Source organism: Aquila chrysaetos, chromosome 1 (genome assembly GCF_900496995.4).
Source record: "Aquila chrysaetos chrysaetos chromosome 1, bAquChr1.4, whole genome shotgun sequence".
NCBI lineage: Eukaryota > Metazoa > Chordata > Aves > Accipitriformes > Accipitridae > Aquila > Aquila chrysaetos.
Window position 1 is genome coordinate 51,274,487 of NC_044004.1, and position 130,262 is coordinate 51,404,748.

The 130,262-nt window shown below is 43.5% G+C and overlaps 1 protein-coding gene and 1 long non-coding RNA gene across 6 annotated transcripts; both read right to left on the reverse strand.

The window, feature by feature from the left end:
• Positions 1 to 769: 769 nt before the first annotated feature.
• Positions 770 to 5,625, reverse strand: LOC115346781. The gene is made up of 2 exons (XR_003925255.2): positions 3,070 to 5,625; positions 770 to 3,030 (listed from the first exon to the last, which is right to left on the reverse strand). It is a non-coding gene; the product is annotated as an uncharacterized LOC115346781 (long non-coding RNA).
• A 201-nt stretch (positions 5,626 to 5,826) lies between these two features.
• On the reverse strand, positions 5,827 to 98,934 carry GPRIN3 (GPRIN family member 3). 5 transcript variants are annotated; one of them, XM_030024815.1, is made up of 3 exons: positions 35,062 to 35,113; positions 34,592 to 34,736; positions 5,827 to 9,871 (listed from the first exon to the last, which is right to left on the reverse strand). In XM_030024815.1, the coding sequence occupies exon 3, from the start codon at positions 9,760 to 9,762 to the stop codon at positions 7,387 to 7,389; it is 2,376 nt and encodes a 791-aa protein (XP_029880675.1). In that variant the 5' UTR covers positions 9,763 to 9,871; positions 34,592 to 34,736; positions 35,062 to 35,113; the 3' UTR covers positions 5,827 to 7,386. The 5 variants fall into 5 exon arrangements, with proteins under 5 accessions (XP_029880675.1, XP_040981503.1, XP_029880679.1 ...); XM_041125569.1 differs by lacking the exons at positions 34,592 to 34,736; positions 35,062 to 35,113 and adding an exon at positions 98,914 to 98,934; XM_030024819.2 differs by lacking the exons at positions 34,592 to 34,736; positions 35,062 to 35,113 and adding an exon at positions 37,332 to 37,855.
• Between the last annotated feature and the right edge of the window lie 31,328 nt (positions 98,935 to 130,262).

A 130,262-nucleotide genomic window follows, 5' to 3' on the forward strand; every position in this document is an offset into this window, starting at 1 on the left:
ACAACTATTTTTGGGAAGAGGGCTCCAGCTTGGGATGAGCAGCTGGAACACCCCTGGTAGCAGAGGCACCATGCAACCTCATTATCTCAGGGTCTGTTCTGCTCCTCTCCCCTCACCATAGGAAAGAGTATGCCAAGGTGGGGTCCTCATGCCCTCTAGGTACATGGAAATACCATACCTGTAACACCACCAGATCAAAATACTTCACTGCCATGTCTGTTATCTTATGCTCTTTTGTACTAAAAGATAAAACTTTATTTCTTTTGGGGGAGGAAAATGGTTCAGGTTACTCTGATGCTCTCGGTTTTGTGCATGGTGTGCAGGCGTGCTGGCGGGTGGTGGTGACAATTTGCTACAGCAGTGACACCGCAGGGTTAAAACGCTGCCCTCTCCACCGCGGCTCCTGGGTTGCTGAGCTGGATGAATAATGTGTTGCTGTGTGGCAACAGGGCTGCTGAAAGGCTGAGTGAATTCATGCGAAAGGGCAGAGTAGTGGCCTCCGCAGAAAAGCCCGTGCTCATGAACAGCTGTGAAAAGGCAACAGCACTTACACAGAAGGAAGCAGATGGGTTTCTCCTCTGGCAGGGACAGTGCGTGGTGGCTTCCACCGTACTAAGCTTTGCAAAGTGCCAGGTCTCAGGCCTGAATTCAGAAAGCCCTTTATAGTTCCTCTGTCTTACAGACATCCACAGATTTAGCCAGAACGGCAACACTTAAAAGTCCTTTCTTTTCCCATGTCAGCCTATAAACAGAGACCCAGAATAATTAAGACAGTGTTCATTTTATTGTACTCAGCATGGAAACCAGGAGATGTAAAACAGCAAAACATTAAATTCCCAAGGGACTCGATCAGGTGGGTAACATTGCTTTAGTACCACTGTAAGACTTCTTCACATGCAAACTTCTGTTGGTATGTCTCGAATGAATGCCACGGTACACCTGGAAGCCTAATACTAGCTTTACTTTGTACAGTACATCACGTTCAGTCAGTGTAACTATAAAAATAATAAAGCCACAATAATATTAGTTGTTGTTAGAAGCCCCCAAGTTGGTTTTCTGCTGCTGCTGACTGATTCACAGCCATCATTTCTGTGGTGCTTGCAACAGCCAGGAATTCAAAGTTCACCTACCCTCTCTCCCTTTAACTCTGGGTAGAAACTCCCAACACTTTTCAGGGTGCAGCCGAGACCTTAACTTCAGACGTGATTTTATGTACCACGAATGCATGGATCTTTACCATTTTACTGAAATTCTTCAGGGCACTGTCTAAACTTGTGTTTGATGTACTTGAAACTATTGATTATGAACTGGGCTAAGGGAAGTGTTGTCAGGAGGACCCTCCAACAGAAGGGTTGCCTGTTGTAGCAGAGCTGCTGAGAAGCATCGGAGAGACTTGTATTCTGCAGCAAACTGCTGGAGACTTTGCTGGCAGAATTGTCATTTATTTCTACTCCAGATAGTGTCAGTCTAAGCAGAAAGCTAACAAAAACTTAAGGTCTAGTATTTCAAATGGGACCCAGTTGACATGATTCTGTTCCTAATGAGCTCAGATGCTTGCTATCACACATTGTCTTTGTGTAGAAGCCAGTTTGTACATACAAGGGTGGATTTCCACAAAGCTCAGGAGCCAGTGTACAGCTCTGTACACCCCAGCCACTGCACTTTCTGTTGACAGTCTAGACCCAGAGGTTGGCCAACTGGTGGTTTTTTTTTAGATATGGCTGTGGGAATTTTTTGAGACCAGATAAGGAGAAAATCCTTGTTTCTGTATTGCAGAGTGATCTAAACTTGCTTCAAACTTGTGGAAAATGCTAAGCCTCCAGCATTCAATCAGAAGGGCAATGGGAAAAAAATCATCTTAATGAGTATGAGTAATGCATGAGACCTGCACATGTGTATGCCCCTTTTAAACATGGACACATGCAACACATAAGCTTACCTACAGCAAACATTTTCCTAGAGGAAAAAATATTTCCTCTCTGTGTGACTGGGCTCAGTATTAACATCATTTTCTTCTTTAAAGAAGCCTGAATGATGAAAGATATGTTTCACATTGCAAAATCTTCCTTGTCAGGATTTGATGAAAAATCCACATTATAAATGCTGGGAAGGAAGAGCTGTTCAGAAAAATACAAAGCAGAAAACCCAATAAATCTCAGAGTTTCAAAAAAAAGGGATTATATTCATTTCAGTTTGGCTCGATTCAGCTGTAATAATTAATTCTTTCTTTTAAACATCTGCACTGACTCAAGTGGCATAATTTAGGCCCCTAAGAGAACACTGCAGCCATTTCAATGTACAGGACCTGACCTTCAGCTCCATGGACCACCACAGCATCCAGTGACTCCAGAGATATTTGGTAATGTGTGGCATTTGGATAGGGATCTATGTGCATATCTTTGGGATGACTGAAAGTGCTGTCCACTCAGACAGGCATCACAGAGTCACCAAAAAATAAACTGGCAGAGGTTGAGATGTTACAAAAACAGGGGGAAAAAACCCAAACCAAACAGAGGGAAAGGTTTCCTTCAGACCGTAGCCCTTAACTTTCTAAGACCATGGAGCCTGACAATCAGTTGTCTCTCATTCAGAGCAGCCATTTCCGTAAGTTGGGTATGAAAGACTTACTCTGTCTTGGTAATCTTTTGCATTCATTTTTAAAAGGTGTAGAAGGATGGACACGCAACAAGACAACGGAGCTAATAAGCTAATAAAATTTCTACTTTCATACAAATCTTGCATATACTGAGCTAAGTAATGAAACACTGGTATGGTAGATTCCATCAAGTTTCCAAACTGAAAACCAATGGCAGACAATTTGAATTTCCCATCAACTTCAACGCTGATTTCCATTTGGATTTCCACTTGTAGCTTTAACACTTCAACATAGTCATGAAATTCAAGATAAAAGCTAGTGTTCTCTTTAGAGCATATATTCACCTTTTCCGAATCCCTTCAATATACTTCTCCAAATGGTGGACTTTACAAGCTCTTACATGGTAGCAGCAGTAATAAACTGAGGTTGTTTGCCTGGTGGTTTTGTTGAATTGTATTTGGATAGATCTATACATACTAGCAAAATATACAGACTTTGAAAATGTTCATTTTCCTAAAAACCACGGGACACCAACAATATGAAAAATGTGTGAGCTCAGAATGAACAAATAGGCAAAACTTAAGCAAAACATTGGCTTTATAGACATAGAAAGGGGAATTCCTTGCAAAACACCTACATCAACTTCATTTTACTTCTCTTTTGGTCCCTCCCTCCCCATGTTTCTTAGCAATTCCTTCTTGTATATTCCAAAGAAGGTTTTCTTCCTCTGAAATGCAGAAGACAGATATTCTCCTCCTTGTCCCTCCAGCTCTTTCCCCACTCTTTTTTCCAAACCAAGTCAGCAGAAACGGGGCAGGACTTCAGCACTTGTGCCCAAGGCAATGCAAAGCTGGCAGACACCAACCAAGTGCACACAGACAGAGGTGGAGTCACAGCCTCACATGAAATCCAGGACTATATTGCAAATTGCCTGCAGTGAGGTTCTCCTTCAACTCAGGTTTTGTATTGGCAACGTTGAAACATGCTTATTCTCATCTCTCCTGGTGGAAAGCTCCTGAAGTGAAATTAGAAGTAACTCTTTCATTCTCATTCACTGCTTTTATTAATGGTTATGGCACGTCAGCCTTCCCAGAAGATGCAACCAACAAGGAAGAGTTTCCTGACAATTAGCTTGTTTCCCAAGACTTCTCATCTTGCAACACATTGAATTTAAGAGTTACTTCAACTGGCTAGGCTGCAACACAGGTCTTTTTCTTTTTTCTTTTTTTCTGTACAGATTTAGTCTTGGGAATGACAAAGTACTTTCTGTTTTGAACCCTCTTTTTATTAGCCCAAATGGATTTCCTTGGTTGTTAAACATCCAACCAGTGCAATGTGATTCTGAGTCACTGGGCAAAGAAAAAGAGTGGGGGCACATGGATCATCTCCCCCTACCCTCTGCCATACCACTACTCCAAGCACACTTTCATTTTCAACGCTGATGTGACACCAGGAACAGTCTTTTTTGGCTGCTACAAGACCACTCACATAATATTTGCTAATTGTTAACAAAACCATGGTTCTGTTTTGCTGCTGGTGAAAGATGCATCATCCCTATGAGGATTCACATTGTCATCTAGACATTGTACGCAGGAGACAGCATAAATAACCAGCGTTAAACTAGCAGGTTGCCTACAGTCTGCCCCAGCAAAACAAAGTGAAAACCTAAAATATTTTCCATGAGGTGTGCTGGTGATTATTGACTCATTTTTGTGTGTTGGTTTTTGGCATGTTATTGCTTGGCTTCAAACACACACCTGCAGGACTCCTGTGCCCACCAGACAGCTTCACAGACATTTTGCAGTTTGTCTTTGCACTCGTATTTTCCCCAAATACAAAAGCACAGTGCTCTGCTGACGACTATGTTTTTTCCAGTTATACCCATGCAGTTGTTCCAATGCATCCACTTAGTAACTTGCCATCAGCATTTTGTGGTACATATGTATTGATGAAATTTTCCTGGAAGAAATGTCGTTTGGGGTGGGGAGGGAGGTGTGGGTGGTGAACACTCACAGCTGGAAGCAGCTGCAGGGAACCAGGAGAGATCTCCCATTCCTCACGAAGAAAAGCTTATTCCAGTGCTGGCTCAGCACCCTGCTTATTCATTGCCAAGCCCAGTTTGGTCTCAATAAAGCAACTCATACCCATATGCTAGAAATATTTTGGAGAGCTTAAGCTAAAGGATAAAGTTAATGGAAATCGGTGAATGCGGGATAGCCATTTATTCTCCTCTGGAAAAAAATATGACAATCCATTTATATATTCAGACTGAGCATATTTGTAAAGGGACAGTTCAGAGTAAGCTGGCTCACAACGCTACAGCGAGGGGGACAGTGCAGAGGGACGCGAGCTGAGCCACCGGACACCATTTCACAGGAAGACAGGCTGGGCAGCAGCTAGCGAGGGAGGAGGTAGAAGGGAGGTGAAAGGAGCAGCGCAAAGCCTTGGACCTGGACAGGACACAGCAAACACTGCGGACAACTCGAGGAACCTCTGCAGGGCTGACATGGACACAACATGGGAAGAGACACTGAACTTGTCAACTAACCTGACCTATTGATACTGCCAATATTAATCCCACACAAAAATTCACATGAAACTCACATCTCAGACACTGCTAGGAAGGGGATGGAAACAGTAGTACCAACAGAAAAAAGGTAGGAGACTTTCCTCCTGGTAGGCAGAGGCGGGAAGACAGTCTCTAATGTAGTATTTCAGAATTAGCAGTTCAGCATCAAGTGAGAGAGGACTTGAAATAATGTACAGAAATGGAACAAGGATGTGCCATAAAGCCCCCAAATACATACAGAGGAAAAATAGGAGTCAACTCAGTACTACGCCTAGGGGCAACACCTTTCACTGAACTGAGTTAAAATATTGCATCTTACAGTATTTTGCCTCTCTGCTGGGGAAAAATTGCCCCTAACCAGCTGCTTTGAAGGTTTGGCGTTCACATACTCAAAAAGTCTGGCCTCCTAAGTAAAAGGGGACCACCTCAGGTCTGCTTCACAGAGAAAAAAAAAAAAAAAAAAAAAAAAAGAAGAAAAAAAAAAAGAAAAAAAAAGAAAAAAAAAGAAAAAAAAGAAAAAAAAAGAAAAAAGAAAAAAGATATTAAGACTCATTTACACTGTGTAAAACTGTAAGATTTACAGAGTATGTTGTAAGAGTAAGATCTACAGAGTAAAAGTCAGGTGTGTGTTACTAGAGACAGAAATAAATTATCATTGTGATTCATGAAAAGTCTTTAATGGAATAAAAACAACTCCTATTTAACTCTAGTACTCTGCAGGAGTACAATATCCAAATCCTCAGTGCTTTGCAGGATTGAAAACTAAATTTTCTACAAACTGCAGGAGTTCCCCAGCCTCCCATCATGAGCTCTAGTGGACAGAATAAAAAGCTAGTGGGAAACACATTTCCCAGGCTGAAAAATATTATTAAGGTGAGAAATGTGACCAACGTACATTTGAGACATAATTGTATATCACACTTCTGGAGAAACAGTCACTAAGCTACCTTTTATTAGCAGTTTCTACAACTTTTCTAACATTAGAAATACAGCAAAGATTGTCTCAAGCTTTCAGTACTTTTGTAAAGTAAATGTTTCAAGTTAACAATATAATGGTTTATAATATAGAGAGCATTAGGTAAAACAAAATACGCACAGGCTAAATAAATGCTACTTGGTTTATGAAAGGCAGCAAGAAAAGCACAAAATTACTGCAAAAAAACCCTAGATTTGGCTAAGGACCTAAAAGGAAAATAACCAGTGTAACACACTAGACATGTAGGCTTATGGACCCAGACGCACAGGATAGTCTGCACCTGCGGGAAAACGTTACTGTGCATCTCTGGAGAGAGTAGAAAGATCCATATCACTTCAAAGACTGATTTACAGGAGAGGTGCTCGGTGCCACGGGAGGCTGGGAGCAGGGGCTGCCCAAAAGCTCGCTGCTTTTGAAAGACCTGGCTGGAGTGCCACAGCACGGGTGAGGGCATCATCCCGTCAGATGCGGGTACATCTACTGACGTGCTCTCTCGTGCCTCACCTGCCCTGCGTGCATCGCGTGCTTATACTTTAAGCGTGACTGATGCAGGGGAGAAAAAGCCTGCAGAATATATCCCCCTCTCACCTCCCCTTCTAGCCATCAAAATCCCATTCTTCCAAAAGATAATCCTTCAGCCTTGATCCTCACTCTTTGCCTGGTTCTCCATTTCAATGGGAGGGGAAGACCTGGCTCTCTGGGGCTCAGACGAGAACGGTGCCCCACAGTATCAACAGAAGTGAGACTGCTCAGTGATCATAGCCTTTTCATGGACTTGCCTCAGCATGGGTAACATGCACCAGGAAAGTTGTCTTGTGTTAGGTCTTTACAGCTGTTGAACCTTAGTTTCACTCCACCCAGCTTCCCCAGCCCACCCCTTTGTATAAGACCTCGTGATGCACACAAATAACTTCCCATAATAATTCTGACAATCTCTCTGCTTCTTGCTTTATCAGAAGGTGCTGCTCTCCCTGCAGCAAGGTGGCAATTTAAATTTGTGCTTTTGCTAAGTGCCTAGCTTTTCATCTGACAGTAGTCAGGATGGGGGCATAATGTGGTAATACACCAGCTGTGGCAATAACAACGGCGTGATGGAGCGCGTGGCTACTCAGAAAACAAAGGGGAATAATTTTCCACTGTTGCTGCATCACAACCCCAACAACACAACTGAACAGCAGGACTCAAGACTTGGGGGGAGGGATTCTCTCTACCACCGCAGACATCTACGCACCCCTGCAAACCACGTCAGTCTAACACAGAAGAGGGAGCAGGTCGGACGCAGCAATTAGGACGCCTAAAATTCTGCAGCATGGACTGGAACATGTTGTGCTGCCTCCCTTTCAGTTTTTTATTTGAGGATGTATCCGAGGAAATGGATTTCCGGGTCTGACTGTTCTGGGCCCGGATCAGTTTCTCGTGTTCCCGTATTTGTCTCTGTAAGTGGTTCTGGATGGCAATTCCCAGGGATTCTGGATCAAGGGAAGCACCGTAAACCTCCCACGTCATGCCCTGCTCGTCCCAGACAACATCCCTGACGTGTTTGGACTGCTTCACCTGCACTTTCGCCTCCATGGCCGGGGTGGGCTGCTTTTTGTTTTCCCCCAGGTTCGGCAAGGCCTGAGCTGAAGCGGGAAGAGCTGCTGTGTGAAGGTCGCGTCTGGACTCCTTGGCCTGGAGGCCTTGCTGCCGGGGAGCTGCTGGTGCCTCCAAGGCGGGGGCGAGACGTGTAGAAGTGGCACTCAGCTCGGGCGTCAGTCCTGCCTGCGGGCCTGCCTGAGCCTGGCCAGCATCTCCCTGGCCGCTGCTCTCCTCCTCTTCATCCTTCGAGCGGGCCTGCATGCGGACAGCGGCACGTTGGCTGCTAACATTCATCCCTCCTTTAGGATCAAGCACCACTGAGTTTTCTTCCTTTGGTTTTACCGCAGACTGATTAGGAATGGCCTCCCCTTGACTCGCACCCTTACTGCGCACAGGCTTTTGCTCAGAGCTGCCCGGGACCTCCTTCTGCTCGACTTCGCTGACTGTGCTACAGAGTAAGGGTAACCGACTGCTTCGTGCATCATGGGCAACATCTTGCACGTTGCTCTTGGCTCCTGGGACAGCGGCGGCAGAAGCGGTGCTTGGTTCGCCAGTGCCAGACCCAGACCGTGCTGGAGTTTGATTACCGGAGTCAACTGCAAGTTGCTCAACAGGGATGGGCTTTGGTGGGACTGGAGCATCCGTCGGCAGCTGAGCAGCATCCTTGTCATCACGGGCTGCACCGATCATTTCAGCATTACCCACAGATGTCCCTTGGGAGGTAATGGCTGCAGGGGAGGAGGGGAGAACAGGTTTTGCATTATCTGCTGCCGCCGGAGACACCACGTCAGATGGGACCCCAGGCAGTTTGACAGGCTGGGTTTGGGCTGAAGCAGTCGCAGCCATAACAGCAGTTGATTTTGACGTGACACTGGGAGAACATGGGGACTTTTGTTGTGAGGATAAACTGTCAGTAAGTGCAGGCTGGCTCAGCCCCATACCTCCCTGGTAAATTATGTGCAGTTCTTCCTTCTCCTCTGGAGGAGGATTTCCTTTTAAGAAGGCAGCAAGGATGCTGGGACTGGTGGAGGCCGATTTGCTCTCCACGGTAGCCACTGCCTGAACCTCAGCATCTCGCCATGTCCTGCTTACTGCTTCCTGAGTTAAAGAGCTGCTCTCCGGCTGAACCGTCATTGTACCCGTTTCTCTGAATTTGGAGACCTGGGTGGGGCCTGGACTCCCCGGCTCGGCGTCCGTGTTGCGCACGGGATGCAGACTCTCGTGACTAGACTGGGCCGGTGCCTCGCTGCTCTGCACCGCTTCAGTTTTGCCTGTGGGATGCAACTGCGCAGTGTCTGCAGCCCCGCTTTTCGCCTCCAAACCGGCCCGTGGGTCTCTCCCCAGGTCAGCTTCGGTGTGCCTCGCTGACTGAGGCGAGGCTGACTGACATGCAGCAGAACCATTTTCTTCTGCTCCCCTGTCTTTTTCCCCTCTTTGCAGAAGGTTTGCCTGAGAAGTACGACAGGACTCATTACCCCTGATAGGGTCGCCCGGGGAAGAATAATTTAACACCTCAAGTGCCGGCTGATCGTCACTCCCCTGAGGTTTCAAGGCAGAGTCATCCATTTGCGTCAGGGAGCTCGTTTTCACCTGGTTGCCTTGCACAAACTGCCGGGAGCTCTGGGGGGCTGGCATCATCTCTGGCCCCCGTCCTGCCAAGGGGGCTCCGGCTGCAGCAGGGGCTGGCGCTGCCGGTCCCTGGCTGCCCGCTGGCCGGGAGCAACCAGCAGGCTCTATGGCTGCAGGATGCCCCTCCGCAGCTTTGCTGGCGAGCCCGGGAGGAAAGGCTTCCTGCTGGCTAGCATCGTCCTTGCGGCATTGCTCACAGCTCTGTGCGCTGGCAGCCGGCGTGCATTTCAGGTCGAACAAGCAAACTCCAGCAGAGCCGGACGGCGTGCACGGGAAGCCATTGCTGGCCCTTTCGCCGCTGGGTAGTTGGGGCTGGCGGTTAGCAGACTGCAGGTCTCCCAGGTGGTCCTCCTCTGCAGAAGCTGTGACCAGGGAAAGCTTGGCAGATCTCAGAGGATCTGGTACAGTCCCCATGGACCGTCTCCGAGATGCAGCTTGCCCTCAGCTTCTCCTCGGAGTTTTCTCGCCGCGCGGTGGGTACAACAGGGCAGGCCGTCGGCGACAGGTTTCCTTTACAGCTAATCTGTTAATGAAAGAAACATGGTGTTAGCAGCAGTCAGATTTAAGAAGAAAAAAGTACCTAGAACAGATTGATTTTACAGCTTGGAGAGAAATACTTGCGGGCAAGGGGGGAAAGTAAAGCACCTGATTCTGCCTAAAAGTCACATAAGAGACATGGATTTCAAGGATCTCCCAATTCCAAGGTCCGGATGGAGAAGACAATACTAGGGACAAAGCAACAACAGCTGCCCTGTTGTTGATACATTAATGAAAACATAATGATATGCCAAGAGGGAGGAAAAAAAAAAAAAGAAATATGAAGTGAAAGCAGGGATGAATGGGAAGGGGCGCAGACTTTGTGTGGAAGTTTGAGGTCACAAAATAAACTCACTGTGATAAAATCCTCTAGCAAGCCACCTGTGGAAGGAAAGGTGCTGCCTTGCTTGTTGTGCCTATGTGAAGAGCAGATCCGATTCCCACCCTGTGACCTGAGTGGATCCCACACCTTTGCTGAGCACCAGTTCTCCCTCCTCACGGAGAGCCCTTCCCTAATTCCACTACCAAAAAGGACGTGCTCACAGGGGGCAACAGGTCAGTTCAGACTAATGTGGATGAACCCAGACCTCACTGGTGAAAGGAATACGGAGGGACGACGACCTGCTGGGTGGTGCAGATAAACACCAAGAGAAGCTACTGCACCGTACAGCACCGAGGCTGTGCACATACTTACTGCTTTCACATTTGGATCCTTTGAAATAATTACAAGGAATCCAGCTTGATTAATAACCAGGGGCACAGATGATCTAGAAACCAATTTACGAGCAGGTGGTATAAAACTGGAAGGGGAATGTTGCAGCACCGCAGAACAGGAGGGGCCCATGCCCAGTGAAACACTGGGGAAGGATTTTAAGCAGGTGGAGCAGAGTTATCCAGGCTGAAATCTGGCCAGGACTGCAGAGAAACCATTGCTTCAAACAGGAGGTGATCTCCAAATGTGCTTGTTGGCTGGGCTTTCAGAAGGACTTCGCACTGCCCAACTTGCACCCTGCTAGAGGTCAAGGGCTGGATCCCTGTCAGTGTCAGCAGAGTGGTGGTGGCCAGTGATAAAATCCCACCCCAGTCTTCTTTTAAATTGCAGGCTACCTATGTCTGTTTAAAAGATTTTCCCCAGCTTATGCTGCCAGCAAAGCACGGGTATGGGACTTGGGAGACACCCTGAACATTTAGTTTTATGTTAACCAGAGAGCTGACACTGGGAAAATTACTGTACCTCTGTGTGCCCATGTCTCTGCAGGTACACAGTGGGGTCTCCTTTACTACATCACTTGGGAGACGCTGCTGGAAGGAGCTGTGCAGCTTTTCCAGGCCCTCCCTACCCACTAGCAAAGTCCGCAGAAGCCCCTTTCAGAAAACATCCCTACTCTCCTTCTCTCTCTCAGCCTGAAAGGCAGCGGTATAGCTTCCTTAGTTACTGTAAAATTAATCCTAAATTTCAGCACCTTAGGGTGCTTAGAGCAACAAGAGACAAGTGCTCAATGAAAGGAAAATTAAAACAAATACAGCCAGTCTATTCTTCTAAGAAAAGGAAAATGCTGCGACTTATTACTTATTTATTAAGCTTTATGTCTTCCAGATATTAATAATTTATTATTTTTATACTATCTCTTCGGGCTCTGTCCAACCACACATATACGGTCTGCTGGATTAAGCCAGCCCTGGGAAACTGTAATCCTGCCCCTCAAGGATCCCGAGTTTCTTAGCTGCAATCTGTGATAGCAGCCCTGCATCACTCCAAAATGGCTTTCTAGCAAAGCTAACGATTGCTAAGCTTTTTGAGAAGTACTCAGTTTATGTAAATCAGACTGAAAATTGGTGGAAGTTTGTGTCTGCCTACAAGATGTCTTCACTTCATTTACTGCTCACTTTAAAGCCAGCCAACGTAGTCCTGAAGGAAAGGAGGGCCGTTCCATGTTCACGCTGTTGTATTATGAACGTCTAATGACCGCGAGGAGAGGAGCAGATGGCTCTGGGCATCTGTCTAAATTCTGTTACTCTCGTCTTTCCTTTTCCAAATATCGATGCAAACCAAACCAGTATATACAACTGGGCAGGTCACATTTCTTTTTTTTTTAGATCCAGAGTTTATTTAAGAACAACCAAACAAATAATGGAACAAAACCAACCTCCATTTTTAGGATGAGACGTACTACTCGGTAAACAGTTTCAGAAGAAATAAAGACAGCAGAGCAAATCTGTTTGGCTCTTTGCTATACAAAATCTGGGAAAGGCAATCTGCATGCTGGAGCACTGTCTTTAACTCATACTCATTCAACAGAAGAACGATTCCTAATTTTTCAACTAATTGTTCTGATCTAAACACCCACATGAATTCTTCCCATCTGTTTAGTGGCTCTTCACCAGCATCACTAGAAACACACATTTAAACGACTGCCACATGTGCTAATTAAAAGCGATTCTGCTACCAAGCTCTCAATGTATAATGTTGACAGAGGAAGTTCTGCCCCAAAAACCCCATGTGGACCTATTCTCTGATGTGGGACAACACAGCATAACCCAGACATTTCGCTTGACCCTTGAACACGGGTTGGGGGGCTGGGTCATTCTACTGCCTGGGATAACTGTGAAAATGAGTTAGTTTATGAGAATAAGGTTTTTACAAAGACTGTGTCGTCAAAGTCATGGGAGCTATTTTCTTGTTAGACTCTTCCCTAAGCCATCCTAATGACAGGAGCCAAAGGCACTGTAGTAGTCTAAATAAACGCGGTAATTTTTGACAATGCTCTTTCTTAAGAATTAATAAAAATCAGAAGGAAACATAAGTCTTACGCCACAGAAAAGCAAGCAAACCCAACTAATTACAGAATCGGAAAGGCATTTTATTATTGCAGTCTTATTTATGATTATTATCTCATTTTTATTATTGGATTCCTGTTATATAGGAGTGAAGAACAACGCTGGGACCTGTGAGCAACACTATTCAACTGCCAAGGCAGTGAGGATTTAAACCAACAAGCAACACCAACTGCAAGCAAATACCTAGAAGAAACAGAAATACAAAACTCAGTATTAAGCCAAAAAACATGTCAAAACAAATCAAGATCACTGATGAATTTTTCAAGTGTTGTATGCCTGACCTGGAGCAAGCATCCAAAATTTTCTTTTATCAGGAGGTGAAATTAGTATCTCCACAAAGGTCAAAATCAATTTTTAGTAATAAGAACAGCTTTTCTACACCAACACAGTTCTCCTTCACCTTATTCTTTCAGACTAAATTAGCCTGCCTGACTGTGTCAATCTCATCTCAACATAGAATTTTTCTAGACCTTTGCAACAAGAAGTTTCTAACTTTGACAAAGTCTATGTTTGGCTTATATGGTCTGGGAGGGTTCCCGCATGGCCAGCAGACGTTCATGGACTCTTGTCACTGAGTAGGTCTTCTTTATGTGCTTTAACACCCCCCCCCCCCCCCCCCCCCGCCCAAACCTCAAGAAGTTTCCAGGCAACTCAATGCTGACAATGTAAAGAAACTCTTATTTATTTCAGTAACGCCCATCCCCCAATAAGGCAACACTACAAATTTCCCACTTGCTGCTTATGAGAATGCCAACAAAACCAGAAAGTCTGCACGTTTAATAAAACAAAACAAGAAATTTCCAGGAAATTCCAGCATAAGATTCTGCCTCCCATTCCCTCTTGAAAAATCTGAAAATCTGCAAAAGCACAAATAAGACTGCCAGCATCTCCACCTAGCCTCAATTTTAAAAAGAATTTAAAAAACAAATAATGAAAATCAATTAAAAAGCAGCTCCCAAACTAATCAAGCACACCCTCTGCAATTCTGGATTCTCATCAGCTTTCCACTCCTTGAGCCCTCTCTTCACCCTTGTCTCTACAAATGGAAGAACTGAATATTTGCTCTTAAAAGTTCTAATCTCATCATATGATCTCTCAGATCATCACAAAAATCATCATACAACCGCATGGGTTAAGGACACAGATAAATATCTGCTGAAGCAGGAATTCAGCTTCCCTTCTCATTTCTTGTCCTGAGGAAAAGACAATGGCACGCTCTAACTCATATTAGACCACTGAATATATAGAAAACAAAACACATTTCTTTAAATTTTAAACATACACATGCACTTGCATCCTTCTAATTCTGCACCAGTGGTTTTTTTTTTTCCAGCTCCTTAAGTTGCTGTTCTCTGTAAATGCTGTGACTTCCTCTTCGTAGTGTCAAAGGGTGTTTGTTATTCTGTTTGTTTGTGAAAATTTTACTTCATGGGTTATTTTCTCCTAGTTATCTGTGGGACCAAAGACTGGCACAACAAATGACGGACAGCACAAACCAAGGACATATTCATTAAAATACAAAAGAGGTTGCCCGAAGAGGTAAGAGAGAAGATACACAGCTTCCATCTTTCAGCGTGCTTTGGGATGCTGAGAGGAGACAGACTCTTATGCTACAATCACGGGGAAGCAAGAGGTGACAGGGGATGCAACCAGATACCCTGCATACACGCAGTTCCCATAAAAGATGGGGTTGGCATTGCAAGGACAAGGTGCATGAAGTCCCACTTCCCCTTCTACACCTGGGGACCGCACGCGTTTTTGCAGGCCGCACCTGCAGACACCGCAGGAACCCATGCCAGAGACAGACGGGGAGGTGGATGGCAGAAGCAACAAGTTCAACGCCATGGGGCTGCAGCACCCTCTGCGCAGATGTTATGCAAAGCGAGTGACTGCATGCGGTGGTTTGCTTTTTACTGGCCTCTGCTGATTCAGTTAGCAGAACTGCTGTAACACTTTTAGCAGATACTGCAAAATACCTCTTTACTCCCTCACTATCCATTGAACCGATATGACTTTACTCAGCCCAGATGGACAACAGCCTATTGCTAGACTCCTTTCAGTGCAATAAGGTGTTTTCTGCCCTTTTTCGCTATTCACCTTTTCCTGTTGCTCCTTGATGCTTTTCTGCTGCCTTAAACTACAACTTACCTCGACTCTGCTCATCAGCTGAGCCCATCATCATGGTATCTGAGCACTTTAGTTGCAGCATCTGGGCTCAGGGCTAGCTGTCATGGGCCCGCTCAATAGTATGACCATAGGAAGGTCATACTAGTTCACACCCAAAGCCTTGTTTGGCTCTCTCACAACTGCCCTGAGGACAGAAACAGGGCAAGATGTGATAGACGGTATGTGTCTTCTTTGTGCATTCACTATTCTGTCCCCTTACATGGCTGGCTGGGTCAGTCATACCCCTCTAGGAGGGGAAGGGAAGACATCTCAGCTCGATGGGCCATGGAACAAATGCTGGAGAGGAAGCTGAGAAGGAGCTGGGATGTGGCAGCCCCCGCAGGGAGCATCCAGCCAGGCACCAAGGGTGACAGGAGGAATCTCCTGGGGACTGGAGAGGACCAGGCAGTCTCATGCAGCTCAGGAGCCCCTGTGCCGGCTGCAACCCTGCCTAGGAGCAAGGGCCTGCCTACAAGAACTTGTTATCTTACCTGTTTATTTTTATTTTTCAATATATTAAAAATTACATTTCTCATTTGTGACTTTTTAACTCTAGGTGTGCGGGGTTTATTTGAAAAGCTTTTCAATTATTCTTGTTATTTTTGGGGGTAGGGACGTTTGCTTTAGAAAAACGTTAGATCTACTTGAAGGCTCTGGCCAGCCCGAAGTCCTAGCACTCACCCAGACATGGATCCTCTGGTACGCCTTTCCTGCTGCTGGCCATCAGGAGTATAAGGATTTTATGAATTGAAGGAGACACTTTAATCACCTTTGGAAATGAATACACATCAATTTATGAAACCCCTTTGCATATTTGGCCTATACGAAATGCTGTGGCAACGCACACGTGCATGCCCCATGAGAAAAGGACTTTTATTTGTACAAGCCTGCTCACTGGAAGTCTAGGCCGCTCATTTTAGTATTAAAGCAAACACCACCAAACAAAACCCCACAGCCCCTCCTAAAACCCTTCCCAGCACCTGCACTAGAAGCACTTTTTAGCCACCTGTGACGCACACCACAATACTAAATCAGCTGAAACGACCAAGGGGACCGCACGAACAGCCCCGAGGAAAACCCAGCTCCTGCCAGGGTTCTCCGGGCGCAGCCTGGCTCCTCACCGGACCTCGCAGCTCTTCCGCCCGAATGCTGAGCCACAGCCCACAGCGCCTAGCAGCTCTGCTCGCACAGGTGTCAAGACACGATGCGGAAAAATGGAAAAGGCGGAGGGAAAAATGGGAAATGAGTCCAAAAGGAAAAACAGAGGGTAAGTACTTAAGAAAAATGTCAGGCTCTGCTTGTCCTTGCTTTGTAATGGTAATAAACCAAGGAAAATTGGGTGAAAAATCAAGGGCAAGATGCGCTGCCGTTTTTTTGCCAAAAAGAGATGGCTGCCAATCAGCCTGACAGCTACTGAAGATTTATCTAGCAATATTTTGTACAAGCTGAAGAAATATATTTTTCTGGTTGTTGACTCCTCTCATCTTGCATCTCTCTGCCAGGTATAGGCTTTAACTCTGCAACGTGCAGAGCAGGGGAGCTCCACTTTAGAAGGACAAAGCTCAGCTTAACCTGCTGCCCACAACCTGCAGATGAGAATATCGGTTAAGCCAGTCCTACCAAATGACACAGTGGCCTCTGGGCCTAATCCAAAGCAAAGCAAACTGCTTTGCATCTTCCTTCATTTTGCTGAGCTTTTGACAAACCTTAAGTACACCCTTCCAAGAGGCCACAGTAACCTTACTGCAAATGATACAGTCTACTCAACTAGATGCAAAAGCAATTCTGATTAATTTTAAATAAATTTTTAAATCTAATATTTACAGTATTTTCTCACTGCAGCATGCAGATAGCTTCGCCGGATTTTGTTTCTGCAGGTAGCTCTTCCACATGTTCTCTTTAAACCTACGCTCTCTGTGCTCCCTAGACTCTCGCTGAATTCTTGGGAGTCCAGAAAGCGCGGTGCCTGGCAGACTGCAGAAGAGACTGGATCTCTCTTCAGTACTCTTAGGTACTTAGCAGTGAGCACAAGGGATCGTCTATATAATTCTGGTACTGCAGTGTTTATCCCAGTTTAGAAGCAAGCATCAGTCACTCCACCCCTAGCATGACCTCAGGATTACCAGAAAATTCAGTACTGGCCTAAGCAGCTTTAGACTGGTATGAAAAGAATGCACCCAGGTAGGGCTGAACCAGATTTGGGGTACACCTCTGCTCCAACTTCAAGCTGAAGGGTGCGAACCAGTCCAAGTCCCATGGCTGCCTGAGTGCAGGATGGTGCTGACAGGCTCATCTGAGAGTCTGGGTTTGTGAGCTTGAGCAGAACCTCGCCTCAACACTTCAAAATGGTCCAGAGACACATGTGCACCTCAGCAGTCCCCCAGGAACAGATGTGTGGGAATATCTGCAACCGGCTTTTAATAGGCAGGCCCATAACCACAGATAAATAAAAACTGTGTGGTGACCAAGCCTGATTCAGCTCTACTGTCCTGCTGGCAGCAGAATAATTAGTTACCCTTCAACTAGAAAGATGTCCATCTAAAAGGAAGTACAACCACAGCTCTGCTTTGAGACGGGATGTTCTAGCCTGTTCCCCATGGGCAGTGTCCCTCTCAACCCAGCCAGAAGACAAGCAGCAACCACCACGTCCAGCTCCGGCACCTGTTCATGGAGCCCCGATGGGAGCCCATGTGCTGTTAGCAGTGCCACGATGTAAATCTTCTGCGTGCATGCAAACTTTGCTCCTGGTTGCATTTTGCTTTTAATCTCTGTCAGCAAGTCATTGTATCAGAAGAGATCACGTTACCCTTTTCTGTACCCTGATGCGTACAGCTACCGCAGTCACACCAGTGACTTGCACTCAGAGGTTCCCCAGCACCAAAGCTGGGCCAGCTCTGCTGAAGAGGTCACTGTCCTCTGGCCACGGCCAAAGGCAGCAGGCTGGCATGTGCTGCGGAAGTGCTGCAAAGGCAGCTTGTTTTTGTGGGAGTAAGGACCAAATGGTTATGGATTTACGGGCGCATCCCGATTTTGCAAAACTCTTTCAGGTTTCGAGAAGGAAAATGAGGTTACTTTGCGCTCCAACGCTTTAAAGCAGGGAAAAAGAGTATTTAAAAGTGGTAGAAACTATAGTCTTGACAAGATTGCCAGAAATCAACGTTTGGAAAGGAGATTGAAAATCCTGATTTAAATTAAGAATCGTGGCATCATCTGTTGCCCTTGAACTTTTGAGCCTTCAGAGCTCACCTCACAGATCAAAAGCTGTGGGAAGCTGAGATCCTCCCATAATTGCAGCCTCTAGAATCTCTCAAAAGAGCCCCACGCACAGTCAGAGGGGGTGGCACGGGAAGGAACCGCAAGAGGGCTGGGTGGCAGCCTGAACACGCACCACCTCCACACCCTTCTCCCCACACCATCCCCTCCTCTGCCTCTGCTTTCCCACTCAGGTCGTGCTCTGCTGTGCTCCTGAGCATCCTCCCTGCTGGCAGAGAGGGGTCTTGGGCAGCAGCATGGGGCTGCAAAGACAGGCTCTCTCTTTGCATGCCTCCTCCCAGGGTTACAGCACCCGGTAAAAAGGCTTGCTTTGGACAGGCGTGTAAGTGTGCAAAAGTCCCTGCTGAACACTGGGCTTGCTGCAGAACACTGCCAAGAGCCCATCAGCCTTTCTCTCCCAAGGTGAAAGGGAAGGATAAATGGCTTTATGAAAACAGCCAAATCAAACAACAACTACACCAACCAGCAGCCAGCTGTAAGAGCTGCATAAGCTGCAGCGACATTTCTACCTCATATCCTAGGCCACCCTAGAGGGGATGTGACATGTGAACAAAACCCGCAGGGATAGATATTTTCCTTCTTTTTTTTTTTTTTTTTCCTTTCTTTTTTTTTTTTTTTTAATTGCATGTTATTATGTTTAGCCTCATTATTTATCAACACATTTTTTTAAATTTCAGTACCTGACACTGGAAGTCATTTTTAAGGAAATGCAGCCTGACTTCAAGGGTAAGCCACATTTCAGGAGGAATGTCTGTGCGCATGCTCCTGACATGTGCACATGAGAGGAAACCAGCAACCCGCTGTCCGCATCAGGCAGGTGACTCCACTTCACATAGCTCACTGCCACATTATTTTTCTTCATCTTATTGAGTAAAACCAAGAAGTGGTGTTTGAGGGATGTGGGCAGGAGGGTCATACAGACCTTTCAAACACCACTTTAATGTTTGATGCTGAAAGCAACAGAATTGCCTGTCAACCAAGTGGGAATTTAATTCCTTATCTATCCCGCTATCATCTTCTGTCTGATAAAAGGACTGTGAAATCTAACCCCTCATTAATGCATTTCATGCAACTGAATGCATCTGAACATTGACGGCTGACAAACAAAAGCCGTTTTTCAAGAGAGCAGTTTAACAATAGCCAACAATAAATACCTTTTTCCTACACAGCAATGCCAACGTGACTTCATTATAAAGCAGAGTGATCATCTTTAGGGGTGAAAGCATAACACTGGCTTAGTGCCCATGCAATTCTTGCTTTCTCTGCTAAGACTCCCAGACAACTTGCAGAAACCAGGATGGTGAGGTTTATTTGGACATCCACCTCATGGGAGCTGGACCAAAACCAAAATCACATTTTGTGTGGTCAGGAAAACACAACTACTGCTGAGTAGGTGCGTCTTGGAACGGGTGGCTCTTTGGGACAAAGGATGTTATCTACTTCTAACATGCTTTCAGATCCTCAAAAGCAAATTTCCTGAATTTCATGATGACCTTCTCCTTAAGAACATTCCCCAGTGCACTAAATGCAAACACTCATCACGTGACTGAAGCAGCCCCAGTAGTGGTGGTAGCACCCTTGATAATTAGGCCTGATTTGCAGCTGAGTAACCATGTTATTAGTGCCCAGAGGAGTGTATTGTGGCAGCACTTTTTTTTTTAACCAACCTTGCAAGTAAGGAAATTTTGCCTTGGAAGAGCTGATAGCAGGTGGAATGTCTTTTGCATAAGGTAAAACCCAATGATAATGTTTAACTCTCACGCATCAGCTGAAAAATTAAGTTCTCCTCATATATCATATTATTTTAATGAAGATGCTGGGCTCATCAGTATTAGAGAAGGGAATAGATCTATACATAACAGGCACCTGGCAAAGGACATACCCATTGTTGTTTACAGGCGTTATCCTAACGGAAAAGAACTACTCCAAATGGCATGTAATTAGAGAAGAAGGATGCAGAGCCTAACCAGTCATTATTGTAACAGAAATTTGCCGTAGCGTGTGATTAACCTAAGAAAGGCATAATGATGATCTCACCATGTCTGCTGTTGCCTCCTAGCTATCAGAAACACAACTAATGTGAATAAAGAGGCTTGCAGCTGAAACAGCTATCACTGGGGCTTTTTTTTTTTAAATAAAAAAAATGGTTAAAAATATCTTGCCTTCTTCCTGCCACCACCTCAGCAGTTGCTTCCTGTTTCTTCACGTTCTCACTTTGCTCCGCTGCTGTCTGTCATTGACAATAAGAGCAGTAAAAAGAACACAATAATCTCCTTAGTAAACTGCCTCCTGCTAAACGCCTTCTCAAAAAAACCAGGAGAGGAAGCGCCGTGTGCTGGGCCACTTTGTCTGATGTATTGAGGCTCTGCAGGAAACCAAATGGCTGCAGGTTGGAGGCCTTCTGTGTTCAGAGATAAAATCAGAGCAATTCAGTGGTATCTCTACCAACCCCCTAAATGCTCTTTTGAGGGCAATGACTCAAACCTGTACATCCAGCTAAGGACTCTGACCTGCTCACCTCAGTCACACGAGCTTACGATATGACTTCTCACGATACGACTTCGATGTGACTGTTACATGAAAAGCTGTCATCTCAGTCTCAGACTCTTCTTTTTCTTTACTTGAGGCTATATGCTTTATTTTGTTGAACATTGACCCCGGTGGAATTGGACCAAACCAGAGACCAGCACCTCATTTGTTATTATTTTTTTAACTGATGAGGTACTGCACGTGCGACATGGGGAAAGCAGGATGTGCTAACCAAGCAGGGACAGGATGACACATCCTAAATGGCACCATGCAAAGCCAGGAAAAATAACACTTGTCACGTACTGCAGCTAATCAGTCACACCATCGTTCTTTATATCCAGAAACGACAGAACAGCCTAACCATGTACACAGCACTGCAGTCGTGTGATGGCTTCCAGCCACTTGACCTAATGAAGGCAGATAGGAACACGTTGGTAAAATATTACACCTATAAACTACACCGTGTCTTCTTCAGTCTCCACCCAGAGCTGACAGAAGGTGTTGAAAGACACATCTGAGAAACCTCCCAGATGACAGCGACTGCCACCATGGCAGATCTGATCAGGTAAAACTGAGAGAAACTTATTGTTCTGGCTCTTGGCTTGAGAAAAAGGAGGTACTGGCACCTATATCAACTCAGCGTTGGTAAAAATCAACCCCCAAACCTTACTTCACTAACTTTGAGTCCTGAAATTCCCTATATAGTCAGAGAGCTCCTCAGGACAAAGAGAGGCTCTTAAGTCATCTCCATCCACCACGTGGATGTGCTTGAACAAAGAGACTTCAGTGCTTCCCCTGGCTGAAGAAGCCAACTCAGTCACCAAGTCACTCTCTCAACACCTCTGCCTTCCTGCAGCAAAGAAAAACACCAACAGCTGTGCTGTATGACAGCTTATTTTAGAAACAACTCGTTATTTGCAGTCTATCCCACAGGTGTCTGATGGTAATAGCTTTTCAGAATTGCCCTTGCAGGCAGCCCAGGGGTGTAAAAATCTCTCACGCTAACAATTGCAGGAACCATCCTCCCTTCTATTAGAATTGTCTCCTAACAATGGCTTGTTCAAAACATGTATTTTTATCCTTAGATTCAATGTGCTTCCATCCTTCCAGCCCCAACAAGGGGGACTAAGTTACCCAACAGCCTGCAGCTTTTTATACTATGTTTTAAGTGTGGATTTTCACAGGCTTAAGAATAATTACATTCTCTGCTTCTGAATTCTTAAAAATCACAATGCCCATAAGACAAATCCTTATTTGGTGTTAGAACTGAACTAAAACCAGAAATACTTCCTCAAGACAGCAAATATTTAAGAGATAGTAATGCAAAATCTGGAAACTAGTTCAATAAAACATGCTGGAAACTGAGACCCAGCATGTCTTATTTTGTAAACCCTTTCAAAGCTAATAATAATAATAATATTGGGAGTCAATTACTGGCATCATCATAAGCCAAAGCTTTGCCTGTTGCGATATGGCACAGCTGTATCCATACTCTGGACCTCTGCCTTATCCATACCAGACGTATGGTCCATACCCTAGACCCTCTGCAAGGCCATGATGGCTTACACCAGCTAATGTGACATCCCCACTCCTGTCAAGGGCTGAGATGTTCCAGAGCTAGAGTTCAAGGTTTACACCGAGCCTAACACCGCGCATACCTCTTCTCCTCATTTCTTCTGCATTTAAGCCAGGCATATTTACATTTCCATTTATCAGGTGACTGAAGCAACTCACACTGTGATGGAGGCACTGGTAGAAGGCATTAACTTTGACTCGAATCACTGTCCCTCAGGATGATTGCCAAATTGGTTAATGATTATAATTAGCATTAATTAAAATGACAGCTGAAACAAGATATATTACATCTGGGTTTAACAAAGTCTCAGCTTTACTGAAGCTAGCTGCTTTGACCACCTGGCCAAGCCCAAACCAGACAGCCCCACAGGCAGCGTGACTGGCGCTCACCGTGGCAGCTATCCCTCCAGCTCACCTTCACGTATGGTGAAACTACAAGTTTCTCAAGCTACATGCAGCTGCTTCCCAGTACAAAACCAAAACATGCCCCCCCAAGCATTCAAAAAAAAAAAAAAAAAAAGAGATGTGCCAGCCCCAAGCAATTACTGAGTTTATCACCTAACGCCCAGCTCCTCACATCAAGCTGCATTCCTTTTTACTCCTCTTTGGAGCAGTTTTAGCTGCCCTTGCTCAAGCTGCCAGTGTATTTAACCTGCAAATCTTAGAAGTGAGCTGAGGTCAGGCTGTACCTTGCTAGAGCACAGCTGTGGGCGAGCGGGGCTACGCGATAGCTTTGTCCTTTTTTCTGAGTCAGCCGGAGTGGAAGCTGGCAGGGCGTGAAAAAGGATCATTCACAGCTTAGGGCTTAATTACTGGACTCACATTGAACATAGATGTCTTATGCACAAAGGCATACTTGAAGAAGCAAGAAAACACATGGCAACCTTAGAGCTAGTATGAAAATCCAGACAAGACGGGTTTTTTCCACACAGGACCTTCTTGAAGATAAGCACTAGATGCTTCAACCTGCCATCTGACAGCTGTGGATGCACAGTAGGCTTCCTACCACATTTATTGACATCCTATATATGGATACAGTTTTTATTACCACAAACTATGCATACATACATGATTGCAGACAGGCATACATATGCACATAAAACTTGATATATGCTAACGTAAAGACAGTCATCTAGCCTAATCTGGGTGATTAAAGCTAGGTGCTGAAATCAAAGAAGTTTGATTCTCAAAAGTGCTGAATAATCAGAATTACCAGTAAAGCCAGTGGGAATCAAAAGTTGCTCAATATTTTTGAAAATACAATTTCTTTTGTTCCTGTTCTTATCCAAGAAATGCCAGAAGGCCCTAACATATTCTGCCATTTTGCTGGATGCTACGTGTGAGCATAGATATACTGAACATTCATAGCTTAAGCAGGCAAGGTACAGAGCAGAGGTAGCAACTGGTACTTTTTCTGCCTCTTCTTTAGAAGCTAACACAGCTGAAGATCACAGAGAAAACTATGCAACAGTCAAGTGTCTAATGCCCGTGATTTAACTTCAGAACACCTTTCTCCTACATCTCATCATCTACTACTAAAAACTCCTTGCAATCACAAGTGTAGGAATCTGGCTTTAGAGATCCACCTCTGAAACATTACCAAAAAATATTCAAAGGCGCGTCTCCCCTTGCTGGATTACTGCCATACAGCAAGTCCTGAATATATAAAGAGGCAAAGCAGCCTGGTACCTCTGTTAAAGCACAAGCTAGAAAACCAAACAAGTGTACCGAATATGCTGCTGCCAGCATTTGTGAAGAAAAAAATCCCAAAGCTACTAAACCCCCAAAGCACCACCTTAAAGCTGAATAAGCAAAGGATGATACTGACTAGGAAGGCCATCCACCCAAGAAACATACTTGCAACCACTGCAGGGCTGTAAGTGTTCATACAAGCAGGTAAGCACTTTCGGAAAAGGCTCTGTTAATGCTCTTGCTCTTCGGAAAGCTTGGGCAGGGCATGGGATTGGATGGGATATGAACATTTGACAACAGAGAAGAGGACACCCAGTGCAAACGAGGCAGCAGGCAATGAGGTACTGAGCAAGTGACTCTACTCGATTATCTTTTTTTCTTCTTACAGGTGAGCTGCTTCTTTTGCAGAGAGCAAGGCTGGCAATTTGTTCTGAATGATCCTTCCTATAAATCCATAGCCTGTGTGCTTCAGCAAGGGGACTCAGAGAAGACCAAGAACGAATGGAAGAAGTATGTGGACAGAGAGGCAGATTGGGTCAGAAGATCAAGTAAGTCCAGGCTATAGAGCTAGGAAACTAAGAACAATTAATCAGATATTTCTTGTATAACCATATTATGAAAACCTCAGGCCCCTCTCCAAGAAGCTTGGCTGTCACTGAGGTGAGGAGCCTGCACCTTTCGCTCCATCCCTGCTCAGCTGCTGGTCAGTACAGTCCAGGTAATTACTATAGCTTGATCATCACTACCTCTGCTCTGTTCGCTCTGCTCTCTCATCTATTTATTATCAACTCTAAACCATAGGCGTGGGCAGCCACAGGAAAACTGTTGGGTTTGTTCTACCCCAAGTCAACAGGAGAAAAACATTTTTGCAAAGGTGGACTGCCAAAGGAGGTGGTTCGAGAGAGACAGGTGTTTGGTTAGCACTGCAGATGGGCTGGAAACCCCCCTATCACCACTTCAAAACTCTCACTCTTTTACTTTTCCAAGAGGACAGAAATCATGTTCCTTTCCCCTAGTGTGTGTGGGCTTTACCACACACTTTTTTTAAGGGAAATGCCACAACGCATGGAAATTTGTTAGCTCCCTGCTCTCTTCTCTGGGCAGCAACTAGATCGAGTTTCTCAGCTGTTGAATTTCAAGGTTAGCATGCCTCAGTCCTAAATGTCTCCCACAAAACTAGAGAATGAGTCTAAATGCTGATCCTGGAAACACCAGCGTTCTCCCATATGGACTCAATGACTTTATTCCATTTAGGAGGCTGACCTCTCTCTACAACGGCTGAGTGAATTCTGGCCAGGTAAGAAGGCAGGAGGAGGTAAGAGGTGAAGGGAAGACCTGCTCTTGCAGAAAAAAAGAGGACATACAGGAGAAAGCAAGTTGGTTGGTCCATGTGATACAGAAATTTGTTGGCCCTCTGCCTCCTGGACCTAGGCTTGGACGCTCTTCCAGCACTGATTCCCCATCTGTCTCTTACTCCGTGCTCCTTGCCAGACCATTTCACAGCTTCATATAGCTCAAGGACAGGAAACTGTTCATAAGAAATGGATGTTTTAAAATCATGTTTTGCACCATGGTATAGCATCATTTTGAAAGACATATTTGTGGTGGTGACCATGTTCGTACCTCTTGCTACCTCCCGCTGCACGCTCAGCTTGCACTTTGTAAGCATTGCTCTGTCTTTCTAAGCCTCTGATGGCTATTTTTTGCCATTTCCTGATTTTTTCTGTAATCAGTTAAGTCTCTTTTTTCCAATGGGTGACTAACAGCAAACACTATTCAAAAAGCTGCTTTCTGACTATACAGAAAGTATTTTTCTGTGTATAGGAACATAAGAAGCAAAAAAAGGAAAGCAAATAGGCTTAACTCTTTCAAGAAAGGCAGAATTAGTCATTAAGTGTATATGAGTGATTAACTATTTCAACTGTCAGCAGTGAAGAATTTCAAATCAAGACTAGGTGGCTACAGGAGATTTATCCCAGTTATATTCTGGTTGTGGAGCTCAGCTCAGGAGCCTATGGATGAAATTCCACATGCAACACACAAAGTCAGCCTTCAAGAGGGGGAAGGAGAGATGGAAGAATACTTCATTAATTCAAGGGGTAATATATAGTTTCATGCACATTTCTTCTTCAAAATGCTCTCCAAAACTAAGCTAATGGGTCCACCCTAAAACACATTTAACTGAGTCTTTTAACTCCACTGAGCAAAAGCTTCACAAGAGCCACCATATGGTCTGCTAGAAAACAGGTACTTTTACACTGTTGTTGCCATTCAAGATGTGAGAAGTTGAATCATTAACCACTCAGAAAAAGGTTCAAAGAAGCATCAGGAAGACTGCATAAAAGTGATTAGAAAGCTTCTTTCTGCAGCCAGACACAGAACCGAGAAGGTCGTGACAAGACCTATTCAGTGTCTTTTTCTCTGCAAATTTTCTACCACTCTGGTCTTTCTTAAATTCAATGATAGGAAGCTATTGCAACAAGCCATTGTATAGAAAACTTTGGGCTTGAAACCTTCTGCACAGTGCATTGCACCCATGCAAAGCATATTGGTGATGGGTTCCGGATTTGCAGAAGCCCTGATACAATCAAACTTTTAACTCTTGGGAGTTCATTATCATCGTTATCTGCTGTTTAGGGTAGCAACATTGTTCTGCACAAGCCAGGAGTATTTCAAGACCATCACTAAAGACTGTAGAGGACAAGGGTTTAAAAGGGCGTGCTACAGGCTGGCTGAAGTACCACAGCTATATATTCTGTCCATTCACCTCTACCTCATCTGCCCTAAATTCATTCTGAATCAGCTGCCTAAGATAGGATGACTGAAAGGATGGTGGTGTTTGGCTTCATGTCAGAATGGCAACTATGGTGTTTGGAATAATTTCATATCAATTAAATATCTCTGGTTAGGTACCGCTGGTAAAAGGCCAAATTTATACCTCATATAAACTACAGCAGCTCCATTAATGGGGTTTGCATCAAAGGAATTACAGCCTTTAACTGCGGGGTCAAATTTCACCCATCTAATTAAGTTTTTTTTTTTCTGAGCAGCATGTTAGCTACTGTCTCTGATGTGATTTTACAACAGCAGGTGTGGCTTTGATTGCCAACTAGTTGAACTCATGTGGTGGTTAAAGACTAATTTGATTGCTGAAGTTAGATTATAAATCATGTTGAAAAAGATGAAAGCTTTCAACAGACAAAATGTGAGACAAACTGAGGCTGAGTAGGTGGGATTCATTAGTCACTAGAAGGCAGGCTCTGGTACTGGAAAAGCAACAACATGTGGGTTGTCTTGGGGCATCTGTGCAGATGGAACTGATGAGTAACAGCAAATAACACTTGTTACACAGCTCACTACTTGGGATCATAGTATGAGAAGTGTAATGTAATTGAAGCTTGCTTTCTTGGTAGATACTTAACAAAACTATTATTAGCTTTGTCCTCTTTTTACTTTATTTTCTTCTCCTAAGGCTTTTTGAGGAGCGGCTCAGACATCGTGTGGGCTCTCTTCCTGTCGTCTGCGTGTTTGGGTTGGCTGCCGATAGGAACGTCTGCTCACATTCCTGCAGGCATGTTGATTTGGATGTAGTAGACACATACAAATAGCCTGCATGCAGGAACCTAGCTGAAAAAACGCTGCGTGCTATCTTATTAATACATTCAGTCCACTCATCGTCTTGTTAGGGAGCAAGTGTGAGCGTGCTTATTGCCCATCTTTGGCAAGCCTCCTGCCACCTTCCTGCCTCCTCCAGCATGGAAAACTGTAATTCTAAAATAGGTCATTTTATTATGAAAAAACATTTTCCAAGCAATATTCCCCTGAGGCCCTTCATATTAAGAGCATCTTCTGAACTGGATAAATACTGTTCTGCTATTTCCCAATATCAACTGCACATGTTTCTATGATAATGGCCAAGCACGGTCTAGCTGGAAGCAACTCTCAAAGTAGACCATTTCAAACAAGAGTATTTCTGAGGAAGGCTCCCGGGCATTATGATAGGATATTATTTATTTTTATTGCACTGTGGATGGTGTAAAGTAGCCCCATGACTTGAGGTTTGAATTGTTCCCTTTAAGTTGAGGCGTACACTGAACCCAGCCAGGAGGTAAAGACCCCTCTCCTCACCAAACGGAAGACCATCTCTCTGTAAGTTTCTGTGCCTGCTATACGCAGGAGGAAACTGCTTGTCCCTTCCATTTCTTAGGCATCAAGCTAATCAAGACTTAAACAATCAATAAAGGCTGGATTAATTCCTAAGTGCCAAAGCACAAGCAGCTAAATTAATGAAGTTAATCCTTCTGTAATACCCATTTGTTAAATCTTCCCTCTGCATCTCCTGATGGAGCTTGCTTGACTTCTCAGGAAATGAATGAACAGCTTTTATTCCTCAGTCATAGTTTGCAGTGCATCCTCATGCATTTCTAACATCGTTAGCACACGGCCAAAACTCAGCCCCAAAACATGGGGCTGAATTTAGCCCTATGAACCCTATGTTCTCAGGCACAAGATAAACAGCAACAAATTCTGCACAGTCCTGACCTGAAATCACTATGTGCAGGTATGGGTCTTCCAAGTCTATTCAGCCCTTGGCTGAGGTAGGTGAAAGCACATTTGCAATTAGCAGTGCTCATGCTTATGGCATGAACGGGTTTATTTGAAGGACCGGACAGCAGGCAGGGGCCCAAAAGCCTGGTCACTTTATTCTGCCATACCATGGACTGGGGTGACCCTTCGAAATATCACTTACCCTTTCTGTGAAAATGCCTTTGATGCTGCAACTAAGAATTGTTAAATGTTACCACAGCTGCGTTTGCAATTGGGGTACCTCTCCCTACAGACTGGATGGAAACTGGTACGTTATTTTTCAGAGTACTGAAACAGAGGATCTTGTAAGGCTACTGCTTAGCTTGAGCAGAAATCTGGGTCCTCATAAACTTATGCAGATCTTCATAGCCTGTTTACTGGCTTTTAACAGATACTCCCTAATTATTAACCTAAAGGGGAGGATTAACATTTTCTTTTAATAAATATGGAGATGCCGTGGTGTGCTGCAGTGGTATAAAAAGTTCAGCACTTGTTGTGAAATACCAGCCTTTCAGGGTGGAATAATTCTGTCATCTTGTTTCCATACAGCTCTTCTCAGAGTATCATCTTTCTGACAAATATTTTATCACATTACTTCTACCCCTTCCTACACCCCCCAGCACGCTTATTATATTTTATCATTTTCCTAATGACTCATCTCAAAAGCTAAGTCTTTCAACTGTGTGAAGTTTTTCATGAAACTGATGCTTCAGAGGAAGGAGAGTGACATTGATGATAGTGACCCTTTAGTTCATTAAATACTAAGGGCTGATTATCCTCCAGCATTTTCTAGCCTAAGGGCTAGCTAACTCCCCAACAGCCAGACTGCTTCCAGGAGAGCTGAGCTGGGAAGATTTATAAGACTTTTACACCTCTCTGCTTTCTGAAGTTGGGACCTGGTGATGTCTAGTTCATTCCTGAGTGCCCAAAGGACATCCTAAAAGCTGCTCTGAACTGTATGTAGCTCCAGTAGTCTAAGAAAATGGGGACTTGGTAAAATGCAACAGTGCCCTGCCCATGTCATCTTCTTTGCTAGAAGATTTCCTATCCAGTCCACTACACTGACTTTCCAGATTTACTCTGCTGTTCGACCCTGCTTTTGGAAATACTCCACAGTCAGAGTCCTGGGCCCTGTGGAAGGGGAGGGACTGCTCCCTGACTACTCAGCAGACGTGCTACTTTTTGGACTAAGAACCCACTGGCAACACACTGGAGGTACAGCACCAGTCCTTGGACTTCAAAACGTTTTACAGTTTCTTTACTAAGGCAAAATGACTGTCCAGGAGTAGAAACTCACTTTTAGTCAGTCTGGCTTTAGGTTAAGGGACTCTGCTCACCCCTAAGCTGACAGACACCACGTTTCCCTGGTACCAGAGAAACCCCGCTCCAGCTCTACCCTCTACCAACTTGAACACTCATCTCTTCCCAAAACCATGTAAAAATCAGATTAGTAACCAGTCTACTGTTCTTTTCTTTTTCTGTTCCACCCAGGAAAGGAAAAATCCATCCATCTGAAACTTATGCCCAACCACATAACTATTTTTATTTGTTTTGCACACAAACGTTAATGAATTGACTCCTGTTTATGCAAATTTTAGGTAACATCAGATCCTTCGTTATCCTGTGTTGGAAATTCCCGCTGTTTCCATGATAACGCCTTGACTGGTTTTCTCAGATTTCTAGTGATTTTTCCATGGAGCAGCAGGTCCAGTCTTGCATGTAAAAAGGGGGCCTGGAGCCACTGGAAAATTTCTGAATTAAGTCTTCACTGACTTCACTGTCATCATTTGAGAGAAGCCATTGCTTTTTATAGTATCCTTTTAAGATTAGTCATAATGTAGCATAGTATTCATGTCCTCTATTTGAACTTGTTGTCTTTCTGCATGAAGAGCAGTAAAAATAATTGCACAGCACCTTGTTTCATTTTGCCTGTTTTTTTTTTTTTTTTTTACTTCCCTTTTAAAAACTGAGCTTTGTTTGCACATTGATGTCACTGGGAAAGAGATTTTCACCACTAGAATGCGATCAGGGATCTCGATCACAGTAACCAATATTTGTTCAACTTTCTCCAAAAGAAAAAGAAACCCACATATGCACATAGAAAGCCATCCTGTTCTTTGGGATAGAACACCAACTGGTGATAACTGCATGATGATTGTGAAGACCTGACAATATTGATTACCATCACTGAGCTACAGCAGAATCTCAACATACAGGTGTCACAGAGAGAATTCAAGCAAACTTTGATTACTTTTCAAGATTTTTAGAAAACGCCTGGTCCATTTAGCAGAAAAAAAGGTCAGAAAAAAGGGCAAATAAGAAGATCTGCCTTTCCAAAGCTGAATATTTGTCACTACTTTCTGCCTATGATTGGCATATTGTTTTTTCAGACAATAAGAATACATTACTTCTGATTGCAGGCTCTTTTCAAGCAACCTTTCCTACACTAGTTACTTCAGTCCTAATCTATGCTTCAGTTGAACAAACACATAGCTGTAGCTAACTGAACTACTAAGGTAGCTTTGTTAGCTCTTGCCAGACTTTGCTAGACTGCCAACCCTTCCAGAAACACTGCTTTTTCCCCCCATTTGTGTGTGTGCATTAATGTATAGGCGTGCAAATGAGAGTGGGTACTACCATCAATCCATAGACAATATGAATGATTTGAAACATAGCAATGCTGCTGCTTCCTGCATCAAAAGTTCACCAGAGCGCAGTGAGGATTCCCATCTAGCAGTGTGCTTCATATCTATTTTACCATAGTTGACTTTGTTTCCTTAGTAGTGACTGTGAGAGTTGCTCGAGAGGGAGACGAGAAATATCTCAGCTCACAATACACTCTTCTTATGATCCTAGTCTAAAAAACTTCTTCTGCACTCCCTCAGCAGAATATTTTAATCTCCAAAGGTAGACAACAGTGATATAAATTAGCCTGGAAAATGAATTGTTATCACTTGCCAAGTGATACAAGCTTTGAGTCTCAGCTCAGAGCTGCTCTCTACTGTGTAAGACACAGATACTAATAGTATGTAGAGATGCTAATACTACAGATACTAATAGTTTAACAAAGCACTGGGGTGTCTGCTTGTGTCCCCCTCGATTAACTCCTTCTTGTCCTTCTAAGATAACTACTTTCAGAGGGAGGAAAGCAGGCAAGGAAGCAAGCAAACTCAATTGTTATTACCACATTTTACTAATGTATAGTAAGTATAGTAAAATGAACAGTAAAAGTAATGGGTGTTGCTAACAATTACAACCACTGATATAACAGATACAGGCTCTCGTTCCTGGATCATTCAAAAAAAAAAAAAAAACCAAACCAAAAACCAAACCCCAGGATCTCCCTGGATGGCTGGTTGATATCGGCTGCGGTAATAGCTTCCATACCTGCCACTAAGGTTTGTAACACAGGATCATGGAGTCAGAGATATGGGGGGGGGGGGGAGGGGGGGGAAAGAAGAATTCAATCTGTCCTCTGTGGACACGCCTGTAGCACCCTGATAGAAGCTTTTACAGCAATTTGTTGTAATATTTGTGATTGTTGGCATTCTTCCCTCCACTTAATTATTTTCCCCAAGTACATGTGTCCACTGCTGACAGAGGACAAATTGGGACAAAATGATATTACGCTGCTTCCTAGTCATTACTCCTTTGGTTTCCACCTTTCCCTTTGTCTCTCTCCCCCACACCCTGCACGCAAGTGTTGGCGTTGCGTTTTTTCCCTATTTACTCAGCAGCGTGCTGACACCTCTGCCTTTTCGGATCTGCTGCCAATTTACAAACGCAAACTCTTAGCCACGGACTCCAAGAAATGAATCGCTCAACCTTAATAAGTAATTGATCATCTGTGATTAATTTTTTAATCAGTACAAGTCTTTGTTTCTATAGAACTGAGTTCAAAATCCATGTATATAATAACCCAGATACATGTAGCCCTTTTCTATTTTTACCATTTGCAAAAGTAAACTGTGCTCAGATATGCTCTCAAAAGCTTTTCCTACTGGAAGGTAATTTAATTTCATTCAGAACATATCCAGAACTCCTTTTCCCCCAATAAATATTATCAATCTTTGTTTTGTTCTGACTCTTAAGAAGGTGATGTTTACCTAAATAATCCAATGTGTAAAACCAAATATGGGATCAGTTTAGACACCTTGTCACATAGTATCGAGGCTTACAATTACAGCACCCGATTTGTATCCAAGGTTAATACAGAAACAATCCTGGGTGACTTCTCTTACATTTCTAATCTTCCATAATAACATCAAAGTACTGCCAGTAACAATGCAACTAATTTTAAAGAATTTTGCACATAGAGAACCACTTCGTAACCCTGTAGGGCAGGTATGAAGGTTTTATCAGCTATGAAGTTGTTACATGCTGTTAGATAATATCAGCTCTAAATCCAGCATTGCTCTTAAATCCACAAAGGCACGAGCTTCAGCCTATATCCCACCTCTGCCTTTAACGTGGGAGTTACAAATTAAGAAAAGATGCGCTGCTAGAAGCACAGTCATACAAGTTACAAAATTTTGCTCTGTCTGTAGCTGTAAGACTATGAGCAGCTTGCTTTTACTCCTACACCAGTGACGATTTCACAAACAAATCGGAGGCAGGATGTTGTTCTTAATATAATCAGGTTCTCCTTAGCTTTGGCTGCATCTGATGGAGGGGGTTTATGTTGTTAAAAATAAAGGTGGCAGTAACAGTTGTAGGACCCAAATCTGACAAATTTTACTACTGCCAACTTATTTTGCTAATGAAATCTGCTTAACTCTAACCTAGCACTTGCTGGACAGCTTTCAGCTGACACTGCAAATTTGAGACTCACAAATACTATCTTCTGTCTGTCCTGGCATTGTAGGGTTAATTAACAGCCACTGTTCTTAGTGCTGGGCTGACCCTGGATGGGCATCATGACTCAAGAATGTAAAAATTTTGGGACAATTCACCCCGTGGAAACATATGCATGCTCTTCTGACCGCAAAAGGACTTAAAGATGCAACCTTGAGAAGGGAAAGCATATGTTGGAAAAACTCAGGGAAATTAGCCAGCTTGGGGGAGAGAAGCTGAGTTTGGATGGATAGGGGGAAAGATACCTCCCAGGTAATAAAATTCCAAAATTTCATATTGGGGGGATATACAATTATATAAACAATTGATAAACAATTCCTAAGATGCTGACACCAGCCTGTAGAAAATTCACCACAATTCTAGAGCTCATAGGGTTAGTCCATTCAATCAGATGTGATATCTGAGCTCAGTGATGATTTTCAGACCTTTTAAGGGTCCATCACTGTTTATACTTAGCGCAATCTTTTGTATAGACATGTTTTCAGGGACTTGAAAAGAAAAACAAAAAATCCTTGTGAAATTTCAAGAAAGCTCTTTGTCCTGACACTTAAGTCATTACACAATCAGAACATACTTTTTCTTAATTTTAACACTTTGAAGACAATTAGGTCATTCTAAAGGCTGAAACCTGCTGTCTTCATTCACGCAAACAAACCTTACTGAAAAGGATCATCACCTCACTTACTTCATGGGATGGTCAGCACGTACAGGCAAGGTCTTTAGTTTTTGGACCTTTCTTACATCATCCTCCCTCAGTATGCATTAAGCTCTTAGACAGGGTAAGTCAAGGTGGTTACATCCTCCCCCTCCCCCCCAAACAAAGAAACCAACGAACCAACCAACAAAAAAAAGCCCACTTCAAAGAACTTTAGTATTTTGTACCATCTCCCACAGCACATGCCTTCAGATTGCTCAATCTCATCCTTTCGGTCCCCGTCGAGCTGCTACATGCTACTGAAAAACTCGACAATATCCTGTCAAAAACACCCACCTCTGGCCCATACTCTCAGGCACTGCGCTTTCTAAAGAGAGCTATAAATCCAGGCTTCAGCACACTTCAGAGTAAGTAAAACTCGCAAAATTCAAGTTAAGTCGCAACATAACGACAATATATGTATCAACCTAGACAACGCACCCAGCAGTGGAATTTACAGTTCTGTAAAACAGGAAAGCAAATCTCTTTCTCTCTCACCAACACTTGGAGGCACAGCTGAACAGAAGCAGTTACGAAACCAATTCACTGTAATGGGCACTTTCAGTCTGCAGTTTGTATATTACTCAGTATAACTTCTCCCCCAGTAAACTTCAAATAACTTTAAGCTCATCTGGAGAGAATCCTACCAAGAAGAAGAAAAACAGTTTTAGCACAGAGGTCCCAGGAAAAAACTCAGCTGACTTCTAGAGGGAGAAACACCAGAGCTCTAGAGTCATTCCCGAGCTGCAGACTCCCTGGAAGCGAAGAGATAGGAGGAGGGAAAAATCCATTTAATATAGGCAGATCCAAAGTTATGCATGTAGGAATATTTAATTTAAATGCCCCTTGCAGGACAGGCAACCAGCTTCTGAGAAAACCCTGGCTCGCAAAGAAACGCAGGGATCACTGCACGTAACTAACGGAACATAAGTTCCCACTGCGTGGTCGTGGGAAAGCAAAATTCGTACCATTGGGTGAATAGACAGGGGAATACTGAGCATGATGTTATTATCTCCGCATGTGACATTAACGAGAGCCTTCCTGGAACCCACTGTTCAGCGCCGGTGGCCGGCGAGGACAAAAGTGGGGGCTCTGAGAGAGAAGAAGAGTGGTGGGGGCTCTGAGAGAGAAGAAGAGCGGCCCAGCCGCTTCTCCTGGGGAGCATCTGCATTCCAGGGAGAGACCAAAGGAGCCCGGTCTATTTATCTCATCAGAGACAACGTTAAGTGGCTATTTAATTACTGCCCTTAAATACTTGAGCAGAGAGAGACGGATCTGAAAATAGATAGCTATTTAATCTGACAGACAAAGGCATTACAAGATCCAGTAGCTAGAAGATGAAGACAGGAAAGTTCAAAGTCGGAAAAAAGATGCAAACGTTTAACAATGAGATTAACGATCGGAGCCAATTATCCAGGAATGTAGTCAATTCCCCATTGCTGGAAGTCATTAATCAAGACTGTTTGAAGAGGCTGGTGGGCCGGACCTCAGAGTCACTGGGGACCAGTCTGTGCTTCATATTATGGAAGAGGTTAGACTATGGGATCATCATAAATCCTTCTGATAAATCCACCGGCAGCATTGTTACCTTCCCCTGCGAGAAAAAGGCGGATGAAGGGAACAAAGTCTTGACAGAGCCAAGGCCTGCCCGGGGCGCAAAAAGCAGGTTGATCTGCGGACAACGCCAAGTCACAGACTGCGAGCTGGTGAGACCATCCGTAGTTTTGTCGCCGACTTCAGCAGGAGAAAGAAAAGGCCCGTCAGGGGGTTGTGACCGGCCCTAAACCCCTCCGAGCCAGGTTGCTCAACGCGAACCGGCAGCGCGACGCCGAGGCGGGCGAGCATCGCCGGGCGAGCATCGCCGGGCGAGCCGGTACTTGACCGCAACAGCCCCGCTCGCCGCCCGAGCGGACCACCCTCCCGCCCTCAGCCCAGCAGCCCCGAGAGCGCGCTTTCGGGAGCCCCGGGTTTCGCAGACACCCGTCCCGGGCTACGCGGGTACACCCACACGTCTGTCGCCGTCCGGCTTCGCCCCGCGGAGGCCGCGGCCGCGGGGCGGGCCCCGGGGGACGCCTCTTGGCGCCGAGCCCCACGCCGGGGCGGCGGAAGGCGGGGGGCCGGGGCTGCCCCCCCCCCCCCGCGCCGGCGGCGGCCTCCGGGGCACCCTCCGCGCTGCGACACCGCGGCCGCGGGCCGCCGACACGTTGCCGTGGCGACCGCGCCGCTGCCGTGGCGACCGCGCCGCGCATCCCCCCGGCCCGGCCCGGCCCGGCGGCTGGGGGGCACCTTGTTATTATCATCTTCATTATTTCTTTTAAAGTTTTCCGCGCTGCCGGAAGCGCGGGAGCCAAAGCCGCTCCCGAGCGCCGGTAAAAACCAGCGGAGGATTAGAGAGGCCCCCTCGGGGCTGGCCCGGCCCGGCCACCCCCCACCCCCGGGCTTCGGGGGGGGCCGCAGCCCCCAGCCGCCGCGGAGGAGGGCACGGCTCGGCCCGCCCAGCACCCCCGCGCCGGGCAAGGCCGCCCCCCGCCCCGCCGGGCACCTGTCCACGCACCGACCCCGCTCCTCTCCGGCGCCGAAAAAACTTGCTGGGCTGTGTGTGCGTGGGGGGGTGTGTGGGGATGTGCTCACGACCCCCCCCCCCCCCCCGCTTCCCCCGCCCCTTACCTCCGCGGCGGCGCCCGGGGAGCCGCGGGCGCGCCGCCGCCGCGGGCAGGGATGACCTTGCGGAGAAATTCATCATCCGGGCAGGAAAACAAGCCCTTCCTCGGGGTGTGCGGCGGAGGGAGGAGGGCGGAGGGAGGGAGGGAGGGAGGGAGGAGGGCTCCGCTGGGGTGGCCCTCCCCGCCGCGGGGGGCAGGGAGGGAGGCAGGCGATTCGTGCCGACTACGAAGAAGGCAGCGGCGGCGGGAGGCTCGGGCAGACCGGCCCCGGCCAGCCTCCGCCGCCGCCCGGGGAGCCGTGCCGAGCGGGAGCGGGAGCGGGCGCCGGCTCCTCCCGGCCGCTGGCAGAGGGCGCGGCGGCCGGCGGGGGGAGGCGGGGAGCGCCCGGGCTGCGGCGCCGGGGCCGGGCTCCCCTCCGCGGCCGCAGGGAGAGCGGGGCAGCTCCCGGGGGGGGCAGCGAGCGGGCCCCGGCCGGCGGGGAGGGCACCTCGACCCCCCCCCCCCCCGCCCCGTCGGCGCTTAGCCCCTGCACCCCGCCTCAAGCCCTCCCAAATGCGGAGGGCGCCGGCACGTACCTGGTTCCAGGGAGGCATTTCCAGCTCACGCCAAGCCCACCTCAGGCCTCGCCTGGCTTTTATAGCCCGGGAGCTGGAGGCTCCTGCCCTCCCTCAGGGGCATGGGGCCGAGCAGGGGGGCCCTCGGGCCCCTCGGCAGCTCCCCCGGGAGAGCTCGGCGGCCGTGCCAGAGCCCCGACGGTGCGCCGGGGCTTGCTCTGCATCGCCTCGTTTACCAGCCGGTTCTTTCCAGCTCCGAAAACAAAACTACACGCTGAGCTTCTTCGCGGCAAGAAGAGCTAGAGCTGCACATCCCGGATCCGCTCGCTCCGTCCACCTTTGCTAGCCCTGCGTGCATCAGCTGAGGAAGCGTGCCCACGGATAGCTGTCTGGGCACCTAATGAGCCGTTTGGTTGCGGAGTTGTACAAATTTGCATGGGGAATTGCAGGGGGTGCAAATGCGGATCAGCTCTTGTCACGCTTTCGATTTGGATTGTTGTTTTTGACGGGCAAATTTGGCTTCCTGTATGAAGCACTGCCCTGTTTGCCTGGAAAAAAAACCCAAAAACCCCCAAACAAAAACCCAAGCAAAAATATTAGCAGTAAAAGACATTTTGGGTTAGGACTTATAGTTGTCTGGAAAGCTTTGATCTAATTTAGGTTTATGCCCACCAATGTGGAATTTTATCTCTCTCTGCTGCAATCACAGGAAATGGTGCTGCGGTGCCCGGAGATTCAAGTCAAACGCAGGTTTTCAAACGGGAAGATTTTAACTCTCCTATCTGCCTTTAGGGATAGATAGGAGCAGGATTTCCAAAACCATAGGACAAGCTGTGAGGAGAACTCTGTTGCAATATGGAAAAGATTGAGGGGAAAAAAGGACGGTTGACTAGAGGAACTAAGAAAATAATTTTTATCTCTAACCATCATAAATATCAATGAATCATATTCCCTTGATCTATATGTATGGACCCATATTTTATTCACTGCTCTGCAAAACACCCTCAGGCTCAGTTATTGATCCTAAATCTCTTTGAGTCATGGGTTAAGTGGTCATGAAAAATGGCTTATGTTTCCTACTGTGGCACATGTAATTTCTTCCCCAACAGTGGCCGCTAAGATCAGCGCATATTTATGTAATAGCCATTCCTGAATGTGGCTTTCTGACAGTTATTTAACCATGGAAAATTTAAGAGATATTTCCAATATTGACCAACAATAACCACTTTTTCACATGTGCCAAAACCAAACCGGCAGTACTCTTCAGCCTGAACATCCCAAGCACGAGGGAACCTCGCTGGAGGGGGGGGAGAGTGGCGAGAGCCTCAAACTTTATCAGGAAAAGGAAAAGATTGACAGCACTAGGGCAGCCGGGGGGTCCCAGTAGCTTTTCTTTACTTCGTTCTTTTTGCAATCTTGCTACTTCTTTTGGTGCTCTGGAGGGCTGTATAAAGCCGGGTCCTCACCCTGGTTGTGTCTGAGTCAGGAATACAAGGTCAGGATGGCAAAGAGAGTCAGTGTTCAACTCCTCTTCATTATTCTGCTAAATGACCTATTTTTAAAGAAACATTGCCAAACTTCCTAGAATTAATCCTGCTGCCATTAACACTACTACAGTGAAACTTCCCCTTTTTTTGTTAAAGAAGAAGAAAGGCTGGATGATGCAACTTCCTTTTGTCAGCAGTTGTGCTTTTATGAAGAGGTAGCCGTAGGCACCTACAGACCTTGCTGCTACAAGGACGTCAGGGGACCTGAGGGGCTCCTTGGCCAGGGACAGTTACAATTAGTGTAGTTTTCCTAAACTTTCATAAACATAGTATTCCTTGTCTGGACTCTTAAGAGACACCCTTTCCGTTAATAATACCCCCTTAGCCTGAGATACTAAAATTGCAGTCTTGGCACTCAGTTAACCAGTTAGCTCAATTCTGCAAGCTAGCCAAGCTTCTTGTGTCCTTTAATGTAGCTTTAACACCCCGCTGCCATCTTTTCCTTTCTGCCTCTTTCTCCCCATGTCCAAGTCACTGGAAAATGTTAATGCTATTCCCTTCAACAGCAACCTTCCCTGCCCAGGAAGAAAAAAGGTGAGAATCAGGCTTGTCTCCAGGCAGCCCTTACTTGGCTCTGAAACCATTTGCAAAGTGAGGAATTTCAGCTGTTTTAGTATTTATAGCTGATATGTTCCTCTTCTTTGGAAACCACCTTCGAGATTAATTGAAGTGGGAACATGGCAGGATTTTCAGAGGCACATAAGAGAGGCGGTTGACCATCCAGCCTTGAAAGTCACAGCAATAAGAGTCATATACATTCAGCTGGAAAGGCTGGGAAGCTTTTCTATGGGCTCTTGTGCCCTTCCTATTTTAGGGCTGTGAAATACCTTCAGAACACGGGGACGACTCAGTCTCAGCGCCTGCGGGAAAGAAGCCACGCTAATTCTGAGGCAAAAAAGAGAGGGGTTGGGAGCTTTGTTTGCTCCAAGCCCCTTCATGCCCATGCACTTCAAAACTAGCTCCCAAATGTTTTCCTCATGAGTTCAGATAAACATTTCCTTCTGTCTGTACAGCACTACTGAGACTCCCCATGCTGCTCTCAGCAGTCATGGCTGAGCACTGGGTCTACTTATTATCGTCTGATGGACAAGGAAATCCAAGAGGAATGAAGACAGTAATATGACTGAAATACAGCTCAACTAATAATCTCTTCCCCATGCCCGGTAGGGCATGGATGCTTTTGTTTCCAAATGCAATTATGACCTAGGAAAGCTGAGAAGAGGCATCAAAGACACTCAGATCATTGCAGAAATTGGCTAAGGTGATGAAGTGCAAACATGCACTCAGGGCATGGCCACTTTGTTTATGAACTCTTCTCATGTACCTGTTTTTTCCCCTATGTCCTTTTCTCTTCCCTGAACCACAGTCTACCATAGAACGGTTTCATTTGGTACCTTATGCAATATTGGTATTAAAGACCTCTAAACCATTTTCTAAACCCTGTTATGAGCTCTGAACTCCCCTAGCTGCTGTCCTGATAGTCTAAAGAAGTCATCATGTCTCAACATATTAATGTGTCGTCATATCAATGCAAACCAGATATTTAGATTATTCTGGTTTATTTATCTGAATTTTTAACTCATTTGCTTAATCACCTGTGAGTCATGGCCAATTTACTATTTTCTGCCATCTTTTCGTCTGCTTCAATCTCCAGCTATATACATTTGTTTTATGTTAAGTTTTTGTAGATCTTAATGCAAAAAAGCATTCACACTGAGGGCAGCACATAGATGGTTGCTTAGCTTTAAGCAATGTGCTTAGCACTTACTCAAGTCAACAGAACACGCTTAAAATTAAGTGTGTGCATAGGTCTCAATAAAATCTAGAATAATAAAAAACTAAACCTTTTTAACTTGCTAGTATTGACCAGGGTGAAAGCATAAATTTAACTGTAGAGGGATTATCTTTTGATATGTATTAGGCCAGAGCTCAGGGCGACAGGAGCCTGGATTTCTACGAGCTGCCAGAATACAATTAAACAGCAGAAATGATAACCACACTTCTGCAGTGCCTTTGAAGGCTCTTGTAGAATGTTTTAAAATCTCATCTTCAAACTCTATCACCACCTGGCTAAAAGAAAGTTCTTTACTGTAGCTGAAAAAAAATAGAGCTGATGATGGTATAACAGGTTGAGAAGATGCGTAGCTGTCCTAAACTAGTGTAGTTTCATTTACTTCAGTAGCAACATGCAAATTTACATTGGTGTGGATTAGGCCTGTTGTTTATTGCACTGCTTCTACCATATTTCTCAATATATTTTCAGTTTTGTTGACATTGATACCAAATTTAAATTCTGTAGCAGCCTTTTTTTAATGCAGCATCTTTCATGTCTTTGTTAGGAAAAGCAGTTAGGAATACTTCAAAAAGTAAATAAAAGCAGAACTTTTCCCAGGCAAAACTCCAGCTGAAGACTGAGCTGAAAAGAACAATGAAGAGCAAACTTGTGAATAGAATAATTTAACATTTATAGTTTTGTGAAGGCACTTACACCTTTGCCTCCCATTGATGTGAAAAACAAGTGAATAACTGGATGAACACGTTCATTTTGGACTGGGAGCTGAGCCAAAAAACGTACAAGTCCTCTGGTATGATAGCTGCCGTCAGCAGCTGTACAATTAGAGACAAACGTATCAAGGAAGAAAACCATACATGAGGTGACGTGATGCATGTGTTTGGTGATCATGCACTTTCCGTACAACCAGCAGAGCAGAGCAAATATTCATTCCAAATGTTACACAGCATCTCGCTCTCCCTTTACCTCTCACATACCTAATGGGCTGTACTGGGCATCTCACAAATGGATGTGCTGTTCAACCACAGTAATAACACTCCTGGATCATTAGACTGGGACTGATAACGCAGTTTATGGCTAGAAAGAATAGGTTCTGTTGGTCACATTTCCTTTAAGAATGTTTCCCTTAAACATTATGGTCTTCATAAAAATAAAAAAAAAAGGATATAAAGAAAACTGCATGGAATGAATAGTATGCCATTGTGAGTGAACTCAGTATTTGGGGTGTTTTTCCATTTCATGGTGGTTCTAAAATGCTATGAATCCATATGCTAGTTGCTCTATCTCAGGCAGCTATTTCAGTTGAAAATACGTAAGGATGTGAATTTCTACGGCGTTGTGAAAATGTCTTTGGCCCTCATCATGCACCTCTTGACAGTTTTTGGTGCTGACTGTGCTGTGAATGTTCACGTGGGGAACTTCAACCACCCCAATATATACAGGAGGGACAGCACAGCAGGGCATAGGCAGTCCTGGAGGTTCTTGGAGTGCATCAGCTTCTTCACCCAAGTGACAGAGGAGCCAATGAGGAGAGGTGCTCGCTGGACCTCATACTCACCAACAAGAAGGGGCTCACTGGGCCTGTGAAGGTCAAAGGCAGCCTTGGCTGCAGTGACAATGAGATGGTGGAGTTTGGGATCCTGAAGGGAGGGAGGAGGGTAAAAAGCAAGCTCACAACCCTCCTGGACTTCAGGAGAGCAGAGTCTGGCATTGTCAAAGACCTGGTTGGTAGAGTCCCATGGGATAAACCCCTGGAGGGAAGAGGGGCCCAAGAAAGCTGGTTAATATTCAGGCATCACCTCCTCCAAGCTCAAGAGTGGTCCATCCCAATGAGGAAGAAGTCAGGCAAAATGCCAAGAGGCCTGCATGGATGAACAAAGAGCTCCTGGCCAAACTCAGACACAAAAAGGAAGCATACAGAGGGAGGAAGCAAGGACGGGTAACCTGAGAGGAATACAGATACATTGTGAGAGCATCCAGGGGTGAAGTTAAGAAAGCTAAAGCCCAACTAGAATTGCATCTGGGTACGCATGTCAAAGACAACGAGAAGGGCTTCTATGGGTACCTAGGTAACAAAAAGATGAGTAGGGAAAATGTGGGCCCCTTGCTGAATGAGATGGGGGACCTGGGTACACAGGACATGGAAAAGGCTGCAAGAATGCCTTCTTCACCTCAGCCTTTGCTAGCAAGACTGTCCTTCAGAAATCCCAGGTCCCAAAGACCAGGGAAAGTCTGGAGCAAGGAATACATACTGTTGGTGGATGAGGATCAGGTTCGAGAATACTTTAGCAGACTGGACATACACAAGTCCACAGGCCCTGATGGGATGCACCCACAACTGCTAGGGGAGCTGGCTGATGTCACTGCGAGGCCACTCTCAATTATCTTCAAATGATCATGGTGACTGGGAGAAGTACCTGAAGAGTGGAGGAACACAAATGTCACTCCTATCTTCAAGAAGGGTAGGAATGAGGACCCAGGCCAGCCAGCCTTACCTCAGTCCTCGGAAGGTGATGGAGCAGCTAATCCTGAAAACCACTTCCAGGCACATGAAGGATCAGCAAGTCATCAGGAGTCGCCAATATGGCTTCACGAAGGGGAAGTCATGCTTGACCAACTTGATAAACTTTTATGGTGAAATGACTGGCTTGGTAGATAAGGAGAGCGCAGTGATTATTTTTTACCTAGACTTCAGGAAGGTTTTTGACACTGACGCCCCTAAGATCCTCATAGAGAAGCTGATGAAGTATGGGCTGGATGAGCAGACAGCGAAGTGGATTGAATCGTGGCTGAATGGCCATGTCCAGAGGGTGGTGATGAGTGGCAGGAAGTCTAGTCGCAGGCCAGTCGCTAGTGGTACACCCCAGGGGTGAAGACTGGGTTAATACTGACCGTTAAGCATCCTCATTCATGATCTGGATGATGGGGCAGAGGGCACCTCAGAGCTTTGCTGATGACACAGATCTGGTAGGAGTGGCTGATACACCAGGGGGTTGTGCTGCCATCCAGAGGGACCTCGATAGGCTGGAGAAATGGGCTGACGGGAACCTGAAGCGTTTCAGCAAGGGAAAGTGCAAAGCCCTGTGCCTGGGGAGGAATAACCCCAGGCACCGGTACATGGTGGGGCCGACAAGGTGGAAGGCAGCTTTGCTATGAGGGTGAACAAGCACTGACACAGTTGCCCCGAGAGGCTGTGGAGTCTCCATCCCTGGAGGTATTCAAAAGCCATCTGGACGTGGTCCCAGGCAGCCTGGTCTAGGTGGCCCTGCTTGAGCAGAGGGGTTGAACAAGATAACCTCCAGAAGTGCCTTCCAGCCTCTAGTAGTCTGTGATTCCTTTGGTATGATGGGAACCTTTGGTCAATGTGTTGTGACACTTATGTTTTCAGCCTTAGTGTCTATGTAGTACATTTGGGTATGATTAATTTCACATTCTGCTATTCCCATTTAACTCATATTCTATATATTCATTACTGTGATTCTAAATGTGAAACAGGCCACACAAGAAAATAACCTTCTCCCTTCTTAACAAATTAAAACAAACCATTTGATGAGTCAGTAATTTATACTGTTTACCTCCTTTTATGTCAACAAAACTGAGATCTGGAACAACACATAATCATAATGATTATAGACATAATGAGCTGATTTATTACGTTCTCACCACATGGTATTCTGGTGCATATTCAACTGTGATGATGTCAAATAATACGACTGGAAAACCTATCTGCTCAGACAACCACTGCCTACTGTGAACAATAAATTAAGCTGATGCAGTATCAGACATGTGGGGTCTCTGGATTCAGAGCCCTGTCTCTGCTTAAATTATATTGACTGTATATATCAAAAGCCTTTGACATTTTTAGAATTTCAGGAAAAAGGAAAATCGGCCATGGATTCTTCTAAGGAGTGGTTGTGAGTGCTGAAGGTAAATGTAACTGTAAATTAAATACTCTCCCAGTACAGTTCTGTGATGTGGGACCACTCTACAGCTTGTACTTTTGCACTGAATTTAAGAAACCGGTTGTTCTAACTGCAAGTCTAGTTCTGCCTACTTCCTTGGCTGTGTAAAATGTTATTCCAGAGGGTAACATCCTTCGGCAGGGCTACTGCAGCTACTTTCATATTTTCACATTTTGTCGCACAAGATGGGAACTTCTCTTCATGCTACCAGAAGAGTAATTCCCTGGACCACTACCAAGGCTGCTTATGGCTCACAGCTGCCTTCCCTACAACATGGATTTTTACACTGATTCATACAATAGGCAAGATGAAAAGCAGATGTAATAGGTGCTGCAGGCTGAGTAGATAAATGATGGATAGATGTAAGCATGGAGAGTAAGTACTATGAACAGTAGAGAGTGGAGATGAAGAGAAAAGAACTGAAGAGGAGCAGAGGCTCTTGTTTAAATATAAAGAATATAATAAAACCAAGAATAACTACATATACCATAGGTCAGTCTAGAACCAGATGCCCAAAAAGAAAAAAAAAATCTAGAATGAAGTCACCTGTCAATATGATCTCTAAACACATCAGTACTGCATCGGAACAGAAAGCCTTATATTAATTCCAGGCAGCTGATAAAATAAAAAATCATGTGTTTCTGTTTCCTGCATGTATTCACTAATTTTCACCAGAATCCTACTGACATGTGGTCCCAACTGGCTGTGATGCAACTGTGCATCATGAAGCAACATTCCTGGTTATCATCTTTAAATTTGCTTGTGCACCCATTATTCCCAAATTTTATATTAAAAAATCTGATTTACTTTCTCTTGGCCATTCTTTGTGTTATATCTATCATCTATCTGTCTGTCTATCTAGCTATCTATCACGTAGTTTTATCTAAAATAAAGAAGTCAAATCTTTCCAGTTTTTTTGCCTTTTCATGCATCTGTCATATCCCTTGCCCAGCCATGGGTCTAATAACATTACTGGTATCAGAAACAGGTAATAACTGCTCTATTTAGCTGAATAAACAGAAACAATGTCTTTGGCTAAAAAAGCTTAGTTGTAGCTCAGTTGTGCTCAGTGTAGCTGTTTCTAGAAGCTGACCTTGATCTTTTCAAAAAGCTTATTTTGCCTTTTTTTGCTCCTTTTCTTACTGCAGAAGTAACTATCTCCACTTGGTCAAATCAACTGATTTTACAGTTCCTCAATTTAAAGTAGGTCAGGCCCTGTCTTCTGTTTCTCAGGATTATTTTCTGTTTAAGCTTTCATGCATGTTGCAAACAGCTCAGTCCATTCACACTGGACACCCTCACCTACAGACTCAGCCAGCCCCGTTCAGAGGGCTGCCCGAATGGCTGCTCTGCACCTTCCCCGTGGGCTCCTCCAGAACAGGCTTCACCACGGAGCTCACACTGGTTTAGTTTCACTCGAATGGACAAGGTTTGCCTGGGAGTTTCTCCCTCCCTCTTTGTCCTTGTGACTCTTTCTGCCAGCCTGATTTTCCACTGTTCCTCGGTTACTGCCCCTTTTGAATTCCTTCCTTGCTACAGGGACCATCCAAACTCTGTCACTAACACCAAGGGCATGATTCATTCAAGCCAGGACTGAACTGATCCATTTGGGACATGTACAGGGCCCATTCTATATGATTTCAGCATTTTTATGACCTGTGAACTTATAGAAAACATTTTGAGATGGGCTTTCTGCTGTATAGACCATCGCTGTTTCCTATGCAAGTTCTCCTGAAAAACATGTCCACTTTGGCTGTTGGTGAATTGCATTAGGGGTAGCAGCATGGTTACCATAAGGTGCTTTGCCTGCATGTTCTTTAAAGACTTTTTTCCTCTGGAGTCTGGGACATCCCGCCAGAACATGAGCTAGTCAAGGTTCAGTGGTTCATGGGTAGATTTGGAAGACACCTCTCTCACAGCTGCAGAGCAAGAAGACATTTTCCTGTTGTTCCCAAGGTAATGTATGGGTACCAAAAATTGTCTTTGAGTTCAACCCAACTGACACTGAAGTTTCTAGGTGATTTCTTACTGATTTCAGTGGACAAGGTAAAAATAATGGAATAAGTCACAGCTGACAGATGAACAAATGTTTTACTGTCCTTTTAAAGTCAACATCCCTTACAATAATTTCAGAAGAGCTTGATCTTGTTTTTGAGCTAAAAAAACCTTCAGACTCCTGTTAACCAGGGAAAAGGGGGAGGGAGAATAGCTGAAACAAGCTCTAATCATTTTACACTAGCTTGTCTACTGATAACATATTTGAATGGTGTTCAGCATGGAAAAAAAAAGTAATTTTTGCATCTACATCTAATGGGAATTTAATGTCACATTGCTTTATGACAGAAGCTTTGATTAATTAGCAGCATTCTGAACTCAGAAACTGATGGTCTGTGAGTTTAGCTCAGCTCTAGAAGGCTGTTAATTTAAAACACACTAAGACTTGTTACTTCTTCTTTTCAGTATATTCCTCCAGAATTCACTGTCAAGAAAATATACTCAACAGGTATACATTACCAGTAGTCACAACCACAGATCCTTGACTTTGACCACATGTGCTAGACTTCACATTGCTACACAGAGCTAAGGAGCCCTCATGCTCAGTGTCACTTTGGGACTTGCAATCTTTGTTATCGAAGAATGTAGTGGATAAGTGGCATTAGGAATGAGTGAATGAATGAATGTGCATTTGGGCCAATTTGCAAAGTTAAACTGCAATCCAGCAGTGTGTCTTCCTAGAGTTCCTAGAACCGGGACTACCTGTATACTAGGTGAAATGTTAGCTGTGACTTTTGATGTGTGCTGTGGATTTTTCCTTTCCATGAAAGTTCGGTTTAATACTGCTGTGACAAGATTGGAGGAACAACAGAAAAAGAGAAAGCAAGCCACTTGTCTGCAATATTCAAGACATGTCAAAACATTCAAGACAACTCAAAATGAGATGCTCAGAGTAGCATCCCCCTTTTATCCCACATCAGAGCTAAATTACAAAACATCCCACTTTCATAGGCCAACCTTAAGTAATCTCTCCTCTTCCAATTGTGTCCCAACTTGTCATTTGCCTGCCTGAGTCCAGTCACCTCCTCTGTCCTTTCTCTCTAGAATTGGTAGAATATGAGGCATCTTCTACTAGGGAAGATGTTCTAACCTCCTCTTTTGAAGACAGTATTGAAGATTTTCTCAACAGATGTTAATCTTCTTACCTGGCCATGAATACAAATGTACTATACAGTGTAGCTTACCAGACAAAGCTGTTGTAAGAATCATAAAATCTCTCTCCTTCAGATAGCAGAGGTAAGAAAATTTTCCTGCTGAAGGTCAGCTGAGCATTTCAGGCCTATTTCGGGTAACAGCACAAGAAGAAAAAGCATTTCACTGTTGGCTCCATGAAATAAAGTCGGGCATTATATCTGACCAAATTACTTCAGTTTTTTTGCCCATGGTGTAACAGCAAGGCAACAAATATTAATTCTTATGATGTACCTGACAAAAACCCCCACCATGTGTGAATTTTGTTTTGTTGATCTCAGGAAGCATTGTAGAGATTAGTCAAGAATGATTCTTGCAATTGTGCTTAGGTACTAATAGTGGTAAAAACTCCCCAAATTCCAGAAACAGATGATATTTTAGAGAATACACTGTCCAGAGTACACAAGCCTGGATCTGCCTTTCATTTATTCCCTTACTATTGTTATTTGCCATTCTTCCTAGTTGAATATTTAGTACTACTATGTGTAGCTACAGAGTGTTAAGATCAATGCTGTGTGTGTAGCCAAAGGCATTAAATAGCACTTGTCAACAACATTGAACCACCAGCACGGTAAGAGCAAGATCAAACTAAAACCACCCCCCAAGCCCCCCAACTGTAAAATAGGAACAAATGACCTAGATGGCTATCTGAGAGGCTGAATATTTTAGAACAAATTTGTTAAAGATGCAGTCATGGGCCTCACTATAGTCTACAAATTAGTCACCAGAACATTCCCAATTGGCATAGAAGTGTGAGTGTTTTGGAGCTGGAGGACTCTGAATGTCTCATTGTGCATTTGGGTATGAACCTTTTCTAGGCTAACAAATGACTAAGGCTGGCTTTGGGAAAGAAATTTTTTTTTTTTTTACAAATATGAGAAAGACAGAAATGGTTCAGTGGTTGCAGCACCGAATTCTGACATTATTTTATATCCATTTAAGCATGACCACAGACCTCCTTTGTGATGTTAGTCAGACCCTTAGGGCCTTGGTTCTCTCTACTTTACAGGAGAGTTGCAAAAAAGAAATCCATAAGCACAGGGCAGGTCCTCAAGAATGACAGAATCGGGAGCTATTGGGAGCAAAGGAGATAGCTCCCTGTAAAACAGGGCTACTGGGGTTTCAGAGGTTTTTTCCTTCTTTGCCAAGCTTGCAGTGGAGTAGGACATACCCGAGTACTGTGATCACCAGAGCTGACAGAGAGGACTTAGTCTAGATTTGCTTTTTCAGAGCTAGTACTGTGTGAAACAGCAAGAGCCAGAAAAATCAGTGGAAGCCATATTGTCAGTCAACTGTTTACAAAACCTGCAGGTTTCATATTTGGGAATAGAAACTACCTGAAACCTACTTCATATATGAAATGGTACCTTTTTTAATGGATAGGAGGGTTTGACAAATTCTCTTGGGCTTTGACATTGCTGCCCACTAGGCACACGTAGGAGAAGCCAGCCAGCTCAGGCTGAGGACCTCATGCATCTCTGCCCCACCAGAGCAGCTTGTTTTTCCCCATTCTCCCTGTGAAACATTGATCGATCTCCCTCCCTGTGATGCTTATTTACCCAGCTTTCTCTGAACATGGTCCTAAGGCACTAATTTCTACTGTCTCCCAGGAAATAAAAATGTTAAAAGCAAAGTACTACAAGAGTGGCTTGGTTTGTGTTTTATATTGAGAAAATCTTTTTCAGATTCCCGTAACAGCAGCCCTGTTGGCAGCCTTATGCCCTGGGCTTTGCAAAGGGAAATCTCCCATTTGCCCAGACAGCAGAAAAAGCATGGCAAAATCTTCCTTGCTGTGCTCGGAAGAAGCAGCTGCTGAGTATTAAGGGATACATATTGACAATGTGTTCCCTTGTCAAATAGCACAGAACTGTTTCCCAGCTGGCAAAACCCTCTGGGCATCCCAGTGGCTTTCCCAGTTGCCAATCCAGTTGCCAATTCCTCTCAGTCTCCTACCTTTAGAACAGCCACAAAATCCTCTCTTTACTCTGACCCCACTATTAAACACACAAATGGGTCTCACCCTTATGAGTCTCCACCAGACCACATTTCCCCATGCTCCCATTGGGAATGACCTCGGCCCCCATGTGATGGCACCTTTTGCCCTCCCATCTTTTCCCTATTTGCGCTAAATGCTTGTGAGTCAGCTGCCACTTTTTCTCTGCTGTGATGGCATCCTGATGGGATGACTCCAAAATCGGAGGCCTGGGACTAGTCCTCCCTTCCTGCTCATCATCAGATTCAGCTGGCATGAGATCCTGGATGTGGTCACTGAATAGGATGCCAAGGCAGCGAAAGAATAAGACAAATAAAAATCCTCTTTCCTCTACTGCTTCCATATTGTAGATGAAAAACTGCAAAGCTCTCAGCTGTTATGCCCAATGCTTTCTGTGGTTGTATACAAAACCAAACACAGAGTGATATTTATATAACCTTCTAGGCTAAGGTTTTGCATGCCTAACGCCTAATGCTGTGTGACTGGTAGCTTCAAAGGAGCTGGACATCCCCTTTTTTTTTTAATGCTCAGTCCCCCATATTCAACCATGTTGAATTTAAATGACAGAATTGTACCCGTTTTTCCTGCCAGAGCACGCTGAGCCAGCATCTTCATCAAAGTGAGGCCAACTGGAAATACTGTAAGAAGCAATCATTACCAGTAAACTGAAATCAGTGAATCTCTGACAATTTATAATGGATAAGAATCTGCCTTTAGCAATAGAGAAATCCTTAAAGCTGGTCTAAGTGGTCCGGCAAGACACAGCAATCCTCAGCAGTGATAAAGCTGTCATAACGGGCTGAAGCTGAAAGCTCTGGGTTAAGTGGGCATCCTGGGGTCTCACAGGGTGGCCCTGCCAGACACAGTGGCCCCCTGGTTGCCGCAAAAGCCCAGAGAGATGAAGCAGGTGGCTGCAACTTCAAGTAGTCATGAAACTGCCCCTCCTTTTGCTGGGTATCGAGAGCTGTAAAGAACAGGGGAATAAGGTAGTGACATGAACCAGGCTGTATTCTAGGAAGACACATGGAAGTCCAGCCAGAAAAGATTTCTGAGTTTTCAAAACTAACTGTAAATTTTCACTATCTCTTGGTGTTACCTTTTGTAATACTCGGAGAAAGCATATTTCTTACTTCCAGCAAAACAGCGTGCTTTTATGTCACTGGGATAACAAACATTTTAAATTTATAGAGGTCTTTTTATATCAGCTCTTTGCTTAAGTATAAATCACTTTTACTTGTTATAGGGGAAAAAAAGCATAAATATGACTTGACATTCTTATCACCTACTCAGTTCCCAACCAACAGATTTACTGCATTGCTCTCTGGGAGACATTCTTATAGTTAAGGGACTCATAGAAAAACTCAGCTGTAAGGTAACCTTATGTATATGAGAGATGTAAGTCAAACTATAGTCATCTCCATAAATCTATAGTATATTAACTGCCAGATTGCAAAGGATGGGTAAGACTCTGCTCTTGTTCACTTGACTTTGATATAACTACCATACAACCCATATTCTCCACAGAACATCATGATGTTTGAGAGGTTTGCAGCCATTTAAATTTACTAGAGAACAGCTTACTATTCAAACCAGAATCTTTTAAGGCAGTGAATTCTTTGCTGAGATAATATCTTTGGTGTAATTGAAAAATTGATTTGTATTTGGTAAATGTTATTTGCAGCTGTAGTCATTGCAGATTTGCTCTAATTCCTTTTAAGCTGCATGTATATGCAGAAGTACCTTGCTCCCAGGAGACACCAATACCCTGTTTCAGGAGTCACCACTCTTGAAAAAAACACCAGAGATTTTTTCCACTGGGATGTCCCTAGTTTTGTAAGGGTATGCGATTACTTCACATTATTCCTGCTCTTGTTTGGAAAGGGTCACATTGCTCATTGGAAAAGCAGCCTGTGAACTCTCTTCAGCATAGGAAATTTGGTTGTGACTAGTCTTAAGTGGCTTGTGCTAGTGGACACAAAGGCAGCAGCCTGTAACAGAAGGCGTACAGCCATTTCGACAATACAGTCGGTAATAAAGCCTCATCCTTTGCAGGTCCTCTGGAAGAAGTTCTGCCCCTGTGTAACTTCTTTTGAACTCAGCACAGCATCAACCTTTAACACAGACAAAGAAACAGTAACTTTAGTAATTATTGAAGACAGTCAGTATTGGCAAGTCTTCTTTTTAAGTAAGTCTTAACAGGATTAATTTCACTAAAATGAATGAGTTTGCTATTGATACTAATGACAGTAGGATTATCTTCCTGTACAAATTAATGGTTGCCTATTATGCATATACATACAAAGAATTCATACTATCAAGAGGAAAAACTGTTAAAAATCTATTGATCTTAGCTGAAGAGAAGTATGAATTAGTCACACATGGAGAAAACTTACTTCTGAATCTGTTCATCTGACTCAACCTGTCGTCTTTTTTTTTGAGCAAGCTGAATTCTTTGCCCTAGAATAAATGGCAGACTGCTGGGAGATTTTCTAAATGAGCCCTGGAAATCCTCGTCGGGAGATTGAAAGCTACTTCTTCCTGTGACCTTCCCGACAGGAATTGCCATCCCCAGGTCTGAGGGAGCAAAGTATGCAATGCTTAAAACCATCTTTATTGTGATTTTAATAAAAATCTCTGAAGCCTCAGGTCAAAGAGACATTTCTCTGTGTCAACTTCACTCTGTACACAGTAACCTGCAGCCTAGGAGCAGAATAAGCAGATGAGGAGGTGAGAAAAAATATATAAGTTAATTCCTGCTTTACCTGCACCAGGAAAAGAAACAAGTCCATTTATGAGTTCCTTGCAAACATTTGTTGGGACTCCACGTTGGATCGTGCTAAGAGCCCTTGTGCAATTGTTCATGTGGCTCTTTTCTGTTAGTGATAACGAGTGGGTTGCATGAACTTCTTCATTCGTTCCTGTCAGTTAGACACACATTTGTCTATGCTAGTTTTAATGTAGGAAGAGTGACTATCTTGCTTATCTTTGAACTTGGTCCCTGTCTTGTATGCTGGGGTTTTTTCACTCTTTCCTGGTTCCCTTTTCTCCTCCTGCATTCATTCTCTGCATTTAATTCTTGTAATGCCAATTACCTGTGTGTGAAGCAGATGCTGAATTTGTCATCATTGCAGAATACTTCCAAGGAAGTCTTGCGTTGTTAAGATTTCTATCAAAGGTCACAGTGCAACCTATGCCTTTTGTAGATCTTCTTCTCCCCAGGATGCCATGCCAGGTTTTGAACATAGAGTCTGTTGCTGTTCCTTCCTTTCTCAGCCTAAGTTTACCTTTCCCTATCCCAATGTATTCTCATCAGATGATTTTGACAAGTCTTTTGACCCACAAGAAAGCATCACTGTCACAGCAAGATGATGCTGACAAGAACTTCCTATTTTGCCTGCTTTCTCAGGAGCATGGCCTTCAGAAGCATCTCAACCAACACATAAGCAGAGCATGTCTTGTACTTTCCCTTAGCCACTGGTGACTCTTCAGCATCACTGCCCATGAGCTTGTACACATCCACCACTAGCTAAATAATTCAATGGCTGCTGAGGGATATATTGGAAAAAATCAATTAGTCTTCTAAAAAGTGTATATTAATAAAGTGTGTCTATTTATGAAACTGCTTTAATAGGCAGCAGGAGAATTATTGACACTTCTGCCAAGGGCAACGGGTGCAATTTATACTGCTAACAGAGGATATCACTCACAACTAGAAGAATAAATTGGATATCACCAATGCACTGAATGGCTCTCTTGAAATAGGGGTGAGGAACAGAAGAAAAAAATAATATCCTGATAACATTAAAGAATCCATCAAAGAGTTTGAGGCTTTTTATTAAAAACTGTAATCAAAGCTGGATCCCATTGTGCTCTCAGTGTAGCTTAATGGTTGGCAATGCTTCTCTGACCTCAGCGGCATTGCTAAGAAGGGACTCAGGTTTAGCTGAGCAGTCAGAGGCAGATTCTTTTTAGTCTCACTTACTTAAGAGAAAATTGGGCTGAAGAGAAAAAAACTATTTATTTGCCAAGATTGATGAGAAGAGGCTAGAGAAATGAAAGCAATATTCCCTCCTGTGTTCATTTGTATTGCACAACTACACAGATCAACCATACCATCTACAGAGGCGGTCCCGTCCACATCACGGATATGAGCCATTGCAGTGGCAGGGCACAGGGGAATTTGCCCTCTATGTGCTTGACTGTTTGCCCCGTGCTGCTGTATGACCTCCATTAAGGGGCACCGCATAGACACCCTTTACCCTTGGATCCATACAACTGGGTCAAGTCAGTACCACCCGGCTGGGCTTCCTCAGCAAAGCCAGCCTCTCTTGGAAAGACTTGGTTTCTCCCTCAGTTTGTGAGGCTTCTCCCTCAGGATGCACATAGCCCCCAGAAACAGCATCTTGCTCTCCAAAACTGGGAGCCTGGGTGCCTTCTCCCTGCTTGGTCATGCCTCTCACAGGCTGCGGGTGTGTTCTGGGTGGTCCTGCCATTTCTGCCCCTCCAGGCTTGGGTGCACCTCTGCATCTTGTGCATGAGTGTGAAAATGGTCACCCTGTTGCAGGATACTGGGGTGGGCCTGCCACAGTTCTGCACCCCAGAGTGACGTGGCCACCACATTTTGCAGCCATTCTAACCCCTAGACATCAGTTCTGAGGACGTGCTTCTGGTCATTTTGGGTTTATAACATTTGGACCTGGTTTTCTACTGGGTGAAGGCAGGGTCAGGAGCAGGTCCTGGGGCTAGACATTTCAAGCAGTGCCTTGAGTCACATTGTACTTCGTTTTTCAAAGAATATGGCACAGATGACCTAAACTCAGTCAAAGTGACTGTGAAGGATTTGGCACCTTCAACACTACAGACTGAGACGTCTCTGACATTAGGGATGCTCCTATAAGATCAATGAGTCTTCATAGAATTAGGCTAGATATACTGCCCTTTGAAACATTGGCCAAAGTTGAAGTTCAAATTTTTTTCAAGTTTTTTAACTGCTTGGTACAGGCTAGCCTTGTGTAAGGGAAAAGTATTCAAGGGAAAAGAAGAGCAAGAAGATGCATGCCATGCTAGGGAGAGATAAGACAAAGTCAGCTCCTTCTCTGAAACTCACTGGGAGTTTTGTAATACTACAGAAGGAGCAGAACCATGTCCCTAATAAAAAAACTCAGCACCCCAACTTCTGGAAAAAACCCCAACCATTAGAAATGTCTTACAACAACATTAGACCTCATACAGTTTTCAAATATTTAAACTTCTGGAAAATGCAACATGTTCCTAGCGAGGCCTCCTCTACACAGTCAATCATTTTTGTTTGAGAAAATGGCATATCTGTATGTGGGAAAGTAAGCTGGAAACATTTACAAGGGTAGTTCTGTCAAATAGCCTCTTGCATGTGCTGAGCCTTGATGTGCCAGCTTTAACTTACTGACTCTTCAGAAGTTAAAGAAAATTGTGAAGTGAATGGAGACAAATGAATTAATTTCAAGTCTCTCATACAAAAGAGATGTAGTGTGTTTGTAGAGTAATCAACATGTTGCTTTTCCGTGGAAGTCAGCAGTGTGTGGATTTTTTTCTTGTGCTACATGTGCTGTTTACTGACTTGTTTAATCGTGTTTCCACAGAGGATAGCAACATGCTTGCTTTCCATAGTCACGGAGCTCAGATTTAGCCCAGTCTCCTCCAAGACTTTTCCCTGCCTGTATGATGCAGGAGGAAGGACTGGCATTTTGGAGGGAATTCATCAGGGAAAAAAAGGCACTTACCTAAGATGGTTTTCTCCCTTTGCATGGATTTTCTGATCTTCATGCAACCCAGAGTGCTCATACAATACAGCGCGTGCAGCTGGAATTATAGTTTTTCTGGAGAACTAATGTTGATCTAGAAAAGTTCAAGCTCCTGGGGGGGCCCAGGGGGCACGCTGATGTAACCTGCTAGACCAGAACATCGTGCCTTCATGTATTTCATGATTTTATCAGCGCCAGCTAGCACTCTCCCAAGCAATTCCTGGGCATGGCTGGCTGCCAGGTAGGATGCTCCAGGTCCACGCCCAACAGCACTTTGGATGCAATCATCCTGTTGTGGAGGATATGAGAATTTACAAAATTCGATGGAGTTTGCTCCATGACATTTGGCCTCATCCTTCAGCAGAGGGGCCACAGACGCAGTCTTTGCTTGGGGACTGCCCGAGGGATGTGCGGGAGTGTAGTTTCAGGGCAGTTTGCACTGGTCACAGCCCTGCCTGCCTCCTCCCCAGCTGCACACTCCTGCCTCTCCCCACACCAGCATAAACACTCCCTTGCCTCCACCATGCGCTGGACCAGAGGGCTAATCCAGGCAAAACCTATCACTCTCCGAATCATTAATTTTAGCTATACCAGCTCTCCAAACTGTCTCACCACAAGTGCGTAGGGACTCCCCACCACCTCAAGTAAAGAGTGGGAAGAGGAATGCAACCTCCAGGTCACAGACGTGGCCTAAGCTGTTGTTGAACTGTACCTAAGTTATGGATAAGGTCCCAGTGCTTCTCTACCACTTCCCTTTTCAACGCTGATATGAAAACCAATTGTTTCTCGGTTCTGCTTCAGAAACAAGAAGTGGGTCTTTCAGTTTCTATAAATAAAAAAATGCCCTTCTTACAATAAGACATCATACTCCAAGGTTTAATTCGAAAGGAAGGGTGCCTTTTTCAAGGTTTGAAAGATTAAAGAAATATTTTCATGGATCTTGCCACACAGTGGTTACTATTGAAGCAGGGAACTTATAAAAACCAGTGGCCGTAGAAAAACAGATTGTCCTGGGAAGACTGTGTGGTCCCATACAAGAGAATACCTTGTGATGGAGACTGTAAACCCATTTGGCACACATTGTTCCTTATTCCATATTTGCATATTTGCACAAGGCTTTACCAATGAAACCTCAGTCTCTGTTGCCACATAGGTAATACCGCAGTGTGTCACCGAGCAGCTGAACAGGCAAAGTTTCCTGCAGAAACCAGGCAGATTGCTCCAGGGCCCTGCCTACTTTTCTTTGGACTGTCACTGAAAGGGAAGTGTCTTTACAGGATTCACCAAAAGCTTTTCCAGCTGAGAACTTCAAGTGGGTCTAGCAACCCTGCAGGATAACTTGATAGCTTGAACATACCATTCAAATTTTACCCATGAAAGTGAAAGCTTTGAGATTCTTTCCTTGAGAGGAACTTCAGGTGATGTCTGCTTGGCAGCCCTCTAGAAGTTAACCTTAGAAGCCCTAAAATCTCCAATTCCACAAGCAGTACATCCGTAAAGCATGCCCATTATTCACTGCTGTGCTACTCCAGCTGAATTTCAAAGCAGCTCTGTAACTGGTGCAAAATCTGACTAATGAAGTGCTAAATCAAGCCCAGCAAGTGGAAGGTTTCAATTCTTTTTTAGTTCAAAGCTTTCGCAATTAGGGATAATTGCGATCCAACATTTATACTGCTTCTGTTTCAGTTTTCCTACAGATGAGATTTGGGTTTTGCACACATAATACTGTTTAGTTTCAGTAAATATTTCAGTAATAGTATAAGTGCTCTATTATCATGTAGTAAAAATCTCTTGCAACATTTATTTACTAATGGCTCTGAACTGTTCAGAAATGGCCAAAAAAAAAAAAAAAAGGCCGAGTCTGGAAATGCATGAATGGGTTTGCAAGAGCACTGTTTGCTTTTTCCCTGTAAGCTTCTATTGCTGCAGGGAAATTTGATTTATGAAGCCTTGAGTCCATGTCTGCTTCAGACCCTGGCCTGTTGCTTAATTTAGCAACAAGGCATTGGCTGTGGATTGGCTGCCCTGGAGCAGCACAGTGGTTGGGCTCACTCTCGCTTTCCCTTGTGTAAGGTCACTTTCTCCACGAGCTTGAACGTGTGATGTGTTGCATACAAATGGACAGGAAAAGGCAAAAGCCTGTTATGAAAACTGTCTGGCTTTTTGGTACTCATCAACAGTATTCAGCCTGTTGCAACTGAAATAATACTCCCTTACTCCTCAAGTCTTATACCTTAAATTTCCCTTTAACCCCACTCTGTTTCTGCAAGTCTTTCCCCTCCACCCCCCTGTGCTTCTTGTTTGCATTATTTTATAACACCTTTATCCAAGAAGCTTTACCTTGCAGATGTTTTGGAGTAGAGACAGACCATCTGAGATGCATACTGTTCAGTCCAATAGACCAAAAGGAAGGTGATAACGACAGCCGGTGTAAGTATCATATCATTAAGCACATGTAGTGAGATGTAAGGGACTCTTAAGCCTTACAACTTCACGTGCTGAGTGGCTGGAAGGCAGAGGTATGCCAGGTAAAAACAAGTAACAGAAAGCCTGAAGGGTTCAGCACCTAAACTGTAGCTTTATTTTTTCCAGGGTATCTCTCTATGCTTTCAGAACACCAAGTAAAGTTTCTTCCTATTTTTACCTTCTAGCCCCTTAAGTGTATATTCTTTCTAACTCATGTCAGTTTAGGTCTGGAGTAGCTGCAGTCACTCCTAGGAATCAAATGGGGAATATGGTCCATTGTAAAAACTTGGATTTATCAGATGACAGAGAACAGAGATAAAGCCATTTTTAATGTCCTCTTCCAGCAAGTGCAGGGCTTACATCTCTTTAAAGGTTGCTGACCACTTTGGTTGGATTAAGATTTTGGTTATTGACTTCAAGAGGTGGCCTGTTTGCACCTAATGCACAAGGCCATTATTTGCAGGGACGAAAGCTGCATGGAGCTCCATAAGCAAAGCAGAGGCATTCTACAGCCATAGGGCAGTCCTTCTGTCAAGCATCAGGCTTATTCAAGCAAAGAAAAAGTCTCAAGAACCCGTTATAATGAAATCTTTCACAGAATCTAAATCTAGACGTTTCTGTCAGTTTCCTCATTAATAAATCACAAAGAACAAAACACAATTGCTGTTTACACAGGAGTCAAATCAAATCACCTAACCTTTATTTAACATCAGTTTCTCCTATGACTTTTTCCATAGCTGACCTTTTCTACTCCAAGAGAGATCTTTATAAAGAATAGGCAGGGAAGGGGGAAAAAAGAAATGAAATTATCTTGCTGAAGTCATAATTAGGCAAGACAAGGGCCATGAAAATAATGTCTTTTCACGCAGCTTGCAAAGGTCTGTGCACACTCAGTCGCCTTGGGCAACGGGACAAACTACGTGATGCTCTGCCCCTCCTACAGCCCTTCCTGTCCCTGACATCAGCACGGCACTGTCATTAAAACTGTCGTAAAGAAATAGACGGGGCTGATGGGCTGGCTGAGAGAAGCTGTGACAGCTGCTTCATGTGTGTCACTGGGTTTTATCACTCCATTACAGGATAATAATAATGATTAGCCTTGCCTTGCTCTCAGAATAGAAAGAGGTATTTTTGATGAAAGGAAATAAAAACTTGGTTAGGCCATCATGGCAAGATGTCAAGAAACAACAGCATCCGTCAGCACAACCCTGAGTAGTTTGTCTAATCTGTGTTACAATAACCCCCAGCTGGCAAATGTATGAGACAACCCCCAACCTGAAGGGCTCATAGGTTAAAAGAAATGAGGGGCGTGGTGTGGAGGAGGAAGACATTTTGGGGTATGTTAATGCGCAGTCCTAACTGCAATACATGCACACATATGTACATTTCATATACAACTATAGGGCAAGCCAGTTGCTAACACTGTCTGCCAGGTAGCTCTCACTTGCGGTACACTGCCTGCCCTTTACACATGCCAGGTTGGGTGCCTGCTCAGCAGGGGAGGTGGCATCTCATGGAAGTTCTCTGAGCCATGTGGCAGGGACCAAGCTCTTCCTGTTATCTGTATGTGAAACCAGAGTGTCCCAAGTTAGCTCCTCTGATTCATTCTGCGATGTTTGTGATGTCCAAACTGCCAGCCTAACTGACTCCCCATCAATTAGCTCCTAGCCTGATCAGAAATGTTGGTGGAGTGTACCCAACCATTCCTCTGCAATAACACCCTTCCTGCTTTAGTGGCCACCTTCAAATTCCTCCTGCTGCCTTTTCCATCTGCTAGAATGCTTACAGATAAGTATAGCTGCAACATCCTTACAATGACTCCTAACAGTGCACCAACGTGTATATAAAACACTCACTTGGCCTCTTCAATAAGGCAATTGAATAAGAGACACTAAATATCTCATTCATAATGTAACCTGTCATGCAGCACCCATTGCCCTGGTTGGCACTGCCCTTCCTTGCATTAAGAGACACACTGTTTGGAGCTAAGGTGTCTTCTCTCAAGAATTTTGCATCAGCCATCACTGAGCATCTGCCTCCTTTTATGAGAATTTCTCTGGTAACTTACACAGCATTTTTCAGATTACGCTAAACTGTAAACACAAATGCTGGACAAACTGATCTGGATAAGGAAGCCAGATAACTGCCGAACTACCCCACCAAAGTAAATTGACTATCTAAAGCCTTTTTTTTTTTTTTTCTTTCAGCCCTGAAGTGACCTTCCTAGCATATTTAGGGAACTATGCCCCTAATTCTTTAACATACCAGCTCCAGCCTCTGCCACAGCACCCTGTTGCAGATGACTGGAGATTGTGCGTTGGGGTTAGACATGGGTCCGTAAAATGGCAGGATCACGTATACATCAACCCCTAGCAGGTAGTCTACATAAGCCAAAAACTATTGCTTTGCTATTTCTTTTCTGCTAGTTATTTCCCTAGTGTAAATGTTAGCAGTCTGTGTGACAGATCTAAATGCCTTCTTTCCAATAATACACCAACACAATCTTTATTTTCTTACTAGTGGCCCTGGAAGGTTGTTAGCTCATGGAGTGCACAGAGTGGGCAGTGCATAAGGAAGAGAACTGCAGGAAAAGACAGCGGTTTTTTTCTGGGCTTAAAGCATTAGAAAATGAGTCAAAGGTTCTGGGTCAGTTGCATGCTTCCTATTTGAAGCTAAGCCTTTAACAGAAGAGGGATGCACAGGGACCTAAATAAAGATTGCACAGATAATGTCAATTTCTGTATTTTCTGAGAGCTAAAAATTTCAGTCCTTGTGCTCATTAATATTGTGTTTTAAGCTTTCAAACAAATGTGAAATGTTCCAGATAGTTATGTCTGGCAACTGCATACACTGGTATGTATTCTCACAGTTCCCTCTCTTCACTCTTTCACTTACAGAGGAAGTAGAGATCTGACTACAAACACACCAACACTAAATGACTTGACAGTATATGCTGGTGCACTGACACATATTTTGTGGCTCTTCTTGGACCAGGGTCTGCCAGCGTCGTTTAATTCAGGGTGTATCTCGCTCAGGAGATGGTCCAAATGTAATTAGGTTTTCCTCTGCTTTAAGCATAAGTGGAAACAGACTCATGTCTTTAATGGAGTATTCCTCTCCATGAAGATGAAAACAGAAGTTGTCAGCAAAGCAAGCACTTTAAGCCATATCGTGGGACCATGGTTGCTGATAATTGTTCCAATCAGATTCTCAGCTTTCCTCACAGGGTACCAGTGTAGGCTAGTTTACCCATGACAATTATCTCTAAGCAAGCTTTATTTTCTCCTGCTTTTAGAATTTTGTTTCTTATTTCAGCGAGAAGTTCCTTGAGCATGAAGTATTTTTCTTGTCTCATGAAATGTCAAGATTTCAGGAATCCTATCTGCTGCACGTGCAAAAAAACTGTAGGCTTTTAAAGACAGAGTGCTTTTTGGAATAAAACAAAGCCAGTAAAAATAGCGGAGAGGAACACAGACAGCCTTCCCTTTAATCAACTGAGCTCCAAATCGGAGACTGCTCTATGGTGCAAGAGACCCAGCTCTTCCTCTATCAGATTAAAAAGGGACTTGAGGTTTGTTCACCTCCTTTGCTATTTGATAATCAGTCTGTACTGCTCCTCAGCTGGAGCTCTGCCATGTTCTGTCAGCTAACTCTTCATTGACCACAGAGATCATGAGCAAGATGGACCCCGTGTCCTGTGGTTGTATCGCTTGCTGGTATGTAGGCCATCTGAACTTCTAGCTCTTATCTTGCCTGATTCAAATCAGGTAGCAGTGATGACTCAATCACCTGGGGGTTTTTGATCTTGGGACAACAGACATTGTCTCTGATTCATCACATGTCTGCTGATGGAGTTTTTTCCTTTTGTATAGTAAGTTATTGCTCCAGAAGAACTTTAACCTTTGTCTCCCAGACTCCTACACATATTCCAGGGTTGATACGTCATATAATCCCCATATATAGGCCATAGCCAGAGAAGTCTACAGAAGGGTTAATTTCCTAGCAAAGCTGACCCGCTCCTTTCCAGCCAAGAGAGAACTGTGGGTGGGTTAAGCCATGAAGCAGGTAACTTGTGAGAAGGAGAAGATTACAACTTCAGAATATACTAGCAATTCAAGATCCTAGAAAGCCCTGCCTGTGATCCACATGATCAACGTAGGATCTGACTGCACAATCCTGGTATCACTGGAAGCAGAAGCAGTCATTCCTCTGTGGGTGTGCAATGAAGTAAAATATATTTCGGGAGTAATCCAAAGATATCAAGTTAATTGCTTAGTGCTACGTCTGTGTGCCATACAGAGGAAGGAAATGGCAATTTCATCAAGCTTTTTGTGCAAACAACACACCTCTTTGTCTTGCTTAGTTCTTAAATGTTACTTAAAATTTTTTGCTTTCTTCACATTTCATTTGTATAAACTGGACTGTCATTTTGCAAAACCGGCACTAGCTTCCATTTTACGATCATTAGCATTAACTGGCACATTCTGGTTTTATTCCTAACAAGACAAAATGTATGTAGTCCTCATAATTCACCCTTTGGCTTACAAGTTAACAGTATGAAGTGCAAAAATATGGTATTTCACAAGTTCCAGATTGTAACAGTTTTCATAAAGCGTCAGCCAAAAAACCTTACAATATTCTGACCTATAATTACTTAAAAAGTACAATTTGTGGCAGAAGCGCAGAATATTTTGCAACACAGTGACTTTGTAATACCCGCGGATAAATTCCTTTGGGTATGCTTTGAGAAGCATCATTTTTAACAACCAGACTCTCCCACTGGCAAAGGCGGCAGATGGTTCCGTCACACAGAGATGTGGTGAAGGAGCCACAGCGACAGCCTGGACGTTTGGACAGAGTCTGCTTGGTTCAAGAGCAACGTAAAGACCACCACTGTTTTATCCTCTCTTTGCCATCCTCAGTTAAAGGAATGCAGCTCTTGTTTAAGTCCCAGCTGCTGCTTGAAGACTCAGTGAACTTTTTTTAACCTTTAGATATACAGGCACCAGGCACGACCCCCCTGCTTCTTGTCCATGGTGTTCCTCTCCAGCACCAGGTCCTTTGCTATCCTTTCCAGGCCAATTATCGCAGGGTGTCTCTACCTGCCAAAGCTCTTCTCCCCACTCCACTCTGTGCTGCATACCTGCAGTTGTTCCAAGTCTTTGCCGCCTCCATCAAGAGTCCCACTTCGGCCCTTTGCTTGGTTACTCCTGCCAAGGCATTAAAGGGCTTCAAGAGCACCTTAACTTTTGACCAATGCTGACACTCTGTGTTTGTCTTTTACTTCATCTTCCCATGCAATGGCAGTCACACACGATATTTGTTTGGGGAGCTGGAGAAAAGCCCAATACAAAACTGTAAGAGCTGCCTCAGGGATTCCCTGTGTCTATTAAAGTGGATGGAACCAGGCATCCCTATCTCCTAGACATTTTAAAAACCTGCTTTAAGTGCCTGATCTGTCATGATTTCATGCACTTACACTGTCAAGAACAGCATGAGAAGACAAAATTGAAATGGGTTTCTAACCTGAGAATATTTTTACAGTTTCCAATGTAGGCCTTATGGCATTCAGAGTTGTAACTGCATGGAATATGCTGCAATTTCGCTTTTCCCTGTATTTATGTGATTTCTTACTACTTAAATCTTCATAACAATTTTAAATGGAAACCACAATTTTTCCACACTTTTGAGCAGGGCTTTATTCATTCATGAAAATGAGAATCTTTTGATGCTTCCTAGGATTAGTCAAAATTTTAAAATATTGCACGTTAATACTATTTGGTTTTGAAATTGTGAATTTTGGTGATAAAAAGACCTTTGCAAAAGTTTATTTGCTAAAAAAACTTCAACTGGCTACAAAGACAGTACTTCAATGCTCAAGCAAAGATGAAAAGAGAAAAGAAAATAATGTGCCTTCTCTGACTACCTCTACTAATTGCTGTAGGAAATCTTTAGCAAAGAGCACATGAATGTTGATTTAGAAAACAAAATGTATCTACATGCTTTACCTGTGCAGTTAGCACCATATCACTGCTGGGGTTTGCCTACCTGTTTTCAGAACTGGACTCTTGTTTGGCAATTTGCTTTTTGCATAATTACCTTACAAGAGAACCTTGAGAAAAAGGCCTAAATTGATTTTTTTTTTTTTTTTTTTCATTTTTACTCAAACTAATTCCTAGGCTGTGGTTGCATGATCCTTGATGCCATAGCTGGACAAATAGAAAGCAGCTGAATGAACTTAAACTGGATCAATACTTTACATGTGATTGTGGCATTTTAAAATATGATTTAAGATTGATAGTTCCTTCAAAATTAGGCTTAATTCATTCGAGCCAAACCAGTTTAAAACAAAATAGTCTCATAGCCAGACACAACAGTTTAACCAAATGAGTAAAATTATGCCTTAACCAGGCTGTTGGTCCACGATAGGTTTTTCTAGGTAGGAAACATGGGTAGAGAGGACCTCAGAAAAACTGGTTGTGCAAATCGTGGGGCACCTGGATCTTTGTTCTGACCCTTTACAGCCTTTCTTAGCTTGTCCAACCCCCTGCCCTCTGCCAGCTAATCCTGTGCAGTTGCTACCCAGTTTACAGCTGGGCCATAAAAAAATGACCCAATATATCCAAGGGAGACTGAACTGTAGGGCAGCTCCAGGCCAGAGGCACTCTTTAGGCCAGCTTCACTGCTTTGCAGATCAATACAGGCTCAGGCTCCGTCAAAGCACACCCTCTGCAGCAAGTAGAGCCTACATGACCAGGCAGGTGGGGAGGTGTGGACACCCATCCCTCTGCACACCTGCACGAGCTGTCTGCGGCCCCCACCAGCCATTTGCTCTCCTTTGGTGCAGCTGAGGCAGAGCCAGGCATCCCGACTTTAGCCAGATGTCATTTCAACAGGCATCTTTTCAGGGATGTTGGGGAAAGGAATGAAATGGGGGATTTTGTCTGTTGTTTCTATCGTATTTCATCTCCTTTAGCCCAAGGAACGTGAAGATGTTTTGTGATGTCCTTCATCACTGTGGGCAAACGAAATAGAAGCAACAATGATGTGTCTGACTGCAATTTTAAAAGGAAACTGTGGAATGTTTCCAGTCAGATTAATCTTATTGGCTTTTTCTTTCAAAAGCTAGCAGACAGTGTCCCTTTTTCATACTTTACTGTGAAAATAGATCACTGCTGAAATATGTAACACTTGGTAGCATTCACCTGCACTAACTCCATAACCCTGGCACTAACAAGCAATACATTAAAACATGATGCTGTATAAGGCATTAGATGCTAAATATACATATCCCACATGCAATCTCTGCAAGAGGGGCTCCAGCCTTTACATGCCATGAACTAACACCCAGTTGCCAGCCTCCCTCCCATCTCTAGGCATAATAAGGGATACAAACAAAGGCATATTAGTTTTATAACAGCCTTGTCAGGTATAAGGCTTAAACTTTGGCTCCACAACAGCTGCCTGTTATTATTCTGGCTTTGCACCAGGGCCTGTTAGAACAGAAGAAGAAAAACCTTTCAGTCCTAAAGGTTCACAGAGAAGGTGGTCTTAGTTTGATCCCATTTTCCTTTTAACATTAATTGCATGTTTAGTTTTGATGGGCAGGGGGCCAAAAAGCAAAATAACAGCTTCCACCATGAGAATGACTGGGGCCAAGCAACAGAATTTAAGGCCATCTTGTTCTTATTGCTTCTGGCAGTGAAAATTCCTGACTCTAGCTCAGTCCTTCTCTCATCATCTTGGATGTGTGTTACAGAATAACCCTGTGCATCTCAAAGTGCAGTATGAAACAAGGGTGTAGATACCCATAGTGCTTGGGAATATCTACACAAATGTAGCAGTTTGTAAATACTGCATTTACCCTCACTGCTGTTCTGCTCTCTCTCTTTCCCTTAGCACTTAAGATGCACCAACCTCAGTCTCCAATCAAGAAAGGGCAGTGAAGACTTGATACACTCATTTTTTATTTGAAAATGTTTGTTCTTAGCCTTTGCATGTTCCCACAAATATAACCACTCCACTGTATAAGAGACCAAGTTGTTTTAAAAAGAATATGCAGAAAAAATGAGCATATTTACATTTGTTTAGCTCTCAGCAGAAAAGGGATTTGGTTTCCAGTTGGGGGCTGCATGTGGTCTGATACGAACTGATACCAGTACTGAGTTCTTCACACTTCAGAAAGAGTTAGGCTTAAGTCCATACCTTGATGTGACCCCAGTTATAGAGAGGAACCCTGATACAAGACAGCCCAGGAAAACAGACCATGAGGGAAAGGATGGTAGGCTGGAGAAGGGAATAAAACGTGTCAGTAGTATAATATGGCTATAGTTCATTCCTCCTCCCCAAAACTGACCTGAGTCTCCCAGAGTCTGTTGCATTTGCTTGATGAGAACTAGAAGATGCTCTGTCATTGCCCTGCTCGTGCTGGTTTTACAACACGCCCAGAGAGATCCCTTTGCTCACAGATCAGCTCACCATGATGCCCAAGTGGGAGGTCTGGGAGGACCCTATGCCTCCACCTGTGTCTTCAAAACAGGACACAGCTGGACCATTTGTGAAAGGCCTGAGTTCACCTTGGTGTGCCACAACCACACCCCCTAATGCAGGCAGGAACAAGCTCTTTTTAGAGTTGCGTTTTTCCTTCTCAGCGTATTTTGGATATGCTTATTACAGGATAAGCTCTTTTCCCTGCCACAAGCATTATAATAATTTAATCAGCAGTCATCTACTGTATAATTTCCTTCCTTCCACCAACACTATCATCCTTAGGTCCAAAGTCATTAGAAAAGCAATTAACCACAAACTTAATTTAGCTAACTAAAATGGGATAAAGTATTTTTATTTGTTTGTATTTGTTACTGCAACAGTAGTAACAATTTTTCTCATTTGTTTTTGCAACGACTTAAGGGGAAACAAACAAGTTCTTTCAAATGTGTAATAAATACCTAGAGAAAAACAACAATAATTACACATTCAATGTCAAATAAGTATTAGCTCCCCATATCCTGTATTTCATGTTCTTAAGGTGTTTCCATTTTTAGAGACTGTTTTTAAAATGTGGATAAGTGGTTGATGGCATTTTTTTTTTCTTCTGTGCATGGGCCTAGGGACAATTGTTGAGTTTTCAGCTGTAAATGCAAATGTAAACCTATCCTAGCTTACAGTTTGAATATGTCCTATTTGCTCCACCTGCTCTGTGTTTGCAAGGTGTGATTCAATCCCCTCTATTAAATGACACTGTTTAAGTTCTCTGGTTGTCTGGCAAAAACACTGAAAGGGGAAGAAAAAGAAAGTGATTCCAAGGCAGCCAAAGACCTTTCTCCTGGTTAGATATGTAGGCAAACCACTGCCTGCCCAAAAGGTTTATAGAGTTTTTGAACAACACATTCAGAGAATAGAAGGAAAACAACAGGGGTCTTGATCCCCGTGAAACATCTTTCATCTATGGGAGAGTGGGCAGGGGAAGGTTGGGGGCCTGCTTCTACATTTTCTGGGAAGCTCCAGGTCTTTGGTTTTTCCTGTCCACTCTACCAGGGAGAAGTACATTTCTTTTTCACGCCAAGAGTAAGCTTGCTCATCCAGCATGCTGAGCCTCCCAGGCTGCTTGCAGTATACAGTCAGGGACTGAAGGCATTCCCTGTGGGACTAGGTATCTTAGCATAGGTGCATTTTGCAGGCTGAGAAGTCCTGGTAGAAGAGGGAGACAGAATGTTGAAAAATCAGTCCCAAACTGGTGAGGCTCAACATTAAATAAAGCACTTACACACTGGAGACAGGAATGTAGTGGCAAGCTTTGAAGGAAAATCATGAATTGCACGGTCTTTTGTGGGGGGAACAGTTTTCTTTCTGGCTGTGCTTGTATGACATCCGCCTCTTGTCAGATGATCTGTAATACCACAATATGGCTATATGGGAGCAGTGCCAAGGCTGGCAGAAGGGGTCTAACATGCAGAGCATGGATCCTGCTCTGAACCTGCCCCAGGTTCCCTGAGGTTTTGATTAATGCTCATCCCAAAGTGTTTCGTCAGTTTGTTTACCTTTTCAGCTTGGTGCCGCTAATATTACTGCCACAGCACTGTACATCTTGAGCTGAACACATCTCCAGTTCTTCTAGCATATCAGTTTGAATTATGGAAATCTGAGTTACTTTAGAGAATTTGTCTTGGGGCAGACCGCCTGTTTATTTGAAATGCTGCTGAATCTACACTTGGTCCACATTAGGGTTGCACAACTAATTAAAAAAAAATACATGCAAATTGCTCTAAATGCCAGTTTACTTGGAAGCATAAATTAAATCTGGATACATGCATTGACAGATTGATAGGGTCTGCTGCAGGAAAGAATAGCTTTCATTTTATGGTGGTATTTGCTTATGAATCTACTGGGAGACCATTTCTTTGTAGCACAGTCTCTGCCAGCAGCCTTGTGAAGTGAAGTTTTGACATTCCCAATGTTCTTCATCTTTCTGGTCAAGTGCAGAGACCAGCCAGGACTCGGGAGACCGAGTTTCTGTTTCTAGCTCTGCAGCAGGCAGAGCTAGACACAACCTCAGCCGACTGCAGCCGGATCATCTGCAGAAGCGAGCAAATTCTACTTCCCTTCCACTCCTCTTTGTCTGACATGACTTTAAATGTTTGGAGTTAGGAGCAACCTCCAAAGGTACATCCATGCTGCATTGTTGCAGTAGAGTGGGGAGGGAGATGATAGCCAGGTTGTCATGAACAAGCTATGTCAAGCAGCTCAGCTGAGAGAGTGCCAAGTCACACACCCTGCTTGGTGCCGTGAAGCCAGAAGCACAGTGAGCTCCTACGGCTAACTAGTTGCCAGCGAGGATCTCATCGAGCTTGTTTTTCTGTACATTATGCAGTGCGCACACAGCTTTCCTATATTTCTGCAGCCCAATATCACAAAGGGCTGATGTTTTACAGCGGCTTTGTGGTGTGGGGAGCAAGTTACTCCAGAATATCATGGTCTGCTTTAATTTATTTGAGGTCAGGTTCAAGCAATGTGGACAAGCTACAGTTTGTCTCATCAACATGAGCAAGAGAGGGAGCAGTTTAAAGGCTTTGAAGGCTGAAGAAAAAGACCGTATAAGCAGTTACCCCCTTACCTGGGAGCTGTTGTAATGGCAGGTAAAAAATGACTGTCCTCAGCAAGCCCCTTTCCCAGAACTCAGAACCATGCCCCAACCCCAAAGTAGCCCATAATAATAAAAAAACCCCTAAACCCCCCAAACACCCAGAGTTCATTTTCAGTCACCTAATTCTGGCACTCTTGTTGTCTCAGAAACATATAGGAAGAACCAGCAATGTTCCTTCACGAACGCCTTGCTTCCACAACAGCCAGCACTAAAGCAAGGAAGGCAATGGGGAGAGACGTAGTAAAAATTTCCTGCAGGAAGCCAGCCCACCGACTGAAGTGGTGCTCCCCGCTTCACTCCCGGGAGCTTGTTTCTTCTGACAGCATACCGTATGGCTTAGCAACTCTGCAAATGGTGAGACAAGTGTGCCGCGGAGCAAAAAAATATTTCCTCATAGCCATGTCAGGCTGTCACTCCTCTGCCTCCCCCACTGTTAGGAGCTGCTAGACTCTCTCAGCCATCTGGTGCAGGATTTGAGACTTCCTGCTGATAACCCCGGCCAATGCTGGCATTGCTGTGCACTTGGTGTCTGAAGCTGAGACAGGTTTTGAAGTGTTTGTACAAAGCTGGAAAAGCAGTGGAGAGGCTGGAGGAAAATGAGTGGGAAGGTGTGAGGTGGAAACAAGACGCGCTGGTGATGCAGGAGGCCTCAGCACACGTTTCCCTTCTGTAGGGGATAAAGGAAAGGGCTTTGCCTTGAGACTTTAGCTGTCATGGGACAAAGCCATGGGAGAATAAGGTAGTAGATGTCATGCTCCTCTTTATTCCCTGCTGGGGAATGGAAATGCAGACAGATTTCCAGAGAAACACAAGGACTTGAAGACCTTTGGATGAGGAAGGGTTTGAGAAACCATCTGCCTCAGTTTCCTCTGCCAGCTCCTCACCATTGGATGGTACTGACGTGTGACAGTTGGGAAGCTAAAGGAATTCTTCTGTGGTGTATTTAGACCAGCATGCCAGCAAATGGCATCAGAACCAAGCTGTACCTGCCTAGTTTGCACAGGCAAGAGAGGAAGTCATTGCTGCTCTTGTGGCTCTCCCTGCTGCAATCTGCTCTGACCCCAAGTTACGCTGGTTTGCTAATGCAAAGAGCTGTAAGGCAGGTGTTAGACTACTTTGTTTATGCACTTTTTTTTCATCCTGCTGGCATTCAGGAATCTATCCCATGGAATAAATGATTTGGCCATGTTAGAAGATGTAATTCTTCCCACAGACTCAGTGCTAGCAGTGCTAGCAAAAGCACGGAACACCCCTTTCCCCAACAGATACGTGACAGCCACAGCCACCCTAGATCAGGCTCTGTGATCCCAAACTGTCTACTCATCGCTGTGCAAGGCTGGGCACGTGCCCCCTCATAGTCGCTGGGACAAGTTCTTAGCCGGTCTTAGAAAGCCCTGCAGATCCCAGAAAGCCATACAGAGTTTTTTTAGTATTATTAAAAAAAAAGAAGTGCCACAACTTCAACAGGTCCCACAAGCATGCAGCTCCTGGTTGGGCTGGGGTGGGTGTGTTAGACTATCATTTGCCAACACGAATACCCCAAATATATATTGCCTTGAGTGACACATGGACTGGACTTTCTTCTGAACATTATTACTTAGCAGATACAATTTTCATGCAAAGTGACTTGACTTCTTCCTGGTGGGAATGATAGGATGTTAAACAGTTATTTATCTAGTTATCAGTATCTGAATTTTGGAAAGATGTAGCCCCAGGTAGAGGAATAAATATCTTAGAGCTTGTAGAAAAACTTGAAGTTAGCCAGTTTTAAACAACTCTCTCAAGTATTTCCTGTAATATTTGCAGTGTGTGTAGTGGACGTAATAGTACTACCACAGGACTCCAAAGAGAAATATCCCATCTTTCCACAGGCCATCATGCAATTGCTTGAAAATAAGCAGCTGGAGGTATTATTTTCTATTTCCCAGTGAAATGTTGATGAAATTATTTACAGTCTTCCCACAGTTGCCGTTATTTTCCTGTGTGTCCTCACAGGCTCTCTCCATGTGTAAGGCATTTTACTCCTGTATCTCCACACAGAGAGAAGAGCTTATCAGCACAAGCTGGCACAGCCCCATTGTCTTCAGTTATCTGCAGTGACTTAGGTCGCAGTAGCTGAGGACGCATGCAGGTCCCACACTAGATGCATCTTTGCACCACCCAACTGCCTGCCCTTGGCAGTCAACTAAAGAGTGCCCATTAATTTGAATGCTATTTCAGACTCTAACAAACCTACTACCTTGGTCCTATTCAGGGCAACATCGCATGGACTTCAATGTGAATTCACTTCCTGAATAAGGAACAAATAATATCTGCCCCATTAAAGCTGCAGTTAGAGCAGCTCTGAGAGAAGTACACAAAAACATTAACAGCACAGAGATATTAGGACTGCATGATGTGACAAAGCTATAAGATGCAGTATAAAGTCTCCTTAGGCATGAATCAGGTCTACAACTGGAGCAACCCAAGTCTTTCTCCACACCAGCCTCTTCACACAAGAAGCAACAAAAGGTTGCTTTTAAAGGTATCCTTGGAAAACCATGAGAGGGAGTCAATAGATAAAAAAATGTGTTTTGCCTTTCATTGCTGCTGTTCCATCTATTTTCATATTTCTTTTATAACTCAGTTAGCTGTTGCTAGAAAAATAACAACCACAATAGTATGCTGTCCTTTACTACCTTCAACCTCATCTCGTGCCTGCTGGTTAAGGCCAGAGGATCCAAAATCAGGTGTGGAATTGATCAAAGTGCAAACTTCATATCTGAACAGATTCAGGTCTAGGCAGCAGAGCTGGTTCTGGCCCAGGTATCCACCACAGAAGTGCTGCATTAATATATCAGCCAGTAGTTACACACTGAAAATCCAAAATCTCTTTCTGCATAACATCCCAAATTGGAAGAATAAAGAACTTGACTCTTCCAAAAGAGCATCTGCTTCTTAGAGCTTGGCGTGAAACAGAACCCATATGAGTTTTGCACTAGAAGAAGAGTAAGGACAATCATTTCAGTAGAGAGGAAAATAAGACATCCTTTCTGTGACATGAAAATTCATTTTATTACTTCCTACAGTTAATGTATAGGGAGTAGCTACCCTATCATAGCAAGTAAGAATAAATATAGAGAAACATTTCTCTGTATGTGAGATCTGCAGATCGCTATGCTCAGTCTTTTTGTTAGGCTACATTTCTTGCTAATATTCTTCCACCTCAATAGTCATTTGCCAGTTTGGCCAGCAAATGGAAAAAATCAGCTATACACTCAGCACCTTTAAAAGTCACCCGCTTAGCCAAAGATATTTGCACTACAAAACAGAGTGTTGTGAATGTTCTAGCATTATGCCTCTAATGCTGTAACAAGCGCTTGCATGTTATTATCAGCTAAAGAATAATTCAAGATTATAGAAAAGCTTTCAGATCTTGCAGAATTGCATCTTTGGAGATGAACTTATAAAAAAACCTCCATGATTCACAGAGATGAAAGGGAAACCTGGTGATTTCAGCTCATTTTTGCATTGTGAGACCTTGGCTGCACTGAATTCCCTAAATATCTTTTTATTGACTTTAGAAGGGACAGGGTGTCTTTTGTTGATGTTTTGTATGTCTTAAAATTAAAAACCCTGACTCCCTGTGCTGGGATTAAAACCCCTGGAATCCAGGGTACATGGTAAAAGCAGACTGCTCATTATTTCCCAGTGAGTCTCAGTCCCAGCTTCCATTCCCAAGCACTCTCCAGTACAGTGGCAGGTCGGACCCTGACCCAGAAATCCTTATTCATGCCCAGTTTGGACTAACTACCTTTTTTTCCTCCAAAAACTAAAAATATGTCTAGATATAGGTGCATTTGCTTTCTCTGTTTTTTTCTGGAACTAGGTTTTATTATTTTTGAGAGCAGAAAGAAGATCAAGAATTATCTGAACTTCAAAGAAAAATCTGACATTTCCTTTAAAGAACTTCCATATCCTAACAATCCATCAGACAGTGCTTTTACAGATGTGGTTTTGGCTTAACACGTTCTCACTCTTCATCTTCCTGTGGATATAAAAGCTCACTGCTTGACGGGCAGCTCAGTACCTATAAATGGCTATTTGTTATTTATGGTGATTATTAAGTGTCCATGTTTTCAGATCTATTACGTATACAGTGATGTAAGGCTTCTATTTTAAAGATAATATTTATTTATCATACCAGAAGTGGCCAATGTCTGGAAAGGTTATATCGGTAAAGTAAACATGAAGCACTACTGAACAAAGTATAACCTAAATGGTCTGTTTGCATTCAGTATTGAATTTTTAATCTCATTTCCCCATTTTCTTACAAACAGTAAGGGGAAAAACCGATACAGAATCCATAGGAAAAAAATCCAGAGCACTGTACACTGCATATGAGAAAAAAGGTCTTCCTCATATCCTTCTGCTTTATTATTGACAACAGTTTGTTCCCTGCCAATAACGGTAAGAGCAACAGGGCTTGCTTTGAGTACTTTTTTTCCTGTTTGTAGCCTAGCAAGTTTATTAGGGGTGAAAGAAAAAGATGGGAAGGGGGACAGGAAGGAAAGGAGGCCTTTATGGTGTGTAAGTTGCACATTATATAATAAATATTTAACACCCTGGTACCCCATAAAGTCTGCGTTCCCAGGCAGCTCCGCTCTCTTGGGATGCAGCCAACAGATAAGGGAAAGTAGTCCATGTTCAAGTCCCTTCTTATTACAGCCCTGAAGGTCAGGGTAAATGAGAATTGGAAAAGCCAGGCAAAGGGTAGAGAAAAAGGTAACGAGGTTAGCTGATCTAGAAAGGCATGGGAAATCAAACTTAATTTCCGACTCCTCCATTGACTTAGTGGAAGCTATCTGAAAAAGAGTCCTATTTTCTCAGAAGGCATATGAAAAGAGAGCTACAAGCCATGCTGACCATATCAGGCAGTTAGAAGATTAAAATGGTCACGTGATTAAGGTCAGGAGGAAACACTGTGTGCATCTAGTCCAGCATTGTTCGTAAGACTGGCCTGAGAAGTTTATCCAGTGATTTCTACATCAGGCCCAACAGCTTTTATGTTATCCATGATAAGACTTCTAGAAGACCATCTGATCTGGTTTAAACATCCATTTGACGGAGAATCTGTCAACTTTCTTCTGCAATTCCTCCCTTGCAAGAATATCCTCATTTCAGTAAATGTCCATCTGCTCCTTCCCTTTTTGATAAAATGTGTACATTTAGCTATGTGATTACTAGGTCTCATTATTTGTGATTCTTTGAATCCACTCCAGGCTTCTAAAGCCTTTCCAGATGATCCTAGAGGGACCCTAGTCTGTGTGTACAGCTATAGAAACATTTCCGTCTTCCACTTTGCCACTGGTTTTATCCCTAAATCTTCTTGTGTTTAGGGCAGCTGCTGTGACAGTAGTCTTAAAAAAAAGAAAAGTCTTAAGTTGTATTATTGAGGTTAAAAATGGAAAGCCATAATTTTTGTATGGTTTCTGTAATGACACAAGGAAGATAAAATTGGCAGCTTGCAATAGGAAGCTCACGAAAGTGAAGGTAGGGTAAAAAAACCTGAAATGAAGATTTACTAAAATCTCTGTACAAAGCAAACTTACCTGATTTCATGCACCTCAGTTGACACTACCCTCTTAGCCTCATTTTTCCAATGAGAGTCCAGCAGCCAGACCCACAAACATTTTTATAAACAGTGAAAGCAGCACAAAGTAAAGAAGAACAAGGCAAATCAGAACTGACTACTATTGATTTTGTGATAAAGGCTCCATGGAGACCAGCTGTTAATTACCTTTCCAGAGGAGAGACTTGTTTAGCTTGGAGCCAGGGTTGGGTTTTTTTCCCTCTTTCCTCTCAGGTACAATAGACCGCACTGCTAGGATTAGCATAGGATTTAAACTATAAATGTGCATTGGGACAGAGTTGTGATTATTCATCCATTTTATTATGGTACTGCTAAAGACCAGGCAAGAATGAGGCAATACACAAAATAGACACTCCCTGTCCCAGCCATTTTGCCGGTGAGCAACCTTTCCAGCAGAATTTAGCATCACTTTCTTTCCTTTCTAGTCAAAGTTATGCCAAAGCAGCACGCATCTGTCCATCCTGTTTTCCTTTCCGCTGCTGCATTTACATACATTAATGACTTAACCCTGCCAGGCAAAGAGCTTTAATGACTTAACGCTGCCAGGTACAGAGTTCTCTTGATGCCCACTGCCTTCAGTGTGGGGGCAGAGGGGGGACACAGTGCTGTGTCACTGTGCTTAGCTTCTTTCCGAGTAAAACCACCGAGCCCCGGCCGTACGATCTGAGCTGTGCATGGTGGAAGACTAGCAAGCAGGGGCAAATGAGGCTTGAAAACCATCTGTTCGCTCGCCAGAGCCTGACATGGGCTGATTCAGTCCATGACATGGTTGCTGCAGTGTATGCTGGGCTGCCCGGGTGATGCGAGCTCTTACTTATGGCAATAACAGGTGCAAAGCTTCCTGACAGAAGTGTTGTTTTTAAATCCCTGAGTCCCTTTAATAACCCAGAAAGGTGGCAGGCTGAGCTCTCCAAAGCCATAGACCTACTTTGTACATGCAACCTGGGCAATTACAGATGAAAAACAAAGTGTGCAAGCGAAGTCGCGCTGTTCCTTGCTTCTCAGAATTACTGGGGATAGTGCACAGAAAGCAGGGGCATATAGAACAGGATGATGACATCATTAAACTTTGCAAACACACATGTTTTTCCCTGAAAACCTTTCTGCTGTTGCTAAGGCTGATGCAGTTTTGCTGGAAGTCCTGGTGCAGAGATCTTCCAGTTTTTTGAGCCACCTTGAGAAAGGAGATGAAAGAACAGGGACTTTGGTGGCCACAGAGCACAAAGAAGATGAGCACTTAAATGACTAATTTTGTACAAAATCTGCCTATACAGGACTTAGGCGGTGCCTGGAAAGACAGCCCATAGCTGCTTTCCCATTACCAGTACTCACACCATCACTGTCTGTGGCATAAGGAAAAAAGCTATAGCAGATGCAGCTCTATACAACCAGACAGAAATAGACCATACAGGAAAATGCATGACTCCCTTTAAGTTACAAGCTGTAAGCACAAATGGAAATATGGTTTTGACCCAAAGGGAAGACTATGTGCAGTAAAACTTGGGAGTCTTTAAACACTGCAACTGCTCAAAGTAGACAGACTCTTTGGTTAGTTGCTCTTCTCCTGCCTGGCGTGCGTTTCTTTATTTTTTTTGTGCTTGTATAGCAGCACATCTAGTGTAAATTAAGTGAACAGTGTAAACTAGAAACAATCATCATGATGATCTTGGTTCAAACTTGAGCTTGCACATAAAACAGTCTCTCTACCTTAACAAGCTGCCACTCACAAGGAAGCCAGCACAATCACAAATTAACAATCTCTGCTTGGTTTTGATTCCAGATCTATGGTGCCTTGAGATATATTACATCTAAAAATACTCTGTGTTAAGATCCCCCACATGCTTCAAGTACAGTGTTCTAGAAACAATCTATAATATTTCACACGTTAAAGAACAGCAGCGGCCTTGGTGAAGAACAGTTTGCTCATTTGTATTTATATGGGCTCCCAGCCTAGCAAAGCAGCCAAGGTGACTTTGGAGGAAAACGCTGCTGGAGTACAGCTGGTGCAATCTGGGCCCACAACTTTCTGTGCATGTCAAAAGTCATTTGCATATTCATTATCTTTTGATGAGCACTGTGTGGTCAAGGGAAATGTACTTTCCCCTTTGGTGTATATCTCAATTTGCTCAGCCTTCTGTAAATCTCCTGGGCTCTGCATCAGTGTGGGTAAAATTTAGTCCATTTACTGTATGGATTAGGTCCTTCCCCCCAGATTACTGTGTTTCTAACTGTAAACAAAATATCTGGGGAGACAGAGAGCCTGCTGGGGGCAAATACATAATTGTTAACTGTTTAATTAGGACCAGTCCATAGGACTTTTCTAGGAGATAGAAGGAGTCGCTTGCTCACCGGGGTGGAGCGGCAGAGGTACCAACCAGGGTTAGAAATAAATCCAAGAAATTCTGGCATCAGAATCTGTCCTCAGCTGAGGTTAAAATCCCGCAGCTCTTCTGTCCTGAGGAAGGTGTGTATTGTAGGAAGGTGAGACGTGAAGCAGTTTGTGATCCACTCCTAAAAATGAGACAGAAGCTTCAGAATGAAGAGATGGGACTCACCAGATGAGCAAACCACTGCAAGTGAATTTGGTGCTGGAGAGGTCATGTTACTGCAAGCTGGATGAGCTTGGTCTGACTGCTTTCCTGTAGTAACTCAAGGAGCAGCCTGGCTTGGAGCTCTGTAGGAAGCATCCTGCCGCTCTCTCTCAGGGCTACTGTTACAGGACAGCAATGCCACTTAGTGGCTTCATGAAAGCTGTTTTCTCATGAAAAAAATGCTTGTGTTAGAGAGCAACGGACTTGACTGAATAGCAGCTCGCTGCTGAATCCTGAGTATACGGTTACATTATGGTAAAAGAAAAATCCCAGCATGCTGCAGAATAAGAAGAATCAGTGACCACTCAAATTTTCGTTCTTCACCTTTTCCAGCTCTTACGTAAGGCATAACATTCAGCGGGACGTGCCCCATCCCTGTGTGAGTGCCCACAGCAGACAGCCCAAAGCCCACGTGCCCTGGGAGACTGATGGGCGAGACAAGGCTTTGGACACTAAAGCCCACCTTGCCTTAAGAAGGAGCTCCAGCGTAACAGTGGAATTAGAACAATTAACCACAATTAAGCAGGAAAAGCATTCTCAGGAGACAACCAGAGGCTGTCTGGCTCTCACCATCCGCCGAGCGTGTTCATTCCCAGATTTGTCAAGGTGCTGTGCCATCTAGAGGAATTCAATACACATTTTTCCGTGCCTCTCCAAAGAGCTCCTGGCTCCGCTGGCGCTGGCTGGCAAAGCTGCGCAGGGTCGCTGCCGAAGGACCCAAGCAGCAAGCCCTGCTCCTGGGCCAAAAGCAATTCTGGCAGCCCCTGTGTCTGGTGGCCCTGCTCCAACACAGCAATAAGGCACAGCACCAAGTGTATTTGCACGAGTTATACTAAATGCCTTTAAAATGCACTGCCTTAACAGTTTGAATCTGCCTATCATGGTTTCTTTACTGCTTCAGTTTACATCCAGGTCTGATTTATGGAAATAAGGGCACATCTCTACCAAGATACCAGGCTGCTGCTGACAGAGATACCTGTTACTAGATGAAACAAGGGCTTAGTCTCTTTTTTGCTTTGCCACGTGCAGCAGCACAAAGGGAACCACTGTAATTTCCAGCTACCAGTGACTACAGGCAGAGAGGGGCTTCATGGCTTTCAGTGTGAGGCAATTACAGAGCAGGCTAATGCTAACTAACATGAAATGGAAGCTGTGGCCTACAAACAGAGGCACTGGGTATGTGGTGGGTGGATGTTGCTACTGACTGAAAAGGGTTATTTCATCTTTAAAAAAGTTAAGTTGCTGCAAAACCTTGCCTTCATTCCTTTCCTGCTCAACAACACCTCAGGCTTCATCTGCACCCTGAGCTGGCCAGCTCAGCCGGACATCCTCAGCTCTGTCCTGCCTGGTCTGCCTGTCCTGGCACACGTCTGCCTCCTCTGACTGACAGCCATCCAAAGTTGATGGCCTGCCTGTGGCTTTCCTTTGCATTGCCAGAGTAACCCTGTGCTCTCAGCCCTCCACAACTCCTTTAAGCATCCTAATGCCTATGCGATCCTGACCAGCAGAGAGATGAACCATAAATGAATAGAAAAATGAAGTCCATCATATTTTCCCTAGGAAAAATGCAGGAATTCCCCAGGTTCTTACCAGTTTGAAATCATCAGATGACACTTCTATAGCCTACTTCCTTTTTGACTTGTCTCCAGTTTTGATGCCCTCTGCTCCTGATTTTCTCCCCACCGACCTGCGGGGCACTGCTGTGTGGCTCCCAGAAAAAGGGTTGGTCTCTTCTGGCAGGAGGTGGCTGTTACCAAGTGACTATCAGAGTGCAATGTTTGTTATCGGAGCCGTCACCTCGCACCGTTTGGAGTCTAGTTACGAAAGAAAAAGAGTGCAAATGAAGTGTTATTGCTACAAGAAGTAGCAATCCATTAACATAATTTCATTCTGTGCTTTTAAATTAGCATGTGTTCTGGAGGCCACTTGGTAAGCTTTACTCTGCTTTCTGAGAAGTCATCAAAGGATACCAGCTGCGAGACTGATCTGATGGTGAGCTAGGGACAGTTGGTGCAGATAAAATAAGAAAGAATTTAAAGCTTCACCTGTCACTTGAAATGTTCTTTACTGGAAGTTTAAGTGGGCTTTATTGGAAGTTTTAAACCTTCTCGACTCCTGGTGTTGAAAATATTTGCTTTGTTCTTAGAGGCTGAAATGCTGAAAATGGAAGCACCAAAGGAACATAGAAAAATTGTCCTCACACTTGGCTTTTCAGCTGGTTTAGGTGGTGACCTTCAGACACAGTGCCTCCAAAAGTTAAATATCAAGGGGAATATTATTAAGCAGGTTTAGATTTCACAAGAAAAACTAACAATAGCACCTTGAAGGCATTACTTGTCTCATCTCCTGTGGTGCAATAGTTTAGAAACCACAGCTCTGCCGTAGCTATGGGAGGAGCCCAAATAAGCAGAGTCCTTTCTTTCCTGACATGAACTCCTGAAACATCAATGGAGTTGCACTGATCTGCCCCAACTGAGGATCACCCATGACATTTTTATTTAACAAATGGCAAGCATTCCTGTTATAGAAACAAATACATGGGTTGTACCTGGATTGAAAGGTTCAAGTGAATTTTGTCAATATTCACCTCCACTTATTAAACAAAAAATAAAATACTGGAGTGAAAGATGTTAGCAAAACCCTTCAGAGGTTATATCTTATTTCATATTTATGGAAGAAAGAAACAGCTTTACCTTTCCTCCATTGTTCGTTATCCGGAGCTTTTAGTCTACATGTCATTGCATTGATGAGAGGCAGCTGCACAGACTGCTCTTTTCTGATGCTTCACTATTTGGTTGGCAAGTTCACAGCAAATCTAGAGAGCTCTTCCATGTCACACTTTCAAAGAGGAAGATGATCTTTCAGATCCAGAATGAATTTACTTTCTCCTGGTTATCCAGCAGGTGAAGTCAGGGTCTCCCAGGCTTGCACTTGCGGAGGCAGACAGCCCCACTGTGCCCAAATGCTCTAGGCACTGGGCTGAGATCTGTTTCTGACTGTCATTAACTTGCTGAGTAACTCTTAGAGAAGTCACTTGCCTTCTGTCTTTTTATCCATGTCCTGAGCATGTAGGGGCATACAGCACGCAGGGTGGAAATGAGCTTTCACTGCATTTTCTTTCCTTCTGGGACTTCCACAATGTACTCAGAATGATTGATTTTTTTTTTTTTTTCAACGAACAGCACAAACCCTTGTCCTCTCAACCTGCCCAGTTCCTCATCTCAACCTTCACAGAAGAACAGAAATAATTATTTCAGGGAATAAGTAATGACCTTAGAAACACTGCTTAGGCACCGAAGCTCTTCATATTTTATTCTAATCCCATAGTACCTGAGGCCTGCAGAACAAAGCAGAGCGTGTTTTAAGGTATAAAGGATTAAATTAGGCAAGTACTCCAACCATATCATTTCAGAACCAAAAGGCCAAATCTGCCAAAAGGCAGATAGTTATACACACGTTCAGCTGAATTCAGCCCTGAAAAAGATGATACAGCTCCTCTTACTGTAGCTATTTCTGCCTTCCCCAAGCCAAACACAGTTGTGCTTATTCACTAGAGTAGACTAGTAAAGCGGGTTCAGTCAGTGCCTGGTAAGAAACAGCACCACTAACTTGAAAGTCAAATTAGTAGACAAAGATAATACATATACACATTCTGAGATATGATATATTTATCCAAATTAGCCTGTGTTCTACGAGAGAAGAATAAGTAGAATGGAGGGACTGTGTGTAGGGAAACAAGAAATTAAAATGTGGCTAAATAACTGGGAAAATGCAGCTGAGTAACTGGTTCCCTTCTAGAGAAGGGAACAGAAGGGACAAAAAGTCAAGTCTCAAGCTCTGGAATATAAAATTTGTGCCCAAAGACATGGCAATTAGCAGACTGGTAGTCAGGATCACATGTCAGATCAAATCTGTGCTATTTTAGTTGGCCAGTTGCTAACTTGCTGGGTGTCTACAGGCATGTAAGCAGAACCATATGCAAATAACAGAACCAAGTCTTGCAGAGGGAAGAGGGCTTATGCCTCAGGTCTGGAGTTTGCTTGCAGAAGCTCAGCTCCAATACATCTGATACAGCCTTCCCCCAAAATCACATTGCTTTTGCTTCATCCTGTATTGGAGTCCCAGACATTTTCTTATCTCACAGGAATGTAGGAAAGTAAATTAGTCACCTAGGCTAAGAAAAAGTGTGCAGCACTTGTCCAGGTGCTAACGCAGTAACATGTGGGCCAGGATGCCTGCGTGGGTAACAGGTGTCCTTAAGGCTGGTGAGCTAGAGAGATACTGCAGTGGGGGGGTGGGAGGAAGAAGGGGGGGATTTACAGATGTGTAGATAGGAAGCAGGTGGTGATACCATTTAAGACAGCTGGTTATCAGCAGGTAGCATTATAACCTTTCTTTTTTTCTTTTTTTTTTTTCTCCCCTCTGCTCTGCAGCTCAGAGCTAAGCTTGCAAGCCCATTCCTGCTGTGACACAGAGGAGCAAGGACTAGCCCAGCTCCCCCCCAGCTCTGCGTACGGCGGTGCACTGTCCCCAGCAGCAGCTCTTGCTGTCCTGAGCTGGAGGAGACTCTGAGGAAATTGTTTCTCATTACAGCTGGTGCTTTTCCAGAAAGGAAGTTTCATAAAAAGCAATTACCCGTGGAATTTCTTCCTTTAGCTGAGGGCTTGGCAGACAAATTAATAACTGAGGCAAGATTAGGCTGCTAAATGCCTAATGGCCCGCTGCTTCATTTGTGAGACTGTGTTGTGCGATTCTCTACCAACCATAGTATTCTTTGCTTACCTGCAAGTACTTTTTTAGAGCAGTTTGGGCAAATGTATACTTCTACAGGGTGTTAAAGGGCCCGGTTTAATAGCAGTTTGTAAGAATTCTCCTGTTTTTCCTCTAGTAAAATGTAGTCATTCTTGTCCAGATTTTGATCAGTGTTGGTTAGGGCTTTCAAAGCTCTACTCTGAGTAGGACGGCATCTCTGCCTCCTGCAGTTAGGTCTGTCTGATGATTCACACTATACGTTTGCTGTGTGACTCAAAGAATGAACTCTTTTACATTCCTTAACCTTTTTACATTCACCAGTCAAGCCCAGAAATCCTTCCTGCCTTGTGTTCCCACTGCAACAACTTCCGTATGCTATCCTCTGCTAGGACTGTTGTCACGTGTGTTGTCTTTGCCTATTCTTTTGAGATTATTATTATTATTATTATTATTATTATTATTATTATTATTACATAGATTGGCACCTAGAAGCCCAGATGGAGATAAGGGCTCCAACATGCTGACTGGTGTACAAACATGCAAGACATCATTGACCTTGAGGGTTTTCAGGCTGAACAGGCTGTGGAGATAAAGGATGGGGCAAGCAGCAGTGAAAAAGGCATTATTCAATGCAATGAAAATGATTGCCAGTAAAGCCAGGAATAGTGACCAAGCTTCCCAAATCCCCATCCATGACCCTATCCCCTTGGTCAAACTTCCTTTGGCTGATATGAAAGAGTCTTTCCTGCTTTGTGTCTTGCCTCATGGAAGAAAATCATAGGAAGTCATCGTAACAGCAACAACATGAAGATTACAGAACAAGACTGTCCCTCGAGAGAAACTGGGGCAACTGCATAAAGTAAATTGCATGTTCTAGCCTGGAACATCTGTTTTCATGTCCTGATCTCTCCAGAAGACATTAAGATTTTTATATCTCTATTGCAGTTGTCTTCATGCACTGAATTGTGGCCCTCTAGTAGAGGCATACTCATTTTTCCTCTTACACAGGTCTGCTGTTTAAATCAAATAACATGGAGGAATGTATTTCATACACATGCACCCCCAAGCATTGCTCAGTTGCTGCTTCAAATTCCCTTCCCTCTATAGACTGTAGCTGAACACTAACAACACGTAGGGGAATGACAAAAGACAAATGGGCCAGAGCTTACTCCCACTAACAAGAGCAGGCTTAACTTCCCTAACACAAGGTTTTGGTTTTGGTTGAAGCAATCCAGCTTTCACCATAAAGAGCATATATGTTTTAACATGGTCACCTTGTAGCTGTTCTCTTACATGTGTTCCCTTTGTATTCATGTAATCAGTCTGTTTGGCAGATGAAAAATTAGTATGACGTGGGTCCTGTGCAGACAGCTGGGAACAGTGACACTCCTTTGTCATGAGCATCTCTGCACAGAGAGGGCTGGATCACTACACCAAACAGGACTTTTGAAAGAAGTAGATTAAAAGCTTGAAGTAGCAGCACAGGCAGTGTAAAAGAAAACATCCCGTCAGTTGGTGGTGATCAGAGAAGAAAAAGGTGTAAAGCAAGAAGTTTTAAAGCAATTTAAATAAAATAATTGGTTTAAGAAATCGCTGGTGTGCCTGGAAATATCTATGCCCACACGCAAATGTGCAACTTTCCTAAGGCCTCAGTGCAGTTGCAGAGATGAGGGCAGAACTTTTGCTTTCCACAAATTGCAGAGTGCTTGACCTGAGACACTTCCATGTGCCATGGATTGCCCTCCCATCAGAAAGGGGAACATGGAAGCAGTGACAGATGGAGGTCTGCAAATATATGCTTATTTCTTTAGTGTATTATAGCTATGTAAGATTTGATCTTAGGTTTCCTCAATTCCGGTCCTTTTCTTTTAACCTTTTTCTCATACCAGCACTACAGGTTAAAAAAAAAAAAAAAAAAATCCTCATTTCCATTCCAAGATATACTTCCATATATTTCTATTTCTGTGCACAAAAAGCCTGTTATGACATATATGTAATCAGGGAAACTAGAAGACAGGCCCTGAGTCTTTAGAAGTACATTTTAACAAGCATGAAATGTAGCCATCAGTCATTCTGGAAGCTAGATTCAATGCCCCACTCCTTCAAACATGCAAGAAGTTTTGTTCACATATCTTCTCTTAAGAAACATTCCCTTTCCTCCGAGGAACTGGTCATTACTACTGGCAGTCAGTGCCTTCAAACATCTATGGTTTTCTGAAGTCTGGCTACTTTTGGATAGACCTGAATCTTTTTAAGAGTCGTAAAATGTTAGCATGGCTGCTAATGTTCACACTGATGGTTAAACCTGGAGAAAGAACCTGTGAATATAACCAAATATGGTATTAGTGACAGTGTAGCATGCACCATTTTTTTGGCAGCAGTTGCACTTGTCTTTTGAGATTACCCACAGCAGCTCAGCAGTTTCAACATGAATGGCACAGTTACAGCTGGGGGACAATAAATAAACATATTCTGAACCATTCCTGTCTGTGGAGAGAGACATTTTGTCACAAACTTAACAATAAAACCTCTCCTTCCAGGAACCAACCCAGTCCTGGTTTTGCTTTATGACAAGAGCTGCCAGCACCTGCACGTTAGAGGTCAGGGCTGAATTTAGTTAAGAAAAAAACAAACCAAAACAGAAAGAAGACAGAATCACTTTTGAAAATATGAAAAATTTCAGAAAGATCACTAGAGTGATAAAAATAATAGTGTGTGTAGAATTCCTGATAATTCATGCCTGGGATGTAGACAGTGAAGTCAGTCCCCGAATTTACATTCCCCAAGACACGGAAGGGACTGTGCTGTGGGTTTTCAATAGCTGCTTGTTTTTGCCAACTGTCTTTCAAACACCATCTTGTTTAAAGACACAGGAATCATATATAGTCATTATAATTAAAGCTCTGAAGGGTGAAGTCTAAGGAAGGCTTTGGAAGCTATCACTGCTTCAAAAGATGTGATTTCACCCTACCACAGGGAGTGGACAGGAGAAATCCTGGCTTGCTTTGTAACACCAAGCAATCAACGCTTGCACTTCATCTAACCTATAGATGAGCTCGTGGTGGACCTGTCCTCTTTAGAAAGTGTCTTCCAAGGCTGACAATGTGTTGTGCTGCTTCACAGCCTGCCCTCAAAGCTAAGCAGCGTGTGAAACAGCTGAAAGCGCTGCTCTTGCTAGTGGCACTTCCCTCCTAACACTGCAGGTGTCACTGTAAAATAGAAAAACAGATGCTGTTCTGGTGGCTTTGCCGGGGGGGATGTACACAGCTAGGGTTTACGTGAAAATATTTGTCCTGTGGTGATAGATTAGAAGCTATCCTCTATTCTAGTACTGCTGCTTGAACTGTATTTTGCAGTCACGGTTCTCATAGGATGAACAAAATGTTGATGTTATAAAGGCAGATTTTTCCCTCTCCTATGATGTTGTCATTTGTTAGAGAATGGCATAGAATTCCTGCTCTGCAAAACCAAAGCGTTGCTTTGTCCAAGCATAGTGGAGTGGTGACAGTTCAGTGGTGTAAAAAAGTAATTTGTTTCTGCCTCCATGGGGATATGATTGTCCATGGAGTTGTATCTTTCAGGGACGCCTGAGTAATTCTGTGCAGAAGGAGGTTCAAATGCTTTAATTAGTGTGGGTATATCCAGTCCACCAAGCTATTAGGACAATAAATCCTAAATTAGGACTGTAAATCCACAGCAGGGTCTTGTCTAGTAAATATGACAGGTATCTTAACTTTGCTGTAGCACACATCCGTAAGACAGGAAGATTGTCTCCTGTCTCAAAGGTTCATTGTTAGCATAAATGTATTAAAGAATACGAAACACTTTTAGATATTTTAGTTGCGAGGGTCAGCTCAGACACCAAGTGAGATTCACCTCTCACTCAGGAATATCAGTTTTTGCTTGTTGTCTCACTATGTTCTTGCTGTATGATGGGAAGCCACTGCGTGAAGGCCAAAAAACCCCAGCCTGCCGCATTCCCCCATTGCAAGAAAAAATATCTAATTTGTCCACAATCAACCTTATGTGTCCTGTAGTATTATCACTGTCCACAGCCCCAGATCTGCCATGCAGGATTGAATTATGAGCCACAGAAACTGTCTATTCCAAGTGTGGGTTGATAGGAGCCACAGATCTGAACTGAAGCATTTCCCTTCTCACATCATACAACCACCTCTCTTATATTTGCCTTCTCTTTTCTAGATGGCTCTTTTAATTTCTGCTCACAAAGACATGCACAAGCATGGTTGCTAGTGAAAATCAATAGCAGGTTGGTTCCTAGCTCACTTAGCCATTTTGGAAAATATTCTTGGCTTACTGATATGCGCATTCTGGAGGCTAAATACCCTCCAAAAATCCACTTCAGGATCCTGTAGTCTGCCCTCCAGAGCCTAGCTTCTTTCAGTCAACAGTGGTGTTTATAAAGGAAAAAAAGCAAACCCATGCCTTTGAAATGTCTCTAGGGATATATTTTAGTACATAAATGACAAATGACTCGTATAACTTTAAACTCTAGCTCTGGCTCCTATAGCTGCTGCTGGCAGCAGGTACTACAGAGAGATAGGATTAGGAGCACTTATGTTTTCGCCATTAAATTGCCTTTATTCCATTTGTTCTTTTTCTTCTAACATGAACATGTTCTTTGCAATCTTATGGGTAACAAAAGCTATAGGAGGTATTAAAGCAGTGGGTCTATCTTTTGCCCCTGGGTGTGCTTGTGCTGCTCTCGCTAATGTCTATGGGGATACTGTGCCTGTATCCTGGGCAGAAACTTAGTCTTCAGGAGAGCTAATGAGCTTGAATTCAGCCCAGAGCTGAAGTTGTGTCTGTGTCAGCTATAGTCCCACTTAGCTGCCTTTGGGGAAAACACAGACAGACCTCTCCTAGCTATGTGCTACCTTACCCTTTCTCTTGCTGCTAATAGTTGGCATGGAAGCAAAGAAAATCTGGTCTGAAAGAGCCAGTCCACCTCCAGCCTCAAGTCAGGAACAGCTGTACCTGTGTCACTGTGTCTTGCATTTGTCTTGCAATGTAAAACTGGCCCCATGCCCCAGTTATACCCAATGCTATCCTACTATATACTAGTGATAACTCCTGGCTAGATAGGAATAATCACTTCTTTTTGTTGAATAGCATCATGTTTTTCCAGACCATTGCTCCAAGTTGTCAAGATAATTTTGACCAGCTAATGAGATCCTCTAAATCCCATTTTCAGATCTTTCCAGATTGTTTGTTGGTTTTTTTTTAATGTGATACATATTGTCTCTGCTACAGAAAATACAGACAAGAACCAGATGTAAGGCAGAGCCTGGCAGAATCCTGCTTGGTGCAGCCTTTCACTTCAGTGATGAACCCACTGGTAAATATTCCCCTCTGCAGAGTTTCCCAAAGAGTTGTTATGTTTTGTGGTGCTTTCCCTAGGTGGCTACTGATAATGTCACATGAGGCAGTCAAAAGCCTTATTGTCTCTGATATCTCTCCATGGAAATTCAGTTAGAGCAGCAGATAAAGTAAAAGTTATGCATAAGCAACTTCTATACATCCCACGTGAAAATTTCACATCTCTATGTCCAAACTAAATGCAACCATGGTAGGAAAATGCTGGATTCAGTGCACTGTCATAAGGAAAGGGACTGGTGGACTTTCCATCCCAGCAATACTCTAGTGGGATAACCCAATAAAATTGCAAGGTGTCAGATGGTGACATTTGCAGCACCTTTAAATACTGAGAATTTCCCCCTCCCTTTGTAATTTTCTATCTTTCTCTAAGCTTAGGGAAGTTCTAGGAATCCATTCAAGCAATTCTAATTAAGCACTCGAAGACAGGGAAAGTAGGGTGGCCTAATTTTCAAAGGTACTGAGTGTCCCTGGGTTCCTGTAGAGAACCTAAGCAGGTTATAGGCATCTAACTACAAGGAATGAAATGTAAAAGCATTGGCCCACAAGTGGAGTTCTGTGCTTGTGGCAGGGAAAACAGCTAGCACAGAACATTGCACAGAGAGCCTCTCCCTGTAGTTAAATCACACTGCTTCACTGCATCCAGATCTCTGGAAAGAAATCTAAATGCTACAGTCAAGGCTACCTTAGCTGCAGAGTAATCTCCTAAAACAAAGGATGGGCTGCAGTCAGGTTTCAGGCACTTGTGAGCTTCTCAAGATCACTGCTTTTCTCTCAGACATTTAAAACTTTATCAGATAATTTCCAACCTGTCTCTTTTGTTCTGAGCGCGTGCCTGTCATTTCTGTATACAGCGATTCTTGTCTGACTGCCAAGTCTTTAAACAAGAGAGAAAACCCCAAAACATTTATTATTACTCCTCCAAGCACACTTTGAATTGGGAGCTGCTGAGCCAACTCTGACCTTGTAGCAAGCATAAGATGATACTAGGGATCTCTGCCGGGTCCTGAGACAGAGCACAGGAGCCCAGCTTTTGTCGGTTGCCAGGTCAGACGGATCTAAACAGGTCTAAAGACAGACATAATGTGGAAGGCATGGGACAGGGTATAGGTACCTAAGCTGTGGCAAGTGTTTTCACGTACCAGTAGATGGTGATCTTATCATTAACTGTCAGCACACACAGATATCTCCGAAGGCATCTTCTTCACTTGGTGCTCTGGTACCAAGGTGAACCCCGCTCACTGTGCACCATCCTTAGCCCAGCCTCTCACAATCCCGGCAGCGCAGGGTAGAGGCAGGGGGTTTCTCTACCGACACAAAGACTCACTCCCTAGCACTATGCACCTGGAAACCCTACCCACTTGACAGCACCACCAGTCGCTGCAGACCTGACTGAAGCCCAGCTGATCATTTTGGCTTTTCATCTCTTGCTGCCACAGTTCCCAACCTGTGGAGCAGAGGTAACAAAGCTTACACACTTTTCAGGTGTAGTGTTAAGGTCTCCAAGCAATAGTGTTGCTCTCCCACTCGGCAAGGGAGAAGCTGGTCAGCCTTCCCAGCTGGCAGCACTGCAGCTGGCCTGCAGCGTGGACCCACCAGGATTACGTGCCAGTTCTGCCATTTCTGTTGAAACAATACATGGGATGAGAATGAAAGATTTCAGAATGCTCGCCCAATTAAGTTTTAAGTAACTTGCAGTCTGTCAGGTGTTCCCAGGGTATTTTCACTGCAGTGCTTGAGGCTCTACCAGCTCAGTGGCCCAGCCATCTCGTCACAGTTACAGCGTGCCTCTTCCCACCAATGTATAGTTGAGAATGAGTGGAAGAGCAGCTCTGTTCTGTCCCTCAGAGAAGGCTTTATTAATACATCTGGCCACCAATAATGATTTTATTAATTTTGTCATTGATCTTCGTGGAAAGTTGGTCCATCAGGCCTAAGTGAAAATGAAGCACTCTATTTAGCACTTCCAAAAGGCTGACCTAGAGCGGTAGGTTCTTTGATATGGGAAGGCATGAGCTATAGTGGACATATGATAGGACAGGTTTCTTTTATTTTTCCACATTTCTTTTACTGCAACTACAGTAAGGCCTCCTTACCTAACTTAGCCATTCTCAGACCAAGCTGAGCTAACACTGCTGACTGAGCAATTAGGGTCTAAGAGAATTCCCTCTTGCTCTTCCTAATGCATTTTGTTTCCTCTCAGACAACCAAACTTTTACATATTGTGTGGTAGTTGCAGGAAGAGAGGATAAAGCTGTACCACAGTACTCTTCTCCTTGATATGTGTAAATGCACACCTTCCTGAAGTCAGTTAGGGATTGGAGCCTCTGAGAAATGGTGCTGTAAAAAGAGCATCATTAATATCAGCTGCTTTCCTGCTGTTTAGAGGTACTAGCAGCATTTCAAACTGCATTTTTTTTTTTTACTGTTCTTACTTATTTATCTCTAAGGTAAACACTCTTAGATAAGAGATACTTCGTTTCCAGTTTCTAGTAAGGAGCACCCTCTTGGTAACCACTCTCAGAGGAAAAAGAAGAGGTGATGATGAACTCATGATGATGAATTAAAAAGCTAGAATAGCAGTGGGAAAGACTAGGCTGGAAAGACCAGGCTTTGCTCTCTGGTGCTTACACATTTTGTTCATAGTGCCTCTGAGTGCTCAGCCCACAGAGCTGCTGCTAGCACCTTTGCAAAAATTGATCATGGAGTATGCCTCTCAATTGGCTCAAAGGCACTCTTGTAACACATTTTTCAAATGGGTATAGTTAAGCTTAAAGTTTACGGTTACAAAACTGTTCCTGTGAGGCATTTTGAAGTTTTCTTAATCATGCGGCAGCTGGACCACACTGGCTAGATGTAGAGCTGAGTAAATATAAGTTTGATGGAAGACATTTTAAAAAGCTATTGGAGTCTCTTTTAAGGATGATCCAAGAAACTCCAGAAAATGTGACCTTTTCAAATGACATAAACCACTGTTTTAATTGTGCAAGTATATTAGAGACATATATTAGTATTAGTGTATTAGTATTAGTATATTAGAGATTAGTATTAGTATATTAGTGTATATTGGGCTATATCAGATAAGATATCCTGGGGTGAGCAAGATCCTAGCTGTCTAGGAAAGTGATATCAGTACCCATTTAAGTGTCTTTATTTAGGAAAACCCAAAAGGATATTTGCTAGAATATCAACATCTCCATGCTTTCAATTTCTCAGGTTGGGCAGTGATTATTCACAGCTATTTAGCCCAATATTAGCTTCTGCAACCTGAACTATGACTGTGCTCCAGTAAAATCTGGACCACTGGTCTTCTGCCACTGAACTGCTCGGCACTCAGTACGACAAGGATGCCGAAGCTGCTAGGTTAGGGGAGTAATTTCACTTGTCAGCTGTGCGTGAGGATAATAACAGGGTGTGCGCAGGATCTGGAAAGAACACATCTGTGAACCTGCAGGAAAAGAGACAACGTGCAGCCAAAGTGTATTGTGCCAATATTTAAATAATATATCTACGCGGGACAAAAGTTCTCACCTCTCCTGGTATTTCACATGATTCTATTGCTATTACTAGGAACATGGAAAACTGTTGTTGCTGTTTTTCCACACTTCAAAGAAAATGGTAGGCAGATTTTAACCTTTGACTTGTCCTGGCTAGTATTTTAGGTTAACAGACAGATTCTGAGAGAATGAAGAAGATGCATACTGATTTTTTTATAATTCCTGTGCAGGGATCCCTTCCCCTACTAGTGTGGCTAAAGCATGCCACTCCAAATACTGTAGCCATCTAATATAATCTTCTGTTCCCTTTACTCCTGCACTGCTGGACAAATGGATAGATTATTTTAATTTGTTTTATTTTTGATGATGTGTCATTCCTAGATATTACGGTAGAAAATTTTTGATAACTTCAATTTACATTTAACTCATCTTAAGTAGCATATTCTTATAAGCCTGTGAAATGGCAATTTTTAGAGATTGCCTTTTAGTTCACTGCTATTATTACTATATTATTATTCTTCTTACTTAGGTTGTCACCTAGAAGCCCAGATGGATATGCTAAAATAATTTATTAGATTGTCTTTTTTTGACTTACAGCACTAGAAGTCAGTCGTAAATTGTATGCATTAGCATGTTGAAGAAATGAATGTAAAACTGAACGTTAAATATGAGTATATATACTATGCAATTCCCTTCAGGTCACAAACTTCAAAATTAATTATTTTCACCATATATTTGGTGCTTCCAATGTCCTGAAATGACAGCCTTGGTTTCTAACCAGGGTTTTAGAGCAACCAAATAAATTCCAGGGGTATAAGGTAAGTAGCTCTTTCGTATTCCTGAATTACTTTTGAACCCTACAGTTCAACAAGAATTTAGACTCTCCAATGGAGTGCTAGGAAATTTCTGCAGTCAGAGAAAGTTTATTCTCTATTTCCATCTCAGCCCCTATTCTAACAAGAGTTAGTGAAAAATACATGAAAGGAATATATAAAATCCAGAAATTGTGGATGACAGCCATTCTTATGTGCCCATATTAGAATTATTTATTGATAGCATATGGTAGGTTTGAAAGCAAGAGAAAGAGAAAAGGAGAAAGAGAACAGGGTGGTTTTTTTAAGAGATCTGAGGCGGCTTAAATCTTTTCATGAAGGAAAATGGAAAGCTCGTGCTTCTCTTTCTGGTACTCTCAATGGGTCCTCACCCATTTTGAAAACCTGTATCTACTGAAAATGTCAGTAAGTAGCTGCTTCTATTTCATCTGAGACAGCTGAGACTTCACTACTGCACTCTGTCATGAACATCTGCAATGCTGTAGAAAGAGGTGCAAAACTGAAGAAAGGTTTTCTTTGCTATTAGCTCTCAGAAAGCCCCCTCTTGTTATCTGGGAAAACACCTAGGGCTGCTTCTTAAACACAGATCAACCCTCTGCATCTTAGTGTGTTGTACGGTCATCTGACTAAAATCCGATTCCTTTGATCGTTCTTGAGTGAATGTCCTAAACATGAATTTTCAATGTTCTTTCACTGGACTGGGGACTTTGTTATCCTTTGTACAGCAAAATGCTTCTAACTCCAGCCCTGATCCTGCAAAACACTTGAACACATGCTTAAACTTATGTGCACATGTGCTTTGCTGCAGAGAAACCAGTGCTCAGCAGTTTTCAGGTCCATTATCTGGAGGGAAAGGGGTTTGAAATATTCCGTGAGAATTGCAGAAAACAAAATTCTTTCAAGCAGACCAACACAGAGGAAAATATATTCTTTTGTTTTCTTGGGCAGGAAGGAAATGGAGTGGAAAGATAGTAAAATCTAAGCGTGCTTGACTCAAAAGTTACGTCAGAGCTGTCAGTCTGTTTTCTGTGTTAGCAGTGATTACGAACAGCCTGCTGAAAGAAGAGTGGCTGGTGCAAAGAATTGGAGCAGATTTAACTCAGCCATTTTCCTCACGTTTCATTAACACAATACTGAATTCATGCTGGACTGGGAAAGATCAACAAAAATGACAACAAGGGTCAAATATGAAGTGAAGAGGAAGTATGTCGCCCTGGCATGGATGGTAATTACTCTATGCAACATGCATCAGATCTGCATCTCAGTTTTTGTACAGCCTGTCTTTGTGCTCAGCAGGTAATGAATCACCACCATTCCTGGCAGCCAACTGACGCTAGAAGAGGAAAGTGATTGCCTGGTCTTGAGCTCTGTGGACATGTTCCATGGAAATAAAGGTGTACTCTAGTTAATTTTTTACTCTGAAACCATAACACAGTTTAAAAAACTGAATTAATTTATACCAACCTGGCTAGATTCTCTGCATCTCTAGGGGACACAGGAGTCCTGCAAGACCTGATCCAGAAACTGTTCCTATTCCTCACCGGCACAGCAAACTTAGGACACACATTCAGGTAATAAAGTATCCTGCACTATGACCTTATCTTTCTCTCTATATTCAGATTCAGCCCACAGCTATTTGAAAAGCAGGAAACTGTAAGAATAGTAGAAAAGGAGAATTCACACACACAATTTATTTTTTGCATCTTATCGAGGCCAAGAAAGTGGTACCTTTTACAACAGGATTGGATAGTTGTTTCAGAAGTGCTCAGAAATGTGAATCTTTCCTCAGAACCTGTATAAGCAAATATACAGATAAACCTGATATACAGGTTTACCTGATATACAGGGAAATATGCAAGAATAAATATTACAGAAGAAAAAGATTAAATAGATTATAGAGAAATATTACTCAGACATTATTTAGGAATGTACTAGTTTACTGCACTAGAAAATTTAGTTGAATAAGAAGGACATATTTTTTTCTGTCTACTGTGTGTAGAAGTACATAATTTTGTCCAGTTTCATTATGGGAGGTAATTGCTCTCCCATTCACATACACGGGCATGTACCAACAGAATGTCATATTAATCTCTGCCTCTCTTTTCTCCCAGGGTAGAATTATTGATTGTGAGCTTTTCTTTTGATATTTTTTTAAATAAAGTAGAGGTTGCCTTACTGATTTCATTAGAAAGGTACATGGATTTACTTTCCTTGTTTTGTAACCTTGGTTTAAAAACACCTAATTAAAGACATTTTTTTCACACCCTCCTAAGGTAGGTAGAGGTGAGGTACCAATTTAAAGACCTTAGTATTACACAGAGTTGCAGACAGCATTTAGTATTAAGGGCTGTAGTTTCCCTAAATCAATTATAATAATGCCTCTACTACTGAAATATAAATAAAAAACATTTCTAATACACTAATAATATTTAATGAAGGACTGTATCTACAAAAGCATTTAGAAACTTTAGTACTGCCTAAAGGCCCAGTGTAAAGTTGAAAAGTTAACTCTTCATTGTCCTGCTTGTTTGCCACATGACTTCTGGAGGTATGTAAAGTTTCTGCAGATCAGGGTTTGCACCAGTGAAATCCCAGTGCAATAAAGACTCTGAAGTGCAGAGCAGTGAGGTCCCCTGAATCCACAACTAGATGTTTCGTTTCCATCTCCCTAGTCTTTAGTGTACAAACCAGCATGTATTCTGACAACCTAAGTTTTATATTAAGGCAGCATGATGATCCTCCTGCAACACCTTGCTCTTTCAGCTACTGACTTAATAGACTGGGCTGCCAGAAGCTCAGCTTCTTCTCCTTCCCCTTCTTGAGGCAGTTTCACTCTGCCTATTTCCCTATCACACCCTATAGCAAAATTGTCTTAACTTCTCTTGGTGTTGCATTTTGTACATGGTAATTAGACAGTCATTGGACAGAAAGACTTACCACGTTCATTGCTTATTCAGGCATTAGGCAGGACATAGGAATTAGACGGTGACAGCAAGTTACAGTGCCAGGAATGAATCACGTTTCGTAGTAACTCTGCATCAACAAGGAATCCAATTGCAGAATATATCCTTCTCATCCCAGGCCAATGGGAATGCAGCAGCCAGTTGGCTACAAAGTCATTCTTGCTCTCCCCAGCCAATTAAAAAAAATAAATCAGTGCTATTCAGCATCTTCAGAAGTTGCCGAAAATCTTGAAGGTTCAGCACCTGAAGGACTATATTAGATGCAACTCTTTGCATTCTCAATAATTCCCCTTTGAAAGTCAAGTTTTCATCTTGTACTGAATTGGCACAGCTTCACTTGGTTTTCTCACTATTAAATGTTGCTGTTATCAAAAAAGGTTTGTTAAAAATATTGGTTAGCACAACTGCATACAAAAAGCAATGAGAAAGAGAAATGATTTCTCCTTGAAGTGAATGCTGCCTGTGAACTCGAGGATTTGATCATTTTGGCTATAATTAATCTAGTGCAGAGATAGAAGGGCTAAATCATAGTCCTTCTTCATGCTTTCTTTCCATTAAATGAAAGAGAATAGCTATTGACCTTTTGCCAGCAGCTAAAACAAAGTGGTATGTTCAGCCCACTGTTTATATGTAGGGGGGAAAAGAAGTGCCCTATAAAACATGCTCACTAGCGAGCCCATCCATTTGAAGACTATTGCCAACTTCTGCCTTTAAATGCTAAGCTTGCCAAAGCCCCTACAGTGACAGGACTCTTTCACTAAGTTTAGAGCCAGCTCTAATGATTGTACCAGTAAAACAATATCCAGCTTCTGGGATTTGGAGTCTCAGCTTTGGGGCCTGTTCCTGTGGGTAGGTGAAAGAATGAAGATGTGAGCTGTCAATTGGATGGTCCAACCCCTCCAGGGCAGCTGGAGGAGTTCTGAACTGTGGGAGCTGGAGACACACACCAGACACAGATGCAAACTGCAGGTGGGAATGGTGCCTACGCAAGCAGGTGTGCCCCTGCATCCTCTTTCAATAGAAAGGACAGCCTGAAGGAGAGACTTGGGGTGCAGAGGGTGGCTCATGACCCTGTTATTTTAGTCCTTGATTTAGACATTAGAGGACCCAAGATCTGATAACTTAGTTACAGGGAATGATTTCATTCCTGGTTTCTTTTTCCCTCTGCATTTCTATGCTAGACATGTCCATGACTGAAATACATGTGTGGCTTTATATTCACTAAGCATTCTCTACTAGTTTACTAGGAATTTCTCTTTGACTTATGGAAGGGTTTTGATTTCTTTATTTACATTTGTCTTCCTTGACAGGAGGAGGGGACTAAATGCAGCTGTCATGATATTGCTGCAAAACTAAGAAACTAGTTTGCCCTGTGGACACATCTACCTAAAAACTGAGTATCATGTAAAGGAATAGCATAACTGGTTTTCTACACTAACAAAGAGCAGAGCTCTGTTAGGCTAGCAGCTGATCAACACTTAAGCTGTAAGTTAGACACAAGATTTTAAGGAAAAAATCCCCGTTCCCTCCTCCCCACAAAGTAAAAAAATGAGGGGATATGGATCAAATTTTGCAAAAGATGATGGTGATTTTTGGTAGTGTTGAAAATTAGCAGTTTATATGAAATTATTTATCTGTTTCTATAGTAACTTAAATGATGAATGCACTTTCGGCAAGATCTGTGGAGACAAGGCAGGTAGGCCTCATAGAAAATCTCTCACAGCATCTTCCCTTCCTTTGATCTCTGACGAAGAAATCAGTACAAGTTTGGGACTCCTGACAGAAAAGTTCATGTCAGAACCTATGTAAAATTTATTGTGCAGAGCCCTGGGGGCCCTTTAAGATACAGAAAAAGTTGGGAGATGGTATAGGAATGGGGATGTGGTATGTTAGGTTTACAATTTGTACTTTCTTTTCAGAAATTACAGTTTTGCTAAAAATATAACCATAGGCCATTTCGTACAATTCCCAAGTCACTGTAGTGTTACACTGGGGGTGTGTGTATACACAAGATATACGCATATATATTATAAAAAAAAACCACAAAAAACAAACAAACATCTCTATATATACTGTCTATATATGTACATCTGAAATGAGAATATGTATGGGAAAGTTACATTCCAAAATAAAACAGAAGGAAAATAAATGGGGAAAGAAGTCTATTCATTGTAGGCAAACATGTTAACTTTCAATTTTTAAAGGCTGGCTGATTGCTCATAAGGAAATCTAGACACACACTGATGTCACTAAACCATAACCTCTCTGAAGTACCTGGAAAATGAACAAAAATTCTGCACTACAACTCAAATAAGAGGCATCTCAAATACTCATCTAAACTAAGACCCAAGTGTCTCAAAACAGGTTGTTCTCAGTCAGCATGTGTTACACATTTATATCTGATAACTCCAGTATTACTCTCTTACTTTTACAAGTTGTGAGAAGTTCCTGTTTCTAAAACTGAATGAGATGCAATCCTTTCCATTTTGTCGACCAGAATTATCAGCTAAATCATGGAATATTACTTTTCAAAGTTTTATCTGTGGAAGCTCATTGAAGGCTGTGCTTCATGTGAGCAACAACATGCAGGCAAACTGTAGTTAATATCTACATGTGGTCAGCAGTAAAACAAATTTGGCAGGCAGTGAAAGAAATTCATACCTGTTCTGAAGAGCTGACAGACAAAATATGACCCATTTCATAATCACTAAAAAGCATTTTCCCCAAAACACCTCTCCCTGTAGATCATTGGGAAAAGCTGTGGCAAGCTGCAGTTCTGAGTCACAGATTAAAGTGTGAGAACAGGTGCTGTGCTGTAATGACCGGTATTATCACTCAGAAGGGTGAATTACTATTTGATGCTCTCACTTGATACATCTCAAAACATTTTTAGAAAAGCTAGAGAGTAATTTACTGTCATTCTCTACCAAATTGCTAATGGACCCAAGAATAGCTTAAATTCATTTATCTGAGTTAATAATCACATGACAGTAGAGAAAGAAACATAATTTAGAATACACTTTTTTTTTTTCCAGATGGCTAACTCCCATTTGTTGGTAATGATGGAGAGATAATAACGCCAGAACAGAACAAATAGGAATTCAAAGAACTAAGCACCAGTATTTACAGACATCAGCAAGAAAGACAGATTGGTATAAAATAGCAAACTATTCTGTCCATTTTCACAAGCCGTTTTAAGAGACATTTTCATTCCTACTTCTCATTGAGATACATCTATAGAGCAAATGGTACTTCTTTTTATAAAGCAAAATTATGCACGGCTGGTTGCCATCTCTGGATTTTGTTTTCTGTCACTCCATTTCATAGCCTTAGCCCTGAGCCAGTGGCGGTGGCAATCCACATTCATCAGCCTCCTCCAGAGGCTTTATTTACTGCCATTTGTCTGCTTTCCCCCTCCTTTTTCTTTGCTCCCTGGTAAGCTATGTGAGCTAAATCCTGCTCCCAGTCCTAGTTCTGTAACTCTACAGCTGCCCGCTGGAGAGACAATTTAAAATTCCTGCACAGTTGTGGCAATCTACCCCCCTCTGCTTGTCTGAGGTTGGTTATGAAAAATGGTGCAAACCCCTAAATGAACAAGTACCAAGCACCGAGTCCTTATTAGACGCTAGAGGTTTTCATGGACTTCTTTCCCTGCAGGTCAAAATCCCACGTGACTCCATTGCCTTTTCCTTTTTCTTTTTTCCAGTGCTGATCTGGTGCTGTAAGTGTTGTAGGCACAGCAGGAGGCTCCTTTGAAGACAGGAGGCTCAGCTGATGAGCAGTTTAACAACATGTGAGCTTTTTCACTGACACAGGACACTGTACTGGCCCAAACACATGGCACTTTAATCATTAATTACCTGACTATGCCAGCAACTTTCAAGGTTATTTTGGGCTTTGCTCAAATGTTAGAGCAGCTTTTCCACTGATGAATTTACATCTCTGCCACAATTTCATTGTCGGGAACCTCTGCAAAGGGCTACAATGGGAGACACAGTTGTCAACTTACCGCAGTCCAGTCACTGAGGTCACTGCGTAAAGTAAGAAACTAGGACTTGCAGTACTTCATTTTCCCCTCAGGCCATCACTGCCTCGGTAGCAGCAAACTTCCATGGGACTTCAGCTGTCTCTTGCTGGTGTCCTCACAATGTCTTCTCCCGATCTGGGACTCAGGTGTTAAGCCTGGAGATAAAAAAGTTTCAAAAGTCCATCAGCTTTGCCACATCTAGTACTGAATCTGGATTTAATGCTAAACCTAAATAGCACGGGCACTCTTGCCAACTTACTGGCATCATGTCATACCAATAGTTTGCGCATGGTAAGGATCTTCTGAGTTTTGTGTGTGTGTGTAATTTCTTTCTTGCTTTCTGACTGAGTCACAGCACAAGGCAGTTTAATTATAAACAACACTGATATTACTTGAACAAGTAATTTAGCTTTTAAAGCCTCCCGCACTGAGGTGTGAGGTACAAGCTCACAGCTTCTGTCGGTGAACAAAATCAGTCATGGGTCATGCAAGTTCCTCTCCCCAGTGGCACCACATCAACCACAGCCTGGAATTACCTGGAGAGCCTGGACACTTGCGACAGCTTGCCAAACACAGAGGCTTGAACAGATGGCTCTGAGATGATGAAGCAGAAGTCAGGGTTGCAAGTATTGCTTGGGGTGCATTTAAATTAAATTGCCTATTGGCTTCTTGACAAAGGCCAGTTTTCTCTCTGGATTCCTCAAACACAAAGAAATATACTATGCAGGGATCTATGAGAGTGAAAACCAGCAAGCTAGGACTTCATTAGGAGACATCACTGTCTCAAGACTGTGTCCTCAAGTCACTGTCTCAAGACAGTCATCTTAAAGGACTGTAGAAAGCTCTTTCTGTGTAAACCATCTGCTTATTTGGGCTATTTCCAGTCCGATGCTTCTGCACTGGCAGGGCTCTCTGGTGGATGTGGCATAACACACTGTCAGTTAACAGCAATAGATTAACATTGTACGTAGTTAATAACAGTAGCATGTACAGGATTATAGATGCATATTTTGCCAATGTAAGTTTTCAGGGGAAAGACAGGAGAAGATCTTAGTCTGATGTGCACCCATCACCGTGTCAAATTTTCAGGAAATTGCTGTTACAGTTCCCAGTCTATGTAATTTTACGTAATTATTATCAAAATGCGACTCCGTATTAGGTACACATTTTACCTCACTACTGAAGTGTGGGCATAGCTATAAACTGTGTACCTGTTTTTTTTTGCTGGATACTGTGACCTAACAATGTAAAAAAAAAAAAAATCCCAAAGAAAAACATCTGCTGCTCTGTTAAAAAAGTCCAAACCTATTTGAAAACAGCCTGAGCCATAGTAATTGATAACTTGTAGCATTTCAGCCATTTTGGCTTTGAGTTTCTCAGGGGCCTCAGTCCAGCTAGTGCCATTTTAACACAGGCATCCATTATATCTGGTTCATTCCTGTTGGGTACCACTGGTCTTCTAGGAAGCTTGTAACCCTGTGAATCAGGTCAGGAAAACTGAACATCATTGAAATCAGAAACTCTGTTTTAAGCTGTTTATAAACAGTGTTGCTAAAGGGTGACAAAACTCATTAAAATCTTCCATGTTTCTTTCTCACAGCCGTCATAAGAAGTAATAAAGGGAATCCAGGTAAAAGCATACAGTTTGGTTCTCTGCCTCAGCTGCTGAGCATCACTGAGCCATGTCGAAGCTCTGACAGGCTGTTGCCATTTGAATGAACACTCCCATTAGCAGCCAATATCATAGAAATGGCAGAGATTTCTCTACTGAAATCTCTTCAGTAGGAGTGACGTAAAAGCCATCAAACTGTCTGTCAGGGTCACTCCTTTCAGGATATGTTTCTGGTTATTAAAGGTGTCTCAGAAGAAACAATCTCCCTCTTTCCTGTCCACCTCCGATCGACCATAGCATTTCTGAAATTCCTTGAGAGAATGAAGCCATGGCATGCTGCTCAGAGCAGCTACTCCTGGGCCATGCTTTATCCACGCTGCTGGGAGAGGCTTCTATGGAAATGCAGATCCATCCTTGCTTTTGCTTAAGTCAGAAAATTCCTATTACACTGAATGGGTCTATAAACACCATCCAAAGCATTTCTGTCAGTTCACAACCTCATGCTCTACCAGAAACCTCAGAAATACTGACCAGGCAAAAGCAAGTCATGTCTCACAGCCACGGCATGAGACTTTCCTTAGTCCTATTTTTAAACAGCTCCATCATGTGGATATACTTGTAGACAGATCAAATGGTGATCTTTACACAGGAATTAAATTTCAACATAGATTCCCATCCTAAGCATTAGCAATGGTTGTCCAAAAGAAATTAAGTCACACTGAATACAGATCTCTGTTGTCAGTTATGCAGCTGTTTCAAAAGTTAGTAAATAATCTAAAATTGTTACAAGTAGGTGAAAAAACTCAGATTTATTACCAGGTCATGGGATACAATGTCAATGGTAACTCTGATAATCCCTGCCATATTCAGTGTTTTAGAGGTATTAGATGCTCTTGGCTGTTCCCCGTTCATGAAGGTCTCACTTTACTTCACAAATAATACATATTTATTTATTTTCCCACCTGGCAGCAGGATTTTCAGTACCCCACACTACTAAATGTTATATTTTGGTCACACTAATTTTCCTTCATGGACCAGATTTCCAGCATAATATCAAATATAAAACTGCCTAATAACAGTGCAGGAAAACCTCTCCTGGCTGGCAAAAGAACATTGCGGCAGCTTGTCCACATGATCCTCCTTATTTCTGTAACTGAGGAAATTCATCATCTTGACAGGCACACTCGAGAGAAGATGTATAGTTTCTCTTCCAGTCATGTATCTGTGGAGCATGAAGAATCGTAGAATCGTTTGGTTTGGAAGGGACCTTTAAAGGTCATCTAGTCCAACCTCACTACAATGAGCAGGGACATCTTCAACTAGATCAGGTTGCTCAGAGCCCCGTCCAACCTGACCTTGAATGTTTCCAGGGATGGGGCATCTACCATCTCTCTGAGCAACCTGTTCCAGTATTTTGCCACCCTCATCGTAAAAAATTTCTTCCTTATATCTAGTCTAAATCTACCCTCTTTTAGTTTAAAACCATTAGCCCTTGTCCTATTGCAACAGGCCCTGCTAAAAAGTCAGTCCCCATCTTTCTTATAAGCCCCCTTTAAGTACTGAAAGGCTGCAGTAAAGTCTCCCTTGAGCCTTCTCCAGGCTGAACAACCCCAACTCTCTCAGCCTTCCCTCATAGGATAGGTGTTCCATCCCTCTGATCATTTTTGTGGCCCTCCTCTGGACCTGCTCCAACAGGTCTGTGTCTTTCTTGTACTGAGGACCCCAGAGCTGACTGCAGTACACCAAGTGGGGTCTCACCAGCATAGAGTAGAGGGCCAGAATCACCTCCCTTGACCTGCTGACCATGCTTCTTGTTATGCAGCCCAGGATACAGTTGGCTTTCTGGGCTGCGAGTACACATTGCTGGCTCATGTTCAGTTTTTCATCCACCAGTACCCCCAAGTCCTTCTCTGTGGGGCTGCTTTCACCGCCTTCATTCCCCAGCCTGTATTGATACTGGGGGTTACACCAATCCAGATGCAGGACCTTGCACTTGGCCTTTTTGAACCTTATAATGTTCATATGGGTCCACTTCTCGAGCTTGTCCAGGTCCCTCTGAATGGCATTGCAACCCTCAGGCATGTCAATTGCACCACTTAGCTTGGTGTCATCTGCAAATTTGCTGAGGGTGCACTCGATCCCACTGTCTATGTCGTTGATGAAGATATTAAACAGTACCGGTCCCAATACAAACCCCTAAGGGACACCACTCATCACTGATCTCCGCCCAGACATTGAGCTGTTGACCACTACTCTCTGGATGTGACCATCCAGCCAATTCCTTCTCCACTGAACAGTCCACCCGTCAAATCCACCTCTCTCCAATTTAGAGAGAAGGATGTTGTGAGGGACTGTGTCAAAGTCCTTACAGAAGTCCAGATGGATGACATCTGTAGCTCTTCCCTTGTCCACTGATGTACTCACTCCATTATAGAAGGCCACTAGGTTGGTCAGGCAAGACCTGCCCTTAGTGAAGCTATGCTGGCTGTCTTGAATCATGTCCTGCTGTGATTTAAGACCAGCCAGCAACAAAGCACCACTAAGCCGCTCACTCACTCCTCCCCCTCGGTGGGATGGGGAGGAGAAAATATAATGAAAAGCTCATTGGTTGAGACAGGACAGGGAGGGATCACTCACCAATTATGGTCACAGGCAAAAGACAGGTTCAACTTGGGGAAAAAAAAAAATCAATTTAATTTGTTACCAATCAAATCAAAACAAGGATAATGGGAAGTAAACCCAAATCTTAAATCACCTTCCTCCCACCCCTCCCTCCTTCCCAGCTCAACTCCACTCCTGATTTTCTCTACCTCCTCCCCACCAGCAGCACAGCAGGACGGGGAATGGGGGTTGGGGTCAGTTCATCCCACCTTGTCTCTGCTGCTCCCTCCTCCTCCTCAGGGGGAGGACTCCTCGCTCTTCCCCTGCTCCACAGTGGGGTCCCTCCCATGGGAGACAGTTCTCCATGAACTTCTCCAATGTGAGTCCTTCTCACGGGCTGCAGTTCTTCACGAACTGCTCCAGCGTGGGTCCTTTCCGTGGGCTGATCTTCAGTCACAGACTGCTCCAGTGTGGGCTTTCCCATGGAGTCACGGCCATCTTGGGGGTCATCCCCCTGCTCCGGCGTGGGCCCCTCCCCGGGCTGCAGGTGGGCATCTGCTCCCCCGCTCCCCTCCATGGGCTGGGGGGGACAGCCTGCCGCCTCACCACGGGCTGCAGGGGCATCCCCTCCTACGGCGCACCTCCTCCCCTCCTTCTTCACTGACCTCCATGTCTGCAGAGGGGTTCCTCTCACATTCCAATCTCCTCCTCCGCTGCAGGTTCCCCTTCTTAAATCTGTTCTCCCAGAGGTGCTACCACTGTCACTGATGGGCTCAGCCTTGGCCAGAGTCGTGTCCGACTTGGAGCTGGGGAAGCTTCTAGCAGCTTCTCACAGGTGCCACCCCTGCAGCCCTCTCCCCAACTACCAAAACCCTGCCACACAAACACAATACACCTCCCTGTCCTCCATGTGCCTTGGCATAGCTTCTAGGAGGATCAGTTCCATGATCTTCCCAGGCATAGAAGTGAAGCTGACAGGTCAGCAGTTCCTAGGGTCCTCCTTTCTACCCTTTTTAAAAATGGGTGCAGTGTTTCCATTTTTCCAGTCACCGGGGACTTCACCTGACTGCCATGACTTTTCAAATATCATGGAGAGTGGCTTGGCAACTACATCAGCCAATCCCCTCAGGACTCTGGGATGCATCTTGTCAGGTCCCATAGACTTATGTATGTTCAGATTCCTCAGGTTGTCTCAAACCTGATTTTCTCTTACAGTGGGAGGGACTTTGTTCCCCCAGTCCCTGCCTTGAGTTCCATCCACTTGAGAGGTGTGGGAAGAGAGATTGCCAGTGGAGACTGAGGCAAAAAAGTTGTTGAGTACCTCAGCCTTCTCCTCGTCTGTTGTTACCAGTTATGTTCATTGAGGGGGGTACACTTTCTTTGACCTTCTTTTTCTGGCTGACATACTTACAGATGCCCTTATTACTATGCTTTGTGCCCCTTCCCAACTTCAGCTCCAGCCGCTCCTTGGCCTTCCTGACCCCATCCCTACACAATGAGGTAGTTGCTTCCACTGCCTGTGCATTTCCTTCTTGCCCTTTAGTTTGACCAGCAGGTCTTGACTCAGCCATGCTGGTCTCTTGCCTTTCTTTCCTCACTTCTTACACATGGGGATCGAGAGCTCTTGCGGTGTATGGAAAGTGTCCTTAAAGATCTGCCAGCTCTGTTTTGCTTCCTTGACCCAAAGGGCAGTTTTCCAGGGGCGATCCCATTGACTAATTCCTTGAACAGCTGGAAGTTTGCTTTCCTAAAATTCAGGGTCCTGACTTTACTCTTCTCCTGTCCCATATCCCTCAGGGCTGCAAACTCCAGCAGTGCATGACCACTGCAGCCCAGGCTGCCTCCAATCTTAATGCTGCTGATTAGCTCACTTGCATTTGTGACCAACAGGTCCAGTATCGCATCCCCTCTTGTAGGGCTGTTACCTGGCCTAAGAAGTTATCCTTGATGCACTCCAGGAGTCTCCTGGATTGCCTACAGCTCACTGTGCTACTTTTCCAGCAGATGTTGGGGTGGTTGAAGTCCCCCAGTGGGATGAGAGCCTGTGAGTACGATGCCTCCTGTAGCGGGAGCAAGAACGCTTCAATAGGCTCCCCTTGAACAGGTGGGCTATCGTAGACACCAACCACAAGGTTACTTTTGTTGCCTTGGTCTCTAATTCTCACCCATAAGCTTTCAACCTGTTCATGGCTATTCTTCAGAGGCAGCTCTTCACAATCTATCCATTTCCTGCTATAGAGGGCAACCCCTCCATCCCTCCTTCCTCACCTGTCCCTTCTGAACAGCATGTAGCCATCAATAGCTGCACTCCTGTCATGGGATTTGTCTCACCAAGTTTCAGTAATAGCAACTAGGTCACAGCTTTCTAGCAGCACAGTGGCTTCCAACTCCTCCTGTTTGTTACCGATGCTGCATGCATTGGTGTAGAGGCACTTCAGCTGGGCTATCAGCTGTGTCATCTTTTTAGAGAAACACACCTTAGTTCCTTTCAGGTAGTCCAGTGGTGCTTCCCTGTTGGCTCCTATTACCTCAGGAGCTCCTGGCTCCTCTCTGTAAGACTTCAGGTGTGCTCCAGTGTACCCAGCATGTTGCAGGGCAACAGGGTGAGGGCCCTCGCTAGCACCCCATTCCCTCTAGCACCCTGTTCCCGCGTGTCATCCCAGAGCTTCTCATGGGCGAGCCTGATGTTATCCCCTTCCATAGTTTAGTTTAAAGTCTAGTTTAAAGCTCTGTCAGTCAGCCCCACTAGCTCATGAGCAAAGACCCTCTTCCCCCTTTGAGAAAGATGAATCCCATCTGACACCAGCAGGTCTGGTGCCAAGTGGACCATCCAGTTTATTGAAAAACCCGAAATTCTGGCAGTGACATCAGCCATAGAGCCGTTAATGGTATTAATAGACTGGGTCCATCTGCTTCTTCCAATAGCGCTGCCTGCAACTGGAAGGATAGAGGAAAAAATTACCTGTGCCCCAGATCCCCCTACCAACTGTCCCAAGGCCCTGAAGTCTTTTTTGATCGCCCTTGGACTATGTGTTGCAGCTTCGTCACCACCCACATGGAAAAGCAATAATGGGTAATAGTCTGAGGGCTGTACCACGCTAGGAAGCGTCCTAGTGATGTCCTTAACCTGGGCCCCAGGGAGGCAGCAGACTTCCCTAAGAGGATGGTCTGCCTGCCATATTGGACCCTCTGTTCCCCTCAGAAGGGAGTCGCCTGCAACTATAACCCACCTTTTTTCCTTGTGGAGGTGGCCGTGATATGGGGTGTAGGCCTTTTGGACCTTGGCAACACCTTTGGTGTAGATAGACCGTCATCCACATCATCCATTGACTGGCCTTCTACATCCAGAGCCTCATACCTGTTGTATAAAGGCACCTGGGAAGGCAAGGTAGGCAAGGAGGGGGTTCGCCTGCCACCCTGAGCATAGACTTGTCTCCATTCATTCCTTTCCTTTAAGTTACTGGCTTCTGCCTGGTGCGGGGAGGATACAGGATTCCCTTGAACTAATTTTTTTTCTGGTGGATGTTCCTGTTTCTGTCTCAGGGATGGTAGAGTCTGGTTCCACCAGTCTCTCTCAGACTCCCTGATGCTCCTTAACCTGTCCACCTCCTCTAAAAGCTCTGCCACCAAGCTGAGCAAATCATCTGCTTGGTCACACCTCACACAAGTGTTCTCGCCACTGCCATCAGTTACTGGTGAAAGGCTCTGGCACACCCTGCAGGCTGAGACCTGGATGGCTGCGTGATTTCATGGGAGCTCTGTCTGGGTTGCCATATCCATTCTGGCGAGTGCAGACGACATGGCTTTCTGCTGGTGGTTAACGTAGCTAAGCACCTTGTGGGAGGGTGGTGACCACCAACTGAAGGGACCTTTTGAGCTGGCAGGGTGACGATACCCTGCCTGCGCCAACATGCCGCGCCATGCCCCGGTCCCTCGCGCTCCCCGGTTTTTATAGGTGTGGGTCGGGAGGCCGCAGGTGCTCTGGCAATGGCCAGGCCTCGCCAGCCGCTCTGGCGAGAGCTGCTGGCTGCTGGCAGGTCCCTCCCTGCCTCAGGAAACCCTCTGCGGGGTACGCCAGGATCTGCCGCTCCGCTGCGCGCCGGGCCGACACCGGGGCAGCTCGCCTCGGCGACTGACATGTATTAGGCACAAAGCTCACACAAATTTATGGTTATTATCTGACATTCAAAGAAAAAGGCAGCAGAACAGGCTGTAGATCTGACGGCATACAGACAATTTTCTTTCTTCTGCTTTCTGCTCTGGGTGAACACTCTGAAGTGTTCTAAAGCAAAATGTTTTCGCCAGCACCTGACATGTCTCCTCCACTGATATGTGACAAAGCAAAACACTTTGCATGGCTGCTTTTCTCTGGTTCTAGAAATGATTCAATATTTTATTAATCTGAAGAATGTCTTTATGCTCCTCAGAAATGACCTACTAATTAATTATCCCACCTTCTCTAAAGATATTCAGTCACTCACAAGCTTACCTTTTTTTTTTACACCAGAAGCCCTACATTTCCTGAAGTTAGAATACATGAATACTTTAAGAATTGAAATAATTCAATATTGTGTTTTGACAAAGTATTTTGTAGTTAAAATTATGGTAAACCTTTAATTACCTGCTGAACATGCTTGTCAAACAGACTCACTTACAGGTGCTTGGAAAGCACAAGGGGGACTGCAACCTGCTCAAGGAAGGCCGTTGCTCAATGTACAGTTACAAACAAAACAACCCAGACAAGCAGCCTGGCAAACAAGATGACACTGAATATTAGACAACAGTGTGATGATACTGATGTCACTCGAGGCAAAGTGCTTCCAGTTGGAGTGGCACCATCTGACACTGATATTGAACCAAGCTTGAAAGGGGCACTGCAAGTCATCGCGGATCCAGAAAAGCTCTTGCATGAAGAGAGATTAAGAAACAGCCTGGGAATTTCTTGTGGAAGGCAGGGGACAAGGAAGAGGAGACCTAATGATTACATATAACAATACAATTGCCACAAAACTTCCATTACCCCATTCCACAACCCCAAAACAAGAGGCCAGCCAATAAAGGCGGTAAGAGGGGGTGAGTGAAAACTGATAAAATGAAACATTTTTCTGGGCTACACATGGCTGCAGAGCAGATCTCTACCCCACACCGAGACCTTCCAGAAAAGGCTGAGAACACACACAAATTTCAACAATACCCACATTCATACTGGGCAAGGGATAAGAGCCTTTCGTTTCTGCCTGCAACACATCTCTGACTAATAGAGAACAGGATGAGAAAAATTACACCATATTTGTTTGCTGTGATGATTTCTACTGGTGGGTTTTTTTGGAAATCCCAAGAACTTCCAGACAGTATGGATGGTCTGACCTGGGAGGGTAATTCCTCTGACTTCAGCACTTTTTCAGAGCAAATTGTCCTGTGGCTTTTCTAATAGGCACCTGTTCAGCACACAAAATCCATGCAGAAACCTGCATGACACCTCTCTGCAAGCACTTGCTCCAGCTGTGTTCTTGTATCCTTGCACATTTAGTGAAGACATCTGGGTTATGCTGTTACACAACAGGTGCATGTCTTCTCTGTCATTCAGGGTGGTGGTGCACTCTAAGTATATGTGCTGTTTATGGATGAACAGTGGGTTCATAAAGTAACTCAGATTTTTACTGAAAATGTTTTTAGAAACTGATTTCACATGGTAAACAATATAATTTGTGCAATATTTAAAACATGCGTATAGCAGAATCTTCACCTCCCCTCCTCCTTGTATATGTGAGTTTTTTACAGCCTGGAAAAGGCCAGATCCTGCCCAGATTTTTTTCTGTTATTTAAAGTGCAGTTTCTCTTGGTTACCCTGTTATCATGGGGCACATTCATGCTGTTCTCTGCCCACACTGGAAACAACTATTGCATTATACTTGAACTGCCCAGGCAACTTTCAGCCAAACATAAATATTTCTGCTACTGAGCCTTGTCAGAATTGCCATGTTTTAGTAAAGGCTCAGAAAACACCTGACTGAGCAGGGCTTTCATGCCTTCAATGGAAAATTTGGGGGTTTCTACTCTTGAACATATCCAGACTCTTCTGAGCACATCAGTTCCAAAACTTGCAGCTGTCCCCAAAGCCCCAGATGGGCTCTGTGAGCTGAAGACATAAGACATGTGTCTCGCTAACATCCACGCTGCTCTACACAGTGACATGCAGGCCAGCCCTTAAGCACCACGAATTCCCCAGGATGTTACAGCCATATGGAATTGATGGGCACCTTTAAGTGGACGGCTGCTCCACTGAAAAAACTCTCATGTCATCTCTCCCTGCTTTATTCACGGTGTTGCTAGAGATGTGGTTTTTGCAGAAAGGAAGGAGGGGCACATGTGTCCATATTGCACAGTGAGTATACTAAACCACAAGTGTTTACAGGGCTGGAGCTGAAACTTTCAAACAATCCCAGAGGGAGGACTTAGGTCATGTTTTCACCAGAACTCCAGAAAAACTCCATGGACGTGCTCAGCTCATACAAAACATCAGTTCAGGCAGGGCTGGCTGAGCAGTGATCAGGGAATTTAATTTCTCTTAAAAAAGTGTCTTCCTTGAAACTGTACTTAGTGAAACTGTACTGATTTGGCAAAACATTGTCTGAGGACAATACAAGGAAAAGAATTCTGACAATACTGTAACATGCCATTTTTCATAATAGCCCCCATTTCATAAGAATTTAGTTCTAGGTGTTTTATTTAGCATTTTCCAATTGTATAGCTGAATACAGACTGTTAGATTGACTCTGTTTCAGAGTTATTTTTCTGTTTAGTATGAAACTTAATTTGGAAATATGAAAACCCACAGCCAGTCAGACTTTCCGTTCTCTGCCTCACTTCTACCCAGATGATTTGTGTAATGTTTTTCTAAGCTACCAGCTTTCCTTACATTGATTGGTGAAAACAAGAATTTATAGAAATCGTCCTTGTCAGTTGATAGAAATCACTGTGCATAAGGTGCTTAAAAGCCTTTGAAAAATCTGACTCCAAGTCTCTATGGTGTAATGTGGAGATACGTGTAGATAAGATTAATGAACACAAGTTGAGTAGTGAGAAAAACATAATTAGACTGCTTCTGATGCTTATCAGAGTGGAAGGAGACATGAATAAAAAGCAGGCATTCAACCAGAGTGGAGAGACGTGCTCATAGCTGTACGCTTGTTGCAAGCAGACCTTCTCTAGTTCCTTTATGAAGCTGTTTGTCTGGAGATGCACTGTGCAGCACAGTGAAAAGCCACGGCCAAAGGAGGCACGTACGGAGCACACCGCTGCTCCCCCGGGTGCTGCGCAAACACACAGCACTTCAGTGGTGGGGCTGTCATACGGCAATAAATCAAAACAGAGGTATATTCCTGCCTATGCTCCCCTCTCCCATGGAGCGTGCTTGGAAAGAGAATATGGGAGCTGCAGTATGGTCATGAACTATTGTCCTTTTGACTCGCTGATGGCACCCTTGGGAGTTAGCGTGAAGCTGTATGTCGGGTAAGCTGATTTCCCCAGGTGGCACCACAGTGTGCCACACAGTTTGCGTCATGATTTTCAGGGCTTTTTTCATAAACATGTAGGAAGAGGGGGAAAAAACATTAAAGTTTTCTTCCACTCCGAAAACATCCATCTATCTTGTCAGCCAGGGGCAGCCCATAAGACAAAGGGGAACGGCAGATTCAGGTTCTTGAAAGGACTCTTAGTTATGTGGCAGAGTAAGGTTAGTTTTCAGCATAGGGCAGAAGAGTGGACTGCAGACTCTATCGACTACATGGATAGTCCCAGCTGAGTATCTGACCCAGTTTGTAGAAGCTAATTTTGATAGCTTTTTTAGTGTGACAGTGACCGAGCACTCGCACGGGTTGCCCAGAGAGGTTGTGGAGTCTCCATCACTGGAGATACTCAAAAGCCGTCTGGACGTGGTCCTAGGCAGCCTGCTCTAGGTGGTCCTGCGTGAGCAGGGGGGGTTGGGCCAGATGACCTCCAGGTGTTCCTTCCAGTCTCAGCCACTCTGTGATTTGTTGTTCAGCCAGATTATTACTGTTATTACTGTGTCCACTTGCTGTTTCTCTGTAAATAGCACAGCAAAAGCTCCTTCTTCCAAACTCTGTGCAGTCTGCTCACATCTGAAGCTGCCCCTAAGGCAGGGAGAATCTCTGGCTCAGTAAGGTTATCATGAAAACATGACCTCAGAGGCAGCTTATAGCTAATATCATAAGACTGCATTTGATGTAACAGTCTCTTCACTCATGGGGAAAGGAGATAGATAGTATTTTCACTGAGTATCTGTACAAAGCCAAAAGCAAAAATTTATACTAGGTAGAACCACTCAAGAAGCCTGATAACAGCATCTCAAATAGATTTCATATAAAGCAGTTGAGGAAAAATAGATATTATTTTCTTACTGTGCATTCTTTTCTACTTTTGCAGACTAAATACCCGTAACTGCATCTCTGTCTCATGTATACTATAAACACCTGTATCAACATTGCAACACACACCCTGGTTACATCAAAAAGCATTTTTGTATGCTTACCATTTTAAAAAGGCTTTCAGGGCATGGTGTGACCTTGTAGCTCCAGGTGAGACAAACAGGGTGGCCCACAGATGGCAGCCGGGTTTGGCTGCTCATTCCCATCACCATTATGGCTATAAGTGAGAAGTAAAAACAGCCTAAGGTGGCTCACACAGATCCTATGAAATTGTTATTCACCCTTTTGTATAAGGCATCTGTTTTAACTACAAGGTAATTACAAGCCCTCAAGCAGTTTTATGTCCTTTAGTTCCTCTTCAAGGTTTATACCATTTTAGTAAGAGCTGTAAGGCTCGTTGGCTTCATGGTCAAGCTCAACTTGATAGATGGAAAGAAGTCCGAGCATTTGAAATGCACTTTAATGCCACACAACCACCATGCACAGGAGCACAAGTTGTGCTGGTGGTGCCAAATGTAGGTATATGTTGACACACAACGGCTGGGCAGTTTAAGTGCCACTAAGAAATGCCTCATCTTAGCAAGGGACCAGACCACGCACCAAGCGTCCCTCTGGCAGTGTTTCATAAGCAAGATTCCCCTGAGATGTGAAGAAATGCTGAGCAGTTTAGGCCATCTCACACTGGTAGCTGGAGGTGGACCTTGAGGTTGAACACCAGCCCATTCCCTCAGGTCCTTTCTTCTTCCCTCTTTCGATTGACTGAAAACTGCCATTTAACTTCTTAAACTCTTCATCCTGTCAGATGTATCTAGAACAGCTCCAGGAACTGCCACAGCAAATGCAGCCTTAAATGCTGTTTTGGGTTTGTGTGGCGGGGTTTTGGTAGCAGGGAAGGGGCTGGAGGGGTGGCACCTGTGAGAAGCTGCTAGCAGCTTCCCCGGCTCCAAGTCGGACCCGCCTCCGGCCCAGGCTGAGCCCATCAGTGACGGTGGTAGCACCTCTGGGAGAACAGATTTAAGAAGGGGAACCTGCAGTGAGTAGTGGGATTGGAATGTGAGAGGAACCCCTCTGCAGATACTGAGGTCAGTGAAGAAGGAGGGGAGGAGGTGCGCCGGAGGAGGGGATGCCCCTGCAGCCCGTGGTGAGACGGCAGGCTGTCCACCCCAGCCCATGGAGGGGAGCGGGGGAGCAGATGCCCACCTGCAGCCCGGGGAGGACCCCACGCCGCAGCAGGGGGATGACCCCCAAGATGGCCGTGACTCCATGGGAAAGCCCACACTGGAGCAGTCTGTGACTGAAGATCTGCCTGCGGAAAGGACCCACGCCAGGGAATCTGGTGAAAGACTGCAGCCCGTGGGAGGGACCCCACGGTGGAGCAGGGGACGAGTGAGGAGTCCTCCCCCTGAGGAGGAAGGAGCGGCAGAGACAAGGTGTGATGAGCTGACCCCAACCCCCATTCCCCGTCCCCCTGCGCCACCATGGGGAGGAGGTAGAGAGAACCGGGAGTGGGGTTGAGCCGGGAAGGAGGGGTGGGGGGAAGGTGTTTTAAGATTTGGTTTTACTTCTCATTATCCTTGTTTTGATTTCATTTGTAGTAAATTAAATTGATTTTGTTTTTTCCCCAAGTTGAGTCTGGTTTTTGCCTGTGACCATTTGGTGAGTGATCCCTCCCTGTCCTTGTCTCGACCCACGAGTGTTTCTTTATATTTTCTCCTCCTCATCCCACCAGGGCTGGGGAGGAGGAGTGAGCGAGCGGCTTCGTGGTGCTTTGTTACCGGCTGGGCTTAAACCATGACAAACACCCAGGCAATAACCATCTGGAAAATGTATAGCAGCACCCCTGATTTCTACTGCACAGCTGTAGATTTAAACACTAATTCCCCCTCACAGAGACCTGCAAAGCTGAGCCTCTTCTGGACAGGGTAGAGGCAAGTGTTTCTTTCCCTGATACAGGAAGTAAAACAGACAAGTAGTGAGAAGAACTGCAGAAAGATGAACACGTTGCACTCTCTCAGCTTTCTGTGGTATTAGGTGCTGCAGAGTGGGATGGCTAAAGATGTTACTGCTCAGCTAATGCGCTTTCAAAAAGCTATATCAAATACTTAGACTTTTTATTCTTCCTAGATACAGCTTGTTTCTTTGAAGACAGCGTGGCTCAGTTCAGCCCTGGTGTGTAATTACAGTGGCCTCAGTGAGGTTGCAACCTCCTTACAACCAGGCTAAAATTGTTCCTTCATTCCACGTTTCCTTTTTCCTGAACAGCCGTAGCTCCATTGTCCTGCCTTTTAACTCTTGTACCAAACCAGCAATTGCTGCATAAAGTGCTTTTGTTGTCCATTTGCAAGGGGTGACCTTCCTTTCCCCTTGGCACAAGTCCCCAGATGGAAATGTAATCTTTCACAGCTGAGTGACTTCCAATACACAGGCAAAAACAGAGTGAAAACCTTAGCATTCCTATTAAAGCTGCTCTCTATAAACAATTACTTGTCTTAATAGGGATTAATATAAGAACTAATCCATTATTGAAAGAAAGTGAAACCATTGCAAAGCCTGTCTTGCAGTTGTAATTTCCTTCTGCAAATAGAGCTGTGGAGCTACTGACCAAGTCAGGCACTCTTCACCGATGAGGTTGTCAACAGAGTGAGAGTGCAGAAACAAGCTATACTAGTATTCATGGGAAGAAAACCTGTTTGTTTGTTTTAATTATTAAGACTGCAAATAGATGCTGACATACAGAAAACATATGCTATAAGGGTTTTGGTGGCTTGTTAGCAACAGAAAGTTTACATAAGACTTCAAATAAAGGAAAAATGACTAGTGTGTGCTAGAACAAATCAGAATAAGCTAGGTAACAACTTTTATTTGGTGAATTTTAGTGTACAGACAGTTCATAGGAGCCACAACAATACAGAACTAGCTGCTCAGATATGCACTAGCATAATCAGCTCGATTAAATGCAACCTTGTGAACCACTAATAAGATTACATTTCAGTGAGCTAATCAATGCAATATTGTGATTACATGGAGTTAAAATAGATTATTAGAATAGAAATAAGGCTAGTCATTTAGATGGAATTAACAGTCTGTCTTTTCTCATTTTTACATTTCCTAAAATTCAAGCTTAGTGATAATAGCTTTACAAAATCTTTTCTTTGTTATGTTCTATCTGTTTATTTGCCATTCACTAGGATAGCTTTGTTCAGCCAAGCGGAGGGATTAGTAGAAATCTCATGCTCTGTCGTAATGTGTGAAAAAGTGACAACATCTGGAGAGATCTATGTCTCATTTTGCTAAGGGGCAGCAGCCATACAAAGATGCTAATAACTGAGCAGCTCAGTCAGAGCCTTCTTTAAACGCTGAGTTTTGGACCCTGCAATGCGTCCAACTTGATGTTCTGATGACAGTGCTGGCCTGCTCTGTTTCAGAGTTGCCTCTGTCTCACCCGCCTTGAGACAGAGGCTGCTCACCTTCCTCAGCTTCTCCATGGAGCTCAAAAAAGAGCGCTGAGCTTCTTAAGTGATTTGCAGTTTAGCATGGCATTTGCTCTGGACTCAGCAAGTCCTACTGAGCTGTGTGGTTTCCCTGAAGAGCCTGCATGTGGCCAGTCATGGCACTGCTGCCGTAGATGCAGAACTTTGCCAGTCATACACACCATCTACTACAGGAGCACCTATGTATGCTGAGCACCTGGAATAGGCAAATACAACCCATATGATGCAGTATCAAACACTTAGTAATAATTGTTGGGTTATATGATAAAAGCTCATCTGCACAACTACAAAGGCCCACAGAGATCATCCCCAAACCTGCTCCTTGTTACCTCCCCCAGCCAGCTGTCTCCTGACAGCCCGTTGCTATATGCCCTTTGAGCAGCTTTTTATCTGCTTTATATTTTTTCTATTATATCTTGTCTCCCTCAGTTGAAATAGCATTTTTTTCTGGTGGTACGAAATAAAATACTGTGCTTCATTGTAAGTAGATGAAAATGATTCTACTTTCTCATCTTAAATAATCATACGTCTCATGGATCTAGAGGTTAGTTTGCTTCAATCTGCCATCTACCACTGCACAATGTTTCTATTTTTCTGTGTCAGGTTTCAGAATTTTGTGCATTCTGAGGTCAGATGACAGGATGCAATGTTTGCACAACTCATTTTTTAATCTTTCTCAAAAAACAGTTATTCATTTGTTATTCGATGGTGATGGTATTTATGGCACCTCAATTTGGTGTTTATTTAAAATAAAAAATAAAATCTTTGATACCTTGAGCCAGAGCTCTGGGATGGAGAGTAACCTGTTTCCCTGGGTTTTTTTTAACCTTTAGGACCTGTTTTCCTGTGTCTTTTTTAACCTTTAGAACCATCTTCTTTATCTAGTTACAGTGCTCAACTATTTATTTCTATAGGCCAGAGCAGCCTCTGCTGCAATCTTCATTGAAAACTGATGCAAACTGTGCTGAACTTAATCCCGTTCTCTCTACATGACTGTCCCATTTCTTCTTTTCTTTTTTTCTCGACAAAACTTTGTTCTAATTTCCTTTGCATGGTCAATATCTGCCTGAGCAGCAGTAATTTTTACTTTATCATTATTCTATAATCTCCTAATATCCTTTTTAATATCCCCCTACTGCAAGCCTTATTATCCTTTTTACTAAAATAAATAGCAATTACAATATTATTACTAAATTTTAATATATAAAGAGAATAAGCAAATACAATTGAAATAAAATGTAAATGCTATTTTCAAGCAGATCAGTGTGAAATGCTTGCTGGCATCAGCCTGGTTTTCTCCATATTGCCAATCTCCTTCCAACCAAGAGTTCAGGTTAGGAATGTTCTCCCTGTCTACAGATGGTCAAAGTTTTTGTAATTGTTCCTCAAAGCAGAACGGTTGGTATGGCTTTCTTTGCTCTGCTTGACATACATTTAAATTTATGTTAAAAAAAGGGAGTTGCTGGGTTTCCTGGAAAATTACAGATACTTAATATATACTGTGAGCAAAATACATACTTTTCGATATATACCCAGCAAGCAACTTCAAGGTGGAATAAAACACTGGCTGTGAGAGGCATATTCAGATCATTTGGTTGTTCTCTGGTGAACTCTGCATAATAACTGCAGAGGAAAATAGCACATTTACAGAAAATAATGGTGTTAAATTGATGCTGTCTGAAGAGCTACAAAAGATCTGACAAAAGGTGGCTAAGCCATTGAAATGCAATTTTTCTTTCCTTTTATCAGTTCAAAATGTAAATTGCACTTTTTTAGTTTTACATTTGTGACATATCTTTTGCCTTGGAATATAATTTGTTTAAGAGGTAGTTAACTTCTGTGTTAAAACCAGAAATTTAAGTCTCAGTTGAACTGATCTATTTACATGATATATTTACATCCAAGGTTGGGCTAATTTACTTATTTTTCACTTGCTCAAGCATTTTAGGTAATTTTAGTCTCTGTCTAAAGATTACTTAAAGATTCCTCTTATTTTTTTTATGTAAGCTTTTTTTCCAGCCATTTATGTTAAGGTTAGAAGAGCCTTTGTAACCTCTATTGCTTAATCAAAATACATTAAAAAAGGAAAATGCCTAGGATTTCCTGCATTCTCTCCTGTTTTTCAAGCAATGATGAACACCGCAGGTAACTCCCTCCTGTTGATCCAACTACAGTGTAGTGATGGTAGGGCACAGCTTGAGTACAAGACCATACCAGCAACTGTGGAAGCATGATATGGAAAAAAACAAGGAAGATCTGAGGGTGTACCCCAGTTCTGTCTGTTTTCAATTTGAATGATATAGAGTTTTGCCACTTATCATTGTCGGGCCTGGTAGCCCAAATGCACAAGTTCACGCACTTAGACAAAATTACATCTGCAGAAAGCTCGAGAGACCTCGCTGTGGAATAGTCTGTCATAGTACGAATATGAAGAGGGCAACAAGCACGGGTGCCAAATAAGCTTGCTATTTTGTTTCTTGCTTCTGAATAATGGAAAGCAATCACAAAAGCACTTCTGGTTTTCTATGGATGAAAAATGAATCGGGTATCATATCCGAATAGACATGATCAACTCCAGCAGGGTCTGCTACCACAAGTTTGTCACCAGCATATGTGGCTGGCAGGCAAGTACAGTAGTACTGGGGAAGAATAGGACAACAGCTTTCTACACAGAAACAGCAACTATTTCTTGTTACACCCATTTCTTTTTGTTTCAGTGCAGTCTTCTGAGCAAGTATTTGGAAATTTATTTTTCTCAGAAATGGTCCAGAAATAGCAGCTCACTCCTTCAGTGATGAAAAGAAACAATTCTTTACAATGCTGCATCTACCAGTGGTATGAAGAATGGTTTATACATCAACAAATGCCACCTTTTTTTTTTTTTTAAATAGATTCTAAAGAAATCAACCGGTTAGAAGGTTTACCCGAATTTGTCAGCTGCACATTGCCTCATACTCTGTCCCAGGCTACAGGCATTTTTGTTTCCTTTTCTTCTCCACTCTTAACTTCCTTTGAATAACCCCTTCCACTCTCCTATCTCTGCACACAGATTTTCTTTCTCAGTATTTTCCCTGTATTTTTGCTTAATGTTTTACATACCTGTAGGCAACCTATGAGGAAAAAACCTGAAAGAGCATAGCTTATTTGCCTAACAAAACGAAAGCTAGAAAAGGGTAGGATTTTTCCTCAGGAACATTGCAGAATGGTAACTACTGCAAATGGAGAACGCTGTTTAAACTACTGGACTGTACTGGCAGCAAAACAAACAGGTACCAATCAGTTAAAAATGCATTTCTCTTGGTTATTTTGAGGGTTCAATGCTGGGACGGAGCTTTCAGAATAGTCTTCCAACAGGAGCACGAAGATAAGCCACCAGAGCTGTATTCAAATAGGGCTTATTGCCACTATAGAAAAAAATGGTTTGGCATGGACAGTTGTAACATGAAGTGACTGGAGGTCCTCTCCGGATCTATAAGCTCACATTACCAGTTGGCCAACCCCTCTTTCTGTGCTGGAGTTTCCTCTGTACATGAAAATGTATGCATTCAAACAAGAAAGACAAATAAAAGCCTCTGCACTTGCATTTCTCTGTGTGATCTTAGACTGACCACATCCACCATCCACAGAACTCGTGGCATAGAAAGTGGAACTGGTGGTATCCCTTCAATGTAGCAACACTTTGTTTTCCCTAGGTCTCCTTTCCAAAAAATAGAAAAGTGCATGAATTAAACCACTAGACTAAACTGCAACAGACAGTAACACATAGGTTATGTGACAAAGTCAAAATGCTGTCGTCCTTACCTTACGAATTCCTGTCTCTTTTTGTGAGGCTCAGAACACCTGTGAATCAGTTGCTAATAGAAGATAATTAACTCCTAATTAACACTTAGACCTATCACATTCAATTTTATGTAATTTCACATTTTATAGTTTTCCCAGCTTAGCCTCCTCTGATCCTCTCTGTAATGAATGAACAACTTTGCCTAACTCTTTGCTACTATCAAGGGAAGTGTCTGCGAGGAGAGATGCTGGATGCCGATGCTCTCCTGCAGCCTGTGTCTTAGACACATCCTGTTGACTGTTGTGGATACCAGGGTGACTCTTGCTAGGGCTAGATTTCTTCAGGCACACAGACAAAGAAAACCACCTTTCCTAATATATTTTCAGTGAACTTCAGATTAAGGCAAGAGCAGCCCAAAACTGTGAAGAGCTCTGAGGACACAGTAGGGGCTTGACTGAACATATGTGAGCAACCGGTATTGTAATTAATGGTGACTAATGCAGCAGAAAAAAAGATGAGGTATGAGTTCAGAGCTATGCACATATTACATCTGAGGGATGTTTCTTTTTTGTTCCACATCTACCAGTCCAGCACTTCTCTGGCTTCTTATGTATCACACATGTATGTGAATTAGAAAGCCCCTGAAAAGTCCCTGTATATGTAAACACACCCTCCCCCAAGTGGTCAGAAGGCAGAAAGAGCCCTTTTCTCTCTTCACTACCAACCATTTCATCCAGCAGCAGTTGAACACGCATTTAATTTTTCGTTAAAGTTACATTACCTTTGGAATTGTGTAGAGCTCTTAAACGGGTCATTTTGAAGATGAATGAAGGTCACATATTTTAGTTGATGACTGGAACATGCTGGAAGAGTCCATATGCTAAGTGTCAAAGCAGGCTCTGAAACATAAATTTAGTTTGAACATTTGCTTTTTACTGAGAACATACGTTTGGGGAGAAGCCCTGAGGCTAAATTCCACCTTATCTTTAGATTTGCATGCTTTTATACATTCAGACAAACAAACCATAAAATCTCTAGGTATGGGAAAAGTCCTCACTATTAGACTGAAATATTAAACATCAGTCTTGGTTAATTGGTACCTAAGGATACAGCTCAAGGTTAGTCTTGTCAGTGTATGCATACTTCTGCCTATTCTCTCATCTTATTAACATGTGCTCTATTTTACATCAGTCATGATGACCGTCAACTTCTACATAAGTTACCACAGTTCAACTGGTGGGTGATGATAAGTTGTGTAACTCTGTCACTTCTGATCATATTTTACTCTTGATAATGGTAGCTAATGAGTATTGATCTCATAAGTCCTGTCCCTATTCACTGGCTCAAATTAAACAGCCTTTTGCTTTCACACTGTTTGTCAAAACCTTTCCAACAGGCTTCACACACAAAGGATTTCGCTGCCTTTCTTGAAACAAGTACACCTTTGCTGCAAAGTTAGAATGACCTTGATTTTTTCCTGCTAAGATTACATTCCTTGCAGGCAATGCTTTCCTTTGAACAGTTTGTTCTGACTTCTTAAGTGATTTTACAAGGTCTTCGTTATCTCTCCATCCCAGACTAATTCATTATAAATGTCTACAGCCTATCTCTGGCCTCACCAGCGCTTGTACTACAGTGGCTTGCTCAGCTGCTGCTGCTGCTGCTGCTGCAGTTTGCTGTATTTCAGGCAGCTGTTTCACAACCTCCACATCCCTGGCAATCTTTCTTCAGTGATCTGCTGCATCTTGCTGACCACCAGATTAGACAAGCCCCAGGTATGTTAGTCATTTTTTGCTTGGTTCAGTGCTGATACAAAATAGCACAGATTAACTTCAGCAGAAGCCTTTGGTTCTGGTCATAAAGTAAAAACCTTGCTAGCAGTGTGTTTTTCCCTTCCTATCGATAATCTCCCAGGTCAGATAAGGTGACTGACACCAATTAAAGGTGACTGACACCCATTAAAGGTGACACTCTCTAAAGAGCTGTCTGCAAACTTGGACTTCTACAGTCTAAGCAAGGTAAATTACCTGCTAATTTAAAGGAAGCTATAAACTTTTATCCCATCAGCACATTTGAGATAAAAATGTTTCTAGCAAATAGACATCAATGCATTAATATTTACATACCTCCACATTAACAACACAGTAATGCCGCAGCTGTCTTGCAAATATTTCACAAAATCCTCGACATCGGATCAGCCCAATGGCTATGTCTCAGTTCCTTCTCATGCAATGAGGAAACACCCTTGTAATACTGTCATAACATATTCCAGTACTTGTGAGTCAAGATTTCATGGCCTTAAGAGTCAGTTGCCGAAAGCAAATGATGGTGTGTTCACTCCCATTTCAGTTGCACTGGCTCACAAAGCTGAGCCTTGCAAGGATCCTGTTTCTCTGTGTGCTGTTAAGCTGACAAAGACTTTTAATACAACCAACAGTGTCAGTGATGGTGCGTCACCCAGTTTGATTGTTTTCCCCCAAACTTTACTCAAGGTTACCTCCCAAAGTAAGTGTTCAGATGGGGGAAACTTTCCAAATTTTAACTTCCCTAACAGCATTAACAGTCTGAGTTGCATTTTCCAAAGGAGAGGGAATCAAGCTGGGCTGTGCAGTGACTCAAGCATTTTCAGGTGACTATCCTTTGGCTGTACATCAAAGGACACTTTCAGCCTACCTAAGCAAGCACAGCCATTGAAAGAGGCAGTCCTGCCCTTCTCCCCGATCATTTATTTCCACACTCCTTCCTTGTGCTAGCACAAGCTTTTGTGTGAATATACTGGGGTACTGAACAGGCTGAAAAATAAACTTCTTTATTGGTTTTGACCAGGCTATTTTTCAGCTTCTCAAGTCTTGCCTGTCACCTGACTGCACAAATATTTGTGCTAGCCCAAAGACGAGGCACATTTGAGGCCAGAGAAGCTAGAGCATTCTTATCTGTGGCAATCTGTGCAGACTTTTTAAGGCCAGGTAATCCACTAGTTGTCCTCTGTCAGCAATGCTGTTTCTCAAAGCAAGGGTTGCAGTCCCAGCTCCAAGCCCTGTGCCACACCATGGCACAGTCGTGCAGTAATGTACATTCTGTCTTTGCAAAAGAAAACTGCCACGAGTAAATGATCTGAGAACAGCAAAATAGTGAGAGTCAAGGGTCTATAAATAGCTCAGTTTCTCCTCCCATTAAGATGAGCTTTTTAAATGCATGCATTTTTGCAGAGTATCCCTAATCACTTTTTGTGCAGGCCCGGTGTTTTTGCTCTTGAAACTTTTGCTCTAGTGGGAGCCGCTGTTAGGAGACAATTGAAAAAAGAAAGAGAAAAGGGACTTTCTAGTCTCACTCCTGAACAGCTATTTGCTCTGGCTTTGATATGTCTTTTCCATTCCTTGGTGTTCCAGCAGTAAGAGAGCAAAACCCAATTACTCTTAAAGTAAAGCTGTGAAATGAAAAAAGCTGAGAAGGCAATGCAGAGCACAGCAAGCCATCTAGGAGAGCACTTTTGGCTCTGCCTGAAGAACACAAGTCCCCTGCCATTTGACTGTTAGGCTCACGATAAACAGCCTTAAGACTGGGCAACTGAGCAGCCAAAGCACCTGAAAATGACACGCTGTGGCTACTGTTAAGAGCAGAAAGTGCCTTTCTGTGTGAAATCACTGTATTTTCTCCTGGAGGAGGTGGGATGAATATGTGCATGGATGCTTCAGTCACAGCTTAAGTGTCAGTAAAACCAAGAAATGGGAAGGACATTGATTACAGGGGGATCCCAGCAGATGGTTTCAGACTGGACGACCAACTCCTACATGTTTTAGGGACCTGACCTGTATGCCGTCTTAATACAAGATGGTACTGGATAGTACAAAATGTCTAATGAATATAACCGTAGCTAGTTGTAACCCTACAAGCTTAAGCTGAATTAAGGGGAGGCAATATTGTTTTGCTGAGTCTAATGCTCAATGGTTTAAATGAATTAACTTGCTGAATAAACTACATGCAGGAGTTTTGGGTTTTTTCCTTTATGATTGGCCTCAACTACTAAACCTCTGTAACGTTTGGAGACAGATCTTGAGAAAAGTGCCATAACGTAAGTCAAGCTATGATGTGCTGGTGACCTTCAGCTGGCTCCCTGGAGCCTCCCTGAGCCTGTGATCATCCATTCACTTGGCACATTCACTCTTCATCACAGACAGCGTTCACCTTACTCACCTTTAATCATCAAGGTATCTTACAGAAGCCATTTTTCTCGGCATCTTCACTAGGGAGAAAAAAATACGGTCTCCAATTAGATATAAACCCCAAGATTGTAAACAGAAATACAGGACAGTGTATCTGCAAATACTTTATAAAGTTCTATTCTTCAGCAGAGGCTGTTTTGTAGTTATACTTCTTTGAAATGTAATACTCTGATTAGTAATCCATCTAACCATGTGCATTTGTGTCTGGTATATTTTGAATGCTTTCCAGTAGAGCCTTTAAGACTTGCAAGTTATGAAATGAAATATCGTTTTGCTCTCTGTTACTTTTCTATAGACTATTGAGTTCACTAACTGCCTTTAAAATAATGCAGGACTTGCAAAATTAAGCAGCACGTGTAGGAATTATAGTACTATGTAGATTTCCTGAACAGCCATGGCTCTGCCCTCACTGCTCCATCTATGATTATTTTTATTTATGTGACCAGATTTAATTCTCCAATATGACTTGTTTGTGCCTCTAAGCAGTGAACAGATGTATCTCTCTTTCAAGCCAAAATAAATAATATTGTTCACAGATGATAGTTTCTTCTTAGTTCATTCTAGTCTAGAACGAATCTCTTCCAAGAGTGGGGTTTTTCTGTATTGTTTCCTTACAATATGGCCATCTTCTGTTGTAGCCTTGTGCTTATACAGCTGGTCCAAATGCGGGGTTTCTTTTGTTCTGATTTCCCCAAGGGCGTATGAAACATTGACCATTATTTTAAGCTTGGTCAGCAGTGGGCACACCGAGCATTGTACTAATATGTGTTTACAGGAACTGTAGACAGGTTAAAAGAGAGATGATTTGCTAATGTTATACTTTAAGGAAATCCTTCCAGCTAAACATTACTAGTCATTTTTAACTTTACCATATGTGACGTTTTCTGGGGCTCAGATCAATATTTTTTTAAATTATGATTTACTAAGCTATATTTTTAAAACATGGTGTTATTTGTTAAGAAGACTCATCAGGCTGACTTTCTAATTAGTGTAATTAGTATGCTCAAACTGAAGTGCAATTAACATGGGGAAGATTCTTACTACTCTTTATCTAGAGACAACCATTAGTGAATGTAAAAATACATTTTACACTTATAGTTGTACTTCTAACAGGTAGTAACTCTTCAACCCCCCCAAAGAGTTTTCCCTTCAATCTCAAAGATAAAAAGATGCCTTTAGCAAAAGTGACCAGTTCATTCAGTTACTGGATTTGAGGTCTGAGTCTCTTTTCCATATATCCACAATCTCAAGAGTGTTTGCTGGTTCTAGTGGTTCCTATGGACATCCCAAAGCTTAACTCATTTCTTTATTTCACCATGCTAAAGTACTGGGCTGTTTGGTGGGTTTTTTTTTCCTTATTTCAGAAGAAATAAAGAATATTCTGATTCCTCTTGGTAGTCAGAATGAGTCACCTGTCCTTGGTAAAGATTGAGCATCCTGCAGTCAGATTTTCACAATTCATTTGGGCTCTGTGTCTCTCTGTTGGCGTAGTTTGCCATCATCTGCGATGCATGATCAGAACTGTATAATTTTTGCAGTTGTTCACTTAATTTCTTATATTATTTATGCCTTTTTATACAGATGAAAACAACCCATAGATGAAAGTAAGGCAATCATTTGTCCCAACATCAAGCACTGCTTCACCAAGTGCTTAAATGATGATTTGCTTATGCATGTCAGCTCACTTTTCCCTACATTTTAGGGGAAAAACTGGCTTTGGTGACGCCGGAGGAGTGCGGAGACGACCATCTTCAAAGCCGAACAAAGGAGGAAAAAGATCCTAAAAAGGGGAGGACAGGACAGCAGACACAGCACCAGTTTTGCGCCCAAGACCATCACCCTCAGGGCCAAAGCTAATACTTTTAATCCTCCCAGGAAAGTTACCATCAGCATTTTGGCGACATTTCCCAAGAGCCCCCCCGACGCCTTGGCAGGAGCGGGGTGGTGGGGGCACGCTGGGCTTTGCGAAGGCAGGGCTGGCTGTCAGCAGGGGGGCGACAGCGGAGGGGATGGCTCGTCGCCGTAGTGACGACAAGTGACAAAGGTGGGGCTTAAGGGCCGTTCTCCCCGGCGCGTCACCAGGTGGCGGTGTGACGCCAGCAAAGCCCCGCGCTGCGGGCAGCTGCCCTCCCCGGGAGCGGGTCCCTGCGAGAACTTGCGGATCGTGTTCAGAAGAGCGTAAGAGGTATTCCCGACACCTGTCCCTCGCTTTATTTTCCCATCTATTTTCTAACACATAACCAGACAAAATTATTACTAAATACAGCAATTTTTCCTGCACACGGCCTCTCTGAATATGTGCGTTGACTGTCTGTCGGGACAGTTGAGATGTGACAGCAAGAACATCCACGCCTAAGACTTCCTTCAAAGGAAAGCCGCTGTTACATTCAGTCATCTTGAAGTGACTTGCAGCAGTCAGAAATCTCCAGTGCTCTCAGATGAGCTGCTCAGATTGTGTCTTGGACCCCCCTTCCTCTACCATAAGAGACTTTCAGCGTCTGAGTGCAAAAGGATCAGTCACCTTAAATCATATTCCCTAAGTTTGGAAGGTCCCTCTGCAAGAGCTGTCAGCCCCTTTGAGAAAAAAATTGTTTGAATTAAAAAAGGTTAATACAGATTTCACCTGTATCATCTGAAGATGCAATTAATCTTCTGGAGTCTCGCACTGAGACTACTGTAGTTGTGTTATTACTGGTGCCCATCCTTTCTTTCTACCTACACCTCAACAGCTGTTTGCAATTCAGCTTGAACACTCAAGGCTGTTCCTCATGAGGGAGGTGAGAACAAATTTTCATAATATTTAATAGGAAATATTCTCTAAGTTAATTATGGGCCCTTTTTCTTTTTGCACTCTGTAAGGCAGCATGGCTCTACAGTACTTTCATAATCATAAGTTGCCTTCAGAACCATGTGACTGGTGAAATTTCAGAGTCTCAGAATGAAATGTTTTCATTATGGTCATCTCAGTTTTGCTGGATATCATTCGGCTTTACCACCAAACTGCAAAGCAAAATTCACAAAAGCTGCACAATTTCTAAAGCTGCACTGAAATGGCTTAATATCGAGCACAGCTCTTTGCAAAAATTTTACCTACCATTAGTAAACAGTTGATTGAAAGGGCACATGCAACTTTTTCTGACCTCTCCTGGCCTCTCAAGCCCTGTAATGAATACTTTCTAACAGCAAAGAAGAAGGAAAGAAATGAAAAGGGATGAACCGCTCAAACAAAGCAAGTCAGAGAGAATTGCAGGGCCCTTGCAGACATGATAACAAGAAAAATGTAGGTAGGTTTATTTTGGCAGGAAGAAGCAGTGACTAATCATGCACAAAGGAAGCCTCTATAGAGTGGGAGTCTGAGATGCAGGTGGGGGAAGAAGTAAGAGGATGTCACCAGGAGAAGAACATTAACATTAGCATGACAGAGAACTTATATTTGCAGTCTGTGGCTGGGATTCCCTTCATAATGCTTCAATCTGCATCAGTAGTATTCATCAAACCCAGGAGCTGCCACAATGGGATTTCAGGCAAACTTGTACCTACCTTGAAATCTTACAGAGTTAAAAGAAGAATGAGCAGAGAGCATTACATTAGATGCTGAGAATTTACATTCAACTGAAGAGGAGGAGGAGGAGGGAAACAAGCCCATTATCTGCCAAATCTGCAACTGGGGCTGCATTCCCGATTACAGCTCTACTTAAAAGTAAACACAAGCTGTTCTCTAGGTCAACCTCAAAGTAAGTAGCAAGAATCCAGGAGTATTCCACAACTCCTCCTGAAGTTTATCCATGCCAGCACCTGGGAAACCAGCAGGGAAATCCAGCTCCTGGGCACTGAAAATGCCATCACGGAGCTATTATGGAAACACAGACCACAGCAACCTTTTACGTCCTCAAGTTGTGTCACTCCGTGTAGGTCTTTCAATGAATTAATTTCTGACTTAGAAGCAGACTTTTGTATGCCTAATGCACTATTATATGCTATGCAGAGGTGGATAAAAGTTGCCAAGTTTATTTTACCCTAAACAAATGAGTTTCATATGCTTAAACAAAAGCAGGAATCACACCCAAAAGTTCAAACCTATCTGTTTTTTTTAACGTGCAATTGAACAAGCTGTCATTCTTTTAAGAGCAACTGGGCTTAGACCCAGCTATATATTGGCCTGGTGATACAGTGACATCAAAGTGGCTGGCCTGGTGCATGAGCAGCTGAAGGCAAGTTGTCTCTGGATCGCCTGTGTAGACCACTAGTAAGATGTTTCGAGGGCCTGGAGATCCCAGAACGATGAAGAGAGCTTATTCTGTGAGCCCCATCTGTATCTGATGAGCACACATATCACAACCTGCTCTCAGTACAACCTGAGAACTGACTCAAAATTTTCAGCATTCCCTTGTCTGACATGTAACAGAAATGGCCAGGGCAGGCCTGAATGGAAAAAAAACCCCAAACCCCAAACCAAAAAAACCCCAGAAATTCACAAGTGTTAAATAACTGTTGGGAATTAGCTGGACAAACAATACTTCATTTTTTTTTTAAATAAAGTGGAGCTGACCTTTTAAGAACTGTCTGGAGGCATTTCAGCTCAGAGAAGCAGCTTGAAAAGATAAAGAATAGGTAAAAGCGTCCCAGGAGAGAGAAGAAAAGATTTAGTCTTTTCAGAGCAATTGAAAACCATCTACCAGGTAGTTGTTGTAACGATAAAGCTAGATACTATGTGATGAACAGCAGACAAGGACACATCACTGAAATGACAGACTGTATATAAGGAATAGAAAAGGGGGGAACTCCCATCTCCCTGTAGATTATTGATTAGTTTCTTGGGGATGGCTATGCTGTGTTGCTAGCTTAGATTTGGTCCTTCTATATGCTGGGTGCTGAGCTGGGCACCCCGCACCTGCACCCGTACAGTGGTCAGAAGCCTAAGGCAATCTCATCTGGGAAAGCATACACAGGTGAGGGCATGCATGTAAGGCAGGACTAGATATTCAAGTCCCTGCGTAGACTGTATCAGGCTCAATGGATTTTCTACTGGAAGAGTGTTGCTTCATCTGTGCCTGGAACCAAAATTAAAACTACCAGAAGATGAAATAACAAATACATCCCGAACCTCAGCTATGAAATAACTTGATTATATGAAATATGTTGTTCCAGGTTAAATCAATCTGAAGCAGGCTTGCTAGCTGGCTTACTAACATTCTAGTCTGAGAAAGAAAAATGTGCATAATCAAGCATCATCTGAAGAACAGAATATCCAGCAGTTTTACAGTGTGGAGTCAGTAAAATTCTTACCCTTAAGACTACGATTTTGCCTTGAAATTTCTGAAACTACGTTAACGCCACCAAAATTATTCAGAACTCAGTCCCATGGCATTTGCAGGACTTTTCTTGACATCAGCAGAGATCAGTACTGTTATATCTGAGTCTTATTGTGTAGTATAAACTCAACTTGGCTCTGTAACCAAATTCTTAACACAAAAAGAAGGTAAGTTCAGAGATGCATGAATGTATCCTGAGGCTTACAGTCATATTCCTCAGCTGTGAAAAAAAAATAGAGAGAAGCTGAAACTGCAGTTCTGCTTACATATTTATAATTTTCAACAGAAAATTTGAATGGGGATCATCCATCCCTGCTGGGCAATTTCTAAGAAAGAATCTGTGTAATTGTGTGGTTATTACACTCTATATTGTATGCATCTAAATTAATGTAGGAAACCCTGTAAGTCATAATCCAAGCCAACTATTAGTCTAATCAGTCTATCGTGCTTATTGTAAGTCAGTAATGAGTTGCTGGAAAGACTTCTCTAAGCTGTATGGAAGGGCCTGGAAAAGATCCAGTCACTTTACGCATCTAAGAATGTCACCAGGAAGAGAGGAATTAGATGTACAGTGCTGTTAAAAACAAATGTTCAGATCACTCCCCATGTTTTTTTATTACCCTCTACAATACACAAAGGTGAATAATTTGCCATGGGAACACAGGGGCTGCGAGTAGTAACGTTTACCTTGAGAATATTTTTGTCAGACTCCTGCAGCCTAGGCACTGCAAAGGAAAAGCAAAATTAAATCATTCTTCAGAATTACCTTTAAAATCAAAGTCAATCCTGCTAGGCATAAGTTGGAATTATTCAGAGAAAAGGAGTGAATGCTACTGTGCCATGTTTGGAGGTAACTGGTTTGTTTTATAAATCTCATTGGAAATAAAAAGCTGTGCCTGATATATCTAAGACTGCATAAACGTTCCCAGTTTGTGGCATGCATATTCTGTTCTGATCTAAATAACTTAAAATGCTGTGTACAGAAAGCCTACAAGTAATGCAGAAACATAAGGGAGTCTGACAGTTCATTCTTGTCCAGTTACTTTGAGATTTTGAATTCTTGAATGCTCTTCTCGGTTCCTGGGTACTGAATTAATGAATTGAAGGTGCAGAACCTGACGACACTCTGCTCCGGCCTCTAGAGTAATATCCTGAGATCCCTAAACCAGAGCTGGACATGGGGCTCTTAGAAATGCCACTGTTTCCATGAGAGAGCTGGGATGGAGGAGCTGGAAGTTTTGGGCTGCTCTGAAGTGACGTGTACCACAGGGATGTCCAGGAGACAGACGCCCTGGACCTCCCTTGTTGCTCCGCAGACCTCATTGCTGGCAACAAGAATATTATGGTCCCCTGGAGCAGCTGCCGAGTGAGGGAAATATTTTGGTTCAAATATACTTCATTCAGGTGCTTCTGAAATCAAATTTTCTTTGACTTCTGGTTCACAGATTTCTGCCTGAAATAGAAAAAATCAAATTAAAAGAATCAAATAATGTCTCATAAATACTGGACCTTGGCTGCGCAGCCATCTCTGTGTGGTGCTGTTCTTTAGAATAAAAGCTGATTTGAGGCTGTTTCCCATTGCTTTTCTGCTGGTGGATAAACAACAGGGATGCTGGGTATAGCTCTATTGCAACTTGTTTTAGTTCCACAAAATAGCGTGAGGTAACTGCAGCCTTAACACCTGTGCAAGAAACAACCCTGCACAATTTTGCCAACATCAATCAATGCAAAAATCTTTAAAACAATGTGTGAAGTGGGAGTAGAAAGCACTCCGGCTCTGATCCATCACTGCTTTCACTCAAATAATGTATTCATTTAAAAAACATCACCTGCAGCAATCTTCAGCAGAGCAAAGGAGGGAGAG

Excerpts from the sequence above, each read along its gene's own strand:
- GPRIN3 (XM_041125569.1), bottom strand. The coding sequence starts at position 9,762 with ATGGGGACTGTACCAGATCCTCTGAGATCTGCCAAGCTTTCCCTGGTC.